Source organism: Hypomesus transpacificus, chromosome 6, assembly GCF_021917145.1.
Source record: "Hypomesus transpacificus isolate Combined female chromosome 6, fHypTra1, whole genome shotgun sequence".
Taxonomy (NCBI): Eukaryota; Metazoa; Chordata; class Actinopteri; order Osmeriformes; family Osmeridae; genus Hypomesus; species Hypomesus transpacificus.
In genome coordinates, this window is record NC_061065.1 from 13730632 (window position 1) to 13847325 (window position 116694).

The 116694-nt window shown below is 46.9% G+C and overlaps 2 protein-coding genes across 12 annotated transcripts; one reads left to right on the forward strand and one right to left on the reverse strand.

Moving 5' to 3' along the window:
* Nucleotides 1–9794: 9794 nt before the first annotated feature.
* Nucleotides 9795–22829, forward strand: esr2a (estrogen receptor 2a). Of its 4 annotated transcripts, XM_047021118.1 has the most exons (11): nucleotides 9981–10063; nucleotides 14633–14716; nucleotides 14830–15244; nucleotides 15756–15922; nucleotides 16595–16711; nucleotides 18208–18510; nucleotides 20004–20142; nucleotides 20370–20503; nucleotides 20814–20997; nucleotides 21300–21560; nucleotides 22204–22829. In XM_047021118.1, exons 3-11 carry the CDS (start codon nucleotides 14835–14837, stop codon nucleotides 22241–22243), a joined length of 1755 nt encoding a protein of 584 aa, XP_046877074.1. In that variant the 5' UTR covers nucleotides 9981–10063; nucleotides 14633–14716; nucleotides 14830–14834; the 3' UTR covers nucleotides 22244–22829. The 4 variants fall into 4 exon arrangements, with proteins under 4 accessions (XP_046877076.1, XP_046877077.1, XP_046877075.1 ...); XM_047021120.1 differs by lacking the exon at nucleotides 14633–14716 and having other exon boundaries at nucleotides 9795–10063; nucleotides 15035–15244; XM_047021119.1 differs by lacking the exon at nucleotides 14633–14716 and having other exon boundaries at nucleotides 9977–10063.
* Nucleotides 22830–25465: 2636 nt separating this feature from the next.
* On the reverse strand, nucleotides 25466–111302 carry LOC124468414 (nesprin-2-like). Of its 8 annotated transcripts, XM_047021113.1 has the most exons (115): nucleotides 111239–111302; nucleotides 107936–108079; nucleotides 104684–104745; nucleotides 103671–103766; nucleotides 103482–103559; nucleotides 103224–103316; nucleotides 101884–102095; nucleotides 101468–101682; nucleotides 101066–101166; nucleotides 100824–100913; nucleotides 100365–100478; nucleotides 99925–100062; nucleotides 99451–99615; nucleotides 99091–99206; nucleotides 98520–98688; nucleotides 98239–98335; nucleotides 97951–98150; nucleotides 97437–97601; nucleotides 96948–97085; nucleotides 96740–96841; nucleotides 96370–96546; nucleotides 95961–96119; nucleotides 94761–95564; nucleotides 94219–94353; nucleotides 93531–93674; nucleotides 92953–93140; nucleotides 92286–92601; nucleotides 91619–91731; nucleotides 90812–90935; nucleotides 89743–89912; nucleotides 89206–89356; nucleotides 88124–88905; nucleotides 87865–88020; nucleotides 86929–87079; nucleotides 86326–86484; nucleotides 85771–85938; nucleotides 85505–85606; nucleotides 85193–85396; nucleotides 84740–84945; nucleotides 84215–84322; nucleotides 83810–84104; nucleotides 83414–83592; nucleotides 79187–79499; nucleotides 78902–79066; nucleotides 78360–78713; nucleotides 78043–78179; nucleotides 77544–77673; nucleotides 75613–76647; nucleotides 73949–74125; nucleotides 73129–73284; nucleotides 72635–72873; nucleotides 71037–72534; nucleotides 70497–70994; nucleotides 69813–70153; nucleotides 69070–69214; nucleotides 68716–68916; nucleotides 68333–68592; nucleotides 67763–67913; nucleotides 66366–66509; nucleotides 65637–65777; nucleotides 65129–65311; nucleotides 64565–64702; nucleotides 63352–63537; nucleotides 63094–63216; nucleotides 62635–62817; nucleotides 62172–62300; nucleotides 61662–61766; nucleotides 61187–61288; nucleotides 60514–60981; nucleotides 60184–60281; nucleotides 59926–60082; nucleotides 59626–59739; nucleotides 59320–59475; nucleotides 58980–59180; nucleotides 58686–58787; nucleotides 58144–58326; nucleotides 57638–57811; nucleotides 57358–57492; nucleotides 56315–56511; nucleotides 55952–56087; nucleotides 55178–55360; nucleotides 54450–54599; nucleotides 54014–54184; nucleotides 53441–53596; nucleotides 53092–53241; nucleotides 52686–52856; nucleotides 52354–52487; nucleotides 51066–51273; nucleotides 50376–50558; nucleotides 49988–50101; nucleotides 49620–49774; nucleotides 49362–49509; nucleotides 48392–48486; nucleotides 45678–45909; nucleotides 45181–45378; nucleotides 43445–43570; nucleotides 42327–42482; nucleotides 39046–39204; nucleotides 37964–38130; nucleotides 35512–35674; nucleotides 34764–34954; nucleotides 34291–34441; nucleotides 33911–34093; nucleotides 33231–33368; nucleotides 32815–33006; nucleotides 32147–32423; nucleotides 31950–32021; nucleotides 30758–30900; nucleotides 30190–30316; nucleotides 29879–30081; nucleotides 29524–29751; nucleotides 29003–29131; nucleotides 28287–28478; nucleotides 27892–28019; nucleotides 25466–27627 (listed from the first exon to the last, which is right to left on the reverse strand). In XM_047021113.1, exons 2-115 carry the CDS (start codon nucleotides 108021–108023, stop codon nucleotides 27417–27419), a joined length of 22569 nt encoding a protein of 7522 aa, XP_046877069.1. In that variant the 5' UTR covers nucleotides 108024–108079; nucleotides 111239–111302; the 3' UTR covers nucleotides 25466–27416. The 8 variants fall into 8 exon arrangements, with proteins under 8 accessions (XP_046877069.1, XP_046877068.1, XP_046877067.1 ...); XM_047021112.1 differs by having other exon boundaries at nucleotides 59320–59442; nucleotides 70497–72534; XM_047021111.1 differs by having other exon boundaries at nucleotides 57638–57808; nucleotides 70497–72534.
* Between the last annotated feature and the right edge of the window lie 5392 nt (nucleotides 111303–116694).

A 116694-nucleotide genomic window follows, 5' to 3' on the forward strand; every position in this document is an offset into this window, starting at 1 on the left:
GCTGCATTTAGTCACACCCTAACAGCCAATAAGCTAACGCCATGGCCTTCCAGAAGAAACTGCAGCAGCAAATCTTGTCTAATTCTGCCTCCTGTGCCATCTCTATTTGTTGTAAGCGCGTAGCCATACTGAAAATAGTTATTGGCATGATCTGAAACATTCCGTTTGTGGCCCTAGTTGTTGGACATTGAACATCGAAACAGGTGCAACACTCGATTAGAGGGAAACCAGGGTTCCATGTGGGCAGTTCCATAAAGACAGACATTAAGATGAACCAATGGCCGTGCCGAGTGAATGTCAATAACCTCCTACCCAGGGTTTCCTGTTTCAAAGCATGGAACCCTGGGAAAGAACTTCTGTCATGCAGGTTCTGGGAGGAGGTACATCGGGTGCAGTGTTTCTGAAAGAGCTGCCTAATCTGATTAATCCAAGGGTAATGGAGTGATGGTCGTCTAATCCATGCTGTTAGCTTTTATTTCTTGTTCTTTCCTCATGGGTACAGACACCAAATGACGGTCTCAAAACAAAGTTGGGGCACTCGAGAGAATGGTGTATGCCTATTGCATCCATGTGTAGGTAAAGTGTGTGTGTGTGTTTCCTTTAGGCTCCTTTTCCTGTGCCACCCTCTCAGTGGAGTTGTGTTATTCTGCCCACTGGCCTGAAGAATGAGTCCATTGTACTTGGACTACAATATGGGCCTTTCCTCTGGGGCCATGTTGGAGCGGCCAACGCTTTATTTAAACAGCGCCAGCTTTATCTCACTCCAACTGTACATTTGGAGCTGTCACAGTCCAGCCCCACCAATGCCGTTAGATCGCTATGATAAGAGAGGGCAGCGGGGGTAATTATTTGTGCAAACATGGCCATCTAAGGACTGGGAGGTCGAGGGGAAGGGACAACAATTGAGAGAAGAATTTGTGTCATCGTCTTGGAGGCACGCACAGAAGCCAGCGTACTTCTGGTTTCTTGTTGAAAATTTCGTTCCCTCTTCCCGTAGAGAATACAAATGTAAAAGACAGAAAAAATTGGGATTGACAAGAGCTTAAAAGAAGTTACACTTTCCTTTTTCTTACAAAGTATTGTCCAATTGACAAGAAGGTTAGATGGACTAAGAACATGTATGGAACATCTTCTGGAAGATGAAGATGGGCTGTGGCCTCTGACGAGACGTCGTGCATCACTCTAGATAAATGGAACCCCACTAAATGCCAGGAATGAGAACCAGGTTTCTTTCTACTAAACATGAAGGGGACACCACTGTTGAAGGAGAGGGGAACTTGAAACAAAGGATAACAACAGCACTTGCCAAAGACAACTCTTTGTGATTTGAGTTTTGATCATAACATTGAGACGAAGTGATGAGATGAAGAGACTGTTGGTCCCTGAGTGGTTACGGAGCATTGACGCGTTCTCGAGCTTGTAGTCATGGTGGTGAGCGACAGAAAGGAAGAGCAGATGAAGAAGGACGCATTTGTGCAGAAGATGAAGGAGCAACTGGCTGGATTGGGAAGAACCAAGAGCCATGAAGAGGCATCCAAAAGCTTGGAAGTTAAGAAGACTTAACGCCAAAAACCAGGTAGAAGAGAATCACAGTAAATCAAGGTACAGTTTAGCAGTCACTATAAGTTGAGTTTAGATTCTGTCATGTTGGATGGTAACATTCTGAAGTTAATTGTTTAAATTGTTCATCAGGTTTGGTTCCTGATGGGTTTTTTTATGTGCCAGACCTTCCTGATCCTATTATCCTTTCTCATGCCATAAGAAACAAATTGTGACATTCATTGTCAGATGGTTTTCAGTGTTAACATTGTCACTGATCAATGTTTACTCGGTTGATAATATCACTGTGGTAAGCACAGAGATATCAGAAATGTTTAACCGCGGCATGAAAATGAATTAAATAAATAACCTCTTTGATAAATATCTAACAAGAACAAAACACTTTTGGAAGCACAGCAACCCTTGCAACAATAAATATTCAGTCCATGGTTCACATGCAACATCAAATATAAGACAACAACAACAACAGCAAGAGCAAGAGCCTGCCAGAGCAACATCCAGAACCGGGAGCAAAGACAAGAGGGAACACCTGCCAGTGATGGAACACCTGCCAGTGATGGAACAGCTGCCAGTGATGGAACAGCTCTGTCACACTGGCCCAGTCAGAGGAAGCGCTGATGTCATTACACGTGTGAAATGTCACACTTCCATCCCAGGCTAAAGAGATTTGGGCGGAATTATATTGCCCAACGTCTTTCTTTACCACGTTACACATTTAGCTCTGCGGTGAGGTAATGTTCCTTGATGGAATTAGGGGACTTGGCTGAGTCTCGATGCATTTTTCATTTTTATCCCTGTCTCCTGTCCTGCAGAGATGGGTGCGTACGTGATATATATGTCTTTATACAACAAAATCTGACAGAAAACTGTCAGTAAAACTGCGAGTTGTTTTGGGGTCACTAATGACCCCAAATATTGTTGAATGTGTGAAATGTAATAAGTGAACGTGTGTGGACTATTGAATTTGGCAGAATATGTACCAAAATTACAATGTAGTTATGATATCTTCCTGCTCCTGCTTAGAGACATGTGTTTGTGTATATTAAGATATTCATAACAGAGACAAAGGGTTTAGCATTGCTGTTTTCCCACCATAACTTAATAAATGCATGTCTGTGTGGGAACCATTCGGTGACGCCATTGAGTTTGTTTACTGCAACTCTCACATTTATGTGGAAAAACCCCACAATTCTTCACCATATTTGTCTGGCCCAGAGTGTCAGGAAAGGGTGGGATGATGATTTTGTACATTGTTTTAGGGTGGGTTTTGTTTTTATGTTGCGAACCCATTATCTTGAATCACATTAAAAGTGCTTTCATAACTAAATGAGGGGTGCCTCTTTTCTCCACTTCAGCAGTAAAAGGATTTCATTGCCTCTACAGTCTGTAGTCATGTGCCTCATTTATTTTGTGTGTGCGTGTGTGTGTGTGTGTCTGTGTCTGTGTCTGTGTGTATGATAAGTGATTTCTATCACTCATTTTCAGCCGCAATATTAAATTATTTTAATGGGAGAGGAACAGAGGGTAGCCACCCGTGAATAGCAAAAGTACTTCTTTGGGGCAGACACTTTCAAATCATCAGACACAAAAACATATAATTGCATACATAATTGCATAATTGTATAATTTCATATGATAATAAAAGGCTTCAGAATATGGTTGCTATTCATTTTATTTGAAAAAAAGGGATGAACACATCTTTTGGCAGACAAGCGTCAGACAATAAATACTGCATTATGTGAACAACCAGAATTATTATCAGCACACCCATGAAAAATGATTAAACCAACCACCAGGCCAGGGCGTTGTGGAATTGGCCACAATGATTCTGGAATTGTCCTTGACTGAGAAAGAGGGTGTAGAGTAAGTCACGGAACTGTGAAAAAGTTGCCCTTTAGCTATAAATGAATATTAATGTAATTCCAAAACATATTCTTTAATTGCAGAAGGGCTTTGTCATTAGTCGAACGTGTGACATAAATCACATGTAAACCTAGAACTACACACAAATACACACAGAGAGACAAGAACACTGGATACAATTTGAATTTCTGAGATACATGTGTGTTACACTGTGTTCACCTGCCACAGAAGATTACAGACTTTAAATTTCCCTTCAAATAGAGAGTACTCACCATTCAAAAATTAAGGAGGCTGACATAGCAAGGAATTCTCTTGATTTTTCGAGAGAATCACAGCAACTGTGTGGATAAGATCTGACATGTTGCCATGGTCTTTCTATGGCAGGGTGACAGTGCGGAAAGTTCAAGCTTGGCCTTTAACCTCAGAGTCTGTCATCTGAAAAATCTTGACCCCCACTTTCTTCCGCCCTCGTCCGCAAACATTCAACCCCGAGGTGACCCCTGGCTCTGTCCATGTTCATCATGAGCAGATGACTGCTGGAAAAACTGCACAAGAACCTTCGAAAGAAAGAAAACGTTTCTTAAAGGCACAGCCTTTGTTTATTGCACAAGCATGTTCATGATTTTAAGGTTCCACTTGTATAAACAACCTGTCTGTAGTTAAACTGCCCTGAAAAAAGGTACATTTTATAATAAGCACACTGTTTTTTGCTCTGCATGTTTTTGTGGGCAAGTAGGACCTCTGTTGGTTGAAAAGAGAACGACACCACCCGTTATAAAAGTTGTTCCTCACTTATTATCTTGCGATTGGAAGAGCTGAGCTCTACAGAAAACAATACAGCCTGGGCCAGGTATAAATGATCGGAACGGAACACTTCTAATCACTAGATGATTAGAAGTTCACAGCTCATTCAAAATTCTGCAGCTAGATTATTAACCAAAACTAAAAGGAGAGAACACATTAGTCCTGTCCTAGCTACTTTACACTGGCTCCCTGTTACCTTCAGAATTGACTTTAAGGTCCTATTCCTCAAATACAAAGCTCTACACGGACAAGGACCTAGCTACATTGCTAACTCTCTTATAAACTACACACAAGCTAGAACACTGCGATCATCAAATGCAGGCCTATTAGAGGTCGCCGGAAGCAGCCACAAGAAGATTGGTGATGCTGCCTTTGTCAATTACGCCCCACAACTATGGAACATACCCATAAATATCAGAGAAGCAAATACGCTAGACATTTTTAAAAGACAGCTTAAAACCTATCTTTTTACCAAAGCATTTAACTAATTTTTTATCTCAGAAGGGCCTAAGCTTAAGCTTACATTATATATAAGTTATATTATTGTTTTTATAGATTTGCTTTGTATTCTCGCAAAGATTGCGGCTTGTGTTTGACTTGCACTATTGCTTATGTGTTACATTTGATCAATTTTGTTGAGTTATTGTATTTTTTTATTCTGTAGTTTTTATTATTATTATTATAATTTTACTTTAGTTTTTTATTTTATTTTAATTGAGAAACCACACAGACTGTGCAAGAGTGCATGTGTTTTGTTATATGGTTGGAAACTGCAAGTGCAGCTCGGATCTAAGACGGATGCGAGACATGCTGTCTACTTGACCTTTTTGGAAAACCTTTTTTGTGTGCCACTTCCACAATAGAACCAACAGAGGGCACTCTTAGTCTTCAAGAACATTCTCACTGTTAAAAAAGTCTCTGCAAAAGGGACAAATGTGATTGGCTGGGCTGGCTCGAGTCTAGACCGTGTGTGACCCTAAGTGAGGTGAATGGGACACAGGAAGGGAGTTGGACACATATATATCTACAAGCACAGACAAACACACACATACACACACACACACACACACACACACACACACACATCTCTTCCACTTACCCTTATCGAAGAGTTCTGGGAGTCAAGACATTCTGCAGTAAATAGAGAAATTTTGAGAGTCCTTTTTATGCATTTAACACATGGCAAATTTTATGCATTGAAAGTGGCAAACAAGTGTCAAAGCCACATTGGAGAAAACCCCACGCAATCAAACTATTATATTAATGGACATTGTAAAGATTACTCCAGATGAGACAGCACGACATGAAAGGAAGGATGTTCAAGCCAAGCTCTTTTATCTGGAAGACGTTGGATAAACTCTTAATATGTCTAGCAGCCATAAAACACGGACATTATATCCCTCATTCTTCAATACCCCCACATCCTCACATACTTGGAGTCCTCTCAAATGTAAATAAAAGTATATAAAAAAGGAGACACTTTAGCCGTATGACTTCACTAGTATTTCCCCATGAAAAGGGAATGTACCTTGTCATCTCTATTGAACAGTCCAATGTTTTTTTTGTGAACTTGAAGTGCACACTTGCATCTGAGATTGTGGGAAACCAGCTGAAAAACGTTAACACTAAACTCATCCATGGTTTTTGTGCATAAAGGTCATCAAAACCCATTAGTAGATACCAACTTCCATGACATGCTGTTAATTAGGAAAGTGAAAGTCCAAAATACTCTGCGGTAAAAATATGTTTCTCCTAGAAAGCAAGGGCCAGATGATCATAGGAGCTCCTTTTTAACAGGCTTTTTAAGATAGCTGATGTGTTGATGCACATTTCTAAATGACCCTTTGCTTAAGTCAATCTCACCTCCCGAATAAAAGACTAAGCAACACTTGAGATCCAGGTCATAAACATAGGTTTGTAGGTTATGAGGCCCTTACAAGATGCTTATTACCATTAGTATGTGTATACTTAAAGGAGAATATAATTGTTAATAATATTGGTAAGGGCGAGGGTTAGGGCTTGAGTCAGGGTTAGTATTATCGTAAAATGGGATGAGTGTTAATAAATAGGTAATAAGGCCTTTATTAGATGCTCATTAACATGACTTGTGTTAATAAGTCTTACAAACAGACTACACAAAGGCCTCATGACCTCTGTCAATTAACACCAATAACAAGCACCTAGACTAAAAGTGCTGCGGAACCCTTTTCCCTCTCGTAGTCTAAATGTATTTTCGGCCATCCCGATTCTGCTGACCTTTATGGGGTCAGGTTCAGGCTTTAGCAGTGAAAATACACGTTGACCTTGCGAGAGATGAAATCGGCTGCCTTTTCAAAATCGTAATGGTTGAATTTTTTCTCTCCTCGATGGAATGTTCTGGAGCAGCTACCGAGACTCCAACGCTCAAGCTGATTAATAACAGTACTTCATCATATCTTAATGAAAGAAGCACAGACACATAACCAAGGGATTAAGCCTCTTTAGATAGAGTTGAGTTATTGGAACAATTTAAGTACACCATTCCCATGAAGGTGTGTATTTTAGAAGCACCGTACCAAACCCTGTTCACGGCTGAACCAACTACTGAGACGACATTAGTTGGTGGAAAGATGGAAAACATGTTATACAATTTCAAAATGGAATGAAGTATGCCAAGTGGAGGTCTGTGGGGTCGTTGGATTGTTTTCTTCGTGGATGGTTTTAATTGCATTTAGGAAGGAGAGCACTACTCCCACATCATGACGTGTACCGGGAGAGAATGTGAGGCACGGCAAGCTCTTGGCGATAAATAACCTGTTTGGTCAAACAGGAAACCAGCACTGAAACTCCTCTGGAACATCCACAGGCCACGGCTTCTTTTCCTCCTGCCTTTGCCTTTGCCTCTGTCTCTGTCTCTGTCTCTGTCTCTGTCTCTGTCTCTGTCTCTGTCTCTGTCTCTGTCTCTGTCTCTGTCTCTGTCTCTGCCTCTGCCTCTGCCTCTGCCTCTGCCTCTGCCTCTGCCTCTGCCTCTGCCTCTGCCTCTGCCTCTGCCTCTGCCTCTGCCTCTGCCTCTACCTCTGCCTCTACCTCTGTATTTCCTTGTCTCACTCACTCACTCATTCAAACACACACACAGACACACACACACCTAAACCCCATCAGTTCCCTCTTGCCATCTTTCTCTGATACCATCTCCCAAACAATGCTCTTGTGTAGTATGTGGAAAGAAGTAATAGGAGATAGCTTTATCAAAGTGCAGAAAGAAAAACACTGACTTGATCCCATAATCCGACTCACAAATCATGGGATCTTGTTTTCTGGCCTTGTCTCTCATTCCTTTCATTAACACTCTGTCTTCATTCCTCTCTCTCTCTCTCTCTCTCTCTCTCTCTCTCTCTCTCTCTCTCTCTCTCTCTCTCTCTCTCTCTCTCTTCCCCCCCCCTCCGTCTGGAAACTGCTTCACTGCATCACTCAGTTTGATCTGACCTGTCCATGTTTGATGATGTGTGCCTCTGATCTTTGAACTGGAGGGCTCCATGTAACCTGCATTGCTTTGTTTGCATGTCTGAGTCTCATCGCAAATCGAGACATTGTCCTCATGCAAGCCTTACCTTGATACGCTGGATACCACTGACCTCGGCCCCTGTGCATCGAAATCAAACAATGTGTTCCTTGTTTTAATCTAATTTACATGCCAAACTCAGACCCATTTGGAAGGCACATGCCAGGTCGACAAAGTCACAAAAACAACTTCCTTCTCTCACTTCTACAAAGTTGTCCGCACGTGACTCATGCCCTCTTTCGTGCCCCCGAAGGTCAGCTCGAACTGCTGACCCCAGCATGATCGTGCCAGCCGGGGGTCAAGCAGTTTTAATTCCTGGTTTAATGGGCTCTGTACCACACCAGGGTATGGGGCCCAGCCGCGTGGCTGGCTTCACTGGGAAGGGATGTGATGGGAGCATAAACTCTTGTGTTCCTCTTAATGATGGGTCACTCTGTCGTGGGATAGCAAGGACTTCTTCTTTCGCTTCACCAGCTGTTTCCGCCCTGGGGGCATACATGCATACACTGTTCAAATCCTACATTTGAGACAAGCCAATAAAGTATAATGGATTTGGGGCGTGTCTAAGGCTACTCGGATACATACTCTACGTGGGTGTCCCACATATTAGTGTCCCACATGTACGTGTTTACATATATATATGGAGAGAGAAAGAGAGAGAGAAAGAGAGAGAGAAAGAGAGAGAGGATCTCTGTCTATCTGAGAGACACATGAGAAACGTAATAAAAAATAGGTATAAATCTGAAATGTGTAGATAACTGTGTAGCATTTTCCAGAAGTACCCTAATCATAAAAAGGATGCTGCTCTTTATTTTCTTTTATTCCCCATGTCACATTAACTTAACAGAAGTTTCTCTTCTCTGTCCCAAAAGGCTGACTTACCCAGGAGCTTAAATATGGTCATAATTATACTACAAAAGCTATAATCAGTCTTAGACAGATATAGAATAGAAGGTAAGACCAAGTAAAAGTTGTATCAAGTCATTTTCTTTAGATCATAGATCAGCTCACATGTAGTGCTATCTGTGTGAATTTACCCAGATTTGAAAGACTAATGCATCTATTACCAGGTAACAGGAGAGACTCTCACTGAGCTTGTAGGCCTCGCTACCTTGGTCGCAATTACCAAAATGGGCCTTGAAGAGACGAAGAGCAAGGACCCAATTCCGAAATAATTTCCCCGGCAGGGGTATACAACCAGGAAATGGTGAAAGGCTTTCTTTTCCCCTCCTCCTCCTTCGGTTACAACATAGAGTGCCTGGAAGAGAGGCCTGTTTTCTCACTGGGGTGCTTTCAAGGAAGGATCCAGGGATTCAAGGGGCAGGGAGAAGGAAGAGTGTGCTACTGCTCTGTTCCATAATGACCACTGGGACGGCCAGGCACGTACCGGATCTACAGGGGGCCACATCCCTGGCAGTGCACACTGGGTGGAAGACAGGGGTGGAATGATACAATGGTCACACACGCACACGTGCACGACACACACGCAGACACTTGTGAGTTGCCGTGATCATGTGATGCGTGTGTTTGTGTGTGTGTGTGGAGAGGGGGCAAATTACACTAATAGCCTTCCACTCCGCTCAATGTTCTTCAGAAGTGTTCTGCACCAGTTTTATAGTTGGAACTCTTTAAAGTCTAACGTATGTCTGCAATATTGAGGAGGTGTGGGAATCAATGTACATAAACTTTAACTTGCAACCTGTTGAGTAAAGAGAACAAAAGTCCATTATGCTTTGGGTTTAGGATGGCAGATTTGTCGGGACCATGATTGGGACATGACTGCAGATGCATTCTAAAATCACATTAACGTGTTGATTGGTGTTTCCGACTTTATTGGCTAGGTGGGAACTATTTGCATAATTTTGCCCTCACTGATCAGTTGTTATGAAAGACTTATTTGCAAAACCTGAAACACTTGCCAAGTCAATTTGGTGGAAGAGAGAAAGACTAGAGAGAGAGAGAGATAAAGAGTGCGCGAAAGTGGGTGTGGTTAGTCAGTGAGGTCGTAAACTGTCTACGAAGAGATTTTCCATTCACTTACTGGTACGCAGAGAAAAAAGGAGAGGGAAAAAATGAGAACCTGGCCAATACAGGCTATCAGACGGATCAGGCAGCAATCAAACTCTCATACCAGTTCAGGATTCTGTCATTATTACGCCCGGGTCCAAACTGCATTGCTGCATTGGCAAAAGAAAAAGACTTCTCATGGCAACATATGAGTAATGATCGTTTTCAAACTGATGGAACTTTCCTCGCTCTGTCTGCTGTCTATTTAGCCTCCATCACCCAGCAGAGGTAAGTTAAAGCCTTCAAAGTATGAATTATCCTTTTTATCAAGTCGTTTTCCTAAGCAATCTACATGTATAGCTCATGTGACCTTACATGAACCCAGTATTGCAAGCATTAGAAGACGAATTTCTCTCCCGTTTTTCTTGTCCTCATATAGTTAGTAAACGATTTAGAATATCAGGTGCACTTGTTGCTTCTCTTCAAATTGACTTGTAAGATTTACGATAAACGTACACTGTAAAATAACATAAATGAAGTTGGCTTGAGCTTATTCGTTGACGTATGTCGTTTGGAGAACATATGGTGATTGGGACATGATGATTTCAGAAGTAGGCCAACCTAATAATAGCACGTATCTTTAAACGATGATAATTTGTTATTCAGGGCGTGTTCCGTAAATACTCATCATAACTCGTTTGAGATAGCCTTTAGCTTAACCCGTATTGATAATTAATAAAGTTACTTATTGGTAAACTCTTGAGACATCATCTCCCGATGAGTTGTGTGTGGTTGGAACAAAAGCCATATCACCTGGAGTTAAGATGCAAACGAGTTGTCCTCCATTATTGCACAAGCTTCTGGCAAGTACAGATACACATACAATGCATATTTATGTTTAAAGAGCAGTTTTTTCTGAAAGCCCATGAAAGATGATACAGAAGGATAAACTCTTATGGATACAATTTTACTCCAGCAGAGTTAGCAACATGAAACTGTTAAATTCATTGTATTTTAAACTGAGATTTGGTAAATTTAGAAATAATTCATTTTAAATCTCAGACAGGTTTTTATTATAAGGCCACTGTTCATTCAGTCTTGTTTCAAAATAACAATAATAATATTTTCTTAACTGATAATTTTGGCAGTCATGTTATTGTAAAGGTCGGATCATAAGTCATTCACTACAACATGTATGATCATCTGATATTTGTAGACCTGCGGCTCTATTTCGCGAGGGCTCTTAACCTGTCTATTAATATTTTTCATGCAACTTCAGGTGGGTTTGCAAGTATGCGTAAAGTCCACAAAGTTTGACGCATGGAAGGAGCAGTTATGGAAATGTTAGTATAGTGTGTGAGGTTCTATGTATTAAGAATACAAACCTATACCAATGGTAAGAAGGGAAGATTGAGGAAGGAAGGTTTTTTGTGGAGATTAAGTCATTGTAATTACGTTGAACACATTTTCTTCTCGGCACAAGCAAAGACATGTAGTATATACATCTTTCCTTTTCATCCTTTGACCTAAAATTGGCCTGTTTATTTAGTAAAATCTCTATTGGCATGAGAATGATGCACCTTCATTCAATGATTCCAGCTATTTGATGAAAACAGTCCTACCAATTTTCAGGTAAATAATGCCTGCAAATTTTTTTTGGACATCACTTGTCAATGGCATTGTACCCCATTGCCTCTGTGTTTCCAAAATATAGCCCCTGATGTTTGTCAATGTGTGTTGGAAGACCCACCCCCAAGTGACAACATTGTACAAGAAAAGGCACCTTTTTTCACAGTTTCTTGCCGATAAACAATCAATCTCCTTCTCCCACTTCCACATTCCCTCTCCCCCTGTGTAAACCAGGGCATGGTTTCCCTCTCTGGTGCCAAAACAGACCGGTTTCTGCCTTTTCCTTTTCCGCCTGACCTCAGGGAGGCAGTGAGACACGAAGATGGAAAGGAGCCGCGTCCTTGGGCCTTTGTTTGGAAGGTGCCTTCTGGCTAGCAGCCGGTGACTGCTCTCTTATGACTTGGTGAAGGTTTAGTTAGATAGGAAGGCAGTGGGCCAAGGTTTGGAGATGATGTTGTGAGTATTCGGTGGGACAGCTGTGCGTTTGTGCGTACGTGGTCGATTTACTGAATGTACATGTTGTTCTTTTTCTGGTCTGCTGCTAATGACCCCATACCGCAGCTCCTCTTGTAACAAGCCCTGCCACCGTAGTGAATGTCCAACAACATCTCCAGAAGTTTTCTAGGTGAGGGTTTAGGGAGTCAGTCGGAACAGGGAATGTATCTTTACCCTGCAGGATGGGAGGGGAGTTCTCTCTCACGGTGATCAGCCAGCTGCTTACAGAACAGACAGATTTGAAGGGAGGCAGATTTTAAAGCAAGGTCAAAGCTTCAAAGGAAACACACAAGACTCCCCCATCATCTGTTTTTAGCTTTCGAAAATAATGAAGGATGTTGAAAGTCCTAAGCATTGTATCTTATGGATCAGTTAGTTTTATGAGAGATGCCAAGGTCAGATACACTAACTTCAAGTAAGAGTCAAAATGAACCCATAAATACTAAATCAAGTGTTCTTGACAAAAACATGCACTGGAAAAACTATCCTGATTTAAAAGTTGTTTGCAAAACTATTATCTCTTATCACAGTCACTCAACACAAACCCCATAATGTTAAATGTAAATGTTTATGACACAGAAGTTCTCAATGTTCAAGAAAGATGGCTAGACTACACACTAAGACATGTAGCCGCCTGTTTACCACCTGTGAGACAACACCAGCTTCACTCTGACGAGGGCAGGCTATCCCCACTCCTCACGTTTGCTGTGAAAGAAGGTGTGCCAACATGGGTAAGCCAAGACTGGTCCCAACACTCCCCCTCCAACCCTTATCTTTAGATAGTTTCTGGACTTTATTAGTCCCCTCCCCTCTATTATCTGTTAAGGTGGTGACTCAAGTCCGTTTTTTTCTCTACTACAGAAGTACAAAGATTAATCAGGACATTACAGTACATTTAAATTTGATCCCTTTAGCAGATGTGATTGGCTGTTAGCACTGTGGTGTGCAATAACAATGTCAGTGTTATGATACTTACTTTTTCCCCAGCTCGTGCATCGCTGATACATCAGAACCTTGTACTGTGTCTAAAAACAAGAGGGTAGTAGGTAAAAGGTGAACATGTGGGCTATTTGCAGGCAGACCACTGGCTGGTCCTCAGTAATAATTAACTTAGCCTCTGTACTGTTTTTCTGTACTATTACGCGGGCTATACAATACCAGACCTTTCCAAACCTCCACAGACTGTGAGCATTGCAGATTCAAGATAGGATTTACGGTAGCTTTAAGTTGTGCAGCGGCATGCCGAAGCAACGGTGACAGTTTTAGTTGTACTTTGCTCTCGATGCTTGTCCCATTATGCTTACATGTTAGCTATGTTGCTACACTGTCATACCATGTAACTTCTTGAAATATTACTGCTATGTAGTTAACTGCATTGTTGTATAGGGGAAAATAAACCCCCATTTTACCACTGCCTCCATAGTTATGGTTTGGTAGGCACTTTCACGGAATACAATTGTACATTTCATCCATATCCATTAAAATATTAAGCATTCCGCCAAGCTTTATATTTGGCACAGCTGTGACACTACCACATCAGAGGAGGAGCAGTGGATAACATAGGATACTGCAGCAGCTAGTTTGAACATCATTAAATGTTTTATGTTAAGATTTATTTTCCAATAATAAGACCCTCCACAGACTTAAAGCGTTGACGTAATTTGCTAAACCTGCTAGGATCATCTTGATGGATGGGATTTATGACTCGCAGATGTTTCACAGCTTCTGCTTAGTAGCCTATCAGTACACAACACACATTTTTTAGCGTAGCCATCCTTGGCAGACAGCAAGTAAGCTGTAGTGAGTACACAACATTAAACTAGTGGAGTTTTACGGACGTGTCCCATGAGGTGGGCGTGTTCCAAATGTTTGTGCTACGTACTGATAGGCCACTGTGCAGGAGTGAATTATTGGAGCTCAGATTGGCAACCCGCACAGTCGGTAAAAAGATGTCAAACGGAGAGTGAAGCATAAGGCTTTACACTTAAACCAGAACTTAATAAGAGTGCTTGTGTATTGCTGCAGTGTTGTAGAGAAAACTACACCTGATTCAGAAGCTGGCTGTCCAACAAAGTCCTCGTGGCAGAGATTTAAGATGATGCCTGGAACCCCTAACTTTGACTGATGCAATCAATTGGATAGTAGCCTCTCAAATACCTCTATATGATATACTAGGTAATAAAAAAATATTTTTTTCCAGTCAGATTATTACTCTCACCCCCTGTCTATGTCAGACGGAGTAATTTGTGTAAACTAATGACATAAGTCACCCATTTTATATTTGGTGTAACCAAACAAAATTTGGGAAAGGTAATGGTGTGTGAATAGAGAAAAAGTCCCTGCAATTCGTGCCCGAATCAATAAATGGTGATGTATATATCAATACATTCAGTTCTGTCTCTGAAAAGTTTGGGATGCATCTTCATGAGATTATTTACACAATCATTTTCTATCTATATCCCACAGTAGTATTCCTGTGTAATATCAGTCAAGCTGTTATTGTGTCTGGTGATGATGTCAGAGTCTGGGGTCAACATTGAGTGCAACTTTGAGTACACACTGGGATTCGTCACAAAAATACTGGACCAGTTTTACGAATGGCAGTCCTACAAATGATCCATCTCATGAGTCATTTTCTTGATCCACATCCACTGATGTCATTCCACCAACTGGGCTTGCCTCTAGGACAGAGCCACAACATATACTGACGACTGTTTTTGTCTGTACCTACAGCTCCCACAGCCAGCAACAAGTCCAGACACAAGTCTAAGATCAATGCATCCTCTCACAAAAGCCTGACTTGAACTTAATTAAAAAGTACAAAACTGACTTCAAACCAGTCACTAGTTTCTTCAACTCTGGCCATACTCTTGGTCCTTCAGTCTTGTGTATAATGTGATTAAGACCTCTTGGCTCCTTTTGCCCTGCAGTCGCAATGGCTGTCCCCCCCCCAGACCGAGACACGCCCCTTCTGCAACTACAGGAAGTGATCCCCAGTAGGATGGGCGGTCGAGTCCGCTCCCCCATCTTTAGCTCTTCCCCTCCGGCCCTGACCATCGAAGCTGGCCGCCCCATCTGCATCCCCTCCCCTTATGCCGATATCAGACACGAGTTCCCCTCCCTGCCTTTCTATAGCTCCACCTTGCTGGGCTACGCCACTCCTGTGCTCCCTGACTGCCCCTCGGTTCGCCAGTCTCTCAGCCCCTCCCTGTTCTGGCCCAGCCACAGTCATGTAGGGCCCCCGCTGGCTCTGCACCGGCCACAGTCCTGCACCGAACACACCCAGCCCAGCCACAGCCAGTGGTCAGAGCTGTCGCCTCAGGATTACACCTTGTCTGAGAGCAGGTAGGAAACAGTGCCCCAGTTATCTAAACAGCTTTACCAACACGCAAGCAAAAAACTGTCGCGACGCAATACACGAATGACACTAATAATTAGTGACTTATTTCGTTTTTCGCAGTGTATGCTTCATGTTTTGGCTACCCGCAATGTTTGGCGCTATCTCGTTGTTATGATCAGTGACCTATGCACTTAGCTCTCTTTTGGAAGTTGCTTTGGATAAAAGCGTCTGCTAAATGCATACATGTAAATGTAAATTATGTAGATGTCGACAAAGTGTTTTTAACTTTGATGTCCTGATTTATTATATAATTAAAAGTATCCACAGCCAAAAATGGAATGATCATGTACAGTTCACACGAGCTGCATTATGAGTTCCTCCTCACTGTCTGTAGTTGTTGTGCTAACTACAATGGTTCTATTCCACTCCTGGGCATAACTGTATCCTGTGTGTGTGTGTGTGTGTGTGTGTGTGTGTGTGTGTGTGTGTGTGTGTGTGTGTGTGTGTGTGAGCCAGTAAGACTGTGAGGAAGCACACACAGGACATGGACGACTCGGTCACTTCCCTGCGAGGTAAAAGCGACCTGCACTACTGTGCTGTGTGTCACGACTACGCTTCAGGCTACCACTACGGGGTGTGGTCCTGCGAGGGCTGCAAAGCCTTCTTCAAAAGGAGCATCCAAGGTAAGGTGCTCACACAGTCCAGTGAATGCATTTACACACACTAGTCTCAATAGTTGGCAAGCTAAGACTGGTATATTCAGCTGATTTTGCCCTGTTGTGTTAGTACAGCTAGGTATGTCATTAAGGGCCTCCAACTTTGTCATTGATTTGGCTCCGCCAACATAAAATAGTTCCGCCCCTGGACTGGGACTGGGCTGTTGCCAAGCAACACAAACTTTTTTTCCCACACACCAGCGACTAACAAGAACAAACTGTTGTATGATGATTCTCTAATGAATCTATTCAATCTCTAATGAAGACACCTTCCCATTCTAGTCAAGCAATCCATTAACTTCCCTTTTATTGTGTTGGCACACTTCCATTTTGTTTGTAGAACTTGAACTTTGTCTTTGCCACTCCCTTCTAAGAGTAATACTGTATATGTATATAGTAGCAGTCCAATGTTTTGACAACATGTATCTGATTGCATAACTGGATTATCTATCTCTCAGAGATAAAAATGCTTCCAGTAAGTATGTTGTCATGTAGTATATCAGACCTAAATCTCTTTTATCTTTCTAGTATCTTTAATTTACCACTACCTCCACTCCCTCTTCACCCACTCCATCAATCTTATGTCTATTTTCTGTTTCACCTTTAACCTCTGTCTGTCTATCCATCCACCCATTTTAGGACACAATGACTACATTTGCCCGGCCACCAACCAATGCACTATCGATAAGAATCGTCGCAAGAGCTGCCAGGCCTGCCGTCTTCGCAAGTGCTATGAAGTCGGCATGACGAAGTGTGGTACGTCTCCTCTTCCTCTCCTCTTCCTCTCCTCTTCCTCTCCTCTTCCTCCCCTCTTCCTCTCCTCTTCCTCTCCTCTTCCTCCCCTCTTCCTCTCCTCTTCCTCTCCTCTTCCTCTCCTCTTCCTCTCCTCACCTCTCCTCTTCCTCCCCTTTTCCTCCCCTCTTCCTCTCCTCTTCCTCTCCTCTTCCTCTCCTCTTCCTCCCCTCTTCCTTCCCTCTTCCTCTCCTCTTCCTCTCCTCTTCCTCCCCTCTTCCTCTCCTCTTCCTCTCCTCTTCCTCTCCTCTTCCTCCCCTCTCAGAGCTTCTGTTCTTTGCTCACATGGCTGGCTAGGTCACAATACCCATGAACTTGGAATATCTCGATAGAAACTATGGAAATGAATAGCATGCTATACTGATATAGTAACATGATAAATAGCTTGATACATACCATACAGGACACAGTGTAAAAGAATGGCTGGAAGTCCTTGAAAGGAAAATACACTATTATTGAGTGGATTGCAGATATTCTAATCATCTTTCCACACTTGTAATGTTTGTTTGATCATGATTGTTAAGGGGTCATGCATATTTGCAACTGTAGTTTTGCCAGTAGTTTCCTCTTCTCATGTCATGTTCCAGGTGCATGTCTGAGATCTCAATCAAGTAGACCCTCTTATCTTTTTGTGCCTGGCTAAATCAAAATCTAATCTTTGTATAATTACATACACTCACTCAAAAGGTTCTTCACAATTATTTAGATGTACACTAGAGAACATTTAATAGGACCAAGCAATTCATTTGAGGAAAACCTGTGACACATTGTAATAACCCATGTTTTACATGAATGCAAGCCAAGTGCAGATACATGTGGGGGAACTGGTATATGTACCCATAACTATAATACATAATGGACTTTTAAAGCATACACATAACGTGTCCAGGGGCATTTGAACCTGTGACCTCTCAGACTCTAACCACAGAGCTAAACCTAGTGAGCTGTTCCCTCGACCACCGTGACCTCACACCAATTATAGCTGTATAATTGGAAAACGTAGACAAATGGTTAGACAAAAGAGGTTAGCATGTGATCAGAAGCCACGCTATAAGCCTGTCAAGAAAACAATTCTTACTGGAACGTCAAATTAGTGGGAAGGGTCTAGATTCTAGAACGTAGCATTGTCATATTGTGTGATTGGAAGTGTGAGTAAAGCAGTGTCCTGTTCAGTTGTGTGATTGGAAGTGTGAGTAAAGCAGTGTCCTGTTCAGTCGTGTGATTGGAAGTGTGAGTAGAGCAGTGTCCTGTTCAGTTGTGTGATTGGAAGTGTGAGTAAAGCAGTGTCCTGTTCAGTCGTGTGATTGGAAATGTGAGTAAAGCAGTGTCCTGTTCAGTCGTGTGATTGGAAGTGTGAGTAAAGCAGTGTCCTGTCCAGTCGTGTGATTGGAAGTGTGAGTAAAGCAGTGTCCTGTTCAGTCGTGTGATAGGAAGTGTGAGTAAAGCAGTCTCCTGTTCAGGTATGAGGCGTGACCGCGGCAGCTACAGAGGAGCCCAGCCAAGGAGGGTGGTGCGCTTCACCTCACGGGGTGGGGCCAACGGATCTAGGCGGGGCTTACATGAGGTGGGTGAGACCGAGCTCCACCGCTCCACACTCACACCTGAGCAGCTGATTGGGCTGATCATGGAGGCGGAGCCACCAGAGATTTACCTACTGAGAGACATGAATAAGCCACTGACGGAGGCCAGTGTGATGATGTCACTCACCAACCTAGCCGACAAGGAGCTGGTCCATATGATCAGCTGGGCCAAGAAGATCCCAGGTCAGTGTTGGTCAGGCCGGTGTGTACTTGTGTATGTGTGTGTGTGTACTTGTGTATGTGCTTGGGCATATTATTCGCATCCTTAAATTTCTTCTTCTAAATATGCATGAAACATTTCCCAGACACAGATGAAGTCTTTTCTCTGTTTAGTAAGCATCATGATGACCATGCGTAATCATCTCTGGTGAACCAATTGACCATCACAGCCTGGGTGTTAAAAATGTGCTCAGTCCAGCAAGTTTTTTCTATTTTTATGCCCAGCTGTGGTCCTAGCACAAGCCAATGACCACAAACAAAGTTAAGCCTGCCATGATGCAACAAGGAAAGTATTGGATAAAACTGACCTTGTGGAATTGCTCAGTTTAAGGGCTTGTTGAAATTACTGTTCGTTTCTTATTTACAAATGTCTACTTTCTAGTATGCCAATGCAAGACAAAGTATGATACTCAAAACAATTCTGAATTCAGTTTAACTACCACCGAGCCACTGCCAAATGGCTAGGTTAATGACTCCACAACATTTCCAAACAATTTCACTCTTCAATCCACCAACTAAATCAATTCAACCCAACATCAACTCAATTTATCAAACCAACTCTGATGCCTTGAGGACAGAGCTACCAAACGGTGCTACATGGTCTTTTAATGTCAGGAGATATTAGTGTTAAACTGAACAGTTCTGTATAAATTCGACTGCAAGACTCAGACACATTGTCTGTGTTTAATTAAGCATATTGGAAGTTTGTGACCCATAGCCAGAGGTGTTCTGGGGGGTAAAATTTAATATAATTTTCTTCTTGAAGAAAATGTGTCAAAATTATCCACACATTATACACATTTAAGATCTGCTTTTTAAAAAAGGGATTCATAATCACTTAAGCACTTTAATGATGGTATTACTATAAGACTAAATAGTTTGTTTAAGGGACAAATACATGTATGCTCTTAGCAAAGGGGTTTTCATTGATATAAGCAGCACATCAGAATTATGACAAGCTATGTCACAAATGCATCGCGGACTCTCCAACATTAGTCAGCAATAATCCCATTAAACTATTATTTCATTATGGCCTTTACACACGTTTAAGATGGGCAAATCTGAACTCAGTAGCATTGACTTGGTCCTGTAACTACTGTTAATTATTTTTCAAGATACACCAGGGACAGCTCAGTATTTAATGAAAAGTTGAAAACAAAGACGAAATTAAACATTATTCTTCTGCCTTTTACAGTAAGCAGTCCGATACATGTTAAACTGTACCTACTGTCAGGGAGCACCTACTTCCTGTCATGTTCCCTTCATCTGGCAGCTTTAGACTCTCAAGACACAACAAAGACAACCTGACTTTACTCACTTGCATATATCAATATTTGTCTGAATCACCATCAACTCTACCCTCTGTGCACTCAAAGTATACTTTACACTGACAGTGCAAAGGAAGCATGAGGAACGGCTAGGTTTAATGGACAGAGCGCCATGTGTCTGTTCTCTAGGGTTTGTGGAGCTGGGTCTGTTTGACCAGGTGCACCTGCTGGAGTGTTGCTGGCTGGAGGTGCTGATGCTGGGCCTCATGTGGAGGTCTGTGGACCACCCTGGGAAGCTCATCTTCTCCCCCGACCTCATCCTGACCAGGTACCTCACGGCCCCACCAGGGCTGGACAAGACGGTTTCAGTTCAGGTCTTTTTGTAATAAATACATCGATCACACGTCTTTATCCATCATCAATCGAATGTATGTGCTTGTTCTGTGCATTCTCCAGATCCTTTAGTAATACCTGCATGACAAACTGGGATGCTAAGTGTTGACATGAGGGTGCTTATATTTTGTGCTTGTCTGTGTGTGTGTTTTCTCTGGGCAGAGAGGAGGGGAGCTGTGTTCAGGGCTTCGTGGAAATCTTCGACATGCTGCTGGCTGCCACCTCCAGGTTCCGAGAGCTGCAGTTGCAGAAGGAGGAGTACGTCTGCCTCAAAGCCATGATCCTTCTCAACTCCAGTAAGTTCATGAGTGTTCCTTCTGGGTGCCCCAGTGAGTTTGTGCATACTTGTTTGTAGCGTTTATTAATCAGAAGATTAAAAAAACAAGAAAAAAATTGGGGAATGCTCATGTTAAATATCACATTTTAGCGTTTGATATTTGTTTGTCATATCCTTATCTGTTTGTGGCATCCGTCGAAGGTTGGCTTCGGGTTAAGATCCCTTTTTCAAGAAGTTCCAGTATGTACCCAGTTTCGTATTTAGCGAATGTTTGGTTTAAATGGAGACTCAGGTGTGTGCGTGTGTTGTGTACTCGTGTGTGCTGGCAGATATGTGCCTCAGCTCTTCTGACGGAGGCGACGAGCTGAACAGTCGTGCCAAGCTCTTGTGCTTGCTGGACTCTGTGACAGACTCTCTGGTGTGGGCCATCGCCAGAAGGGGGATCAATTTCCAGCAGCAGTCCACCCGCCTGGCTCACCTGCTCATGCTGCTGTCACACATCCGCCATGTCAGGTATGACACGCGCCACCGTCGAGACCGAGTGTGCACTGCACTCCCGTTATTCAATATCACTCTTTGAACACCGTGAAAAGGACCCCATGACTAAACCACTAAAGGTGAAACCACACGATTCTATTCCACTGATGGCTATGTTTTGGTCGGTTGGTTTTTCTTCTGCAGTTGGCAATGCTATGCTGGCATGGCTATTGTCTGGAACGTATCCAATGAAACAGGCACACTTGTTTTCACAACTCCCTCCGTGTTCACGATCTCCCTTTTCGACTCAACGTTTCTACTGATCTCTGTCCCCGCAGTAACAAAGGCATGGACCACCTCCACAGCATGAAGATGAAGAACGTGGTGCCCCTGTATGACCTGCTCCTGGAGATGCTGGATGCCCACATCATGCACAGCTCCCGGCTGCCCCACTATGTCCCCCAGCCGGGCCCCTGCCACCGAGTGAGCTTACCCTCACAGCTTCACAACCCCGGCACCTGTGCTACCCAGACTCTGACCTCCAGCAGCAGCAGTGATGACCCCCAGGAACCAGAGGATTCCGAGCGAAAGATAGACAGGTTTTGTTAACGTCCTTTTTTTGATTATCGCCAAATACCTCTAAAGACATTTTTTTTCTCCCACATACTATCTGTAGAGGATAGAATGAGCATGCGATTTAAGAGGATTGCAGATTGACATGTTGCTTTTGTGTCTTGACATATTTTCCCTTAAAAAGTCCTTTACCCACTTAATCCTCACTGGATTCTGTGTTTTTGCATAGTAAACCAATGTCATAAACAGTGTAACCAAGTCGTAAACAGCGTTGCCAGTTTGGCTTTAGGCTAAACGCCTGCTGGGGTTTGGTTTCCCATGAAAGAGTAACTTCATAAATCTGGCAGTTTTACAGGATACCAGAGACAGAATGACGAGGCATTTAGTCATTGTTTAGTGCCATGAAAAAGATGAGATGAAATAAGAAAACAGATGAGAACGCTGCGTATCTGATTGCTGACAGAGCTTGACGTGGAGGAGATAGATAATGGGAGAGAGAACTTGAGTTCAAGAAGAATTTTGAGAGTGGGTGGACGTGGGCACAAAGCTAGATTATTTACAGTAAAATCAAGTGTATCTGCAACCACAGGGTAGAACGTTTTAGTGTTTGGATGACATGATGGCATATTGGCGATAAGCGTCACACTTGCTTGTCTTTCCTTGTTTTAGTTGGTTCAAGGGGGATCCCTACCACACTGAAGCTGACTGAGGTGCAGAGGAACTGTACGACGGTGGATTATGTAAAGTCATGCTTGTCAATGACTACCTACTTCTGAATACTTTTAGAATGTGAATTTGAGTTTGGGAACTTTCCAGACAAACGAGTCAAGACGCAGGAACAATGAGCAAACATGGACAACTTTCAGGCTCTTTAAGGGGTTTGAGGTTGCATCCCAATGGCTTCATCTCATCATGTATGTTTGGACCTTGTCCTCACAATTAAATACAACAAAGAAAGAATTAAGAAAGAATGACTCCTTGTTTCTAAGTCTGTCCTTTGTTATTCGCAAGACAACAAAGGTGTCCTGTGAAGAAAAGGCACTTTCAAGCCACTGCAAGCCATCTCCTTTTTTTGGTCTGTGTAGATTGTAAGCAGAAAAAAAGAGTTTACCCTATTTTCTATATTGTATGTGCTTGTAGGTGAATACGTAGCTTTGACTGACTATCCCCCCCTAAAAAATTGCACTCCTATTGTATTATACAAATTGGTACGGTATTTCATGTGTATTCCAAGGGCAAGATCAAATTAAGAAAAAAGGTCTGCATTAAATATATATTCCTTTGCCTGTACTGTCCTTTTCTTGTCTTTGCCTTTTTTAGACAACTACATTTTGCACAAGTAGTTTCAGTACAATTTTCTAGCTAAATATGTATCTAGGTCTCTGTATTGGTGTAAGAAGGAATAAGATCTTCTTCCATAGAAGGTTTTCCTCTGAAACTGACAAAACACAAACCATACAAAGCCAGTCCTCACATTCTCTCACATGGTGCAAGTTGTATATTGATCTTGGAAAGTCCCATCTCAAGTAAATATTCAACCCTGGATGAGCAAGAATACCAACACGTATTCTTGGTTTTTATACAATGACACACTCACGTTCAGTGGCGTAACTATAGGGAGTGCAAGGAGTGCAGCTGCACTAGGGCCCGTGGCGAAAGGGGGCCCGTCCTCGATCTCACCGTTAAATTGAGACAACTTGACCGGGCCCCTTGAGGCAATCTGACCGGCCCCTTGCACCGCTGTAAAACCGTAAGTTGAAGATCCCATATGATCCAGTGTTATCAATTCGCAAACATTTCTCAATTATGGTGTCAGTTATTCAGAATTATGAGCTATCACCTGCCCAATAAACATTTTAAAAACAGTCAGTGTTAACAACAGCAAATAATTAATTTTTCCTCATTTGCCTTTTGCTGAATGAAACAAATGTCGTTTTTATTAAGTAATATTGCCCTCGAAAAATAGCAAGGATGTCTGGGTAATATTGTTGTCAAAGATTCCCGCCCACCCACACACGATTGTTCCCATCCAGTTGTTGGAATACCACAGACAGTTGTTGTTGGGATACTACAGTTGTGTTGCATTAGCGTTTTGAAGCGAATTAGGCTACCCCATGCCATGCCCTTTAACATAAAAGTGGCTCCAGAAAGCGGCAGGAACGAAAAGAGCAATTTGTAAGTGGGGCAAAGCTGTCAAAACTATCCTCATTTGGATTGTGGCGAAGCGTGTTGAAGAGGACGCTACGTCTGACCCCCAGCTCGGCAACAGCAATGAGTGTGAAACTCAGCCACCAGGGTAGGCTAATAATTACATAACGTTTACTGTCTGGTGTATGCAGTTGACATGGCTATTAAACGTCATAAAAATGCACATATAGGCCTAGGCTACCAGGCAGCGGCCAGGTTAGATATAGTAAACTATGTGCAGGATGTAGTCGGAAAATAGCTGAAGCTAGATAGACTAAATGTAAACTAGCATATTTAACGAACATAAAATCAAATATTCACCATCGAAGTGACAGTTTTTTTTACTAGTACCCAGATAGCACACATGACAGATCGAAACGTCATTCATAACGTCGGATAAGCCTTGGTAAATGATCAGATTTTCTTCTCATCTCTGTGCTCTATTTCAAATGTCGCAGATACGTCGGCTCATGACTGACTGTTCCATTATACTCATTCCGTGTTGTAGCAAGCATAATCTAGAGCCAGAGACTCGCGAGTCAGAGCCGTTCACTTTTGAAAACCGTAATCTATCTTCACATAGAAGGAGCAGTCGTTACCCTTAATTGTACATCATGAGTAGCCTAAATTTCCTTGCGCATCGCTAAACTGAAAACTCAATAATTTCGCCTGACGATAGGTCGGTAAGGGGCCCGTTGGTGAGATCTGCACTCGGGCCCGCCAAGTCCTTGTTACGCCGCTGCTCACGTTCTGTAAATGTTGCTTCTGACCGACCCCTCAAGATTGGTATTGTTTTAAATCATCTGAAAGCACATCCCCCTCCACCTCCCTAAAGGAAAGTGCATAGGGGAACTTAGTATACTAATTGTCATAAAGAGATTATGTTGCAAATCTAATTTAATGGACCAAAGCAGCACACTTTCCAATACATGTTGGATTGAGGGGATAGGAACAAGTGGGTGACAGAAGACAATAAGTGAATTATCCCCCCATAAAGAGATGGATGTTTGTTGACCAGTTTTATACTATTCCAATAGTGCAATGTACGACTGCTATGTCCTTACACAATACTTCTATTCAAAGAAGGATTTATTTTGCCCAAATAAACTATAGGTGTATAATTACCATATCATCGGGTTCCTTTCTGCAGTGATATACTATATGACATTATGTGATTTGCTGACATGTCATGCATATTACTGACCGCAGAATAGAGGCCCAATTTTAAACCTCAGTTTCCTTTGTGGTTATGGATTATCTGGAAGCTGAAGTATACTTGAACTTCCAATCTCATGTTCGGTCTCTTCACAGAACATTCAATTTTACTGACAGATTCTTCACTGTAATTGGACACATCGAGCATGTCTGGAATAGACAAGAAAACTGAAGAGAAGATGAAAAGATTCCTTCTTTTGTCCTTTTTGTCCTTTTCAGTCATATATGAGGACACACTATCCATACTTGAAACGTTTTAAAAGGGGCAGGAGTCCTAAAAAACAAGTTAGGGTTCAGAAAATGTTTCAAACAAAGTTTTGTTGAAAGAAACGCTAAACACCTAACAATTAGAAACAGATATCAATGGAAATAATATGAGCATGAGATTCCATTGAGAATTGGGTTTGAACACTATCTTGTCTTTCTTTCTAATGTTGTGCGTGTGCTTTAAGTGTCAAGGTTCCAACATTGTTCTTTGGATCTATGTTTCGTTGGAATTACTCTACGAATAATAAAAAACACCCAAAGATTTCCTGTGCCAGTGATTTATTAAGGTTTCTTCAAGCACTTGTGAGGAAAAAATAACAAAGTAAGGGATTTCAATTAAGAACATTCAAAAGGATGTATGACTATTGCATCTGCTTAAGGTTAATATGACGTATGAGAAAAACCGCCATCATGGATGCCATTTGTGTACCCTTTTATATTTCGAACTCCTGCAGTATTTCTACTCTTCAGACGAGGTGGGATTCCAGCCCAATCTAAAATCCCACGGAAGGCGTTTGTGATTGACAGGTAGTGGTTGTGGTGCCGGCAGTGGCGCCATTATGCCCAATCTACTCCAACTGCTGCACTTGAGAATATAAAAGAAAAACGTTTGAAATACTGAAAAAGGTTTTGATTTGATTGGCATAAGAATGACACATAAGCTATTTTATTTTCGATAATTGTGATATTGAAGTCTCAGAAAGCACCCATGTCTTGGTTCAATAAAAACGAAATGTTTACAACCAATCAAGGTATGGACATTGTTTTATTTAGGCCTTGTAATATATATTCTGTTCAAAAGTTTAAGTGTCCTATGCACTAGGATCTGTGGATATGTATTTTCTCCATTTTAATAACAACACATTGTTTTGAAAAGATTTGAAACATGATAACACATTGTTTTGAAAATATTTGAAATGTGTACGAAAAAAATTGCGATTGTATTAGACTGGACGTATTGATTAATATTCATACCAGTGCATGATGGCTACAACATAGTTATCCAGTGTTTAACAGCTGTGTGGTGTTTGGGTATTTTTGTATGTTAAAGAAAAATACAATTAATAACTTTTTCAACCTGAGACATTTTGGCCCTTGGGTCATCTGGACAATGTTAATGTCATTTATGATTTCAACACATTATTTCGATACAATGTAAAAACGTGTGTTATGGGTGTATTGTTTTTGAACCCATTTCAGTTGAGGGACCATTGGGTGAGTAACAATAATATGACCACCACACGAGGGATATTTCCTCCTTCTCTTCCATAAAAAGAGAGAGAGGAGTACGAGTAGAGCAAGTGACAGCATTAAAATATAACAGGGTAAAACATTCCTGTCATGTTGAACTCAGAGAACAGACCATCAGGAGGGTTCACTTTCTCTCGTTGAGACTTCACATGTAGGTCTACTCATGATATATGGAAACGCTCCTGGTTAGATTAGCACGCGAGTCGTACGAGTGATTCACTTTTACATTTCGGGGGGTTTCCATTCACCTGTTATGGACAAAATGGACGAAATCCACCCGGACGTTATTATGTCTGGATATGCCAGACTGAAATGTTGTTTCTGTCTCTGAAGCGGCGTGTGGGACATGCTATCTGGCCTACCATGTTATGGGATGTTATGGGTCGACTGACCCAACTGCTTGTCCAGGAGGAAGAAACATTTCATTCAATTTGGACATGAAACGTGTATTAACTCGTAAACACTGATTGTATCAAGGCATTTTGGACTGGTTTCAATACAATGAAGTGGATAAAACACATTGTAAAGCAAATGAATGAATGGTATGATTAAAATTGCCAGAGGCATCCCTAACACTTGGGAATCATTAGGCAAAAAAAAAACTCGTACGTTTGATTAATTCCTGTTCCGATGTTCGGGACTAATTCGAAACCAGCCTGGGGCAGCACAAACACAAAGTACAAATTCAACAGTACCTTTAACAGCACATTTTAGAGAGGTATGGCTTTTTCAAGGGAATAAATACAAGTATCAAAATGTCATCTCGAAATATAGACATTAAAAACGATTGATTTCTTTTGGACGGTAGCAGTCCCTCTTGCTTTGCCGAGGACAGTTTCTGTATCCGGATGGGTTTGCTTTGGAAGCAGGGCAACTGTGTGTGACTAGCAACGTGTGTGTATGCATGTGTGTGGGTGTGTGTGTGTGAACGTCTCTATCTGTGGCTCTATCGGCGTGAGGAGTTAGGTGGGTGGCGGCCCGTTGGTGTAGCGCAACATGGGGTAGAAGGAGCGGGCAAAGTTGTTGGCCAGGGTGCAGCTTTGGTCGTTCTCGGTGAAAGGCACCAGGCAGGCCAGGACCAACAGCAGCAGCAGCAGCACGTGGAGGGGGAAGGCGGCGCGCAGGACCCGGTAGAAGAAGGAGCGCGGCGGCGACGGATCCCTCTTCTCCAACCTGCGGACAAGAGAGGGGAGGGGGACAAGCTTTGAGCAGCGCTCCTCTCCCTTCGGATGCCTGTTTTCGTGGTCTACGAGACCTCGCTCTCACACGAACATGGTGTCCATCTTCGATGGATCCCGCACACACTCCGGGAGGTACTCCGTTCATTTTAAATGAGTACAACAGGGATAACAAAAATGAAAAAGAAGAAAGAAAGGTGGCTAGCAAGTTGGATGTAGCTATTGAGCTGACCGTTTTGCCCTTAGCCCAGTACAGTACCTTCTGGGGTCTGTGGAGCTTCTCCTGCTCTGCCCGTCTTGTGGAGAGCCCTCTGCAGAGCCTCGGCTGCCTCCGCCCTGGGCACCGACCCCCCCCTCAGCACGGGGGAGGCACACCCCCTCGGACTCCTGGAGCAGACAGAAACGAGGCGACGTTGGTTCAGCATCTTTTCACTTGACGCAGGACGCCAACGGAGCACGCGGTTGAGCCGACACAGCGGGATTCTACATGACGTTCTTATTTTGCCGGACAAATCGTCACGGCTCGGGGGTGGATTTCCGGAGGGAATGTGAACGCGTGGGACTCGTACGTGACCCGTCGTTCCCTCAAAGAGCGCGGACGTACGGCGCGTGTGTGTGTGGAGGAGAGGAGGCGCCCGCGGCGCACGGTCTCACCATGCGCTGCTGCAGCGTGGCCAGGTCCTGGCCCACCTGCCTCAGCAGCAGGCGCAGCTTGTTGGCCGTCACGTGGAGCTTCTCCCGGGCCTCGTCGCTCTCCTTGCCCCCCTCCTCGGGCTGGAGCTCCGCCCACAGGCCCTGCAGGGAGGTCACCTGGGCCTGGCGATCACGCAGCTCCTCCTGCAGACCCTTCCACCGGGCAAAGCAAGCAAGCAGAAGGTATTTCTAACGCACTTTAAGATCCAAAGTGAAATGCAGAGTGCTGTACAGTACAACAATAAAAGAAGACATTAAAGCCCTAAATACAACGACGCACACGTCTCATACGATACAAATACAAAAACAGGAACACACCATACAAAGACCCAATGCCATCAATATAACCAGACACAAATTTCATTTCAGTTTTCAACGGCCAAAGCGTAGAGGTGGGTCTTAAGAAGAGACTTAAAAACAGGTAGCGAGGCTGCCTGTCTAATGTGTAAGGGTAAAACATTCCACAGTTTAGGAGCCGCTACCGCAAAAGCACAATCCCCTTTTAGCTTGTACTTTGTTTTGGGCACACCTAGTACCTCCCGACAATGTGAACACCATGTGCCTACACGACCTCACCGTTCCAGTACTTCGGTACTGGATATCCGTAAGTATGGCTGTTTTGGACTCTTTTTCATTTCCCCAGACGCAATCAATGCTCGCTTATTTCCTTCTCTTACGGTGAGTGTGTTGTGGTGATCGAGGAGGGCTCTGGGCTGGGTGTCGGGGTACTGGATGTCCACGGCGTAGCGCCGGCTCTCTGCGTGGGCCAGCCACAGGAGCAGAGAGTGCAGGGTCTCGTGGAACTCCTGTGGGGGTTGGAGACAAGTGGGAGTGGGAGGGGCATTACTAATGCTGTTAGTAAATGAGGCCCTCAGAGTGAGATACATGTTCACATATTTCGCCGAGTTGGACTTAACGGAACTCATTTACGGCCATCGATGTGGCGAGTTTCTAACGACTTGAATGTGTATTTATTTTTCCCCATCATCAACGACCAGATGACTAATATCCCGCTTCACGAGTGAGACTTCAAATCAATGCAGTGGAGGGGGTTTCCAGCTGAGGCGTTAAACAGTCATAAACCGTTTAATCCTCTATTCAGTCCAAAAAAGTGGAGCACGTTCATTTAGCAATCCTACGCGGCGTGCGGTCACGTCAGTTGTCGTGAGCTCGAGTCTCCCGGGACCTCTCGTCTCACCTGAGAGCGCATGAGCGTGTGGCGCAGGCTGCTCTCCCACTCCCCCAGGCCGCCGCAGGCCCGGGTCCAGCCCTGGTTCATGGTGCCCAGGCTTTCCTGCAGCATCTGGGCATCCCGCCCCTCCAGTGGCCCCCCCTGTGGCCCCCCCAGTGGCCCCCCCTGTGCTCGCGTCCCCAAGTTTAGCGAGAGCATGACAGCCTTGTAGCGGGTGAAGTCCTTCTGCATATCCTGTGGATCGGGGGTTGAGACAGCCGTATGTCACGTTTGAGTGTGTCGTATGTCATCTTTGAGGAACGTGTCCCGGCGCCACCCTCTGAAAATAGTAGTCCAGCCTTGGTTTAGAAACGGCTCCTACCTTGAGCTGTTTGACCCTCGCTTCCAAGTCTTGGATACCCGCCGACGTGTCTGACCGCTTGAGTCGATCCAGTTCAGGGTTGACCCGTCCCAACCAGGAAGTGATGTCACACAGGTCAGAGGTCAGCTGCGGCGGATCCCGAGGGCCTTGCTGCCGTTCGCTCCTGGCTTGAGCCTGGAGAAGCTCCCAGCGCTCGATCACGCCTAGGAGCGCACACGCACACACACACACACACAGAGAGTAGGGTCCAAAGTCAAGTCCACATACTTCACTTGACTGACTGGAGGTGTGTGTGGGAAGCCTGCTTCTACCTGACTGTTTGTCTGCCACCGTCAGGCTTGTGAGGCCCTGCTCGTCCGGCTGTTCCTCGTCGTCCAGGATGAGAGAGACCCGTTTCACACTGTTCAGGCTGCCGCTGCACTCAGACATGAGACGAGACTGGGACGAGAAAAACCCCTCTGTTAAAGCGGGGCAAACACATGCATGCCAAAACAACACACCGTGGGGAGGGCCCGTGTTTACACACAGCATGCATTATGTTTTGTATCGAATCAAATAAAATCTAAAGTAGGAACGGTTTGACAACAATAATCAAGTGTTTGAAACGTGTGGATTTATGGAAAACGTAACAAAGAATGCTTTGAAGGCAAGATTTGTTTGTTTCTTTGTTGCCGGGGAACGGAGACCCTTCAGCCGTCACGATGTTCCATTTCTCGAAGCAAAAAATTGCAATTTGGATCGAGGGAACATTCAGGCACGGCATTGAAAACCACCGTTCCCCGCTGAGTACGACCGATCAGAGCATTGGATGCACGTAAACGATCAGTCATCTCGGTGGGCGGCAGACCTGTCATGGCCCGTAGGGTGGGTCAGACTTACGTAGCCCTGCTTGAAGGGGGTACTGGTGAGGCCTGGTGAGGAGTCCAGGATGTCTTCTGCGTCCAGATAGAGAGATTTCCTCTCTTGGTCTCCAGCAGAAGACCAAGCTGCGGACTCTGGGTTGGTCGTGGACCTGCCTGGACCTGATAGAAGTGGTGGACAGACACGCACATGAACGCACACAATCACCCCAACAAGCAAGCACAAAGTGAGAGGACGTCGAAAATCCTCCAGCTGATTTGTTCGTGACAGCATAATTTATTTGAGATGAAATCATAACGGCAATTCAGGTGCAGACGTTGAATTCACTCCCAGAAACGATTCCTCACAATCCCAAATGAATCCAATCCGAAAAGCAACAGCCCATTATCTCGGGTTATCTCCTGTTGGTGCCGTATATCAGGTGGTAGACAGCAAGGGGAAAGTTGTGGCATAGCAGCGGGGGAGGGTTTTAATTGGATCTGGCAACCCCGAGTTGGTTAGGGTCATCTTATCTGGCAATCCCATGTGAACCCTATCACAGCCAGTTAGGTGTGGAGCGAGACCAGCTCTTAGATCCCAGTTGTGTCGACATCCTGCAGAGGGGTTAGAAGTGTGTGTGTGCTCGCATTGGTGTGGGCGAATTTCTTTGTGTACGCTGGTGTGTGGGTGGGACATAAAATACACTGCAGAGACCAAGGTCACTTGGTTCAAGCCGAGTCGGCTTCCGTGCTGACGCGCTGGGAGACTGGACGAGGAGAGTGAAATTGGTGGGAGAAGGGAGGAGAGGAAGAGGGGAAGGAACATGGGAGAGGGGGGTGGAAGGCAATGGGAGGACGGAGGATGGATATGGAGGGAAGTGGACGGGGATCAAAGGAGGGGTGGGACAGTTAATAATTGATGGCGTGAAGGGAAGGAGGCGAAAAGAGAACAAAAGACGCTAGGGTGTGCCCAGAAAACGGAGCCAGGAGAGGAGATGAGGATGAGAAGCAGAGAGTGAGGGCCAGGGCACGGCTGTGCGACGGTGAGTGATGGTGCTCAAGCAGCATGAGAGCCTGTTGGGCCATCTGACCGGGAGCTCGCCTGCTGTTCCCATGGTGTGGAAGCCAAACAAGGGTAAAAGCTACACGTGGGGGGGGCGATCACACCTTCGGATTAAAAGCCAGGGGTGAGTCATGCGGAACGGGCGGCTGACGCCGGGCGGGGTGCCTACCAGAGTCGGGGGGTCCTAGTGCCTGCCCCGTGGCTTGGACAAACACCTCAGAACTCTCTGTCACCTCCACATCTGGAGGGCGATAGTGGTTCGTGAGGGGGAGAGAATCTGCGAGCGCGTGTATGTGTGACAAACGACAGTGCTTGTCACGCACTTGGTGTGCTTGCGTTTGTTTTTGTGTCTGTTGGATGTTTTACCTGACAGGGCACTGAAATACGTCCCCTCCCCCTCGCGGTCGTCCTCGTCATCCTCATGCGACGAAGACCCTCCCACATCCCCCGTGTGGTCCCACTCCAGAGGGAGAGAGTCCACACTCGCCGGGGTCTCTCGGCCCGAGCGCTCCAGGGGAGGGGCTAAGAGGTGAGTGGGCGTGGCCGGTGTGCTTCCCAGACCCCGCCCCAGCCAGGGTCGGCCAACCAGCTCACAGCTCCCCTCCAGGGAGGAGTCAAACAGTTCAGGCTCCTCAATGAGAGTCTGAGGAGAGGAATGCTTCATTTTGTTGTTTTGAACAAACGGCTTGAGGACAGACATAACCAACAGACATAGGTAGCACACTTTCAACCGATCGTTGTAACTTGGCCATTTTAATTCAGTCAAAAAAGTGGAGTACGTTCATTTAGCAATCCTTTTCTTTTGCGAATTACAATCAACAACGCTAACCCAGGCAAAGTGTTGCTGCCTCCTTCTGACAGGTAAGTAAGTCAAATTTAACTATAATGAAACCAATTTTCCCTACAGGTTACAATCAACTATCTTGGTGCTCATTAAAATGGAAACTGTGGTTGTTATGTGGCTCTGTATGTATGTCGCGTTGGACACAAGAAAACACAATTTTTTTTTTTTTTTTAAGTGCTGAGATACTGACGGGGGGCTGTGTGAGGCGCTGGTGGAAGCGGACCACCCGGCTGAACACCTCCTGGCAGTAGGAGTGCAGCTCCTCCAGCTCGTCCTCGATGAGGGCCGCGTCCAGCGGGGCGCTCCTCTGGATCAGGCCCTCCCCGGACACGATCAGGCCGTCGATGCGCTCCGTGTTCAGGGTGATGTCCTTCTGGAAGCTCTGGGGAGGGAGGGGTTGGGGTGAAGGGTGTTTAGAAGGGTCGAAACCTACTGATGGCGCGGCAGGGGAGTTATCGGCCGCGCAGCTGTGTTCACAGTGCACGTGCGGTTCCCCCGGGGGCCACTGGGTTTGCGCCTAACGACTGCGTGCGCACGCTCGTGTCTAGGAGCGTTTTTATATCACGGGCCCCCCCTAATGTGGGCGTCCCGGCGCGTCGAGCTTACGTTGAGCTGCCGCATCTTGTGGTGCACGTCGCTCTCGGAGAAGTGCTCCACGTTGGTGAGCTGCAGGTCCAGCTCCGTCAGCCACACCAGCATGCTCTCCCTGGTGCCCTCAAACTCCTCCCTCTGGCCCGTGAAATGCTGCTCGGCACCAGACAGGACGGGGGGGAGAAGGGGGAGAGAGGGAAGGAAAGAAGGAGGAGGGAGAGAGAGGGAAGGAAAGAAGGAGGAGGGAGAGAGAGGGAAGGAAAGAAGGAGGAGGGAGAGAGAGGGAAGGAAAGAAGGAGGAGGGAGAGAGAGGGAAGGAAAGAAGGAGGAGGGAGAGAGAGGGAAGGAAAGAAGGAGGAGGGAGAGAGAGGGAAGGAAAGAAGGAGGAGGGAGAGAGAGAGAAGCGTCGAGGAGTGAGGTGCGAGGGTAGGAAGGGGGGACAGTGGTGAAGAGAGATTGGGGGGTGAGGGGAGAAGGAAGGGTGAGGGAAGTGGCGCAAAGGCAGAGAGAGAGAGGCCAGAGGTGAAGGAGAGAACACAGAAGGAAAGATGAACATATTTCAAGATGGGAAACGATTTGTCTCTGCTTGGCAAAAAAGAAAAACAGAAAAAGAACGCCAAGAAAGCCTGCGCGCACAGGAAGCAGCGGGAAAGCTGCAGAGCGCTGATGTACCATAACGTTCACATGACACCGACCTTTAGTCTGCGCAAGATGGCCGCCACTCTCCTAGCCAGCATGTCCCAGCGATGGTTGCCTTCATGGACCATGACTTTGAGCTTGCTGGCCCGGTCAGTGCGGTTCTCTCGGGCCAGACGGCGGTACTGGTTGTTGACCAGCTCCAGCTGGGTCAGGCGCTCATGGACCTGCCTCTGGAAACCCTGAGACACAGAGTAAGTAGGCCGGATGTGAGTCAGCGAGCAGCCTTGTGCATGTTGCTGTTGCGTTAACACGGTCCAAATCAAGTACCACGTAGTCAAACATGGTGTAAAAAAAAAAGAAAAAAAAAAAAAAAAACTTTTTGTTGTCATTTGAAACTTGTTTCTTTTCAGACACTTCGTGACTTTCCAAAACGGACCTCAAACTTCTTGAGCTCCTCCTTGGCGACGGTGTAGAGGACCCCGGAGGACTTGGGGCTGGCTGCGGTCCGCTCCGCCGTCTTCAGCCAGTCGTCGAAGCGCGAGTAGTCGTCCAGGAACTTACACCACAGCCTCCACGTCTCCTCGATCCTGCATGCCAGAGGGACGATGAGATGAGGAGGAACGGAACCGGGAAGAGCCACGAGCATATTGAAAGACATTTTGCGTTAACCTGCATAATGTCTAATTTCTATTTCGATGGAGTAAAATCAGGCTGGAGTCATTCTCGACAATGGACACACAGCCATATTTGAAACCCCATTCAACTGCCTGTTCAGTTGCCCTCCAAAAAAAGCCCGGGCTACAGATTAGACACGTCAGGTGTTTACATACCCGGAGCACACGTTTCCCTACACGTGCGTGTGTGTGTGTGCGAGTGTGCCTATGTCTGTGTCCGTCTCATCCCCCCCACCTCAGGCGCCTCTCCAGCGACAGGGCACAGATGCTCCTCCAGCGCTGGTCCAGGCTGCGCGTGGTCCCCTGGACCGAGTCGCTCTCCACGTCGCTGCCGCCGCAGACATCCTCGTCGCGGAGCAGCACGTCGCACAGCGTCAGCACGGAGGCCACGCCCTCCGTGTGCTGCTCGATGTCCCTCTGCAGCTCCTGGTGGGCACACGGGCGGACAGGCATGGCGGTGAGGAGAGGAGGAGAGGACGACCACGACGGGAGGGTCGACCGCCCAGGGAGACGCACGGACAATGAACGCCGCCCCCAAAAGCATTTTAGGCAGAGCGTTTTTAATTATTGATACGGAGCGACAGTAAGGCGCCGGAGCAAGACGGGAGGGATAGGGAGGGAGAGAGGGAGGGAGAGAGATGAAGAAAGAAAGAGAGATACAGGAAAGCGAGAGAGACAGCAAAGTCTGAAATGAACACAAATGTATGTTTTTTTTTTTTTACTCACAAACAAAAAAAGAGGGGCATGACAGAGAGAGAAATAGAGAGAGAAAGAGAGAGAAATGGAGGGATAGACAGACAGAGGAAAAAAAACCCCAATAAAAAAAAACTAGAGAGTGAATCTGACAGAAAACAGGTACCGACACTTTTTGGTTCGGAACAAAAGGAGGTCTGGCCTTTAGACCAGAACTACCCCGCGGGCTCTGTCCACTGGAGGACCGAGAACTCGCCACCCAGGAGAGGGGCTGTGGCCCTCGGACCCACCTGCTGCTCAGCCAGCCTCCTCTGGATCTCGTCCTGGTGAACCACGCAGTAGGTGACGGGTGTGGAGAGGTCGTTCTCCACGCGGGCCAGCCAGGAGCGCAGGTTACTCATGTTCCTATCCAGCTGCTGCACGGTCACCAGCGTCTCCTTCAGCTTCCTTACCCTGCCGGCACACGCACCACCCCCGAGTTAGCGCACACAGGGACAGACAGGCACAGACATACACCCCGGGCCAAGATGTGTATGCCCACACACAAACACACACCAAATACACACAAATACACAAGAAGCACTAAACCAGAGTTAATATCAAAGCCTTTAAAGAACAAAACGACACAGCAGTGGAATTTAGTTTAGTCCTTTTCTCCTTTCAGTCAACGACAAGCTTCTAGAAACTTTTGTAACCCTCGTTGCCCACCATTCTCAAGCTCTAATTTCCCAGGTGTCCCTCTATCCTTCAAAGGAAACCCTGGCAACCGAGCCACCCAATCCCGAGGATCCCCCACCGGTACAAAATACACTACCATGGCAACGCTAGCGACATAAAAGCCCCTCTCAAGAACAGACAAGTCCTGGAGTGTTGTGCGTCTCAGGGGGTTCGACCTTTCTTCGACGTGTACATGTGCTCGGCCCTGCTCACCTCACGGGGAAAAAATGCGGGAAACTTTCTTTGTAGCCAAGGTGGCAGCCGTGCGTGTGTGTTTGTGTGTGTAAAACAGGTCATTTGCATGGCCACGGCGAGAGAAAGAGAGAAACTGTGTTTGCGTGCATGTCATGCACCTGTCCTTCTGTTAGTGTGCGAGAGTGTGTGTTTGTCTCCAAACCCCCACACGAGCACCCAGATGCAGGACAGACCGGAGTCTGCACTGTTTGTCCTTTTTCACTGCGTGTGACAACCCAACAATGCGCGGTTACATGGCTCGGCACCAAGACCAATAACCCTGGCAGCCCCCCCCCCCCCTCCCTTTGCTGGGAGACAGTATGAGAAGAGAGGGATGGATGGATGGAAAGAGAAATAAAGAGCAAAGGGAAATGTGAAGAGAAGCAAAGCTTGAGAAAATGCAGTTTCAGCAAAGTGTTGGCGCTTGGCAATTTTAGCAACATCAGTCTTTACGCCATCTTAATGTAACTCGTGGCCTAGGAGTGTAGTTTATTTGGGGATTCAAAGAAGTCAGCCTGTGTTTTGTTCAATTCCGTTTTGAAAGCGACCTATTATGACACATGCATGATAATATAACCCATCAATTCCCTCATATTCCTTTCCTCCAGAAGAATGAAATCTGTTAGCAAACACAAATCCTAGAAACACAATGGTGCTCCACTCCGAGTATGTAAAACAACACCTGCTCAACTGTGTAAATGCCCTCTGCCGTTCCTGGTCTTGACTGAGCACTGTCGTGTGTGACCTCACATCCAGGAGGATGCCAAGTTAGGACGCTGCTCCAAGGACCCGCCTTTCAGGGGAACCTTTTTGTTTCACCTCCCGCCTGCCACGTCAGGTGCCACCAGAACAGAGTTGTGACGGCTGTTTTGTGCCCTGGCAGGGGTTGGGGGATTAGTATACGCTCTGCTTGTATGGGGGACAGATACCGAGACACACCGGATGACATGACAGCATTTGTTGCGGGGAGGGAGGGGAGATAGTGTGGTTTCATGTAGCCCTAGCGCTAGGCTAACTCGCTAACAGATGTCTGTAGGTTTACTGTACCTTGAGCGCCGGCTAGCGTAGCAGGTTAGCGGCCAATGCTAACCTGCGACCGCTGGCCCGTCGCGCGGGCCCCCCTTTTGCTTCACAGCTAATGTTGACTGACAGATACAACCCCCCCCCCCCTCCTCCCCTGTCCCCCATGGCCCCTTTCGTGTCCCTCCACTCTGGGGGTGTGGAAAGAGAGTCCACACCGGACGCCATATGGTACAGTCCGTGACACCAGTCACATTTGAGGGGGAGGTGGGGGTGGAGGCGGGGCGGGCATAAATCCCTGGACTGTCCATCTGTCTGCCGGTGGGCGGAGTCACCGGGTAACATCACAATGGCTTAACGTATAGAACTGTATGTACAGTCCGAAAAACAAAGGACGTCAACACAACAGCTGCAGAGCAACACGAACACGTCTAGCCCACAGCAGGGGTCGCAGCTTCTGGTTCCCTCACTGAAAATAGGGGGTAATTACTACTTCAAGAAAGCACACCCGTTCTAAAGCTCATTAATGTATGATGATAAAGGATAAAGACAAGGCAAAATGACAAAACACTAAATAACCAATGAACACGCCAACCAACCAAACAAGCAAGAAACCAAAAAGACAGCAATCCAACTGTATTATAAAGATGTCAGCCCCCCCCACCCCTCCCCTCCCCTCCCAATCCCTCACCCCTCTATCCTCCTGTGAGGTCCGCACCAAGGCCTTGCAGTCAGGGCCCATTGGCAGGGCAAACGGAGCGCGCTCCTCACCTGGCCTCGATGTGTTGGAAGAGGGCCTGCCAGCGCTCGCCAGCGTCCCGCAGCGAGCCCTGGACCTGGGCCTGCCTGGCCTGGTCGCCGGCCGCCATCAGCTGCTCCCCCAGACGCTTCAGGTGGCTCTTGTTCTGGCTGAACAGGTCGATCTCCTCCATGCAGTCCTGCGGCGGGGAGACGGCACACGCTCCAGCACGGCTCACACGTTCACACGGACATCTGGCCTACCGTAGCTTTATTTTTATATAGCTGTTTTTTACGATGGCGGTCGAGTTCACACCAATGTTCATAGGATTTGAATTGACAGCATTGTGAGTATTTCAAAACGTCTCGAGGAATTTGGGATTCTCCGTCCCCCTTATCCGTGTACTAAATACGGATTTTACTTACGCAAATGTATGCTATTACATTTATCTGGATAATCCAAATGCTAAAGAGGTTTGAGACCGTTATTCAACCCCCCGCCCCCCCCTCACCTACACCTACACCCACACACTCAACTCTACATTCTCTCAGCACACATATTGGGCTTCAGCTCTGTGAAGTAATTGGTGCATTTTCGCTTTGTTCCGCAGTCAATGTGGTCAATGACTGGTTTCAATGGGTCCAGTTCGACAAAGGGCCATTTTTCCATGGTTGGCTGTGTGATCGTCTCACCTCTACACGCACACACTTCCAAAACTCTCACATTCATTGTCGCCGTAAAAACGGGCCAATCACTTCTTCTAGGAGTAGGAGAAAGGAATGTCATTGTGAAGGCTCATTGTTTGGGTGAGAACAAAAGGGGGTTGGAGGACATTGCAGTGCGTCCTACATAACGCAATGCCTGTCTGTTCCTCTGCTCACATGGTCACACTGACGCTCCAAGTCTGTGACGTTCCGACTCTCTAAGGCCTCTGGGAATGCAGAGACAACCTCGAAGGCGATACCTTGTGTAAACCTACTCAGCTCAACGTCAGGCTAAATGTCGCTGTTTGAATCCAAACACAGTCAAGTGTCAACGCGGAAAATGGCGATATTTGACAAGGACGTGACACGACGGCCTAATGACACGCTACGAGAAAGGGTTTGTCCTTTACCTTCTTGAGCTTCTCCACCATGTCCTCGATGCCGAGGTCCCCGCTGTGGGACACCTTGTTCTCCATCTGGGCCAGCCAGTCGCTGAGCTCCTTGTTCTTGTCGTTGAAGATGATCCAGGCGCTGAGGCGGTTGGCGATCTCCTGCCTGCGCAGGGACACCTGGGAGGAAAAATGAAAGAAAGAATTTAAAGTTAGAAAGAAAGAAAGAAAGAAAGAAGGGAAGGGTGAGTGTCTGCCGAGGGGTTCCGGGAAGTGTTCTTCTTCACTGGTTCCACAGTGTTGTGAGATATTCTTGATGTCTGTAAGACACCCTGTATTCCCCCGGTGGTCTGGGGTTCAAATCAAATGTTGGGCGAGTCGTTGTGCTGTTGTGTCTGTGCCTCCCATGGCCACAATCTGAAACAGCTGTTGCATGTACTCAAAGTGGGTGGATTGCTGCACTCTTTTATGAGGAAGAAGGGGGGGTAAAGAACAAAGGTCCAAAACAACAAACATGCAAATATATCGAAAACACTGTTGGAAGCTACGTTTTATACAGTTATGTCTGACTGAGAATGGGGTTGCAGACACAAACTGCTAACAATTGGGGTTTACACTCACATTAAAACGAAATCCCATTAAGACCATAACACACTGAGAGCGCCTCCCAAAATATCCTTTTTTTTTTATTGAATGATGTGTTAAGTGGGAAATACACACAATATTGGCTTGCTCCGAGCAAAGCAATAACAAGTCACGGTTATAAAATGTGTTTGCTATTAAAGCAGGGGAGCAAAATCTTGCCGTACTCCACAAATGTATTCTAATGAATACCAGAGCTGCAGCTGACCCGTGTGTGCAGGCTGTTACTGCTGTAGAGCACAGGCTGGCGCCCACTCAACATTCAATCTAATGACGCCAGAGCGCTTAGAGGTGTTACTTCAGGCAACACCTGAACTATACTTATGACCAGATTTGGGGTATTCGGGATTTACGCATCCTCCCTATAGTGAATTCCATTTAGGTTCTAGTTCTATTAAGTTGCAAACACCACAGCATCAATTGAGAACATGTTGGAGTTGGTGCATGGTAGCCACCTGGTCTATCATTCCAATGTATAGCTATTACATTTAGGCTACATTAACCTTGTACATTGGATTAGTTTACTGGACGCTTAAATCCAAAGTCACATACATATAGTGAAAAACCAACAGTAAATTCAGACAAATTGAGATCAGTTATTATGATGAAGTACACATTCATCTTTAGGAACTTTCTGTACTGAAGATGGTGACACTTTAAACAACATGTTCCTTTTGTTAGTGGTTTAATTTGACCCTTTATGACCATGTAAGTGGTGATTCTTTTTTATTTTCAGAAAAATAAAATGTTCAAAAAAAAAGGTGTCCTGTATTATTTTCAAATGGCTTAAGGTTCAAAACTTGTTCACTTGTTCACTTGGAACCCTTCCCCCCCCCCATAAAGATAACATGTGGTTTAAGACTACAGAATGAGGAAATACTCCCAAAGTTCTTCCTCTTCTTCGGGCAAAGAAAAACAGCACACAGTTCACTGCCAGGCCACTTCACAGCCAATCCCAAAGGGACCGACCACAATCAACTAAATGAACCAAAAGCCCCAAGGACAACTGTGTCTGACTACAATTAACAGGGTTCATTTTCCTAATGACAGCTTAATGCTTTGATAATACCCCATTACAGGCCAATGGAGATTAATTGTTGATTCTTTTGAGGTCAGAGCTCAAAGCTCGCGAGCCTCAGTTGAAGCTGCCATATTTTACTATCCGATGGCAGTTGCTGTTTTTTTCATGAGCATCAAGTCTTTTTCTCCTCTTCACTTCTTATTCTCTCAGTCCCTCTGGGGCTCTTGGTTAGTTCCATTGTGGCCTGAGTTGTGTTCCCCCCACAACAAAAGACCATGTGCCCTGAAGCCTACAGCCTAGCCTGGCCATCTGTTCAAGCCTTCCCGTGGTAACCGCCTACACCTGCAACCTGTTATCCTGTTTGTTATGATGGCACCGTTGTGGCTCAGGTCATAGCCTTCGCCTTGCACCCCGTGCCTTCCGCAAAACTCGGATCTTTGAAGACATGTCAGTGGGGAAAATCGCTGCAAGGCAACTGAAGTGTAAGATTGCTAAATCCTCTGCACTGTTTTGTAAGTCCAAGAAAACCAAGAAGCAAGTTAAAACTCATGTTTGAACTCAACAGAGCAGTGTTTGTTTGAGGGTGAAGGTAACAGCAACTGTAACATGGTAGAGCCAAGAATGGAATCCTGCTCTCTGCCCCTTTGAGCTGCTTTCACTTCTGTTGCTCGAACAGCAATATGGACACATTCACAGCTACAAACAGCCAGTACTCACAATTCACTATCAGTGTGTGGGTACTGGTCACATTGTCCACCTGCTCTAGTAATTAGGACTTTAAACCAATCAGAGCCATGCCTCTTCAATAGAACATGTCAGCTGACACACATTAGCCTCTGTTACTGTTTGAGAGCCACATCATTAGGGAACAGATTATACCACTTGACAGCACAAACACTAGTGTCTCTTAGAAATAATTTTAGCAAACCACAAAAGATCAACCCCCCAGCATGCGCATGCCCACCGACTCTGGTGAAAAACAACCTGAAAATTATAAGTGGGATAAAATGAGCTCTCTGTGCTAATGTCAGGAGACACTTGTAAATGTCAGATAATTAAAGATTTTGGGGGGGCAGAATTCCATCAAAATGCATGCATTTGAAAGTTTCCTTGTGAGTTAAAGGGCAACGCACTCTCAAGTGTCAGCTTTCCCTCTGTTTCACGCTGCTTCTCTACTCTCCATAGTGTGTTCAGAATGTCAGAGTCAGAATGAATAATGTGTGTAATACTGTGTGTGTGTGTGTGTGTGTCACTGGCCTCAGTCGCTAAGGAGCCTTTGTGTAGCATGGCCAGGGGCTGGACACAAGCTAGGACTAAGTTACCTTACCATCTCTCTCTCTCTCCCTATATCTCTCTCTCACACATACATAAAAACACAACAGTAACAACTCCCCTCAATTAATAAACTACCACGTACAACTCCTGCTACTCCCTCTCAGATTTGTGCTGGTCTTCTACATTTTCCCTCCACACATGATATACTTGATACATGACATTCTCTCTCCCTCTCTCTCCCTCTCTCCCCCTCTCTGTGTGTCTCTCTCTCTCTCTCTCTCTCTCTCTGTGTCTTTCTCTCTCTCTCTCTCTCTCTCTCTCTCTCTATGTGTCTTTCTCTCTCTCTCCGTCTCTCTATCCTTACCTTGACACATAGTTCCTCCCACTGGTTGTGAAGAGCCTCCACCTGCTCCTGCAGGAGGGAGGCGTCCCCGGCCACCACGTGCTGGGACAGGTCTGTCTTCATGGTGGCTATGTCTCTCATCCCGGTCGTCCAAACCTCCAGAGAGGCCTCCGTCTCCTGCATGACACACACCCCACACAGACACACACACACCCCGCACGCACGCCACACCGCAAAGTGACCGGTCAGCCCCCGTGCTTGATAGTACCCCCTCTCTGTCTCTGGCTCTCTCTCTTGTTCCCTCTCTCTCTCTCGCTCTCTTTGCAGACTAAAGGATTAGAGTGCCTGCTGGAAAGAGCGGGGGAGGGGAGCAGGGGTGGATAGGCGGGGAGGGAAAGAGGGTGGGGGGGGGGAGGGGTGTAGTGAGCTCATAATAGCGGGACTCTGTGGGGGGAGTGGGCCTCAAATGATGGTCCCTGAAACCTGTTGGTGACTGAGGCCTTGTAAGTACCTTGTAAATGGCCCCTCTCACAGTCGACTTTCCCTTGACTGCTTCAAATGTACAAGTTTGTACTGGCATGGACTCTACAGGGATTGAGTTCAACGCTAGTTTGAGTTGATTCCAAAAGTTAAATTGAAGCACTTGTTGTACATACTTATGGACTCAAATGATTGGAATGACTTCTTTGAAATTCTTTCTCTCTGTTTCACTGCAGGCCCATCTCACTTATGATACAATTTTTTTTTGTTATCCCGATAGAATACAAGGATTAGGTTTACCGCATGGGCATCAACATAACATGCAAAAACATGACAGACACAGTCACCATGTACAAAAAAGCTAAAGCTGCTTGATCAACAATCCTCGTGAAAAGATCACCTTGTGTCACTTCACAACATCCACCAGTCTATGCAGTTGTTCAGATATAGCCAGTACTGTCTCTTCCTTGTATTTAATATGTATTCTGTTTGAATGTGGAGGTTTGAACACTCCCATGTAGATGAATATGTACTTTATAGTTAGCTGTGTAGCCAGGTAGCTAAACCTTAAACATATATTTGCTAGGACTATAAATTAATTGGATAAAGACAGCCACACACACACACAGAAACACACACATCCAGGAGTGGGCGCTCACCTGAATGATCTTGTCTTGACTCTCTAACTCCTCCAGTCTCTCTGGGAGCGGCTGCTCCAGTCTGGCCTTCAGCTCCCTCAGCGTGCGGGCGCTGTCTGCTAGTCTGGCCTGACACCGCTCCCAGTTCTGCAACACAACAATGGCGGGGGGGGGGGGGGTTTCAGTGCAAGGAACATGTAAAGAACAAGTTCTCAACAATTCAATCGTGGGGAGGACAGTTGAAGATGGCATGGACTGTAGATTCCTGACTGTGGGACCCTGATCTGAGATGTTACATGTCAGTTTAACAGTCCCCCCGGACACCATTAAACTCTCTAACCCATCCCATTCGACTGGGTCAGCATACGACCACCAAACAGCTCGCTAACCTTACTTTCTATAGTCATCTATTTTGGTGGAGGGAGGGTGGGGGGGGGGGCAGAGTAGCCCCCTAGTGTTTGTTAGCTCAGTCTCGATCTGACTGTTGCGGTAGCAGATTTCCCTTTCACCCTAAGGGCCGACACATCGGCTGTTTGGCTTGACCGCGTTGAGCCCCCATCATCCTGGATGGGGTTAACACAACTTGCCCTCCTGACCCCCCTGAGAGAGCCGTTGTTCCTTATGAAGAGCGTCGACCTTGACGCCAATACGCGACCTGCTCGTGACTTTCTACCACGCGGGTTGTTCCCCCTCCGAAGGTTTACAACGTGGGGTGGCATCTCCTGTATACTGTACCAGAATTCCTTTCAGTAATTCCGATGGTCTGTTACACGTTAAAGGCTACCCAGGATTGGCTGAAAGCAGCTCAGACATTCTTTAGGTCGATAGTCCGGATAAACAGCCCAGGACACAGCCCCCCCTCACTCCACCATACAGCCCCGTACCCGATCAAACCATTCCGCTAAAACCTCAACCCATAGCAGAGAGAGATTAGTAGGTGAAATCCCTTATACAGTGTGAAGAAACAGATCCAGGCACCAAACCAGGTAGGATGGCGTCCCCGAAGTGGTTACTCATGTGTCCCTCATTCAAATAGGGTGTCGCACGTTTGCGTTTTTGCTCAAATAATCAATGAAAGATACCGGCGTGGCTTGCTGCGTTTCCACAGAAGGTTCACCACAGAGCGAGGGCCTATGTCCACGTAAACGATGCCATTTCGGCCCATTTCCAACCAGAGACCCACGTCGTGGCGGAATGGCCCGACAACTACTCAGGCACCGTGAGCATCTCCAGGATCGGTGACCAGCTGGCCTCTGGATGTGGATCACGGCTAGATTACAGAGCTGCTGTTTGATCCCTCCCTGACAGAGTGGGTGGGTGTGTGTGTGTTGGGGGGGGGGCTTTTCATAGGGGGGGGACACACGGCATGGTGGAGGCACAAGGGAAGAGAGAGAGAGCGTGTGTTTGTGTGCGTGTGGCAGGGATGTGGAATGTACCCTATGTGGGTCAACGAGACGCGTACACACACACGGACAGTAGTCCACAGCTAAGCACCAACCTACCCCCCCTGCACACGCAAGACCCAGCCCCCAGTAGAGCCCCCCCGAGGGAGCTTAGTGGTGAGGAGAGGCATAGAGAGGTGTCACAGTAATTCTTTGGATTCAAGCGCTACCCTACGTATCCATAATCCCCCCCTGCAAAAGGTCAAAGAGGGTTTTTTTAAGTCGAGGCCACAAAAGACATGATCTCATATGCTCCCTCGACCCTCTCGCGGTCCGACCGGAGCATTCTGACGCCGCGGACGCGGTGGAGCGTACCTGTAGGACCGTGTGGACCAGCGCCCTCCTCTTGCCCAGCTGGCCCAGGGTGTGCAGCCAGGCCTCCTGCAGCGCCTGCAGCTGCTTCTGGAGCTGGCCCTGCGTACGGGGCTCCGTCATGGACTCACTCAGCCGCCTGCCCGCCTCAAAGGTGTCTTCCCGGACGCTCGCGTGGAGGTGAAGGGTCTCCTCAATGTGCTAGGGGGACGAAGGGGCGGGGGGAGTCATTATTGTTGACGCCTGATGGCATTGTCGTCCTGTGCATACTTATCGTCCGGTTAGATGTCTGTGGTGGATGATGAAAAGTCTCTTCTCTAAAGGGTTCAATCTGAACTGACGCAGGTTGATTCCCACGTTTCACCTTCTTGGTACTCATCCACTGATGCGTGTCGTGATCCACTGATGTTCTCCCATACCACATCTCAAATACAACTGTGCAATAAGACAAGAAAACAAAAACGCACACAAAAAAATAAATAGAAATACCCCAGCCTAACCTCGAAATGGTTCAGCGAGCGTCTCAGCTGACGGAGACTGCACATGGGCAGGCCGGCAGGGGGCAGGCGGGGGTCGACGTCCCTCATCAGCCTCCACAGCACTCTCACGCCTCGCCTGTAGAGCCTCCACTGGCCCATCAGCCCTTGCACCTGCGCCCCGCGCCGCCCGAATGGCCCCGCGATGCCCTTCCATCTCTCTCTCAGCTGGTACAGCCCTCGGATCAGCTTCGACCTGCGGTGGAAAGGAGGCAAGCATTTTGATGGCGTTTCTTGACGCTTTATTTTAAGCCAGTTCAGAACATTTTGTTATTTACAACTGGCACTATATTGTCCCTTGCTTACTTGCAAGAGACAAAATACCTCTTGTAGGGAATGTAAAACAAAAACGACAAATGTAAGTCAACAAAAGTTGACGGCGTAAATGGCCTCTCTGACTGAAACAGCTCCATTTTACAAGCCAGTATATACTTCTGAAAGAAACATCTGGAAACAGCGGTCTGGAGATGAGTTCGAGGAGTTCTTTCAACTTGAGGTTTCCAAACTGCCTTCAAAGATTGGATTTATAGGTGAAGGATCAAGATAGACAGCCAACTGTTGCTGTTCCAGACCACAGAGCACCAGGCTTGCTCCATGTACGTGCATACGTGTGTGTGTGTGTGTGGATCTGTATGTGTGTCTGTGTGCGGGTGAATTATGTTCACAGTTGAAACTCCATTACCCTGGTTGGTAAGCACACAGCAGGAAAACCTCTTTTTAATTACTTTACGAGATGACAATTCAGGGAATAGAGGCCCTGCATGGGGCCCGTGTTCAACAGACTGCTAAACTCTGGGTTGGATTATAGTTGTCCCGTAGTTCTACAAATCTACCGAAGTGTTTAAACAACCTTTATGATTGACACATACAGTGCCCTCCAAAAGTATTGGAACAGTGAGGCAAATTCCTTTATTTTTGCTGTAGACTGAAAACATTTGGGCTTGACATCAAATAATGAACGTGAGACCAGAGATCAACGTTTCAGCTTTTATTTCCAGGTATTTACATCAGGATCTGATGCACAACTAAGAAAATATCACATTTTGTTTGAATCCACCCATTTGTCATGTGATCAAAAGTATTGGAACAGATATACTTAAAACATATTTAAGTGAATAAGACTTAATATTTAGTTGCAAATCCTTTGCTTTCAATAACTGCAGCAAGTCTGTGACCCATTGACGTCACCAAACTTTTGCATTCTTTCTTTTTGATGCTTTCCCAGGCTTTCACTGCAGCCTCTTTCAGTTGTTGTTTGTTTTGTGGGGTTCCTCCCTTCAGTCTCCTCTTAAGCAGGTAAAATGCATGCTCTATAGGGTTTAAGTCAGGAGATTGACTTGGCCAGTCTAATACCTTCCATTTCTTGCCCCTGATGAACTCCTTTGTTGTTTTGGCAGTGTGTTTTGGGTCGTTATCTTGCTGCATGATGAAGGCTCTGCCAATCAGTTTGGTTGCATCTTTCCTTAAATTGGCAGACAAAATGTTTCTGTAGACTTCCGAGTTCATTTTGCTGCTGCCATCATGTGTTACATCCTCAATGAAGATTAATGAGCCCGTCCCAGAAGAAGCCATGCAAGCCCAAGCCATGACATTACCTCCACCGTGTTTCACAGATGAGCTTGTGTGTTTGGGATCATGAGCAGTTCCTTTCTTTCTCCAAACTTTAGCCTTTCCATCACTTTGGTAAAAGTTAATCTTTGTCTCATCAGTCCATAAAACTTTGTCCCAGAATTTTTGAGGTTCATCTCTGTACTTTTTGGCAAATTCCAGCCTGGCCTTCCTATTCTTCTTGCTAATGAGTGGTTTGCATCTTCTGGTGTAGCCCTTGTACTTTTGTTCATGAAGTCTTCTGCGAACAGTAGATAGTGATACCTTCACTCCTGCCATCTGGAGGTTGTTGCTGATCTCACTAACAGTTGTTTTAGGGTCTTTCTTTACAGCTCTCACAATGTTTCTGTCATCAACTGCTGATTTTTTCCTTGGTCTACCTGTTCGACGTCTGTTACTTAGTACACCAGTAGTTTTCTTCTTCTTCAGGACATTCCAAATGGTTGTACTGGCTATGGCCAATGTTTCTGCAATGGCTCTGATTGATTTTCCATCTTCTCTAAGACTCACAATTGCTTGTTTTTCACCCAAAGACAGCGCTCTGGTTTTCATGTTGTTTTCACCTCTGAATACAGTCTGCATAGACAAAACCTATCTTACCCAATCTGAACCTGAGTGTAGACATTCAGTGGTATTTATTGATTGAATAATGTATGTAATAGGACACACCTGGGCAACAAAACACACCTGTCAGTCACATGTTCCAATACTTTTGCTCACGTGACAAATGGGTGGGTTCGAACAAAAAGGTGATATTTTCTAATTTGTGCATCAGATCCTGATGTAAATACCTGGAAATAAAAGCTGAAACGTTGATCTCTGGTTTCACATTCATCGTTTGATGTCAAGCCCAAATATTTTCAGTCTACAGCAAAAATAAAGGAATTGGCCTCACTGTTCCAATACTTTTGGAGGGCACTGTACATTCACTTTAATGAGCCCACACAGCCAATGAAAACGATCGGCTTGCTTTAAAAAGGTCCGCAAGTGATCCGAGTTATGGAGCCATGTCTACATGGGACTGATCTATTGGAGATCGTATTTAAATCATTTTCCAAGCGGCATCTTACCTTTCCTCTGGCAAATCGTTATCCAGGGAGCTTGCGGTGTTGTAGACAACACCTCTGAAGATGTGGTGCTGGTGAGCTATTTCAACCTGACGCCGCTGTGGAACGAGAACAAAGTGTAGCAGAGTGCGAGTCACAAATCTGTGCTGGGGTTGCTTAAATAAATCTGACTGTGGACATAGTGTAGCACTGCCTAGAAATGTGCTGTAACCAGGAGTTACAGAAAAGCAGCTTACTGCTCACCCCGTTCGATTGACTGACATTTCAAACGCCTAAAACCGTTTTATGTACGATGGCAGTTTGGTTATAAAATAGATACATACATTCATGTCAATTCACATGAATTAACTAAGAAATGAAATGCGGTGCTGGAATTATTCACCGTGCTCCACTAACAAAGCAGTATAGGAAGAGCACATATAATTCAGGATTGATTATTGCTTAGTCCAAATTGAATTACATACAATTAATTTAATTTTGATAAAAGAGAGCCATATCACGTCAATGCTAAAACTGCTAATGTGAAAACATTTGATCCTGTGTAAATATGATCCTATTGTTCGACATTGCCAGGACCAACAACACTTTGATACTGGGGAATTCTAGCAGGTTTGTGAAATAATTCTGTGCTTGTACTGGCAGAAATGTTAGTAAAAAAAAATATTGGGGGAATTTAATGATAATCACTGGAATTCCTATCTATCAATACCGCGCCACGTCTGAATGGTCTGCTAAGACGAAAGCGACAAGGATAGCAGTTAGGCTCGTTGGACAGCAATTGTGCCAACATTCCAATTTCTTACGAAACGACGCGGCAGAATGTGTAACTGTCCGACAGTTACAACTTGCCATTGGACCTGCTGTGTCAAATAGGCAGCTATGTCGAGTCAAACGTTGTGCTTTAGGATTCCATCATTCTCAAATGGTGTACAAAAAGGCAATCCTTGGCTAGTAGGACGGGTCTGCAGGGCACCTGATGGACAGCCAGCATGTCTAGAAGGCCAGAGTAGTTCTTGGCAGTGTCTCCTGCCAACGCCTCCTCCAACTCGTCCAGGAAGCTTTCACAGGCGTGCAACTTCTGCTGAACCCTCTCAGACCCTTTGACCCCATCCTCAATCTCCCTGATGAGCAAACACACACACACACGGTCATTTTTTCAAAGTACAAAAAACATTTGGTTGAGGTTTTCTTTGTTGCCAGAAAGAGCCCGTGAGACCTTGTAGGTACGTGCCTGCGTTTAGCTGACGCCAGCAGGAGGGCGTGCTTCCACCGGCTGGCGAGGGACTGCACGCGCTCAGCTTCTCGCTCGTTTGCGGACGCACGGCAGCCAATAGCCGAGATGTCAGCCAGTTTAGGGAGCAGGTTACTCAGTTCACACAGGGCCATCTAAACCGTTTAGGAAGAGAGGGAGTCAGTCAGGTATGTGTGAGTGTTTGTATGTGTGCGTGCGCATGCGTGGGTGCGAGCTTGTGAGAGAGAGTGTGCGTATGCATGTGGAGGCGGCATGTGTGCGCGCTCGTGTGCCGGTGTGCGAGTGAGACCGTGCGAACGCAACACGATTCTCCTGTTGTCCACAACATGAGACGGATTCTCGCTCACCTTCACAGAGTCGATATCACACACGTCAGTTGTCAGCCTTTGCATGGAGCCCTCAGTTCCCTTCTCAAGTGCTTCTAGATTGTTTCCAAGCATCCTTTGTTGGTCTAGGTCCTCCTACACACACACAAACACATCCGGTGGTTAAAATGTTCTACTTTGTATTTCAACACAAGCAAATAAGAACTCATCAGAACATATTTGATCGTAAAAGGGGGAGGGTTATGGTGTGACAGGCACACTCGGTACATGATCTACACTACAATCCCACAAAATCACATTCACAAGTTGTCTATAACTTAAACACTGACTTTGAACTTTGCTTTACAATCCCTTTGCTTTTCCATATAACTTCAGATTTCATGTCAACTTTATTGCTACTAACTCTCACCTGAAGTCGTCTCTGTTTCCCCAGCAACATCTGACTCAAAAGCAGGAGGTCACGTGAAAGCAGCCTGGTCTCTGATTGGATGAGTGAGGCTGCCAGTGGGTCCAGCTGCCCAATGAGCATTTTTGAGGCCTCGAGAACCTCGCCAATGTTGGGTTGCAGAGTCTCTATATCTCCTTGCAGGTTCTGACAAAATAATTGCAGTTGTTTGTGGATGTTCTAAGATGAGTGTGACCCTAACTCCAGAATAAAATTAAAAAAAACATTTTCCAAGCTCTTCAATTCCACTAACATGGAACACAATGTGAACTATGTTTAATATAAACCCATATTTCTTTGTCTTTTGGTGCACTCAGAGCATCAAGAAAAAACATGTTTTTTCTGCTTTAAGAGCAACACGCACTGAAGTTGACATCAAATTATTACATTAGGAGTGCAAATAAAGGCTGGATGTGGGCAGGTATGACTAATCTAAACATGGTCAATTAAGAAATATGGTTGCTCTCTGCTCTCTGAAGTACTCAAGTACCCATGCAGGGGAGAAAAACGTTTAGACACAGGAAAACACGACATACCTCCAGTATTTAATTTGGTGAAGGTGAAACATGGGGTTAGATTCATCGTTTCATTAGGGTTATTCAATCATTTCGGGACTTAAAAATGAGAAGCATGTCTTTCAAAACATCCACTCACCTTGATGGATACAATCTGTTCCTCTCGACAGCGATCCTGGGCTTCCTGGGGTTTGGGTGGGGAGTTCACGAGCTCCCCCCACTGCTCTTGGTGCTGTCGCAGGCTGGTGACGCAGGGGTCAGACAGGCGGCTGTACTCCTGCCAGTGGTGGTGTAACTCCCTGGTCCTCTGCAGCTCCTTCTCGACCTCCTGCACTACCGCCTTCCACCTGGAGGGGGAGGGGCAGGGGAGACCACACGCTAGCTAGGGGGATGCCATTCGTCGCACGCCGAGCTCGCACGAGCTCGCCTCGTGCCGTAGCCATCCTCCAGGTGAAATGGTGCATTGTGGGTGTGCTTTCTGAGATGAAGTGGAGATCTTTGCGAGTGGGAAGACGTCTTTTTTTTTTTTTTTTTCTTTTACTTTTGAGGAAATGATTACGAATGTGTCGTCAGTGAGTCTACGTGGTAACTCTTGTGGATAGTTTAAGTAAAATCATGCCAAAAAAGGTTGGCCCGGGAAACAGCTCAAGCCCGGGAGTATTACCACAGTAACAGTGTAAACACACACACACTCAAATACACACTCTTGTTTAAGCAAGACCAATGGGTTTGATCATGGGAACACAGCGCTCCTGTTGATTTAGAGTACCTAAATCACCAAAACTCTGCTCGAGTCTAAAATAGGAGATGGTCCTCGTCACCATCACCTTAACAACAGCCACGGCTGAGAAGAAAAACCCAGATATTTGGAGGGAACACAGATAAATGCTCCCCAGACGATATTTCACGGAGTGTGTTTTTTTCCGGTGTGTGTATCTGTATTTGCGTGTGACTGTGTTTGAGCATCTTCTGCAGTGCAGAGGAGAACACAAGAGGAGATGAAGTGCTCGGGTCTGGCCAGTCGAGCAGACGGGGACTGAAGTCTCGGATATAAATCTGCCGAGTCTGTCCTCCGGTCTGCCCTGTCTCTCCTCTGGAACAGGCCGCAGGCTGTGTGGAGATGAACTGCCCCACTGTTTTTGCTCTCAAAACACTCATGTGCCTCATAGAGTCTATGGAGATACATTTATGTATACAGTATACTTCTCCAGATTGGGGGAAAAAAGGGTGTTTATTTTAGTCCTGCAGAGGCATTATCTACATCTCATTGAGTTACGTAAAAATAAATAAAATAAATAATTAAGGCACACATCTGAAAGAAATACTGGGTATTGAGGTACTGGGTTTCGAGTGCAGGCATTCTGTTTGAATTAGGTTCCATTGTAGTCTACTTAACTGAATTGTCTTGATGTCGTGAAGGTACTAACCGTGTTCGCTCTCCCTCCACCTTCTCAGAGAGGAGCTGAGCCGTGTCAGGGCTGACCAGAATTCTCAGACTGGAATATGATTGGTCCACAGCAGCCAGAACCTTGACCCCCTTCCCAGCATCCTCCTGGATCATCTGTAGACACAGAAGCCCGATAATGTCACTGAGACCAATCATGAAACTACCATAAAAGTTTTAGAGCATGCTGACATTTTCGAAGCTGAATTGAACCTTTTATAAAATGTGTCCCACTTTGAGACCACTTTCATCCTTCATTTTCACTCTGGAATTTGCTCAGGGAGAGGAGGAAACAGGTTTCAGTCAAGCCCTCACCTGCAAAAGTTCTCCGTTCACCTTCACTTGGTTGGAGGAGAGAAGTGGTGCGCGAGAGTGCTCCAAAGTACAGCGCACTCTAGTGGCGAGGAAGGAAACTTCACTCAGTTTCTGCTCAAATCGTCCCCACTCTTCTAAGACATGCTGCAGAGCTGGCTTCAGGGACTGAACCTGTGTACCACAAGACAAAAAAGTGACTTAACACAAATAGCTGCTTTCAAACTAGTCCTCTCTACATACAAAAATAAGAGACAACACACAAAAAGAACAAACAGCAGTGTATAATTATGTATTTCATACAATAAACCTGTCCCCACACGGACAACAACATAACAGATTTCCATCAAATCATTTAGTAAATCATTCTTCAATCAATTCATTTCCATATGTATACCGAGTACAGTACCTGTTGGCTGAGGGTACTAGAGGCTTGATCAGCTATACCAGCTTGCTGACTGAAGGCTTGGTCACTCGGATGCTCCAGGTCGTCAGACACCCGCACTGCTCTGAGGTCCTTGAGCGCCACAAACAGCTCCTTCACCCTCTCCTCGATGGGCTGCAACAGAGCCGAAGAGGCAAAGCAAGGTCTTAGAAAAACACACACACACACATACTGTCCGCATGCATGCCAAGCATGCACAGAGAACAAGACTAGATTTCGAAAAAATACCAGAGCTCTTGTTCCCACGTAAAACAACAACAACATACAACCGTAAACAACAGGTCACATAACAGTCCTGTTGTCTTTTTAGTACCTCCAACTCAGCCAGGGCCTTGCCAGCCTGGATTTGACTGACAGGTCGTAGCCACTCCCCCAGCCTCTGTAAGTGGAGCTCCACCCAGCTGCGTATGCGTCGCAGCTTGGTCTCCCTGTCGACGCAGGCGTGCAGCAGGCGCTCTGCCTCGCGCATCTGAGGAAACCAAACAGCATAGCTTAGCATAGTCATGATCCTCCTCAATGTGCTAATCCATTGGACCCCATCCATTGGAGATATGCCGGTTCTAGGAAGACTGGATTGGTCAGTGCAGCTTTAGATGGGAGTCAGACGGCTGAGCGGTGAGGGAGTCGGGCTAGTAATCAAAAGGTTGCTGGATCGATTCCCCGCCGTGCCACATGATGTTGTGTCCTTGGGCAAGGCACTTCACCCTACTTGCCTTGGGGGGAATGTCCCTGTACTTACTGTAAGACGCTCTGGATAAGAGCGTCTTACAAATGGTTTTTGCAACGCTCTCACGTTAGATCAGATGTTACCTCGAGGGAAGGAGGGAAGGAGGGTTTCATCTTGGTGTGGTTGAAGTCCCCCTAAAACTTCATTGGACGTACTGACCTGGATTTCCATCTCCCGCTGAAGAAGGAGCCAGCGCAGGTTGACGTCACCCAGACGCTCGGCGAAGAGGGTGCGCTCGGAGCGTTCGGCGGCCGTTAGCGCCGCCTGGGGCCCAGACTGGCACAGGAAGTCCAGGGTGAGCTGCCCACTGGCCAATCCTGCCTTCAGCTCCTGAGGGGAACCCCACCACAAACATACAGATGTTATCACTCCGGATCCCAGATCAGTTCATGTTGAGATAACAAGCGTGGGAAGGGAAATATGAGCCCAGACCGCGGTGTTATTTTTCTCCACCGAAACACATTTGCGTAAGAGAGAAACTGAAAGACTGAGAAAAGAGGGCACTAGGTTCACGGCGGGAAAAGGTCGCCTGGAGCAAAAGGTTACTTTTAAGAGAAGGCTGTAGAAGGTGGTCCCGGGGAAACAGGGGCGGTACCTGGTAGCGCTGGAGTATCTGGGTGAACTGGTCTCCATGGCAGGCTTTGAGGGCTCCCTCTCTCTCCTCCTCCAGACGCACCTCTACCTGGCTCGCCCAGGTCTCCAGGTCCACCAGCACCTCCTTTGGTGGCCAACGGTCCAATAGGAGCTGAGCGAGAGAGGCATGCAGTACGAAGGGATTTTTGAGTATCACTGTAAATACGATGTCATTTATATGTGTGTGTGTAAGTGTGTGAGTGTGTGTGTGTGTGTGTGTGGGGGGTGCGTAAGCTTGAATTATGAGCAATGATTCTTCCAATTTTTCTCTGAGGTTGAAGTAAACAGTGGAAGCTTATTACGAAAGTGATGGGCACTCTGAAGATTAAACACGTTCTTCCTCCCCTTTTCCATCCTATACCAGTTAAAAGAAAGACATCAAAAACAGGTTTCCACCTGTTTGGCACAAGTATCACCCATTTGTCGATGATGAACGATGGGGGTGAAATGAAAAGGTATTCTACTCCTCCGCTCTCTCCAGTTCTTCTGGGCTGTTCCGTTTGAAAAGCACTCAACCAAATTGGATATGTTCCCTGATAGCATCTTTACTCTCGCACGTTCTATGCCGACAGACCCCCATTTTCGTAGTTAAAAACGTCTCATATGAATTACGCCACCAAGATAGGGGGGCCTCGACCACGGACAACGTGTCAACGGGAGGAGAGAGCACCATCCAGACTCCTGACCCACCTGATGGAGCTTCTCCTGGGCAGCAGGCAGCGTGGAGGAGACCCCGGTCCAGCTCTGCTCCAGCTGGGCCAGACTCCTCCGCAGGATCGGGGAGTCTGCCTCCTTCAGCTGGAGCACAGAGGCCCCGGCCCGGAGAGCTGAGGCCCTCTGGGCTGACCTGGCCTCCAGCTCCATGGAGAAATCCTGTCGAACGCGTGATACACACAGACTGAGCACTTTAAACTTAAAGACGTGCAGAAGAGCAAGTGACTTAAAGGCAGGGTCGGTAATGTTGTTGAGGCACTTTTTGTCATATTTGCTGAAATAATTTCACATTATGATAGCAACCAGTAAATCGAAAAGTTTGACAATCAAATTAAACAAATCCAATAGCTATGGGCATCGCAGGACTGTAATAAACACGCCCAATTGTGCAGTGGGGGACAAACTTAATGATAGGACGGCATTTGGACCGAATGTAATGATTGGACGGGCTACTTGTCCACCTACCTCATGGCAGTCGTCAGGCAGCGCGTTCATGTGTTTTGGTTGAGTGGCTTTGAAGGGAGGAGGTGGGATATTTTGGTTTGAACTAGTTTGAACCCTTTCGAACTTGAGCCAAAACGTCTAGCCTCGCAAAACTTACCGATCCTACCTTTATTAAATTATAGATGGGTTTTGTAGTTGTATCTAGTCTAATTATAGTCATAACTTTTGTTGACAGATTACATGTCGAGACTAGGTAATTCAGATGAAATCTCCCTCGGGGTCATAAACCTTCCTCAAACAACGTACCAAAAGATGGATGAGCTGGCCAGGGTTAAGTTCTTTTTCTGCAGGTGCTGCTTCTGCCAGACCCGACCGCAAGGATTCCAGGCGTTGGTGGGCACCCTGGGTCCACTCTGTGAACGCCACAGAGTCTTTCTGGAACCTGGACGACGCACCGGGAGGAGACGCGGAGCCAAAGCTCGTTCAGGCAAATGGAACTTGACCGAACTCGCAAGTTAGCTGACTGATTCAGAGCATCTCCCCTGGCTCGTCAGCCACACTGAAGCACATGTGTTTATCGTTGAACAGCTTTGTGCCTCCACCTTGCTGGTGTGTGCGAGCAGTGTGTGTGTGTGTATCTCTGCATGTGTGTGCGCGCATGTGGCCCACCTGGCCCAGTTCTCCTGGAGGTCCCGGCTGCGTTTGCTCTCCAGCTGGGCCCTGCTGCGGACGCCCCGCCAGCGCAGCTCCAGAGCTCCCCCTATCCTGCCGAGCCGGGTACTGCAGCCCCCCGCCTGCAGGACCTTTCCCACGTCCAGGATCCAGCCCAAGGTGGGCCTGCTCTCCAGGAGAAGGTCGAGCACTCGCTGACGGGGAATGAGAGAGCCACAGTGAAGGGGAGAAGAGGAGGACATGACCAACAACACGGAGGAAAGTAGTGAAGAAAGAACAAGCAAATGAGGGCGACAAAGAAGACAAACTCGGTGCCCGACACTGTCCTACAGGAACCCCCAACAGTCCTCATGATTGGACACTGGTCTTCAGTATTGACCAGAAGAACTGAGATCTTGTATCGCAGACAACTGATGAGGGAGTAGGGGAGGAAGTGGGATTGCACGTTACGCTGGCGCTTCAACGAAACCCACACGCGCACACTCCAACACACATATTCGTTCCATCCCAGTCAATCCAACAGAGAAATGAGCCTGTGTAATTGTAAAAGGGAGGCAGGGGAGGCTGCAAAGGGGAATGGCGGGCAGCAGATAAATGGCGTTCCATCTGGAGTGGTTGCATATATAATTAGAGCTTGTCTGTGGATATACAATTGACGAGTCAAGATTGGGCAGCCATGAATCCTTGAGTTGTTGAAGATTGTTCCATGAGGCACCGAAGAGCCCACCCGTGCAAACACACACACACATGCACACAAACACTCACTCACACATTCACACATCATCACAACATCCCTCACAAGGCACAGCATGGACCTCTTGATTCATGGGCAGCGTGCTACTCGCTTTTCCCATTCTTCAAAATGATCACAAAGGATAGACCAGATTTCTGTGGAAATGAGGTGCCTCCCCTTTGCCAGGAATGAATACAATCAAACGACCCATTCATTATCGCTTAGGCTTTTGAAATTTCAAAAGCATACAATAAAAAATCTCAAATGAGGGTGGAAGAGAGTGTGTGTGCAGGTGTGTGCGCTCTACCTGGCAGGCTTCTAGCCTATCCTGTAGCTGATTCTCCATCTCCTCCTCTTCAGGGTTTTCACCAGGGATGAGAGCTTCTAACTCCTCAAGCAGTCTCCCTACACGCTCACAACCCACTTCCCACTGGCTCCAGTCCTATACACACACACACACACACGTTTATTCACACACACACCAAAATATACACACCTTCAACAAATGTAAAAACTGTCTTCCTCCAGGAACAAAAATGTCTAGAGGGAGAGAGATATACTTTGATGACCAAAGATATCCACTTCACCTGGAGTCTCTTCTGCAGGGTGACTCTCTGCTCCAGCGCCTGTTGCTGAAGAGATTGGGCTCTGCGTTCCAGCTCGAGCCATTCCTCTTCTAGGTCTCGCAGCGCCCCCTGTGACCCGTCCTGGAATAGCCTCTGGCCAAACGCCAGCCGCGACCCCAGGATGTAGAAGAACTTCTGCCATCGCCATGGAAACCAGATGCCACCAGACCCAGGGATGGTAAGGAAGACCAGACCAGGGATAGGCAAAAAAAGTGACATGAAAAACAGTTAGGTTTAGCTTAAATTTGGGACATATTTACAGCACACAAATCCAGAATATGAACAGTTGCTGGGCTTACACTGAGTTAAACCAATGCAGTCATTAGATTACAAACTCTTGATATTTCCACGAGCGAACTTGTGCTGGTTTGTGTTGTTCGAGTGGCCTCAAATGGAGGCTCCTTCTTTGAGGCCTGTGCTCAACCCGACTAAACCTCAACAGTCGGCTGCAGGAGATGTACAGGTACCTTGTGTCTGCAGACCAGGCTCTGCAGCTGGCTTCGGCTGTCAGGCGGACAGTCCTGACTATGGGCCACACGCTCCTGGCCCAGTTCCACCAGACTGGCCAGCCCCTGCAGCAGGGCATGGGAAACCCGCTGTGTGTCTGTGGTGTCCTCTGGCCATTTCCTCCACTGGCTGATCAGCATGCACTGCACAGGGACATTTGGTATGGTCGTTGTAACGTACAGCGCAGGCAAAACGTCATGCTCTACACACTGACTTTGGACCGAACAGGTAGTTACCAAACTACACACATGCAGTACACACACGATTGCATGGCTGTTCCTGTGGGGATACAATTCAGACCCATTCAACATCGTTTGATGTTGAATGGGTCCGTTTTCCCCTAACCTTAACCCAAAAACCTAGCCTGAACCCAAACTTCAGCTCCCAACCCTAAACCTAAACCATCCCAACATCCTAATTCCAACCCGTAAACTAATTCCAACCCGTAACACTTCCACTAACACTTCCACTAACCCTAACCTCCCCCAAACCACTGACGTACCTCCAGCCTGGGGGCATCCTGGACGTGTGTAGCAGGGTGTCCGTGGACATGGGTAAGCTCCTCAAACAGACACAGTGGGCCCTCCTGTTCCTCGGGCCCTGCCTGGAACACACCCCACGCCCCCCGAAAGGACAGTGAGAACAATACAAAGACCTGAAGAAGAGAGTGTGTGTGTGTGTGTGTGTGGTTTGATGTAAGATGTGGACGTTGGAAGGACATTCTCTGACGGTTGTGGAGTCTTTGTGTAAGGGTTATGGTGTGGTTGTGAGATGGTTGTGTCTGGGTTGCGCCTACCTGATTTTCATGTGGGCGGCCCAGACGTGTGCGTAGCCGGTCCTGGGAGCAGAATAGAACAGACTGGGCCGTTTGCAGGCATCCATCCAGTACGTTCAAACTCTCGAGTTCTCCCGGGTCTTCGTCAGAAAGGGCCGGACTGACATGTGAACTCGCCGCGGTGAGCTCTTCACCCAGGACAACCAACTCTGTGGAGACGCACTGAAACACAAAACACACACACAAATCCATCTCTGTCAACTGACATTGCAGTCGCACTCTCGCTGACGGCTGAGTGTCAACCTTCACGACACGGTAGAAGGGGTGTGGTCTATCTACAGTTCAAGCTCCTCCTGCTCACCTCCAGCAGGAGCGCTCTCAGCTGGGCCTGCTCCGCGGTCGTCCCCGGAGGGCGGAGGAGCTGGTCTGTTAGAGCGTCCACGGACAGGACCACCTCACTCAGGGACGAGTACAGCTCACCATCCTGTACGGGATCAGAATCGCCCCCTGAGCCACCCTGGAAGACATACCACACGGCGTAGTCACTCGATATATGCCAAGAACACCTGAGGAGTTTGAGGGACTCCGTACTGTATAGAACTAGAAATAGAACGAAGCTTAAACACACACACACACACACACACACACACATGGAAACAGCACTCACCCCTGCTGCTGTCCCCCTGACCCCGTGTCTCAGCTGTTGAAGCGTTGCGACACACTTCTGCAGTTCCTGAAGAGCAACAAAGTCAATGCCCTCCTCTGTCTTCAGCCCCGGGTCCTACACACACAGCAAACAGGTCCACACTGTTCATTCTGGAGTGTTGGCATCAACAGGCGGTCACTGCGTCTTCGCAGTAATAGGGCACTGGGTCTAGTTCATGTAAACGTTATTTAAATGGAAAACGCTGTTGGTTAACCGGTTGTCAGTTAACCGGTGTAACCCCAGTGTAAGGTGGTGACCTACCTTCTCCTCTGCCAATGCATCCTTTGAACTGACTACCGCCTCATTCTCTTCCTGAATCTTTCTTAAGATGCCGAGTTTGTCGGAGAGCTGTGAGTGGAGACGAGCCCATCTCCCCGTCCCCTCCTCTTCCTCAGCACACCTGGACACGGCATCGGGGCTGAGGGCAAACCGACACACGTTAGGGAGGGAGTGCCATTCTGTCCCTTGGCCCACGTCGGAGAGGGTGTGACCCGAGGGAGTTGGTGAGCCGTGTCTCACCTGCTTTGTGTGAGGGTAGTGGTGTGGTGAGCTTGGTCTGCCAGGCTGCTGTGCGTCTCCGTCATGCTCTCCACGTCCCCCTGCTCACTCGGGGATCCCTAGAGTGTGAGAGGCGAGGAGGTCTCAACAAGAGCCCCTAGTTTACTAACGAACTGGGCCTCGCTTAAGCAGAACGTCAGGTGTTATGCACTTGTGTTCATCTTCTTTCCCCAGAACAAATTCAGAGCTAAACCTTTTGGTCACCCTAATGATCTCAGCTTCATGGGAATAACAGTTGCCGTGTACAGGTCGTGACTATAACTACAGTTCTACAGTTCTTATGGCACTTACCAGGTGTGGGTGGTCATGTCTTGGTGTCTCGTGAGACTCGTCCACGTGTGCGAGGTGGGGGCTGAATGGAGGGGCAGGACGTGCAGGGACGACCTGGGCCTCCTCCCTACAGGCCGGAGCACGTGTCTGGACGGCGTGTGTCACCGTGTCACACGTGGGTCGCGCCGCTTGGCCCGTTTTCGGTCGTGAAGCAGTTGCCTTGGTTACTAAACCGGTCTCCGGTACTGATTGTGCCTCCACGGTCACTGATCCAGTCTTCTCAGGTCTTGTGATGGATGTGGTCTCCTTGGTTACCGCTTCGGTGAGGTCGGCGCGAGACGTTGTGTTGTTTCCCACGAGCTCTGATGGCGTGCGTGACGATAGGGTGTTTGATTGTGCTGGGCCTGCGGTGACTTGGCAGAACTCTGGTGCGTCACTTGAATCTCTCTTTGGAACGGCTTTGGAATAGGTTTCTGATGACTCCGAATTCTGATTGAAAAACATTGAAGGGGATTTTAGGAGGAAAACTGTTGGTTCAGTGTGCAACAATACCCTTCAAAACAACATGTGTAAATGTACAGTACCAGTCAAAGGTTTGGACACATTTTCCCATTCTTTTGACTGGTACTGTATTTCAAAATGACTTTACTGTTAAACTTTAACAATGTACAATTAAAAAAAAAGATCAGTTTACCTTAGGGACAGAAGGAGGTTGAGGTTTCTGCATGTGAAGGTCCAGGTGATTCTGGGTGGTGGTGGTCTCTGCTTGATCATGCCCAAGGGTCTCATCTGGGTCCTAGTCCGGGCGCACAGGCAGGGGAGGAGTCCATTAAGAGGTTTTAACAAACATGAGGCAGCTGTCTCTGACAGATTTCCAGGAATGATACTGCCCTAGACACAGACTTCAGCATTTTAAACAGATTATCTCCAAACCCAGGCCTACAAACTGAAGCTTACCCTTCAACATCATTATTTTTGTTAATATATTACAAATACAATGGTTTAAAATGTGTTTTGTTTGAGACACAGCAAAAGTCACACAACAGGGTTAGGATTAGTCACCCTATTACAAACAAATAGCCAAATAACTGAGAAAGATGTTACTAGCTTCTGAGACGCTAGCCTTCATGCTAGTCTACCCAGAGGTACACAGTCTCTTCTCTTTTTACCTCAGGGAGACTGCTGGTAAGTGTGTCAGAGGATGACAACTCCAGACTCCCTTCCTCCTCCTCTTCCTCCTCCTCTTCCTCAAAGGGACACAGGCCAAAAGCATCCTGTTTCAGGATATGGGTTAGCGACGGGTTAATGCTGCCTGATTCGCATGTTAGAGCATTCGTTACCAACTAGGATCCTGGAAGGTTTCACTTCTGTATGACAAACATACAGTACTGGGGTTTTGTTTTTTCAAATATCAAATCATGTTTGTTGCCAACTTAAACTGCAAACCATGCAACCTGAGTTGATGCTATTGCTGATTGAAACTCCAGGGTTGGTGACTGAAGGACGATATTAATTATAACAAGCGGTAGTCATTTTTTTCCATTTATAATGATGCTGGCTTTCAGAAAATCCCAACCTCGGTGGTTATTTCAAGCCACACACAAGCAAACACGTGAATCGTTAAGCGGAGCGCCACATGCAGTCACGAGCCACATCACAAGGCGCGTGGTCAGGCCTACCTGTGATCTTGTGGCCCCTCGCTGTGCCTCATCCACCTGGGTGTTCTCAATCCAGACAGAGGCCTCGGTTGTAACACACCCATCCTCAACGTGGACCTCCTCGGCCCTCTTGTCTTCTCCTGATTGACTCTGAGAGAGCAAGAGAGAAAGAGATGAGTGAGACGTGGTGAGAAAAACGGAAGAGAGAAAGAACGAGAGATGGAAGGAGAGTGAGAAAGGTTGAGGGAAAGAGAGAAAGAGAAAAAGAAAGAGATGGAGGGAACGAAAGAAAGAGAGAAATGAAAAAGCAAGAGATATAGGAAGAAAGAGAGAAAAAGAGAGAAACGAGAAAGAAAGAGAGAAAGAGCGAGAGACAGAAAGACAAAGAACAACATTGGTCACGAGCCACCTTCTGGCTCCCATGAAAGACCAATCCCGGAATCAGTGGCACAGTCCCAGCCATGAGGCCGAGTGTGTAGCGTACCTCCAGCAGGGCGGTCTGCCTCCGTGTCAACAGCTCCAGCTCCTGGAGGGGCTGCAGGAGCTGCCTGGCCCTCGGGAAGGCAGCCAGGGTCTCCTCCGCCCCGGGGGGTAGCCCCAGCTGGGCTTTGCAGCTCTCCATCACCTCCACCGTCCTCCGCATGGACTGGATGTTGGCCAGGATGACCTGGACAACAGGGAGGGACAAGAGACAAGGATCTCTAGCTTCCTCTGGAACCGTTTCGGAAAGGATTATGGGTAGTGTAGGCTTTCTTTGAGCAGTTTGCTCGATTTGACAGTCCTAGCTACAGTAGTGTGTGTAGCGATACATATTGATGGAATTCTACTCCAGTTAAATGTGAAGGTCAGGATGCTTTGTGGGGGGTTTGGCTGTACTGTCCGTTTGAATAAAGTTGGATGCAAATGACCTTGAATGACTCGCAACACAACGCAAACTCCTCACCTGTCGGTTGCGGAGGTGCTCCTCCAGTGAGACCTCAGGAGAGTCCACCGACGATAAGATGGCTCGGATCTTGCTCACGTTCTTCTCCATGGCCTTCAGCTCTGCTTCGATGGACTCCATCTCCTGAAAGCAGGAGGAGAACCGGAGGGTCACGGGGACAGTGTAGGACGGCTACATGAGAAACTGTTTTTTTTCTCCAGTCAATCCAACGTATCAATCTGTTTGAGGTGCCATCCAGGCCAGACATGTCAGTCTCACAGCTGAGACATGGAGGAGCTGGTCCAGGGGCAGGATGACTCTGCGCTGCATGGCGTTGACCTGGAGGTCTTTCTGAGCCAGCCTCTCCTCCAGGGCGTCCGTGTGGCACACGGCGGAGATGTCCCGCAGGGAGGGCCTGAAGCCGTCCAGAGTGGCCCTGATCCTCTCGGAATCGTCCAGAACCATCTGGGGGTCGGGGGTGGGCGAGGGGGGTGTTATGGCAATATGTTTAACATGTATTCATTTACAGCAGCTTCATCCATGATTCTAATGATATAGATTGCTATAACAGACACTGTATGGCCAACAGTATGTGGACACCGCTCAGTATCCGGACACCTGCTTGTTGATCCTCTTATTTCAAAAAGCTGAGGCCTTAACAGAAGGTCAGGTCAGGTGTTGTAATGGAAATGTTGGTCATATGCATAGATGTATGTGTATGAAATCTATAATCTTCTATGTTCATTGGTAAGAGACAGGAAGGCAAGATAATTAAGTTGAGTTCAAAGGAATGTGAGGTGCTGATGGCTCTGTGGGCAGCTTGCCCTGGGGGATGGGTGAAGCATCTTATATGGCCTTCTGTCCTCTGGTTACTGTAAGGGGTCAATGAGATAGTTGCTCTGAACTTTGGCTAGAAGGACTGTGTCCTGTTTCATTGTTTGTGTTAATTAAAAGTATTGTTTGAAGATGGTCACACAAAGGACAGTTGACCATTTGACTGGTCAACCCCTGTGGCTTTATTATCTACTGCTCTGGAGAGAGCTGTGACATCAAAGAACTTTGGGACACTGGACACTTGGTATTGTGTTAAGCTGTCACTAAGTTGAGTTAGCCAATCACAGAGTTTGCTACATTGATGGATTGACCTTATAGAATGCCATTTGATCTTAAGTTTATATAAGGCAGTGCATGTGTGCTGGCTGATCATCACTCCTGCGAACGACCTGTGTGGATGGCACACCTCCTTCGCTGTGATTGATCAGCAAAGCTTTGTTTATGTAATTGTATAGTCTAATAAATTGTATTAAAACCATATCCCTTGACTATTCAGATCTACACAGTGCCACTCGAATTCTTCCTTTACAGTGTCCACACACTTTTGTCCCTGTAGTGTATACAATGTGAGTCCATAAATGCGGTATACTGTCATCACACACTGAATGGGAAAAGTTGGGGTTTCCAGTAGGGGTGGTTCAGTTTCAAGCTCTCTCACCTGCAGCGTGTTGGCATGGCTCTGAAGGTTCTTAGCTGTGGTGTAGGTACAGGTGCTGCCGAGCCAGGACTGGGCCTCCGCCAGCCAACAGGTGGCGCTGTGGAGCATGTCCTCGTACTCCTGGAAGCAGGCAGGGACCTGAAATGGGCGGGGAGGAGATCAAGTCAGTACCACTCAAAGGTAGCAGCACTGTTTATCTCCTGCTTCTTATAGGACCGCCCTCTAAAGCTGGAGTCTTTTCCCCTCTGTCTTGAGTGTTTTAGAAGTTTACAAGCCTAATACAAATGAATAGGTTGTTATGAAGCTCTGGAGAAGCCCTGGTAATAACTGTTCATTTGAATCGGGTGTGTTAGAACGGGGGTAACATCTAAAACATCCAGGACGAGGTTCAAAGACCACGGCTCCAAAGAAGCATGGGTATAGTAGTTTGACTGGATGCCGGTGAGGAGAGTGGAAAGTAGTTCACGGTCTCAAAGGACTACAAACGACATGCCACACAGCGGTCCAGCAGCACCACCAAAGTCCCTTTAATGGCGACTGGGGGATTGTGGGAAGTGTAGTCACCCTGCTGAGGAAGGCGGTGCGCTGCTCGGCCTGCTGGGCCGTGTCCTGGTAGAGCTGCAGGGGCTGGATGAGCTGGTCCATGAGGACGTGGGCTTGTTCCGGCTGCTCTTCTGACAGGTCCTGCACCTCCACCTCCAAGGCGGTCAGCCGGCTGTGCCAAGCGTCCAACTCGTCCCACACTCGCTGGATGGGAGAAACACACGAGGCAACCACAGTGGAAGTGTCCTGTCGGGTGTTTTGTACTACTTTTGATTTGAAATTTAATTTTAATTCAGCAGTGGCACACACAGTAGGGAGGACCTCTTGGAGGACCGCTTAGGAGACAAGAACCCTCGCACCACACACACACACACACAGTAGGGAGGACCGCTTAGGAGACAAGAACCCTCGCACCACACACACAGTAGGGAGGACCTCTTGGAGGACCGCTTAGGAGACAAGAACCCTCGCACCACACACACACACACACAGTACATACACACACTCACACACTTGCCCACGCACGTACCTTTAGTGTCTTTTCCGCCTCGGGGAATGTGGAACTCCTCTGGCTCAGTAAAGTCTGAATGCCCTCAAGTCCAACCCCCACCTCTCCTATCTTATGGGTCAGCCTTTGGAGGGAATTGCTTCTCTCTAGGGTGAGCGTAAACTGAAAACACACACACACACACATCTTTAGTCATCCAAACGCACACGCATGCATGCATTCCAACACACACACACATATGTATGTATCCAAACCTACACATCCTTGTGTTGTGACAACCCCAGAGAGCCAGCGCCAGGGACAGTGGCCCAGGATGCCACATTCACCTGTTTCCCGCTCCCCACTCCGCTAACGAGCCTCTAATCAGCCCCAACCTCCCTCCCTCTCCCGTTCGCTAATCAGCGCCCCGCTCCCCACAAAGTCAGACAACAAGAGCTCAGAGGAGAAAGAGAGAGAAAGAGGGAGATCTCTGGGATGAGTATCACAGGCAGATCGTTTGCAGTGTTGATTCTTGAGTGAGGGCGTGTGGCTCGCTGAAGGCGAAACGCTGTGGGAGGACGTTTGGTTATTTTTTGTTCAATGAAGCGCACGTCAGCACCGATCCCCATTTTCTGTCCAAGTCTCCTCGACTTGTTTTCCGTCTCAGCCCTCTGACTCTGGGGTTGTCACGGCGTCCAAACACGCGCCACTTCTCTGAAACCTCGACAACGAATGGTTTTCTTTGTCCCATCTGCCGGTACTAAACGTTACCTTCTGCTCCATTTCCTGTAGAGTGCAAGTCACTTCCTGGATCTGATTGCTGATCTCCATGGGTACCTCGGTGTACCTCGCCCTGACACCTTCCATGATGCTCCGCAGTTTAGCCTTCTGGGAAGCCAAGGTCAGTCTTCCCTCCTTCTCACAGGAACGTGCGCGAAAGAGAGAGAGAGACAGATGAAAGGAGATAGTGAGAAGTTCAAAAGAGAGAGAGAGAGAGAGACCACAGAAGAATCCAGAATGCCAGCAGTATAGTTGTCTGAATTTGTGTCTTCCACACAACATACGTCTTCGAATAATTTGGAATTAAGGACATGTGGTGTTCACTTACTGTACTTTAGTAGTTTCCATTTTAACCAACTGTCCCATTGAAGCAATGTAAACAGTACTGTTCGTACAGTAGTACATTTAAAAAGGCTGCATGGCCTGGTTCTATGAGATTTGTTTTCCTTCAAAAGGACTACTTTCCCACTTGATTTAGTTTGCTTAATACATTCAACCAATTAAAAAGTTTTGAAGGTTTAAACCCTGCATGCCAAAATAAAAGATGAAGCTAAAAATAAAACATTTAACGTAATTAAAACTAATTAAAACGGCGCAGAGATGTAATAGAGGACATGTACACCTCCCAGCTGTAATGTTAAGGTTCAACAGTTGTCTACTGTTCCCAGAACAATGCTTCAGCTCATTAAAATCATATTAGCCATGCTTTGGTGCTTAACGATGGTAGACTAACTGAAAACCAACTGAAAACGCAACCCTCCATGTTAAATATGGGATTCAACTGGCCAAAGCTAAATGATGACCCAACGGAATCCCAACTTTTTTTCAGGCAAGCTGAAACTCTGTTTTCGTAAATGGAAACTTTTCAACGGACAGACGGTTCGTAATCAACTGTAGGCTACTCTGAGTTTCATGTACTAACAAACTCATGACCACGTGTTTATTCAATTACATGGGGCCTCTGACAGTTCAAACTGACATACGAATGTAAACACATGCATTTCAAAGTGCCCTCTCACTGGAATCCCAGTTTCAAAACGGAGCAAGCATTCCGGAAAGAAAAAAAAGCTGCCCCGAAGATGTGATGAGGAACACCAGCACATGAAGGAAAATGTTTATGTCCTCAACTGTAAAGCACTTTGTTCATCTTTAAGTTAGACAACTCTACCTATAAAAGCAAATCAAAAAGGAATGGCATGTTCACTTACACTATGTATAACTCTGACTGTGATACAAATATAAGCACATGCGCACTCGACATTTATTTTTTTTTTTTTGATCAAATGAAGGTTTCGAAATCAAATTGGGCTATGCTACGTTTTAGTTAAGCTGATTAAACGAAACAAACTGTAAAAATGATTCAGTGAGACACTTGACGTGAGGCTGACCTGCTGTTGACGGCCGCTGGGCAGGGTGTCCAGGATGATGAGCAGGGTGTCCATCTGCTGCTCCACATCTCGGATCTTCTCCTGCCACCGCTGTCTCTCCTGTACCTCGGACTGGGCAGCCTTACGGGCCAGCAGGCTCTTCTCTGTCAGGCTGGGGACCGAATAAGGGTGACCTTCCATCTCAAACTGTTCAATTCACAAAGTTGTTTTTTTTATACGGTGAAGCACAGACATGACATGGAGGGCGAAAGAGAGAGGGTGAAAGAGAGAGAGAAAGAGAGAGAGAGAGAGAGAGAGAGAGAGAGAGAGAGAGAGAGAGAGAGAGAGAGAGAGAGAGAGAGAGAGAGAGAGAGAGAGAGAAAGAGAAAGAGAAAGAGAAAGAAAGAGAAAGAGAGAGAAAGAGAAAGAAAGAGAGAGAAAGAAAGAAAGAGAAAGAGAGAGAAAGAGAGAGAAAGAAAGAGAAAGAAAGAGAAAGAGAGACAGAGAAAGAGAGACAGAGAGAGAGAGACAGAGAGAGAGAGACAGAGAGACAGAGAGACAGAATGCCCATTTAAACATATTTCCCTCTACCTCCTGCAGCTGTCCTGCATCTTGACCAGCGTCTGACAGACTGGAACAAGGATGGATGCTTCCTGTGGGATGGACACACCCAGCAGCAGCGCTAGGCTGTGCTCCAGGGAAGCCAATGCTCCCTGAGCCTCCTTCAGCCCAGTCTGGTGCTCCTCTGCCTGGGCTAACAAGTCACGTGGATCCCCTGGGGTGGAGCTCACAGTTGAACCGTCGGGCAAGTTGGCCTGGAGCCTGCTCAAGGTCTTGCTGCATTGGTCGATCTGAAAACATTCCTTTTGTCAAGCAACTCTGAGCCAAAACAAAATCCCGTTTATGAATCACACATTTTAACTCATACAAACATTAAAAAAAAATAATGATTCAAAACTCCTCAGCTGACTCACGCTGATGCCGATGTCTCTCCACTCCTCTTTCTTCTGCTCAGCGTGAGCCTGGAGGAGGCTGACCCCGTGCTGCAGCAGCCACCACCGCCTCCACAGGGCGCCCAGGGCCCCCTCGGTGCCCGCGCTGCAGCCCTGGGCCGGGCAGCCCGCTTTCAGCTCCTTCAGCCTCGCGGCCAGGCCTCGCACCTCCTCCGCCAGGGCCTTTGCATGGACACAAAAAAACACACGCGCGTGTACAGTTCATACTGCATGCTACTGGAGGGCAAACACCAGGAGACGCACACCGTATTCAAACCGCATTTCCGAGGTCGGCCTAAGCACGGCCGAGGGGTAAGCGGTCAGTCGGTGACAAACCTCGGCTTTGTTCTGTTGCTGGACACACTTGGAGAGTGAGGTCACATCCAGGGCGGCACACTCGGAGAGTCTGGTCTCTGAGGTGGTCAGGAGTTGCCACACCTCCCCGTGACACTTCCCATGCAGCTGCTGTGTGTCGGCACACCTTTGGGACCAACCGCAAACATGGAGAATTAGAAACTGGGTCGAGTGTTTCTCGTCTGAAAGGTTTTTTAGATGAAAGGCGTTGGAAGGAGTGTGGACCTGGATATCTCTCAATTCTATCCACAAGGCTAGTCCCGTTGACTTAATGTCTTTGGTCATCCTTCGTAGAAGTCATGATAAGAAGTTCACCTCTTTGCCACACCCCTTGATGACTTCCCATCACACTGTTCAACATGCAACGGCTTCCTCTCTGTGACTCAACTCCGGGCGAGAAAATAAGTACTCCATTCGAGATACCTCCTGCTGTGTCCTCATAATTTGAACAGCACTTATCCGAGACATTGGTCTCTGAGTGCATATCGGAATATAGCTGATCTTTATGATTGCAGTGTCTAAATGATGTTACTGTGTAGACCTTTAACAGATGCTTTATTTGGATAGTGGGGGATGACTAGTGCGTAAACCCTAATTCCTGGGTCAGCTCAACCTTTCTTTACAGAACGTCATCCTCCATGGCTCAGTTCCTGTGATTAAATGACAGAGGAAGAGACATAAGGAGAAATGGCGACGTATAGAGAACATTGGTTCTCTGGACCGACCTTTTCAGAGCCTCCAGTCGGAGCTGAGCCTGGGCCTCCAAGGTGGCCCTGCCCACCAGCACATGACTCAGGACCCGGGCGTGGAGCAACTCCGTCGGGGGGAAGGCGAGAACGTGGGAGGCTCGCTGGGGGACCACGTCCAGGAGATGGGAGACGTGGGCCTCGATCCCCTCCTGGAAGGAGGCCAGGGCCTGCTGGGCGTGCGTTAGCTCCTCAGTACAGTCCAAGAATCCTCCGGAAGGGGACAGGAAGGTGGTCTCGGCGTTGTGAAGGAACGCCACGGCTCCTTGCGCAGCCCAGTGGTAGTCCTTCAGGGCTTCTCGGGCTTGAGACAAATTCTCCTGCGAGACACAGAATGGCAGGTAAAGGGTTACTGGTGGGTAGTCCACCAGTACGGTCATCAATTATACATGCAGGTTGATCCTGGGTAGTTTCAATTATGAGGAGGCAAATATAAGATTGGGTCATTTCAGCTAAAAGGAATAAACATTTTGTCCCCAGTCATTGTGCTGCGTAATAATGACTCATTTTCGAACTGAAAAGTGCAGTCAGCAAGGTGAAAAAAGCAAAATTGTCCTTTTAAGGAAAGAACCCTTCCTATGAAAGAAAGAAACAATGTCTATCAAACAATGACAGATGTACACCATACTATACCATTGTGTAGAAGATATCAGGGAAACGTACCATACGTGCGCGGCACTCTTGCATGATGGCCTCCCTCAGGGTGAACAGTTCATCAAACGTCCTCATGTCCACGCGTTCTCTCTGTCCCAGTGCTTCCAACACCCTCATCCCAGACTCCAAGTTCCTCCAAGTGACCCAGCAGCCCTGGAGTTCTAAATCGATCACGCTTTCATCCGGAGCAACCGGCCCAGCTTCTTTGAACTCCTGACAGCTTTGGTGAAGAAGTTCCATCATGGCCTTGTACTCGGAGCAGAAAAGGAGACCTTCTAGAAGGTTCCCCTCCAGCATTTTGATGTCGTTGGTGATGGTGAGTTCACAAGAAAGAAGGTTCTCCACTGCCCGGCGGATCTTGTGCCTCTCTGAGGTGAGCTGGGATGGGTACAAGTCCTGAGATATGGCCTCCAACTGGTCTGCTGCCTCTTGGCATTCTTTCTTCAGCAGGGGAAGTTCTACCAGAAGAGTTTGGCACAGCCTGAACCTCTCGCCCACATCGACACTTGTGTCTTTCGACATTTGGATCTGTCCCTTCACCTTATCTCTGGAATCTTCCACATGCTTCCTAAGGCACAGGTACTTCTCATGTTCCGGGGCGTGGGCTTCGAGATTTTTGATCTTTTCCTGCAGTTCTGCGATGGTGCACAAGAGGGCGCCTTTCTGCCCTTTCTGGCAGTGCTGGAGCTCCTGTATGTGACACTGATGCTCCAGGAGCAGGCGCCTCGAGGGCTCAGTGGCCCAGAGATTGGCTCTGGTGACTGGGAAGCTCTGCCTCCCCAGATCAGCGGCTATCTGGCTCAAGCTCGTTCGGACGGCGGCTAGCTCCTCGGCAGAAGACATCTGAGCGTGCAGAAGCTCTTCCAGTTCCCAGACAGTCGTCCTCTCGTGGACCAGCATCCCGTCCAGTTCCAGGCGAAGGCCGGCGAGCCTGTTCACCAGGTAGCGGCTCTCGGCCGGGGTCATGCCTGGAGCCATCTCCTTGGTTTTTTCCAAAAGGGAGTCAGTGAAAGACATCTGTCTTTCGACATCCTTTAGGGCAGATTGGTGGGACCGGACCTTTCGCTCCAGGTCAGGGATGCTAGCAGGAGACACATCGGTGGACGTTTCTTTTTCAATATGCGAGGCTACGAGCCACGTATCCATTTTTGTGATCTGGGCGAACAGCTTTTCCCTCCCCCGCAGGGTTTTCTCCATCTCCTTCAGCGTGTGAGTGCAGTCGTTGGCCACGCCTGCACAAAGCTCCTCCAGGGTCTTCCGTGAGTTCGACCCTTCCTCCATCTCCTCCTCTCCGAGGTTCCAGTCCAGCGCTATCCCGTCTCCCGTTTCTGATCCAACCTTCGACCGCACGGACGCGATCTCCGTTTGCAGTTTCCTCATCCCCGCGATTTGTGCACGAGCCTCTTCGGGGAAGACGGCCAGCCTTTTCCCCGAGGTGAGAAGGTTCTGGGTGCGTTTGGCCCAGACGACCCTGTCCCGTGTCCGCTGAATGATTTTAGACAGAGAGTCGCTGACAATTTCAGGAGACTGAGCTCTGAGCTCGCTCTGCGTGAGATCAAGCAACTGCTTCAAGCCCTGAAAGACCTCGCTCATCGCCTCTCTCTCCTTCTGTCCTAGTCCAAACTCACCGAGCTCCCCAGACACGCACAGGAGATGAGTGTACTGTTGGTTAAAAACGTCGAGGTCGGCAACCATCAAGATCCTTTCAAAAGCACGGGGGCTGTCTTGCCGTGTTTGGAATGACCGGGAAGCAGCTTGGAGCGCGGCACGCAACCCCTCGGCCTCTCGTAGTAGGTCATCCGCCTGAGAGGTGGAAACGAGGCCGTGCCACAGTGTCCTGGTGCAGGTGGCCTCCACCAGCTTCCACGTCTCCTGAAGCTCTCCGAGATGGGCGAGGAGAGCCCCCGAGCCCTCCGACTCGGTCAGGTGACCTGACACCTGGCCGCACAGCTGCAGCAACTCGCTCAGCGCTGCTTTCTGTTGCCTCAGAGTCAGCAGGAGGGAGCCGAGTCTCTCAACTTGAAGGGCATTGCTTCCCAAAGCCTCCCTGCGAAGGCGAAGGAAAACCGAGAGTAAATATCAACAAAACACCCTCGTCTCTCAAACCGAAAACAGGAATCGCGACAAGTCACAGCGGGGTCACTCACAAGGTTAGCCCGGCCAGCTCAGAGGCCAGACCTTTCAGGCGCCCTCCGACGACCCCCGTCTGCTCGTGGTACTGCGTGACCAAGTCGAGTTGAGCCTCTTTGACCTGCAATGTGGCAGCGGCGTCCAGAAGGGCGGCGCTGCATTGGCCCTCGGTGCTCCTCGCGTCCTCCGGGTCACGTGCCTCGGCGCTCGCACGGCTCATCGCAGCCACCTGCTCCAGCACGGAACGTCTGAAGCCCTGCAAGGAAGCCCACCAGGAAGACATTCCTCAGATAAGGGGCTAATGTTCTTGTTTTGATCCAGAACGCAATTCGAATTCAAAGCAGAAAATACAAAAGATTCATTGTTTATTTGACGAACGACGTTTTGATAGATGCCCATAGTTAACCACATTTAACCATGACACACACAGTACTAGTATGACCACTACTTTCTCTCCAGAGCTAAAGAGGTAGGAAGATCCTTCAAAGAAGATCCTTAGGGGATCTAGTACCTCAGCCTCCTTCAGTTGCTGGGTCATGGCAGTAGGGTTGAGCTGGGCCGGCTGATAACGGCATCCTAGAGCGCTGAGGACAGTCCGGCCAAGCCTGGTCTCTGCTTCTCTGGGCGAGGGGGCAAGGTACCATGCTGGGTCCATTCGGTGGCCTCCCTTAAATACACAGAAGCAAAACAAAAGATACAAAATGGGACTGAGTGAACAAAAGGATTGTGTTGAAACAGAGAGGTGCTGTACATGCATTCAACATATACGGTAACTGCCCCAGATGTTACAAATCTGTAACACTTTGCCCGGTGGCCAGTCAAATTGTAAATGAGTGGTTTTAAACTTAGATATACAGGTTACATCTAGATACAGATGGCCTCCTAAATGACTGATGACTGTGCCGGAAACTACAAGTGCCCTGCAGGAAATCCCATCGGCACATGGCTCCTTCCTGGATGGCTACTATCTTGGGAATACAGTCTCATCAAGCCTTGGAAACTTCAAAAATATAGTCTTATCTGGTCAATGATCAAAGCAGTTCACTGTAGTGCTCTCATGGCTGGGTATTCTTAATACATCATTTGTTTCGATTAACACTTAGCAGAAACATTTCAATCGGAGGACTAACTGTTGGATAGAGAACCTTTCATCTCTTTCATGTTTGAAGTTATCCAAGCTATTAATCAACAACTTGCATCACGTGGCATTACTTTACGTCTACAGGCCCCAACTAGCTCTCCGCTGAACATATCTCAGTTGCCCGGCCCGGAAACATTAATCTCCCACTCTCTCCAAACTCCATTCAACCGTGCACATGAAGCACACTCACCTTGGTGATGTCACTTCTCTCCACCAGCCCTCGGATCTCAGAGAGGATTCCCTGCATGGCGGACGTGTGGCGAGGGGACTCCAGCTGCACTATTCCTCCACCTGCTTCCGCTGTTCCTGCACGGGCTGACGACCGCTGAGCCCGAACCGGCAAGCTCTCCTCAGCTCTGCCCCCTTCCTGAAGAGCAACAAGGCGGTGCCACATCGGAGTTTCGATCTCTTGTTTAGACTTGATAATAACAAGGCTTCATGTGCTTGTCCCGCGGTCACAGCCAAGACTGCTGTGTTTCCCTTCCCTGTCCTGGCAAGTTAGTGCAGCGATTATAGCAAGAATGTGACTGTAGAAAGCTAGCCCTCCCCTGAGGGATATGGGCCCTGTTCCAGAATTCTACACTCCTCTGAGTTTGAACTGACATGACTCGTAATGTCTACTGTGGGTGAAGATAGGCGTGGAGGAAATCTTAACTTGAGCAACACGTGTACTATTCCTGATGCTTATTGACATTCATGGGTTAACAAGACTTAGTACATATTAACTAATGCATATTACCGCATCTGGATCTAAATTGTTACAGGATTATGATGTATTTTTTAGGAACAGTAGTATGTACTGTATCAAGGATGTTTGCTATTGACCGGCACAGCTCCCGGAAAGGGGAAAAAATAGCGGGAACTGGTTTGAGGAGACCGGGTCAAGTTTGAATCTTCCAGGTAACATCTGACATGACATCCTCATTAAGTAGCAAAAAACACGAGTAATAGTGCATTAACAGTATGGTCTATCCTAACATATCGGACAGACTGTTGGCAAGCTAGCACACAAAAAAATTTGATTTTTTTTCCCAGCTTTTACATCAGTGGACAAATGCTCCTCAAATGATCAAAACCTTACTCAGTGGAATGTCTTGAAGACTGGATTAAAATATATACCTGGCGACGCACCAGTTGTAGTTTCAAGAAACTACTCCTGGTTATGGAACCAGATTAAAAGTTAGTTGGATGCGACGGTCCGCAACCAAGAACCACTGTGTTGCTTTCTTATCAACCAATCCAGAATGAACACAAATGTGACGAGCGTTGATATAACTTCCTTCTTCTCTAAAGAAAGAGCTCACTGATGGAGTGTGGATTTTACTGCCCTTCAGGGTTGTGAAAGCCGACAAGGAACCATTTGTCTCGGGGAAGTAAATTCCTCATTGGGATTTATAACAGCATGTATTTTGACTTGGGGCAAATAACGACCTTCAAATGTCAAACTATGCCGCTACGTATTATACTGTAATAACTCCTCGAGTTCAGTCTTGTAAAGAGTGTCTGAAAATGTCAAAAAAAATCTCTCAGAGAAGACAATAACTTATTTTCGTGAATGACTTGGACCTCAGAAGAAAATCAAAAAAAAGTGAATCGAGACAAAGTATTTTTTAAACTTCTGATAGACTTGGCTACATGGTACAGTGTGTACAGGCACACTGTGTTAAATGTCAAACAAGTGCAGACTGGACAAGTAAGAGGAGGGGGAGTGGGTGGCACAGAATGGAATGGAATTAGGTTTGAAAACAATTATGCCACGAAACTAGGGGAATGAGAGACAGAAAGAGAGGGAGAGAGGGGAATAGAAAAAGACCAGAGAGAGGGTCAGAGAGAAAGAGACAGGGATAGAATTACCTGTTCCTGTTGCGTTGTCTCTATGTCCGCGGATGCAGATCCCCACAATGACATGGAACTTCGATCTTTCATTGGACCGCCTTTTGGTTGATCTTCTGTCGGTCTCGGCCCCTTCCGTTTTGTGTACTTGAATTCAGTCATTTGCGGTTCCAGGAGCGCTGACTCGGCACTCTTCCGTCGGTCGTCACATTCGATGCCCTGTGATTCAGTACATTTCCTCTCCCCGCTGGCTGAACTAGTGGGCTTCTCAGTTTGACCCTCTGCAGCTTCCTGGACTGAGGAGTGACCCTGTACGTCAAACGACTCGGAGTCCTGGGAGCTCCATTGATGCGAGCCACTTCCTCCTGAGGACAGTTGACCGTGACTACACTGAAACTCTGACTGAGGTTGGTTTATGTTTAAAACGATGGTGAACACTTTCTTCGTCTCCTTCTGGTGTTGTGGTTTGGTCTCGGACTGAGGGTCTCTTATGGGTTTTGTGTACGTGTCCGAATTCCCTTGTTCCGCTTCTTGTGTATCTGGTTCCACGCACACACTGTAAAGGTGAGTAGCGGCCTCTGACCGTCCATCCTCCCTCTCCTCCGTTCCCCCAAACCCAGGAGTCTCAGGACTTTGTTCAGAAAAGGAAGTGAAATGACTTACGGTGTCAACAACATCACCGAGACCCCTGTCCACATAATCTAAACACGTGTCCAGAATGATCGTGGCAACTTTACGGGGTTCAGCCATGTCTGGTTGTGTCTCAACAGTCTGGATGACATCAGGCATATTGCTTGTGGATTCTTCATCCGTATCTGTCTTAAAAGGGCCTGGTTGACAAACTCCACGGTCGCATAATGGGATTTCTGCAGAGTCACCACCTCCAGATGCCTCTGTGAGGGATGTAAGCAGAGCTTCGCTGTGGCGAAGGGTTTCTGAAGCACTTTTCTCCAGTTTCTTGGTGCGTTTCTTTCCGAGGCAGCTCTGCAGGAATTCCCGCCGCGAGAGCGCCCCCTGCAGGTCTTGATGGAGTTGTCGTCCTGCGTCAAGTGTGACCTGTCGTAGATAAACATCACGTTTCTTTGGATGTCTTTTTATTAAACTTTTTTTTGCAAACAGTTTCACTTTTACTCGAAAAAAGTTTAGTTAATTGAAGCGCAGTCATTTGATGTCAAATGAATCCGTGGGAAAACTTTGACTGACAACACATTGCATCAGGCATTACTGAGGTAACAAGAGCTGTTGTGTTCTTTCAAAGTTTCTTTGAAAAACTGTGGTCTCCAAAAGTATGTTAATTACGAAGTACTCACAAATGAAAGTGCTCCTAATGGCTCAAAGCTAGAACTGGATGGGAACAAGGCAATTTGAGAACAGGTCTTTTTAGAAATATCCTGTAGTGACAACAAACTGCAAATAGACCAACAGACCTGAATTGATCAAATTCCATGTTACAATGTTGTTGACAGGCAGGCAACAAATATGAGATAATGCATCCTGTAAAGCTTTTAAATGGTAAGGCCTTTGGTCCTCTTAAAAACTTTCTCTGTAAACTCAGAGTGAACCCAGGAAAATGGAGCAACAAACCAATTACATTCTTTTTGTAACATCCTCTTATGAAATGAACAGAGTACTGACTAATCATTTGGTCATGTTTGAGGTTTTGCATCTAACCGTCTATCATTTTGACCCAAAGACAAATGTTTCCTTACCAGACAGGAAATAGGTAGACAGAGCTATGGATCAGATATCAACCAACTGGTTTGCTTTAAGGCATAACCTTCAACATGCAACAATTAACCAAACAAGACTGGCTTGCTGGCTGACTGACACGTGTGGGGGAGGGTCGTTCGACGACACAGGTTGAACGGCAGACGATTGGAGGAAAGATCATTTGTAAGGGACAAACAGATAGGTGTGGTTGGTTGAGGACAGGGGGTGCGCCAGTTTGTCACCTGGGTGGAGTGTGGTGGTTGGGACTGGGCCGTCTGGCTCCACTGCTGCAGCCTGGAGGTGGTCTCCCTCACATGGCGGGCGGTGTCTGCTGCAGCCTGCTGCTGCTTGTCACGCACACTGGACCTCAGACTGGAGAATGACAGACAGACAGAGACAGACAGACAGAGACAGAGAGAGAGAGACAGAGAGAGAGAGACAGAGAGAGACAGAGACAGAGAGAGAGAGAGAGAGAGAGAGAGAGAGAGAGAGAGAGAGAGAGAGAGAGAGAGAGAGAGAGAGAGAGAGAGGCAAGTATGGGTGAGGAACGGAAGGATGAGGAACGGAAGGATGAATGTAGAAGAGGGGATGGACAGAATATTTTGGGGGAAGAAGAGACATGGTGAAGAGAGAAACAAAAGAAACAGAAAAAACTAAGTAGCTGAATTGTTTGTTTCAAACATAAGGACACAAGGACATGTATACCATGTTTAGAAGTGGCAGATACCGGTACATACATACCTGTCTAAGTTTTTGGCTAGTGCATCCACAACCAAAATCCTATTTGACGAAAGTTTCTCGTCTTGGACATTTGACCTTCCTGTTGTCTGAAGGTCATGAAGTCTTGCTTCAAGCTGTATCAAGCTTTGTTCACAGTCCTTACAACAATAACATTATCTTCATGAGTAATTCTGCAAAGCCTTTGTTATATTTGTCTACAATGACTGGCTTTTAGGCCCAATAATACCTAAAACACATCCATGTATCTATGCAATGTAATTAATAACACATAATTACACAAATGTCTTCATGCGGAAAGTTCTCAACATCCTGGTTACCTGTAGACTGTGCCAGCGCTGTTCAAACTGAGAGACGTCAAAGACCCCCACGGAAATGTCTGGTTGACGGGCCAAACGCTCAGACAAGCCCTGCAGTGCCCCCTGCAGGCTGAAGGTCTCGTCGTCCACCTGCTGCCGCTCGCACTGAGACGTCTTCTCCTCCAGCTGAGCCCAGATCTCCATGATGTCGCTCTCCAGGGTCCTGCCGAGCGCCTCTGTGCGGTCGTGGAGGTCTTGGACCTGCTGGGACAAGGAGACCTGGCCCTCAACTGTGCAGCTGGACGCCAGGAAGCCCTGAAGGGACACCAGCTCCACAAGATCCTTCTCTGCGCTTCTCAGTTCCAGACGCAAAGCCTGCCGGGGCAAACATGTTTTGTTGAAGACGTATATTACTGTATATACAGTATATATTGTACATTTTAATCAGCTGTTGAGTGTTCAGAATGTTTGTGCTTGTGTGTATTAGAGAGAGATAAGTGAGGGGGGGTGGATGAAATATAGAACTGCATGCGGATTTGTGAGTGAGTGTTGATTCATCTCACCTCCAGGGTCGCTGGATCAGCCTTCGGCTCAGATGAGTGTCGAGGCTGCTCTTTGAAATGGGATCTCCTCTCCTGCAGGGAGCCCAGAGTGCGAGGGCCATCACGGAGCAGCCGGCCACATCGCTCCTCTCTACACACACCCTCCTGGAGGATGGCACACAGGCCCTGGTCGAGGGGAAAAGTCATAAATTTACAATCGTCAAGCCCTCTTTTTTAGTGCAATGTACATCTCCCAAATCTGTGTACGCATCTTCAACAGAGAGACATCCAGCTTTAGCCACTCACTCTCAGCTCCCCGAGCAGCCGGGGCTGGCGGTCCTCCAGGGCCGCCCAGGAAGAGTCCTCCCAGATGGGGTCCTCGGTCAGCTGCTCCAGCTTCTGCCTTTGGGCTTTCAGGGTGGAGAAGTCGGGCCCCAATGCTTTGGTCCGATCCAGCAGCTCCTGGGCACGCAGGGACGTCTGCCTGCGCAGGGCGGCTCCAGGCCAGGGGAAGAGCAGAGGGAGCTGGTCGGTTTGGTGCTGGAGCTCCATAACTCGGCAGCGCGCTTGCTGCCTTTGGGCCAGGTAGAAGCTGAGGTCAGGCTCTGCCTGCAGGAGGCTGACAGAGATGAAAAGGTTCCACCTTTTAGACATTTACAGCACATCCACGTGTCACCTGGTGTGTGACTATTCTAGAGATGTTACTAAGTCTAAGACATTCGTTATATAATTATGTGTAATTTGATTTAATATGTCTAGGAATAAGGGCACAGACATATTGTGCTTTTCGTTTTCTCTGCTTGTGATTATCTTCTATTTAAGCAGGTTAAGTACCAGATTAAAATCGTCTTCAGAATGAGATGTCCACTTAAAATGCTTTCATGAGAAAATGTTGAAAAGTATTTGAATAATTGAGGCACAAGCAAATCATTATTGTTGTGTTTTGGATTCACTTGTAGGCAGTAATAAGCTTCTAAGTGACTCAAACTGAATTTGTTTAGCATATCTAGGACGTCTACTGGTTGTGCACATCGGACCCAGTGCTGATTGTACAAGCACCATGATATCCCACACAATTATGAGATTTACTTGAAACATTCTTTAACCTACAGGTAACCTTTTTTTCACTGCCATAATATGTGTGCTGTAATGTGTAATAAATGACTGCTGTAGTCACAGGTGTGTGCAAAAAAAAAGGAAATTATGTGAATAGAGTTAAGGACATGACTAGTCTCATGAATATAATGCACAAGGTAATACACATACGTAGTGCAACCTTGTCAGATGGGTATCTTATTTGGAAAGTAATGCCTTTATTGTATGGCAGATCTCCCATGCATAACTAGTAAACAATATTTTCATGACTTGTCTTGCAACTTTATTAACATAATGTAGAATGAGACTCCAATTTAGAATTTGGTTATTTTAGAACTGAGAACATAGAGTGATGTCACAGAGCTGTTATTTGTATTGTGTGGAGGGATGTAACAGTCACTAAACCTATTGCTTGGTAACATTTCAATTATTTATCACCCAAAACAAAATGGATCTCAACTGAGCAAAGATAGTTTGTTTTTCCCCAAAATGGATCCTGTTATCCTTTTGCACTGGGTAGATTGCCCAGGTATGTACCATAGCCATCAAATTGTACTGCATGGTACAAAATTATAGGATTTGTTGTTGTTGTTGTTTTGTATTAACATTGATAGTAATGAGATTAGACCTTTATCAAAATTGTATTGTGCCATGTGCAATTGCTAAATACGTCATTTACTGAATTAACATTGAACAAATTGCAATATTGCTTTTTACTGCTTTTTTTTACTGCTTTTTGATTGTTCGAATATTCAAAGATTCAAAAAGCTTTATTGTCTAATATGTTGCCAAGTTAGAACATTTTCTTTTGATTGAAGGCAGAAGAGTGTGTGATGTTTCAGTAGCATGAGTTTTGTATTACATTGGGAGTGAAAGGAGGGCTGTGTTTAACAGACAAATGTTACTACAGACAAAACCCCTTCTAAAAACATGTAATTCATGTGTTAACTCATTTGCTCAAGTAATTCATTATAAGTTTACCAATTAATTTAAATTTCACCTTTTTATTATTTGTGTTTGTTGACAGTATGCAGGCCAGAATTAGAGAGGGCCCAGGAGACTCAACCAAGGAAACTAAATTCTGCTTCTGGTCATTGCAATAATCCTGGTGTCAGCTGCAATCAGAACGTTGGATATTCCCAGCTAGGCAATGATGCTTCACCCGACCAATCACAAGAGAGATCTACACGTAATACTTCTAGAAAGGAAACCTCAAGGTCTGCCGCCCCCACCGTTCTAAATCCTGCTGAAAGCCTGACCAGAATGCGCATCCGCTTTCCTTTTCTGTTTCTGGATGGTGAGAATCACAAGAACATACCCGATATTGACTCATGGATGGATTACCTGAGGGAAGACAGTCTCTCTCCCCTTCCATCCCCAGTGCTGGACATAAGTGACTCCACAAATGTGAAAGAACTGGAGGATCATAAGAAATATGAATTTATATTCCCTGCTTCGGTCTACATAGATTGCGCAGAAGAATTTGACTGTAGTTCTTCTAAGTTTGAGGTTCCTTTTCGGCCCCAGGCTGAAGCTCTTAACCCGTCATATGAGCAGAGTCCCAAGAAGAGAAGGGAATTCCAACTGAATCTGGACTCTGAACTAGCGCTCGAGCTGGAGGTTCATCTGGACAAACACGGTGCGTCTACCACACAGGCTAACTGGACTTTCAAAGTCCCTCAGCCCCAAAATCAAAGACCTGAACTGTCTTCAAGATACATTGAAAATGGTGACAAACTCTCTTGGAATCCAGTGCAAAGGACAGATGTGAGCCCGGGGTGTGCTGAACCCGAAAGAATTGATGTGGCTCCGGAATCCCTCCAAACGACAGGGCGAAATCAAAAGTCATGGACCGTATATGAAATGCTTACAAAGTCCAGAAAAGAGACTGACTTGCCTCCAGGGACCCGAGGCGTGTTTAAGTTGCCTACTGAACAAAAAAGGAGGGAGAAGTATCCCAATCCCAATCTAAGTACTACCTCCAACCTCCTCGACAGGGACATTGCTGAAATCTCGACTCGCCCCAAGCGACAGACTGATTCGAGTAAAAAGCCTCAACATGTATTCAAGGTGCCTCTACCACCTAGCCCGAGGGTGAAGAAGCACTCTGGATACACAGGTGTGCAGTGTAGTGATATCGAGTCAAACACGCCTACTTCATCAAATCCCACCGAGCCGTCACCAGAGAGCTGGCATATATTTGACACTTCCAATGAGCCACCAAAACAAGCGGAAACAGGTGCCAAACTTGGGGAGGAGCTGAAGAGGAATATTCAGAATGAGCAGGATAGGCAAAGATGTGGACAGTCTCCTCAGCGAGTACTGCAGGGGAAACCAGACCACCAAAACAAACAAACAAACAATGGAGATCTGCATGAAGCCCATTCAGATGGGTCCAATGCACAGAAGGAGGAGTCGGATTTCCATTATGTTGGTCTAACTCACACACCCCAGGGAAATGCAATGACTAGAACATGTCTAGGTGCAAATGGACATTACACCACCATGGCATCATCCAAAAATGAAGGCACTCTTGGTCAAAGTGAGTCCGGACCACAACGGCTCCACGTTTCCTCACCTCTAGACAACAACGATTCCCTGCTTGTTCAGGCTAGGAAAAGTTCCAGCAAACGCCAGAATGACGATGAATTGGAACCATCTCAAAGAGACGGCACTGTGACCCGTCGAACCAGCATAATATTCTTCCCCCCTCAGACAACCAGTTTCCCTTCTTCAAATGAGGACATCTCACAACTGGATAGTTATGTGGGACAGAAGAATGAAGCTGATAGAAGCAAGAGTTTGAAGAGAGAAAAGCCTAACAATCCTACGTTGTCCATTCTATATTCAGGTGAGGGTGTACCATCCCATCTGCCTTGCCTTGTAAACTCAGGTACATTACATTCTGTGCTTAATGGAAGGAATCCTGTGGGCCTTCGTAACGACCATCAGGGTGCTCAGGTGAGCTCATCCACCCCTGCCCTGAGCGGAAAGAGAATGAGAGAACAACTGCTTCCAGCAACAAGCTTTGAGTCGGAGACAGGAAAATCCCCTCAGAAAAGAAGTACCACATTTAAGAACAGAATGAAATAGGCTTCCTGGGTAGAGAAGTAAGAGGATGGAAGAGTTCCTTAGCGTTAATTTCTCCTCATTCGTACATGATTTTTTCTTAGAACACCTTCATTCAAACCAATGAACTAGATGTTTGATAAATAAAATTACAGGAACCATGACCTTCTCTTACGAAAGAAAGTGTTGATATTCATTTGCCTTGCAATTGTGTACGACCGTTTCAACGCATACAAAACGGATTCAGGATTTGAAGACGAAAAGCTCAGTTTCCTCGCCCCAATAGTTTCAGACAAATATGAGTAAATATCTTTCTTCTAGCTGGAAAATTACAGTGAAGTCCACATCTGGTCCTTTGTAGTCATTTACCTGTGATGTTGTTCGGCTGGCTGCTGCGTGGACCTCCACAGCTCCTCGATGCTGCGTATGGTCTGCAGTAGTTCCAGTTTCTGGTCCTCATTAACGCCACATCTTTCTAGCAGCTGGTGTCCTGTAAGCCTGAGGTCCTCCATACGAGACTCTCCTTCAGTCGTCACATTCAGGATAGCCTGCCCAACAGTGGAAAAGGGGATATGTTTATGACCTTATTAAGTCATTATAGACATTAAGTATGTACCAAAAAAAAAATCATAAAAAAGATGATGATATATATTTACAATCAACTTTATAGCAGACATTATGAAGACTCCATACTGCTTCAGCCCTTACTGGGTCCCTAAATCCATCTCTACAAAAAGGACCAATCCCCAGGAATGACTCCCATACCTGGATAGCAAGTACTCTCTGCTCTGCCTGGTCTTGGCTCCCAGAACCATCTGTGACGACAGAGTCAGCTTGTTGTTGCAGAGCTGTAACCCAGGCCTCAGTGTTTTCAGCCAGGGTCTGAAAGGCCCGGGTCTCAGAAGCTAGAGGTCGCTGGTCCTCCTCAGACAGCAGTGCGTTGGTTTGGAGACGGTGGAAGTGCTCCAGCAGCCTGCCACTGTGCTGTAGTATGGAGGACTCCTTGAGCGTGCTCCCACGTAAGAATTGAATCAGTTCGCCGAGGGCCTCTGTTTGCTCGCTGCAAGAGAAAGGAGTCTTGTCAATGCAAATTCATCGACGTGGACTGCATTTTTATTGAATTTGGAGGTGGTCGTGATGTCGTAAAGTTAGGCAAAATAACTAGTTAACCTGTTTTGAAGAACTTCCTTTTGCAGGCTGGTAACATCCTTGGCTCTCTCTGCTTTCAGCTCTGCTGCCTTTAACCATGTTTCCAGACGCTCACACTCCTTCTGCAGACTACCACACACACACACACACACACACACACGTTAACAATCATGAGAAAACACATACGGAGTTGCAGCTACTGGCCCTTTGTGAGACAAAGATTTACGAGCTGCAAGAGCTATTCAGGGGGAATTAGGGAGTGTATTCCACATGCAGTATGACACAGCAACAGGATAGACCAGTTCCACTACCCTTCATAAAATGCAATAAAACTGAATAACGAGTATGGTTTATATGACAGTCCCATAAAGTCTGCATAAACTGCATCCCGATAAAGTCCAAGTGAACGGCACCCATTGTGAGCGGTGAAAACTACTAAAATAATAAACGAATAAACTAGCACGTTGCGTGGGTTCGGCATTGGAAATCCCCTTTCCCCCAAACCAGAGCGGTTCAGCCCGAGGTTGAGCCTGCGAGCGTCCGTACCTCACCAGCCTCTCCATGTCCTCCTCTGCCTGCTCGCACTTGGCGGCTACGAGGCGGCGCGCCGCGCCGACGCTCTCCTGCAGCTGCATGCAGCGTGCAGCCAGGTCCTGCAGGCTCTCTGGGCTGGTGACGGAGGCCATGAGGCCCAGCTCCTCCATGAAGCCGTCTGCTTGATGCGCCTGCGTCTGCAGCTGGGCAGACAGCTCCTGCATGGAGAGAAACGGCGGATAACGCGGAAGGACTTACCCCCACTTTGTTCAGAGAGGTTATTTACCACCTTGATATTCTCCCCTTGCTAACACATGCAAATTGTGAAACTGCATTTTAGTTTATAGGGAACATTCGTCATCAGATGGGAAAAGATTTAGTGAAATATGGTGATGAACCACCATGATGAATGTATGATGGAGATACTGTAGTTCTAGCATTAGTTTAAGGTCTCCTAACCCCTACCTGGATCTGTGCATACAACTCGGAGGCATCCGAGGCACTGAGGTTGTCAAGGGAGTCCTGGATCGTCTGGACAGAAGACTGACATTCGGCCATCTTGGCAGACACCAGCCCCTTAGCGGCCACCAGCTGTCTGTAAATGTCCAGGGTCTCCGAGAAGAACTCCTTCACCTGCTCCATCTTCTTCCTCGTTTGGGTTTCGATGACCTGGACGAGAAGGACGAGGGAACAGTTTACGGGGCGTCCGTCTCGCTTTATTGACGGTAAAGGTACGTTCAGTCATGTAAAAAGGGTGCATCACGCCACGCCACCAACCTGGAGTTCCAGAGGAGGCTCCTCGCTCTGCAGCAGAGCCTGGATCTCAGACGCCCGGCGGTGGAAGCGCTCCAAGTTCTCCTCCTGGACCTGGAGCTCCTCCTGAGAGCATCATAAGGATATATTAAAGTAGTCACAAATACAATAGAATATGTCTCTTCGGCCTCAATACCATGCTTAGGTATCTTCCGAGATCTTAAATCAGGTGGCAGCGTACTTTCTTGAGAATTCACAGGACAACGCTAAGTGTGGCCAGGGGGCTGTACCTGCAAGGCTGCGACCTCCTCGTCACTCTGGAAGGGCTGTGACTGAGCAAAGGCCGCCATCTTGTTATTGGTCCAGCTCTCCACTTCCCCTCCCAGCTGGACCAGGCCCTCCCAGAGAGCCAATCCCACGCGCAGGCTGTCGTGGTGGGAGTCCGTTCTCTCAGTCACCTGCAAGCAAACCAGTTCGTGTGCACTAGACTGCTTGTGTTACAATCGGTACCAAATAAAATGCGAACCATTTTATTGCATCCCATGTGCACTATTCTATTCCATTGTGACCTTAAATAAACTGGAAGAACTTTGATTCAAGAGAGGTCTGGGGAATGGGGTAGAGGGTCTGGAGAAATAATCTCAGGGGATAGAAGGGCAGAGGTAAAGGGTCAGGGGTAGGAGGTCAGGGGTAGAAGTTCTGGAGGCAGAAAGTCAGGTCAAAGAGGGTAGAAGATCTGGGGATTGAAAGGGAGTCGAGTCTGGAGGGTGAGACTCTACATGTAGAGGGTCTGGAAGTAGAGAGGCTGGAGGTTTTCTTGACAGTTGAGGCCGGGGTGAACTCACGTCCAGCCAGCGGTCCATGAGTGTGTCTGCTTCACTCTCGAAGGCGGCGTCGGCACAGTCCGGGACCTTCCGCAGCTGAGCCTGCAGCTGTCTGCAGACGCTCCGGATCTCCTCCACCCCATCTCCAAGTCCGCACAGCTCCTCCTTAGCTGCATCCACCTGAACACACGCATGAAACATAAAGGTACAAGCACATACAAGCGTGTAAAAAAACGAACAAAGCAGTAACAATTGCAGGTCAATTTTTATTGAGAAATACTTTAAAAGACAGAAAAATAAGTATGTGCTGCCATCTAGGGTTGGGGAAAATATATCATAAAGTCATGGTGGCACAATTCCCTTGACAATCTTAATTCTCATTCATCAATCTGGGATTTGATCATTAATGTTCGGACTCAATTATGCATGTTTACCCTACGGAGACTGCTCACAAGTCACTGAACATACAGTGGTCAACAGGTGCACATTCAAAACACACTTTACAGAAGATGTTTATGGTCAGACCACACCTCATTTGCTTGATGTATGACGACTCCCTTCCCGCTCTGTATCTAAAGCCAAACCAACACAGCTGTAGATGAATCAGTAAAAACAGGGATGTGCCTTAGTGAGGAGCCTCTGCAGGTTGTCCTTCCCCAGGTAGGAGGCCTGCTGGCTGATGGTGCGCTCGGCACGCTGCAAAGCGCCGCTCACGACACTGCGGACGCTCTGGAAGCTCTTCAGCAGCTCGGTGAGGCACCGGCACTCGTCCAGTCTGTGCAGAGGAAACAAGAATCACTCGTCCAGTCTGTGCAGAGGAAACAAGAATCACTCGTCCAGTCTGGGCAGAGTAAACAAGAATCACTCGTCCAGTCTGTGCAGAGTAAACAAGAATCACTCGTCCAGCCTGTGCAGAGTAAACAAGAATCACTCGTCCAGTCTGTGCAGAGTAAACAAGAATCACTCGTCCAGTCTGGGCAGAGTAAACAAGAATCACTCGTCCAGTCTGTGCAGAGGAAACAAGAATCACTCGTCCAGTCTGGGCAGAGTAAACAAGAATCACTCGTCCAGTCTGTGCAGAGTAAACAAGAATCACTCGTCCAGCCTGTGCAGAGTAAACAAGAATCACTCGTCCAGTCTGTGCAGAGTAAACAAGAATCACTCGTCCAGTCTGGGCAGAGTAAACAAGAATTACTCGTCCAGTCTGGGCAGAGTAAACAAGAATCACTCGTCCAGTCTGGGCAGAGGAAACAAGAATCACTCGTCCAGTCTGTGCAGAGTAAACAAGAATCACTCGTCCAGTCTGGGCAGAGGAAACAAGAATCACTCGTCCAGTCTGTGCACAAGTAAACAAGAATCAAGATCGGATATAACGCAAACTCGTGCCTGCAAACAGATGTGTCCCACACACACCCACGTGGACGGTCGCACACAAACATGCAAACTTGCAGCCAAATACCCAATGACCAATGTCAAGCGAACAAAGAATTTTGACTGCAACACAGTGGCAACATCTCACACGGTAAATCCACGGCTCACCCTCCAGTCCGCTCTCGTTACCTGTCAGCGACGGCTTGATGCGTCTCTCCCCACAAGCTCTCCAGCTCCTCCATGGCAGCTCCCGGCTGCGTCGAGTCAGCATACGCGGCCCGGAGTCCCCGCAGCTCCGAGTGCTGCGTGTCCAGGCGACGTTCCAGGTCTGTCAGCGCACGCATCCTGCGAACAGGAAGGGAGGAGGGACAGGGAACAGGGGGGGGAGTTTGTGGTGAGTGTGTGTTTGAAGGGTGGCAGGGGGGATGAGGAGGGCTGGGATGCATACCTGTGTTGGACAGCAGGAAGGGTGGGCTCCTTCAGCCCCTGCTGGTCGACGGCTGCCTGTACCTCCCTCAGCATCCGCACAAGGGCCATTCTCCTCTGCACCGGAGGCTTCTTCTCCTCCCCCGCCCTCTTTTCCGGTTCCTTCCCCCTTGGGGCGTTCGACTCTCCCGCCTCTCCCTGCCCCCTCCTCCTCCGTGCCTCCGGCTCATCCCCCTGCTCCGGAGCCTTTCTTCTTTGGCTAGCGTGCTCCTCTTTTGGTTTGTGTCCTCCGCCTTTTTGGACAACTGACCCTCCGTCTGTTCCCCGTCCCTGCTCGCTTCCCGACGTGTCGCCGTCCGCCTCCTCCTCCAGTCTCTGTGACACCGACGCCACCGCCTCCTGGCACGTGACCACAACGCCGTCTTTGGTCAGCGTCATCCCCGCCGCATTCAGCAGGCTGTCCACACCCCGGGCCTCGTGCTCCGCTTTCAGCACCCTCGGTTGGACCGACGTCAGCCTGGCGCGGGCCCCCTGGACTTCACCTTGCTCCTGGGAGTCAGGGGGAGCTCGCAGCGAGGAGATCCCAGAATCGGCCTCGCGTAGTGGGGCGAGGAGGCGCTCAAGCGCCCCCACGGCCAACTGCACCCTCTTCAGCCGCTGCCTGAGCTGGTTGAGGCGGTGGCCACAGTTGCGCAGGGCATGGCACAGGGGGGGTGGGGTGGTGGGATTGGGCCCCTCCCCTTCCTCCACAGAACTTTGGCCTGAAACGCTACGAAGCGCCGACTGGATCCTCTGATCGATCTCCTGAGGAAAGTAACAAGGGATGGTTCGTTCACTTTCTAAACGGAACATTTGCGACAACAAAACAAGTTTTGGAAACTTTGTGTGCAGGGTAAGTGAGTGTGTGCGCTTGTTTGTGTGTGCCATTGTTTCATGCACCCGCTTTAAGGTATGTGATAAAGATAACAGGGGTGTGGTGCAGTTTTCCCACACGACACCACAGAAGCATTTGGTATTCCAACATCGCTGGCAAGTAGCATGCCCTAGTCCACGGTTATGCTAGCCTATGTGGCAACATTCCAAATGTTAGCCTAAGTCGCACACCTCAATGTCAGCCACAGTCGTGGGATCAGTAACTGTGAAGCCACAGATGTCCACAGGCTTGCTGGTGATACGATCCAGCTCATCTGAGATCAGCGTTATCTCGGAGTCGGCCGATTCCATGAGGTCCACCGTGGTGTCCAGAGAGGCCATTCTGAGTGATATACATGCATAAACCATTACCATCATTCCATAATGTATCAACAAACTGCCTACTGTCATTCCATTGGTGGTTGTGCATTTCAAGAGCATAGGTGTACAGTACACATTGTTACACTATAATACATTAGCTCTTCAACACAAGCACTTTTTGCGGTACTGTAAATCGTGTGACAGGACAACATTTGATGGCTGTATATTACAGTGGTGCGTATACCGACACAAAGAAAATTATGCTTGGACTAAAAAGGGAACGTAGAAACACGACACAAATATCCCAAACAGACTGAGAGTCCACACCACTACCACCAGTCAATCCGCTGAAGGAAATCAGCGCTTCCTCCGACTTCACAGTACATTTGAACTGAAAAGGCAACGCACCTGGTCTGCAGACAGATCTGTTGACCCCTCCACTGCTGAGTGAGCGGAGCCTTGTCGCGCTCCGCTTCCCCCCCCTCCTGCAGGCTCCGGGAGGACTGGAAAAACTGGGTGTGCTGCGAATGCTGGAGCTCAAACTCAAACCACAGCACCTCCGTGTCCTGTTTGAGAGCCTGCCACACGCGCACACACACACACCGGTTCACATGTGGAGCTTCGTGGTTGCAGTCACAGGTTCAACTGAAGTACATGCGTGCAGGTGTAAAAGTATAAAATGTCCTTTATAAACGAACCGTCAAAATCGCACACGTGTGGAACACACTGTTTACAAGTATGTGAGACATGCCAAAACACCTCAGTTATGATCTATGTGCTATGCTTACTTGATATTGGTTCCTTCTAAGCCATGTCCTTTTGAAGACTGTTGTTGTCTACCTGTCAGTATCTCAACTTGCTTGGTGATTAAAGGTCATCTTTGTGAGAGATAAAGTGATCTGAATAACCTGGTGGACGTCGACACCCAAGTTTACACCCAAGTCAACTAGATTTTGTTTTCTAAGCATTAGGACAAGTTTGTATTTTGGGGAAAACTTTACATCAAATTGTAAATGAATACCCATGTAAATATATAGCAAACAAGTTATAAAGGAACTGTCATCTAGTGACACTGTTTTATGTTTTAGGACAAGTTAAACTTGTCAGGAGACTGCAAGTGTTACGGTGTGTGGAGGGGTAGGACCCAAACGCAGGACGGATGCGAGGCATGGTACAACGAAGGGGTTTATTATCCAAAAATGGGACACAGAAGGGTACTCACACGCAGGGGTAGTAGCAGTATGACAAGACAAAGACTGGACACAAAACAGAAACCTAAATACACAGAACCAAACGACACACAGGTGAAGACAATGACAGGGAAACACTAGGAAAGGGCAAAACCAAAAACAAAAGGGGGGGCACGGCTGTGGCCATGACAGCAAGGGTAAGTGGATACTAATACTGCTCTTGTTTGGATGACAATGCTGACATTACTGGACAGGTTTGGCAGGAGAGAGAGGGCGTGGAGACCGACCTGCAGCTCTCTGATGAGTCCTCGTAACACAGGGACGGTGACGGTCTCTGGGAGAAAGGCTGCTTCCAGGCTCTGCCTGTTCCTCTGCAGCTGGGACTGGAAGGCCCACCGTGACGTCTGGTATCTGAGAGACCAAAGATTGTTAGAGAAGGTTCGAATATATATTGCTTTTGTCCGGTCGGCCTTTCCTATTCATGTCTCAAATGGGAACCACCTCAGGAACAACTGTGTCGTTCTCGTTGGTTTGATAAGTTATACTTGGATAACTATCACAAGTAAGAAAACAATATTGTAACTTTTCTTTGCTTTAGAATATTTAATTATGGAAAATGCAAACAGGTTTAAAACTTTCATCCCGAACCTCAGGAGAATGTTGATTAATTGTTGTGAGGTCAGTGGATTTTGATAATGTGGTTGCATTCCATGTCAACTGTGAGAAGTGTCAACCACTACTCATTATACGTGTATAGATAAATAAAATGTAACTTATAAATCAAGGCATCCATCATACGGATACCCTTAGTAATCATTTTCTATCAACACGTATGTAAATACTTTCCAAAGAGACAAAAATAGTTTAACACAGCAAAGCACTAACACAAAGTAAACAGTATTTATTACAGTACATCATGTATGACATATTTGTCACTAAAGGGTTCATTATCTTTTTCCAAAAACTGTTTCTAAAATCCTCCCGTCTAACATTATTCATACCATCTCATATAAAAGTCAGCATAAACAACTTGAAAAACGATTCTATTGACTGCATGCATCAACAGTAGATGCAATCCACGCTTTCCCCCATACCTTTCCCGGACTTCCTGATCCGACGACCCCTCTTCCTGTGGGGGGGGGGCAAACTGGATGACAGTCCGCTCGGGGGCCTGCTGGCTCTGCACGGTGTCTCCCCTGACGATCGCCTGAGCGACAAAAGAGACGCATGGCAACAGACAGCGAGTCAGGGACGGAACAGTGACTCTGGTAGTTGTCCTATCCCATTAACGAGGATTACCTCCTACAGCTGGTGATGGAGCTTAAGAAAGGCATAGGCAGCCAATCATGTGGCTGGGTTTGTTTCTGACAAAGGAGGCTTAGAGAAGGGCCGAAAGGCTAGTTTAATGTGGATGTGAACAAAAAAGTTCAAAAAGGCATGCTTGGTATATATATATGCAAATAAATAGTGCATTCATTAGAGCTGCCAAGTTTATAACTAGCAAGTGGGCATTGTCATTTACATTTCCCTTTTGTTAGATAAAAAATGTGTTTTAACTTTAGTTCAACACGTGTCAAATTATTCAAGGAATGTGTTTATAGCCGGATGTAACCAAAACACAGTTTATCTGTTTGGTTCTCGTCAGCTGTTTCAGCTACTCAGCGGTAACCCCACCCAGCCAGAGAGCCAGGTGAGCCCCACTGAGCACACCTGTTGTGAAGGAAGGCTGCTGTGTGACTGTGGCTGCCCCACTCACACTACCTGAGGGTGAGATGGGCCTCCCGGGCTGCTGGTCTGGGACAGCACAAGGTGGCTTTGGACTTTCACTGGGCGGTTTTGAGTTTGTCCGGAGCGCTCCAGGGCTCGCCATTGGCTGTCCTTCAGAGACCTGTTCTGGGCTTGTCGTGGGTGTTCCGGAGCTGGGCTGCTTCCAGCCTGCAGTGGGAGCTCCAGCCTCTGCTGAGTTCCAAGCAGAGCCCTGGTTTGTGGTTGTGGACGGTCTTGGCTTGGCTGCTGTGCGGCAGCCTGAGGGCCAGGCTTCCTCAGCGGGGTGTGGCCTCCCAGCTCCCGCCCCCTACTGAGCCAACACAAACAACACCAGGGGGTGAGTCTGGAACAACCTCTTGGATTACTGCACTACGCGGCCTTATAGGACAACGTATATCTCAAGAGTGTCTGAATTCATCCCTTTACATTTAAGATGCACCCAGCCCACTACAGCACTAGGTTAAGAAATATGAAAATAGAGCAACCACATCAACTTAATAAAATGTTCATGATTCAAATTAAATGAAATAGAGAAGAATGTGGTTGGAATTGTAGCACTGGTGTCTATTTTCCCAGAACAGTCCTAGCCAGGACACCAATCCGTTTCATCCCAAAGAGTCCTGTTCTTCCACACGAGCCCTCGTCTCACGCAGTACCTCACCTGTCCTGAGGGGGTGCCGGAGTGCCGCTCCCCGCGTGTCGCTGCTGTGGTTGAGGCCCACTGTGCAGCCTGCCTCCAGACTCTCTGAGCTGGGCTGTAGCGGTGTGGGGCCCGCTCCCTGGGGACAGGGTCTCACACAGCCCCCTGAGGCCCTCCACGCGCTCCTCTCCCTCAGTAGGGATGCAGGCCTGGAACCACAGTGACCCACAGTCAGCCCGTAGAACTCTGAGTCAGTGTCAAGTCCGAATGTGGAGCAGTTTATTTCAAAAGGACCAATCGCGAAAAGTCACGTGACTGAAACAGGGGTCCACGTGATGCCAGAACCGAAAAACAATATGGATTTTGCACTTTGCAATCCTAAAACAATCCTGTTAGATCAGTGATTAACCACAAAGGACCAGATGGATTGAAAACATGTTTCAGTCGTTTACTATCAACATCTAAGGCACACGTCTGACCTCTTCTGGTTTAAAGGCTCTACTGCACATTATACGGTACAGGCTAGGTTAGGCACTTTTCATGAAAACATGCTGTAGGTCATCTCAGCTTTGACATGGTTTTAGGAGGTGTTGAGGTACCTGTTGAATGGACACATGTTCAGGGTGAGAGGCATCTCTGTTAGCATGCATCTCACATCCCATAATGACAGGGTTAAGCGGCGGTCCTCCTCGGATCTCACACCACAAGAGGGGTAAAAAGGCGGCCATTTGCGAACGGACATCCTAGTTAAATATCACAACACATCAACTGTTAGTAATTAGATGAGGTTCACGTATAATGCATGCAACATGACACGCCATTGGCAGGACATGCAGTGGAATTGTCATGGGGGAACCAGACATCTCAGTGACATCAAATTTGTCTAAACCAATCACATTTGGTCACTGATCTGCCTCAATCTAATACATTTCTCACTAAATAACTAATAGCTCCTAATAAGTAAGAATTAAATCAGTAATATTGACATTTTACAAGTGATCATTTGGCATTTTAAAGCATCATTAAGGCATGTATTTGCACATAGGCTCTGTTAACAAGTACTAACATTCTAAACATACCTCGTTATGTCTTTATGGTCAACATAGTGTGTGTAATGTTTTCAATAACGATTAAGTTATGTGCATGTACTCAAATCCCATAATAATTACATACATATTAAGATACATCAATCCCACGATTCAGGAAGTTAAGAGTAGGCTATTAGAAAAGTCCCAACCCAACGTCATACATCAGTCCTTGGTTGGATTCTAGACAGAAGGCTCCTACCTCCCACTGGCTCCTAACTGAGCGCGACAGCAGCTCCAGGTCCCGGAGCTGGAGCCCGCAGTAGAAGGCCCCCAGGCCCTCCACCGCCCCCAGAAACTCCTCCACGACGGCGGGCCGCAAAGTCCCCAAGGCCCTCTGGAGGCGAGAGACCATGCAAGGACATGACAACATGCGACAGCCACGCACAAACAGCAGCAACCCAACATGACACGTTTTGAGACAGACATTTTGAGGATGGGTTCATTTTTGTGGTCACTGGGATGTGAAAGGCTTGAGGACTAATAACTAAGAATACCAGTGATCAAAATGAGCAATGTCCATCCAGTACAGAATAAAGACATGATCAATCATAGCAAGACCATTCTTGAAATGCTAGCTGTTGGCAGTGCAGCTAAAAACTGTGGGCAAAGGCTTGTTGACATTACTCAGCACAAAAGGTTTGAAGGCCTGGGAACCATCCAATATTTGACAAGACAAAACAAAGACACAAAAACAGAAAATCAAACATACCAACTGTTAGTTGGTTGCTGTTAGTTTTTTACCTGTTTTCTTTTGGCTTGCCATTCAGAAATCTCTCTGTCACTGAAGAGAATAATGGCTTGCTGGATGTGCTCTTGCAGGACAAACTTGGCCTTCTCCAGCCGACTCTTTGCCATGGCTTGGGCTTTCGAGTGAACCTCACTGCTGATCATGACAGGTGGGTGTGGAGCTGCTTGGCTGCTTCTAACTCTGACTTTAGGAGTTTGTTCGGGTGGTGTTTCAGCTTGGGGTTGGGCTAGTGAGGTGGAGAAGCTCTCGGATGTCCTCATAAATGGATTTAACCTGATTTTAGGTAGAGTAGGGCTTGATGTTTGGACCTGCGTGTTAGGTCCAGTTGTAGTTTGGGGGAGATGTTTGTTTTGGGAGAGTGTCTGCTGCTGGCTTTGACTTAGGGGCAGAGGTTGGCCATGGGATTTGGTTAGTGATGGAAGATGGGATAGGTGCTGAGCTGTGGGCTCGGCTTGAGTTTGTCCCGGACGGCACTGCGCTTGAGGTTCAACTGGGGTCTTGACTGAGGTGTTAAGAGTTGCCGTGCCTCTGTCGAAGGTGTCGTCGGGTGGAGGTCGCCGTGGCCCTGTCATCGTCCCAGGTGGAGATTGCGAGGAGGGAGGTTGAGTTGGAGGAAACGCTTGGGATGCTGGTCCACTCTGACTGTGTTGTCCACTTCTGACTGCACCCACACCAGAAACTCCATTTTGAGACTCTGTCTGTGTGGGTGACCGAACGACCACTTTGGCCGGCGGTTGGTCGGTGACGGATTCCAAAGGCGGCCTCGAAGTCAGAGAGCTGAGCATATCCACGATTTCCTAGGTAACCAAACGCACGTGTCAGTGACTTTGTCCGAAATCGCGAAGAAAACGAGTTCAAATCACTGAACAATGAACAGGTGTTGAATTCAAGGCTAGGCACACAAACCTTACAGCTGCAGCAGCTTGTAAAATAATAGAAAATGGGCTACGATTATCCGAACCTTTAAAGGGATAGTCCACTAAAGTTCTCTGATGATATCAGACCTCCCAAAAAATTATAAAACAGGTTCATGTTCTAAATTCAAGAGAACATTCAGTCTCACATCCCCAAATGTCACAAGGTGTTCGCCTTTCACCAAAGATTCCGGAATCATCCTACAAAAAGGGCCACACATGGACTTGACAACAGGGTGGGGTCTGATGACATCACTAGCAGTGTTGTAGGATATGAACCTGGGAATGAGCGACGGCCTCCGTGACCCTGTCCTGCATGGTGACCCCGCTGAGATACTGCAGGGGGGAGCTCCTCTGGGCCCAGGTCACCTTGCTCTGCAGGTCCTGGGCCTCGGTCACCACCTGGCCCTGCAGCTGCAGGCCTCGGGATATCAGCACCTGGGGAGCATGTGCGTTAGTCTTGTATTTGTCTTTTTGCTGTTGATGTTTTTGAGGCAGATCTACACCAACAGATCAGGTTAGTGTTCCAATGCCGTATTGTGTTTCCTGTCGCTGCTACACGAGTAAATTAATTCAACGACATGCAGCCATATCATTTTAGCCATCTCATTTAATATATATATAACATTTAAAAATGTAAAAGAATCAACCTAAGTCCACCCTCAGATCGAGCAGACAAGAGTCTAACCTTGGCCCTGGGCTCCAGGGAGGGGTGTCCCCTGCGCTCCCTCTCCCTGAGGTGCAGGTAGCCCTCGCTGGCCTCCGTGCCCCAGTGCACCAGCTCGGCCACACGGCCCTCCAGCATGGACGTGGCTCGCTGCAGCTCTGCGCACGTCCGCTCCGCTTTGGCCAACGTCTGCCACAGCTGTCCGGTGAGAGCACAGCAGCGGAGGGAGGCAAGGGGGAAGAGTGTGTGTGTGTGTGGGGGGGGGAGGGCAGTTTTATTTCCTTTCAAATCCATGAAGACGGCTTCATATCTTAAATTCAAGGGAAACTTTGGATGTTTGGTGTGTAGTGGAGAGTAGCTTGCGAGCGGTTGTGTTGGTTTCGGAGCCTACCTCAGGGAGGGTGTGTCGGAGCTCCTCCACGGCCCCCTCAGGACACTCTGCTGACGGGCCGAGGGACGACAGATCCACCTCCATGATCTTCTTACTCAATGGCTGAAGGACAGAGAAACAGACCATCGGGAAATCCATCCAATCATCCATCCAACTGCCCATCTATCTATCACTGTCTGCCTCCATCCATCCGCCTGTCTCTGTCTACCTGCAGTCTCTTCCTGTAGGCCTTCAGGGGGCCAGATGCCACCTCCAGGGGTTCCCTGAGGAGCCAGCCTGCCTCCTGGGCCAGGGCCTGAACCACCTGGGCACTCCGGGGGCCCACGCTGGGCTGGCTGCACGCCTCCTGGGAACCACATCAACCAACACAGTCACTACTAAGGCAAGGACCGGTGAACATGCACTCTACTGTACTGTACTGCACTGTACTGTACTGTTCTGTACTGTATGCAGCATGGACTATACAGAATCAATTCTGCTGCCGACTGCTAGCTTCATATTTTGGTTTATGAGCCTTATCAACTTTGTCCTTTATCCACTAGGATATTATTGGTTAAATTCAGTTTCTACTCATTTATGAAATAATGAAATACTTCTTTTAATGCTGACATGACCAGGCAAAAGCCAGACAATATCTGAGTGAAACGAACAGTACACATAAGCAGGAGTGAATTATTTAGCAGTCACTGGAACTCACAAACATAGTCCTCTTAACGTAGTCGGCCCACTGCATGTTGATCCGGCTGAGCTGCTCTGAGACAGCACGGCTGGTGGTCGAGTCCGTCACCTCGATGAGGAAGTTGCCCACCTCGTTCAGGTGAGCCTGCCGGCCGCTCCACTCCGACATACGTTGGGTCCTTCCCTGGACGTTCACCAACAAATTGTTTGGGTTTTTTTGTCAGGCAAAAGTGCTATCCCAAAACGTTCTCAGTTTCAATTCTGAACTCAGCATTGTACTGATGACTAATACAACAGACAAACGACAGAACAGTCACAGCAGTTCACATGGAAAAACCGAGCTCATTTCAGATAGAGAGTCACATTTCAAAAGGAACTTAGTTCCAATGAGTAATCAATTAAGTGAGCAACCACACCTTTTGGGTGGTTGAATCTTGACAAACAAACCTACAAACTGGAGCTGCGACCAAACAAAGAAAGAATCAACTAAGAGTGAACTAGTGCACTGTGAAAGTATAAGTAAGGCAGGCTACCTCTGTACCAGCTGGTTCTGGATGGGACTGAGCCTCCTGTGCCAGCCACGCCTGCAGGGAAGGAAGCCGTCTGCTGTAGGCCTCCCAGGCCGCCAGCGCACGTTCCATAGAGCCCCTGACAGCCGCCACGGCCTCCGCTGTGGAGGCCGTCTCACTCTCGGCTTCCTTCACCTGGCGGCCGACCAGCTGAGAGTCCTCACCTGGGTGGCGCAGAAGGTCAAAGGTCATTCGTGAGCCCTGGTGCCACGGACGCCTTCCTACGTACAAACGCCCAGACGAGGAGGGTACCTAGGGCTGCCTTGCTGGTGTAGGCCGTGGCGGTTTGCTGCATCTCGAGGAGGGCGTCCGTCAGATGGGAGACCAGCCCTTGGCGATCCACCGTTTCCTGACGAAACGTATCAAAAGGCGGTGTCGTCACATTCTCTTTCATAGAAAACTGTAAAATGGGGTAATGTTGAAAGCGGCTAACATACACGCCTCGTGAGTCTTTCGGGAACTGAGGCTCTCTGAACTGTGACGGGTTCACTTGTGACTCGATGTGAGGAGTGTGGTGAGGAGTAGATACTCACGTGCCAGTCTTGCAGGAGCTGCTGCAAGGCCTCATGGGAAGTGTAGGAACCTTTCCAGGAGCGCAGCTTGGCGTTGATCTGTTCCAGCAGATCTAGAACGGTGTGCCGGCGTTCCTGGTACTCCAGTTTGATCCCATGGTACTTTGCCGTAACTCGTGCATTGGTGAAACTGCACCAGAGATTGGTTGATATGTTAGACCTCCATGATAACGTTGTTGACTTGGTAGTAACAGCTCAAATCATTTCAAGTCATTTTGGGTTACATATATCATATTTGGCTACTCATATAATACTTGCATCTTTATAATGGGGTTTGGTTAGGTGTGAACCAAAAAACGGTAGAGTCTGGTGTCATATTAACAGTAATGCAAATAAAACAAGGTAAAAAAAAAATCTAAATGAGATAAAGCATTAATATAATATACAAGCTAAACATGCGGTAAATCCCTCTCTCTTACTCTACTTTAGTACCACAGTATACAGCATTGTTTACACCAGGGAATTCCCTTCCATTCCCTGCCCACTCAGGGAGTATGATCAAAGGGGCGGTGTTCCTCCCCTCTCTGCTGACCGTCGTTTGATCTCCTCCAGCTTCTCCACGGGCACCAGGACGCCGTGCCTCGCTGAGTCAGCGTTGCGGAACATGTGAAGGGTGTTGAGGTGGTGACTCATCTCCTGTATCGACGTCTAAACAATGGGACGAAAAAGGATACCAGATTCTGGTAAGATCCAGTCGTGTAGGCTACATTATACTGTACACCAACTTGACATTCGACACCTGGAAATGTGCGAAATTAAGGAACCGATTGTACTATACGTGTAAGACAGTATGTGTATCGGTTCTGTGAACTTTCTAAGAGCCACATGTACCCTCAATGGGAAAGCTTGGTGAGACAAGAAGACGAAGGGAGAGAGATCTGGAAAAGCACACCTTGAGCTTTTCCTGTTTGGCTCTGGCTTCTCTGGCTGCGTGGGCGTGGTCATGAGCTGCCCCTCCCTCCTCCATTAGCACCGCCTCCACCCGCTGAAGCCACACCCCCACGGAGTCCAGTGGGGCTGGCAAATACGTGTCCAGCTCTGCCTTCCACTGACGCAGCTTCAGAGGACAGGAGGCCACACACACACCAACACACACACATACACACACCGACCGACACACACAGAGACAGACACACACACACACCGACAGACATGCACACACACACCAACACACACATACACACCCACCGACACATACACAGACACACACACACACAGAAACACACACACACCGACCGATACACACAGAGACAGACAGACACACACACCGACATACACACACACAAAAAGATCTTTAGAAGAGAAGATCGAGGCCTCAACATCCAGACATGCACACAGAACTGGAGTCCCTGGGTGTGTCTGGTACCTTGTCCTCCAGGCGGTCCCAGGCGGCCCTCAGGGCCCGCTGCTCCTGGCTGGGCTCAGGGCACCGTCTCATGGCCCCGAGCAGGGGCACCACGGGACGCCTCTGCTCGCTGAAGGAGGAGACGAAGCCTTGGAACGCCTGGAGCGCAGGAGCACACACAGTGAAAACATGGTGCACACATCACTTGTATGGTCAGCATCAGAACAATGATAGGGGGGGGTTTGGGTGTGGCTCAGCCCTAACCAGGGCTGCTCATCAAGATGTGCCAGGTTCAGATCCCCCTGTGTGTTTACCAGAAGCTTTTACCCAATGTCACATTGGGTAAAACGCTAAATGAAATAGATGAATACAAAGAAACCTGCCTGAATGAAAGCAGCCTGAATGACGAAGAGATTAGTAAGGCGTTTCACACACGAGGCTGTGGTTGATGTAGTCCTTACCTGATGCCTGTCTGCGTAGCTCTCCTTCTCGGTGGCTGCCCACAACTCAAGCAGCTCCTGATAGGCTCGCTGGAGCCAGCTGGTCACTTCTCGGGCCCTTTGATTGGGTGAGGCCTGGGGTCATGTTATAGCCAGACATTAGAAAAACAGCCCTTCTGCTAACTATTAAGAGAGTCAATCATTGATATGTAGGGGCAGGATAGAAGGACGCAGGAAGGAAGCACATTAGGATCCTTTTTACCTTACCTCCTCCTGGACCACATGACAGTTCCAGATGAGCTACAGAAATAGCCTGGGACGCAATGTTCTCCACAGTGTGTTGTGTGTGTTTGTGTGTTGTGTTGTGTGTTGTGCTGTGCTGGTGTTAAATGTAGCATGCCAATGGGGAAGAAATTTTGCGTCAGGCCTACGTGAGACTCTGGGGAAGGCCATGCAGGCAAGCAGGCAGGCAGAGTGTACCTGGTAGAGAGGAGAGACAGCTATGGCCGGGGTGAAGTGAGAGGGCAGGTTGACGGGAGAGAGACAGCTGGGCAGGGCCACGGTGAACAGCTGAACCCCCGGGCCCCAACGGGAGGAGGAGGTTGAGGAGAAGGAAGCATGGAAGGAAGAAAAGGAGGGAGGGGGGTGAGTGAAAAGTGGAGGAGGTGGAAGAGGAGGAACAGAGGAGGGGATAAGTTGTTGGTGGTGGGTGGGGGGCTGACCTGCAGATCGTCATCGGGCACGGGGCAGTCGTTGGAGTATTGGAGGAACTGGGCCACGTAGGTCATGATGGACTTGTCGTCGGGGTTTTCCACATCCACATCTGTTGGGATGGAGAAGGGCGAGTGCACACCTTTACATAGGCCTTTCCTCTTGTCCTTCCTTTCATGACGAGCCATATTTTCATAATAAGCTACCTCAGCCTTACATCTCCACTAACATAACTCCCTTAAATCATGTTTTTACTTTACAAAAAACACGGAACAAGCAGGTGCCCAGCCCAGCATCGCCTTATATCTCAATGAGGCCTAAAAAAACCCTCAACACCACAACTGAAGCGCCTAAAGTAGAACCCAGACAGGGGGGTTCAGTTGTTAAACACGGCCCCTGGCCTCTGCCCCCACCCTCAGGCTCCAGCAGGCGGGGGATGCGGAGCTGCTGCTCAGCCAGGCGGAAGGCCTCCTCCAGGTTCTGCAGGTTGCTTCTGGTCTGGGCCCGGGCCAGGTCCACCAGCTCCAGGTCCACCAGCTCGGGGCGTATGGAGCACAGGATGGCCAGGAAGGCCACGCCGCTACGCCAGCTGGACTTGAAGTCCTTCACGCTGAGGGGGCAGTTAGCCCTGAGGAGGGGATGAAAGGAAGGAAGAAGGGAAGGGAGGAAGAAAGGATGAGAGAAAATGGGGGATGGAGGGAAAGGAAGAAAAAGAGAGAGAGGGAGAGATGGAAAGCAGGAAAGAAAGCAATAAAAAAAAAAAATATGTCCTCAAACGAAGCTGTGTATAGTGCTCTGTGAAAGCTAACCGTCGGCACGAGGAACCCACCGTTGACACTGGTCCCTGACCCACATCAACAGGGCCTTCTTGGCCGAGACACGGAAGCGGGCATGGAGGGGCGATACCCGCCCCCGAGGAGTGGGGCTGCTGGGGGTGGGGCTGCCGAGGGCGGGGCTGTTGGAGCGCGAGTCCAGGCTGGCCAATGAGTCAAGGGAAGAGTGGCGAGAACTGAAGGACAGGGTGCTTGCAAGCTCCTCAATCTGAGACCAAAACAAAGGTCATCGCTGAGTCACACGAGTCAGGTAGAGGGGAATGATCAGGACCCAAATAAAAGAATGAGGACAACATCCTTTTACTTGAAGTTGCTTATTCTTTTAATCTTTTAATCTCATCTTTTGGGATAAGGCTCCATTCCAATTGAATGTATTAGCGGTACATCGATCCATAAATCAGCAACATCGCCTCCAAGTATGTTTATGTGACATTTATCTAGTAAACCTTATTATCATCTGCCAATAATGATTGTTTATAAAAATGCTATAGGTCATTGTTCCATTGGTAAAAACATGCACCATTGGGCTAGCTCAGTCTTCCAGTTCACTAGTACTCAGGTCATCCCCTTCCAGAATGACCTATTTTTGTTGACAAGGATTACAACAATAACAGACCTTCAAAGTCTTTCAAACCATTGTTGATCTTGCAAAGAAAGGAAATACAAAAACAAAATTTCCCATGGGCCATTTGAATGTCACTGTATGAAAAATGGTTTGACCCATGTGCTTTGAGGGTATTGAGGCTGCAGGCGTGGTTAGACATAGAAATGTTTCTTGGCAGGTACTGTCCTAGCTAGCCCATGGACTCTGTGTCCTATCAGCTTATCCAGCTTTCTTTCTAAGGTCATCCATGTTCCTACCAAAGTAGCAACATTTCTGGCTTCGTTTTCTCTGACTCATCAACTACGTGTTGTGACTTCTACCGCAACTCTAACGCACACATCAATGTGATAGACGGTCACGTGCTCATGTGCACTCACTTTATGGGTCTTTACGACTTCATTTTACTCTTCACTCTATCTTGCACTATCGACTGAATCGAGCAAAGCACATTTCTGTCCATTTTATCTTGGTCACCATCATTGCAAGTATTGTTTCAAGTAACTTTCTGTTGTTGTATGCCATATAGTTTATCTTCCAGGCACAAATGCAAGCTTCACAAAAAAAACGTACGGAATTGCAGCCTTCGGCATCTCATTTGGCACGAGGCAAAAATGTGAAAGCGCTTCACAAGTCTAGACCTGGACCTTCTCTGGTACCACACCCTCTGAGCAGTACATCATGCTGAACGTCTAAACAGGTGGCCTGGGGAGAGAGCTCCATGCAGATACCCACGTGACAGTGAAGGATGATGGTCCATATGAGGCCGAGGACGATGGAGGGCCGTCCGTCGATGATGTCAGGGATGTTTATGTTCACCAGTTTGACCTGTCGGAAACAGACACACGCCATCATCAGCCCTCCGTGATCGGACAAGATGGACAAGACAGGGATGAGTTTCGCTTTCTTAGCGAAGGAGGTGTGTAGGATTGAGCTCGTGGGTGTGTTTTCATCCTACGTGAAGCATTTTTCCCTCCCAACGGAAGCGCTCACCGATTTCCTTTTGAGGAAGTTCAGGGCCGACTCGATGTCACCCCTCTGCTGGAAGACTCCATGGCCCCGCTCTCTCTTCTGCCAAGGAAACAAAGCATCGATACGCTGGCAACGACTCGGCGCACAAAAGTATTTCAACTTCAGCGACGCTTGTCGGGACCACTGCTGGCCGGTGGCCACGTCACTCACCATGGGCTGGCCGCTCATCACCTCCAGCAGGTCCAGGAGGCGAGCGCCGTCCCTCAGGTCAGAGAACAGGTCGGACACGGCAGAGGGGGGGCTCCTCTGAAACAACACAAGCCAGTCAGTCACCACGGCCGAGCCCGGCTCACACGCGTCTCTTACGAAAGGTTGTCGGGAGCCGTTTGAAAGCCTTTCTTAAGCCTACATGGACACCGCAAATGGGGTTTACATCATGGGCCACTCTGTATTTCAACAGCTGTTATCGACCGGTTTTCACACCTCTCGTAATATTCTTTATAACTTCTCAAACACATACGATGAATAAGTGAACTGATATCAAATGTATTCATTTCCAGATATGCGTTTATTCAACGCACAAACATCCAGTGGCGTGTGAATGAAGCACATTCCGAGGGTGACTAGTGATGGATGACCGCACAGCTACTCTAACGAGGAAGTCATCAATGCTAGGGGCCTCGTCAGAAAGCTGACCGGGGGGGTGAACAGATCATGGATTATTATCGCCGGTGCGATGATCCAGAACGCAGCCACGTGGAGCTGCGGGGCTGGGAGGGCAGGCAGGCTCAGGTTACAGCCCATCCCGTGCTCCCCTCCGCCCCATGCGCTCTATATATACTCTGGCCCTCTTTCCGTTCAGAAGCAGCCACAGGCCTGCTGCCAGGGGGGGCAGAGGGGCTGCTGTGAGCCCCATGGTCCCGTGTCACTTCCCCTCACGGTCTGGGCTGTGAGTCAGCACTCGACCGTCTGAGGTCAAACTGATCTGAGATGAGACTGTCGATAGGGGTGTTAAGTCACAGAGCAGATGTGGGCTAAACATTGCTATTTTTTGGAGTCGTTTCTTCTCGCAAATGGGGTGCTGGGTTCAGTTGGTTTGGAATAAGTCAACCGTTACTGCAACGGTGTGGCCCGAACACTGAAGAGGCGGAGGACAGTACAGTATGTTCCAACTCACTCAAATGATCTGTGTCAGATCTGACTTTCCATCTGAGAAACGGTACCTTGGAGAGTTGAGCATTGATCCAGTTGGTGAACGTTCTCTTCTGAATCTGTTCCTGTTCCACTGGGAAGAAAACAACAGGAAGCACAAAGGAGCTTTAGAACATGCGTAGAACTGTAGAACAGGTTCTCTTTCTTTAGACAGAGACATGGTTGGGCATCATTCAGTTATTGGGAAGTATATTTGCTGACTTACTGACAATGGATACGTGTAATTAAATCACAGATGCATAAGAAAAAGTGTGGATAGGTTAGAAACAGTCCTTGAAATGAACTTCAATGATAGACCAACCAAAGCAAACCAAACCAAAGCTTTAGGAAATGTGACCTTTTTTAATTATGCAGAATGTCTATTTAATTCATTCTCAGACGTGCCATAAAGATTTAGAGGCAAACATACCCTGATCAACTGTCTGTAGTCTTCATATTTGCTTTTAACACTATTAACAAGATAGTTCCAATTGGACAGTTCCAGTCTGGTCATACTTACTGATGTCAGAGCACTGAGGGATTAAAGGTTCCACTTGAGCTACTTGACCCTCCATGAACACAGTGTCTCACTTGAGCTGCTATCCTACACTGCTATCCTAGCAGTGACACTGCTATCCTATCCTCGTGTGTCGAGCCACATATCCACCTGAGAACTTTCAAGTTCAGTCCATTTTCTCTTATCAGGTAAAGCTTAGTGATTCAGAGCGCTGAGGTTTTCCAGACTTCCAGAGTGACTGAGTTTCTTACTGAGCTAAGAAGGGAAACCTCAGAGGCTGGGATGAGGCCAGGAAATCTATAGTACATCATGGGAAAGGTTCCAGGACAGTTACGAACTCACTCAGTTGAAGGGGGGTTATGGGGCGCAATGAACTGGGAAGCATATCACTAGACTGGCTGGGCTCATCGTACAGTAACAAGCCAGTAATGAATACTACACACACACACAGACACGCACAGATAGATAGACACATGCAGACAGGACAGGACAGGCTCCATGATACACACATGTATGCCATTAAGCTCAGACATTGCCCTCAAACGAACAAGGACACTGACTAGAATCTGACCCATTGTTTCACTACAGGGAAATCTTAAGAGCTAAGATGCATTAGTTATCACTGACTGAAAAAAAACACACACTGCTAAACTGGAAAGACATGCCTTCTCGTTTCAGACAGGGCCCGACTTCTGAGGCAGAACATATACAATAGGAACCTCTTGTGGTTTATGGTTAGTCAGATAAGCCAACGCTATTACTCAGTTGGTCCTGAATAAGGTGTTGTGTTTGTATAAAGCCGGTTGAGGCAGGTAGTCTCACAGGACTTTCCACCCACTTCACCATGCAGCAAGCTGAAACTGGCAAAGCCAAAAGGTGGTTGTCAAACTGGAAGAAGTTGTGCCTTAGTGCCAATTAAGTATTTAACTGTTCTCAATAACATGTTAAACTAATTCTTTACTTATTGGCAATGTTGGCCCAAGGTTCCCATGAGCCTCCAGCAGTTCCTTTTAGCCTTGCAGACGGAGGCATTGCATCATGCGGAACACACAAATAAACGAGACGTCACCTCTGACCGTGACTCAAGACTAATATTCACCCTTAACACGGACCACGCCGTCGCCATAGCAAACACCTTCCGCCTGGCAACCATGGACCCACCAAGCGAGAACATGTTTGCTCCTTGGCCCCTCTCCAAAACACTCGGATGAGTTCAACAGACGCTCTGAGATTTGTTTTCAAAGGTAGTAAGTTAAACGGAGGCAGACAAAGTGGTGTTCTTGCTACTTTTGCTTAAACACAGCTCGTGGGACGGCTTCTTTTTCTATTTTTGCAGTGATGTTCCAAAACCCTTGGCTCCAACGTTGGGGAGGGGTTGGGGAGGGGGCGGGGAGGGGAGGGGAGGGGGACGCCTGCCTGGTGACTGTCCAGTCTCCCAGGGTCTGAGAGTCGTGGTAATGTTTTCCAGTAGTGTGAAGCCATGCCAAACGCTCCGTCATTAGAGTGCTAGTTCAGTGTTAATACACTGGAGGAAGTCCTCCGTCACACAAATGAGGGGAACCTTTACAAAGTGTCTGGAACAAAAGATAATAGTGCCAGTGTAATACCAGGCTGTAAAATAATTTGAGTTCGGAGATATCGTGCGGGGTAAAATGGACGACCATCATTTGAACTCTTGGCCCAGTATCTGAACCCCATTCTTCTCCTGGGTAAGCTTTAGGGTGGTAGTGAAGTCTCAAGACACAGAAGAGTAGGGAGTCAGATGGCTGAGCGGTTAGGGAATGGGGCTAGTAATCAGAAGGTCACTGGTTCGATTCCCGGTCATGCCAAATGACATTGTGTCCTTGGGCAAGGCACTTCACCCTACTTGCCTCAGGGGGAATGTCCCTGTACTTACTGTAAGTCGCTCTGGATAAGAGTCTGCTAAATGACTAAATGAAAATGAAATGAAATGAAGAGCCATATCTCTTCCAATAGGGCTGAAAGAGAGCCGCCGTAGAGATAAGATACAATCGCTCCCAGCGTGTTGAGGCCTCTATAAATAAAGGATGTTATTTTCGCAACTGATTGACATTTGAACTCCTGTTATTATTAGAACAGATAGAGCGTGAGGGCAGTGATGGATGGTGAGAGAAAATGATCTGCTGCTCTCATCCGACTACTGAGCAAGACTACATAGTACAAGACTGGGAACCAAACATTTCCCATATTGTACTATGAAGTGCTCTGTTTTCCAATGCATGTTTCGTTTTTTATAAACGTATCGTTTTATATTTCATACTAATGATAATAATAATAAAACAACTAGGGTTTCGATTCTCTTTGGGCGGGGGGGTCACAAAATGTAATAATGGGAGCGTATACCCGACAGTATGTTTTTTATGAGGTTATATCGTCTGCTAAAAGGCATTTGGGTCAAACTCAAGTTCAAGGTTAGTTGGTCACAGCCTATCCTCAAAGGCAATTTTCCTGTCTTGTCCTGTTTGGAAGCATGATATGCGACAGCTTCATGGGCCTAACTTTACTCTGCCCAGTGGCACGCAAAACTGGTAGTGGATCGCTAAAACCTTATGGCCCCCACCCCCCTCTCTCTTCTCTCTCTGTCTTCCACTCCCTTCCTACCTTCCCAGAAGCTCTTTTAAAGGCGACAAACTAGTGCAAATGTGGCGGAAAGAAAGAGAAAACACGAAAAAATCAAGAACCTGCGAGGTAGGCCTCAAGGACTGTCCTCTGCTCCGCACCTGGAGACGGGCTCGGAACAACCAACCTTGCAGTAGCATGTGGACATTGTCAATGTCCAGGGGGAGGCCCCAGTCCTCTGCAGGAGCGTCCTCCACACCTCCCCCAGATGCCATGCCCTCCGAATGGGGGAGGAGAATCAACCTAGGAGTCCCGGGGCTGTGGTAGCGTCCTGGGATAAAAGATTCATCATTTCATCAGATGTCATCATTCACAATGACATGACATCATCCCCAGATCACCAAGAGATTCCGAGTGGACATTCAGTATGCTAGACAGAGGGCTGTTATGTGACATATCCGTAAGAGCAGGCATAGCAAGTGTACACAGTCACAAACACACAGACAACACCAGCAGTACCTGAAAATAGTGTAAACATACACAGCCATACATACCATCAAATACAGTTAAAATGTGGACACCAGAATATACATGTACCATATCTGGCAATGCAGCACAAGGAAATGAAGTAACCACTACTTAGATACTGTATATAGTTCTGTCAGATGACTAACTTTGAAGTCTCTTTGCTGGATTGTGGAGATCTGGTCATTCTGAAGGAGAAAACAATTCCATATCAGCATTCAAAGACCAGAGCGGACAGTTTAGGTGAAAGAAGTTGCCCTCTCCTTCAAGGGGGAGTATAATTAGTGAGGGGGTGTCAAATCCTGGTCCTCGGGGGCCGCTGTCATGTATGTTTTAGATGTTTCCTTGAGCCAGCACACCTGATTCAAAGGAATGATCGTTATCAGGCTTCTGCTGAGCTTGATCATGATCTATTCATTTGAAGCAGGTGTGTTAGAGCAGGGAAACATCTAAAACATACAGGACAGCCGCCCCTGAGGACCAGGATTTAACACCCCTGAATTAATGTATACCGAATGAACCAGCTTTCCTTAACCTACACCTATCTAGTTCTTTCTAAAGGGAACATAGAGGGCAATAGTCCCTTAGCCAATTCCTTCCTTGACATGAATCCCCTGGCAGAATTTAGGGAAAGGTTTCACCACTAGACCTATTGTGGAAGTGATACTCATTGAGAGGCGTACGAGAGCTTAACGAGCTTCATTTACTACATTCGTATTCGATCGACATCACTTGTGAAATTTGTTTGTTAATGACCTCCGTGGTCTAGGACTTCCTTGACTTGTAAAGCCACGATTCATCCCCACTCATGAACCTTTTACAGCGATTGTCTCCATGTGACTAATCAAATCGAATGATCAAACCATGTATTCAAACCACAGGACATTTACGATATTGCCACACAAATCACATACTCACACATAGATGAGTGATGTGGCGGTGAGTGATGTGACGTGGAGACAATGGCCGGGTTTCCCAGATTCGTTAAGAAGCTCTTAACGCTAAGAGCGTCTTAAGAACATTCTAAGGGCGCTCTAGAATGCTCTTAGAACGTTCTTAAGAAGATCTTAGCGTTGAGAGCTTCTTAACGAATCTGGGAAACCCGGCCAATGTGGGTATTTATCTGTGTATGACTTTTGTTGTCAATAAACAAAAGTCATTGTCTTTGAGAAGTTCAACAGGATGTCTGCCTGAGTGTGTCTGTGCGTGTATGCATGCGAGCATGTGAAAGGGGGGTTCAATCAAATCCCAACCTATGATCTCATTGTTGTGCTGTAAGAAAAACCATCCTCTTGCCGTCTGCCTTCAACAGGGTTGTGCCACTATGTGTGAGAGCCCGATGTGTGGTGGTGTGACATGCCTGTGTGTGGGGCACAGGGCTGGAACCCTTGATTAAATGACTGATGTCATTTTAGTACATTATACACCTGGCACAACAAGGCCACGGGTGTTTGTATTTGTGTGTGGCTGGCAAACAATTTTAGGATATATTCACAGTAACATAAAGGGCATTTGATCGATAATATGCACCAGAGGGCTACCTCTACTCATTCTGACACTCATGGGCATGTGACCTTGAGCCTTGGTGTGTGTGTGTGTGTGTGTGTGTGTGTGTGTGTGTGTGTGTGTGTGTGTGTGTGTGTGTGTGTGTGTGTGTGTGTGTGTGTGTGTGTGCCTGCATGCACACATCCACCATTCAAGTCACGTGTAGTGTACGTACGTTCTCTCTTTCTCTCACACACATGCACACACACACAACGGTAACATCAGAGAGGGACAACTGTCTCTGCCCGATTGCCTGGTTTTACAACTGCCAGGACACACACACTGACCTGTGAGGAATCTGTGGAGCAGATAGAAATAGGACATAATATGGATGATATCCAGTTGAGATCCCATAGCCACTGTGCATGCTAGCCAAAAAAGGTCAAGTCCCTCAAATTGACTCTGTCATTGGTAGTTTAGATGCACGTACATTGGAAAGACAATATCCTGACATAGCAAAATGTCAACTTCACGAAGATGACACGTCAAGTTGAGGTTTATGTAGCCGAATGTGTAGGGTTCCACAGATTTCCTGTGTTGTTTTTCACTATGGAATTCAAGTAATGCCATAGTATATAGTATATAGTGTATACTTACATAAAGTGATTACATTACAGTCGCTGGGAGGCTGTCACCAGAGAGAATGAGGCTATGCATTGTAATCAATTCATCTCATGTTAAATAAGCCATCCGCAAAAAAACGTTAGTAATCTCAATCATTACAGGAATGAGCAAATGTATTGTTATCTACTGAAAGGGCCTCGCCATATTCCTCATAGCAAGACCAGACTTCTCCAGGGTGCATACTGTTAGAGAAAGTAATAGGTGTGGTTGTTTATTATACACTAGACAAGTAGGTGGCAACAGTCCATGTACACAAAGAGATCTTGGCATTGTAAGTATTGCTGACACATAGGGTACATGAACCATTTGTTACAATATAATTGCACCTCCAACTCCCTTTGAAGGTCATATTAGCTGCAAACACACTGCAGAGGAACGGTTTTGGTAAAGTGCAACAGTTTCCATTAAGGTTGTAATATAGGCTAATAAATTTCACCTAGAGTGACAGTTAGAATACTTTGCTGGAAAGACGGAAGGACGCACTGATGTTACATGTCACCGCACATTATGGACTATACCAGCGGACTTGAACCTACCTAATATGCTCACACAAAAGCATCAGAGTTGCATAATATCAGAGCTACTGATATTATGCCATTTCATGAACATCACTCGTTAAATTGAACTCTAACGGTTATAGGGTACAACCACACTGAGACAGTGGCAAATCTTAAATAATCCTGTGTAATAGACCAATACTCTTCATAAACTTCTTATTACATTTGAAACACGTACTTATAATTGTAAATCGTTTAAAGATTTAAAGTAATATATGAAAGAAAAACATTTTACTTACAGTATGGATAAGCAGAATGTGCTTACTGTGTCGAGTTGGCCACTTCTACTAACTCACTAGGAACTGTGCAGCAGCCGCCAAGTCATGCTTATTCGCTTGCTCCACTGAAGTCGACTTTACCATGCCATCTAGTGGCAACTGTGGGGCAAACTACACATTTCTTAATTAACCAGGTACGAATCCAAACTGTGTTTGACGGAAACACGGTGCCTCAGAACGTCGGTTTTCCGGAAGCCAAACTAGAAACAACAAAACAACCACAAACGTGATAAGTGCCTGAAAAGATAGTTTTTTGTGTTAGGCCTATGTTGCTGCAGAGGCGTCAATATAAGTTGAGTGTACAAAAACCTTCAGTCATTTATTTTCTAGGTTGTAATTTTCAGTTTTAAAAACAAAATGACACATGCAATAGAGAATCTACTGGATTTAAAACTTCCATTTAAAATTTTGCAATTCCAATCCAAAGTCTCCAAATCCAAAGTTGATTGTTAATTTGCATTAAATGCCTATTGTGTCGTAACTAATCATATATTATTATTTTTAAGAATATAAAATAACTATAAGTTGTTATCACAGTGTTGCATGTTTCTCCAAACAAAATAAACCTGTGAAACATACACCTCTCACCAAATAATCACCATATGCTGGAGTCAGGTGGCTGAGCGGTTAGAGCTATGGGCTAGTAATCTGAAGGTTGGCTGTTCGATTCCCGGCCAGTGCACATGAGTTGGGCTATGGGCTATTAAACTGAAGGTTGGCTGTTCGATTCCCGGCCAGTGCACATGAGTTGTGTCCTTGGGCAAGGCACTTCACCCTACTTGCTTTGGGGAGAATGTCCCTGTACTTAAGAGCGTCTGCTAAATGTAAATGTAAATATGCTGAGTGGCGATTATTATCATTATTATGGCCACTGACTGATTATGTTGAATCTGTCTATATTTACTTGGACTTTATTGAAGTCCTGGGGGGTGTTCCATCAACGCCGCTAACGCAAGTCGCGCTAACACGAATAAGTCTCACTTGGGTAAACGTCAATTTAGCCTCAAGCCGTTCCACTAACGTTCCGTTCCACTAACAAGCAACGCTAATTCAAGCTCGACCTCAATAAGCTTAGACCTATGGCTTAGACTCTGCAGCCCAGATCAGGCGATAGTCGAAAAGAGGAGTTATGTCGCTAAAACTAAAGCGTAAAGCAGCAGAGGGGTGTTGTTTCAGCAGCGTAAATTGATTTTTTGAGTTTTTTGGGAGTTGTCCCCAAAAAGGGCAATGTTGCCGCAATTAACATGGCAAGGGAGACAACTTGTAAAACCATTACGACCGTTAACATGCGTAAATTGTAGACCTGTATATATGCATTTAGGCCTACTGATAATTAGCGTAATTTGATGAGCTGTCTGAAACCGTTCTGATAGTAGGCTAGCATATGGCCGATATTCTCAACAGGAGATTGAGCATAATATTAGCCCTAAAGAGAACGTGGCAGCAATTGAAAATTGTAGGATAAAATTCAAAACACTGAAGAAAGCCATGGTTAATTGCACTTGATGTGGGCTATTAATGTTTTAAATTACTTCAAAATAACTTGGCCACACGCATTTATTAACTGATAGGCTAAATGCTGAGATTTAAGATAAAAGGGAAAGATAACCATGACTAAAATAGGGATTCACTGAAATGACTAGTATTGCACAGATCCAGCACTGACTTTTTAGATCAGAAGGTGACCCAAACTGCACACTTTGTTTGGAAGAACAGTCATTTAAAATTGCTCAATATGACTAACATTTTTATATCATGAGTATTTCCAATTAACATAGTCTGCCTCCACAGATCCAGAGGGGGCTTGGACAGTGACAGACTCACTTTGGGAAAGCATGCCCTACTGGGAACATTAGGGGAGACTGTTGGGCACAGCATCTTATTGTCTTCTTTGGAAAGGACAACATTTGGGACACTTTCACGTAGGGGCAGCATAAAGGGCACTTCATAACAGCACCTTTTTCCATTGGAAGTAAGGGCATGGGGACAGTCCAATTTAGGCCATTATAAGGGCACCTTATAGGGTACTGCATCACATTTTCTATACTAAAAAGGAACTCATTAAGACATGTTTTTACACTTATAGACAGTTATATAGGGCACACTGTCATTTATTGCGTGGGGCATCCTGGGCACTCAAGCATATTTCACAATGTGAATGGCAGACAGTAGGGCACTTGGTGTAATTTTTGCCACTCAAAGGCATTTTAGAAACACTTTCAACCATGGGGGCACCAGGCAGTCACCCCCTGAGTCTTCCACTGGGCCTGGATACACCCATGGGGACAGTATATTGCACCTATAATATTGGGGAAGCCAGAGGAGAGGTAATATAAAGGCTTGTCAACATATAGGCTACTTTAAACAATGAAAATACTTTATACAATTGAATAAAAAGTCTCCTCGATTCTTTGTGTTTCAATATTACCTGAAAAACTTATGACAATATTCAGGTACTGCTTGGAGCAAAGTATACCCTTCATATTTCCTGGCATAGTTCAAGAACGTCCCACATGCAAAGACATAGACAGATGCAGACAAACTGAACAGAGTCAAGGCTTGGCTACAGTGGGTAATTTGCTTCCTTGTGTGTGATTCCAGCAGACTACATAGTCTAGGCCTACCTACATAAACTGCAGTCTACTACCCTCCTTTCTACTATTATAGTCTACTCTCCTTTCTATTACTTTCTACGAAGGATGGTAGGCTGCTCTTATGTGTTCATTGCCATCCTTAAGAGTTGCTAAAGTGTTATTTTATATATATATATCAGTGTTTCCCATATGTGGCGGCCCGCCATGGTTACATTTCTGCCGCCACGGTATCAGAATTAGAGCTGTACAAAATTTTAGGCCGTCTATCAGCCGTGATTGTTAGAGCGCATGTCGGAGAATAGCACAGACGCGCTTCACAGCGCAGGTGAGATTGCGCGTGTGCGTCCTTGAGAACTGAAAGTCGTATAACTTATGTTGTCAGTTCATTTAAGCCTGTTATTGTATTAGTCAATAGTTCTTGCAAATTTAAATTAAGTTAACTGGTGATTTTCGTTGTTTATATTCTTCCCCTGCTTGCGAGATTGCACGTCTGTTGATTCGATAGCGATTGCTTCCCTTGGTCACGTTTGTATTTTAGGTGCATTATTATGCTTAAGTAGCCTAGTTTTAATGAATAAATAGTGTGTATATTGTTATTATTTGCTACAGAATGCTTATCCTATCAAGATCAAATGAAGCACACAGTGTACATGCTTCCCAGTGGCCTACCTTAATGTGTAGGCTAGGCCACTGCATTTACAATAAGTTGTTACGTCAATTATTAACTGGCAGCATTTATGCCATTTAGAACATACTGTAAGGTATCTTTAAGTATGCTAATATTATGTCTTTAGGGGAAATAGGACGAAAATATGTGCAATATTACATTAGCTATTAGACTAGTACATTAAGCTGCTCCGAAATATAGGGTTAGCACTTTGTTTTGGCCGGGAGGGGGGGGGGGGGGGGTCTTGAGGCTCTGCTTAGTTTCTTAAGGCCTTATTTTATGTCAATTAACCAATGGCTTTTGAAAACAGATAAAGTTACATTATTTCTTAACTTGTTAATTTAAATTAATATATTTTTTGGAGATGAAGTAGTCCTAAACATGTGAATCATTAATTTCTGCACTTCAAAAAGTCTGAATTTACGTTTCCGAACACGGACTAAAGTGCTTTGCGCGCAGGAATTTACTCCACGGAACTGTCTTTTGAGATTCTGTTTCCGCCTGTTTGAATTTTTTTGCAACACATTTTAGTTTAGCTAGACATCTAGCCTGACTCGGATCAGGCTAGTTCCGAACCTTGGTTACGTAGCTAGAACTAGAATAATCCACCTTCATGGAACGGAACTCTCGCTAAAGTAAGTGAGACTTGGCAAAATAAGTCTCGCTTTCCCTTAATCGACGTTGATGGAACACCCCCCTGTACACTTCAAGTATCACAGAAAACAATTTGCTTGATTCGATACCTAATTGTCAGAAGTTATTTCAATAATACTACTACTAATAAAATAATAAAAAATACTTGTCCTAATACTTGTCCTAAACAAACATCATGAAGAATGTTGCTGATGACCAGTCCAATGCATACTGATCTTCATCCATTGTATAGTATGGACACACATTCTCTGTATTTACATTTGCAAGTCAAGGGTCACGAGACTGAATGGTTGTAAAACAAAGGGGCTTATTGTCCTATTTACCAGATGATAGCTTGATAACAAGTCAGTTTACACTTTTCTCTCCTACCGCACTGGAACCTTTTTATACAAGCTGTATTTTACCCTCCAATTTAGTTTAGATTTTATCTCATTAGACCAGGGCTCCAGACTAACTTTTTTTTACTAGGAGCACAGTAGCCCCTGACTGAAAATTTTAGGAGCGCAAGCAGAAAATTTAGGGGCACACCTTATATTGACCTGCAATGCATTTATTAATGTAACTAGAGAGGGTACAATTAAGTGGCAATTTTAGACCCTTTTCAGGAGTGCTCAAGCACCCCTAAATTTATTCTCAGCACCCCTAAAAATAATGTATTTTAGATATATTGTTTATTATCATTTGATGCTGGTAGTTCATGAAGAACGGGACATCCTTAGTTTTTTCATTAAATATTTTGTATATGTAATGTAAGTAAATGTAAGTATAAATGTAAGTATAAATGAATAAATGTAAACACATGAAAACGTAAACATATATATATATATATATATATATATATACACACAAATACATGTAACATTTATATATTTTGTGTCATTTATTTAAGCTTTGTGTTATGTAATTATTTATTTATCCAAGTATTTATTTATTTAGTTTTGGCCCCTATAATCCTCCATAGGGATGGAGTAGCTAGTGCTAAATAAGTATTTAGCTGCTAGGCTCCATGACGCCGGGTAAGAAGGGCTCGTGAAACTGCTCATCAAAAGAACGAAGGGAAACCCATTTGTCTGGCAGATTAAGACGTTCGTAGGAACCTAGTGAAAAATAGCCTAACTATGAGAATTTTCATGATTGAGTCAAGTTCCTATGAAAATACAATATTTCTCCTTCTTCTACTGTCAATATAAGTTTGAGTGCACAACAACATTCAGTAAATGATTTTCGAGGTTGTAACTCTACGTTTTTAAAGGGGCAATTGACTGCAAAACCGATTTTACCTTGTCATTGTTGAAAAACGACAGTTCGGAGGGTAAACTGAACATACCGTGAATATCAAAGTCTATTGACACCTCTTTCCTATTCAAATCTCAAAAAGAAAAAAATTTGGCTGTAAAACGCTAGCTTTTCAACAAAGCCACCGGTCCTACGTAGGACCGGTGATCGCCCTCTTATTGGCTCTGGTCTGTATCTTTGTCACGCCCCAGAATTTACATCCAGAC

Coding starts and splice junctions, on each gene's coding strand:
- LOC124468414 (XM_047021110.1), bottom strand. CDS start 108,023: ATGGCATCTGGGGGAGGTGTGGAGGACGCTCCTGCAGAGGACTGGGGC. Junction 64,703..65,128: donor GCACCGCCTTCCTCAGCAGG/GTGACTACACTT, acceptor CGCCCATTTCAG/GTCCCTGCCTGCTTCCAGGA. Junction 45,379..45,677: donor GCTCGCTGAACCATTTCGAG/GTTAGGCTGGGG, acceptor TCGTCCCCCTAG/CACATTGAGGAGACCCTTCA.
- esr2a (XM_047021119.1), top strand. CDS start 14,835: ATGGCTGTCCCCCCCCCAGACCGAGACACGCCCCTTCTGCAACTACAG. Junction 20,504..20,813: donor CATGATCCTTCTCAACTCCA/GTAAGTTCATGA, acceptor GTGTGCTGGCAG/ATATGTGCCTCAGCTCTTCT. Junction 20,998..21,299: donor TCACACATCCGCCATGTCAG/GTATGACACGCG, acceptor CTGTCCCCGCAG/TAACAAAGGCATGGACCACC.